Consider the following 104,339-nt stretch of genomic DNA (forward strand, 5'->3'; position numbering starts at 1 on the left):
TTTGCTTCCTTTATTCCCCTTTATTTCCCCTGGGCTGTCACTCCTCCAACGCTCCTCCTGTTCTATACCATCTACTATTTCCTGTCTTCTAACCCTCCCTCAGTTCCCTCTTCATCCCCAGCACCCCCTCTGTCTACATCTCCCAGTCTTTCTGGCCTCTCTGTCTCCCTCTCCCTCTCAGTTGGACTCATGTGGGACTGATTGAGCTTGAGGATCCAACCCTCATCAAAGGCCGAATGTGGTTGAATGCGAGCAAGCCACTGAGGCTCCAATCTCGCACTGGTTAATGAGCCCCCTCTCCCCTTCCACCTCCTCCTTCTCTTCTTCCTCACCCCTTCAACCCCCCACCCACCTCCCTGCAGCAGTAAGCTCATCAGCTCTTCCTTCTCTTTTTCCTTTTTCTCCTCTTTCCTTCCTCCTTCCCCCAGCTTCTCCACACTCCACAGTATTCTCGTGTAGCTCATCTGTTTTGCTGCTGCCTCTTACCCTCTTTCAGCTCATTCATTGCTAACACAGCTTCTTCCTCTCATCCATCATTCATCTATATTTCAGCATTTCAATCCCCAAAATCTCTCCCCATCCTCTTCTCCCTCGTTTCCCTCTCTCCCTCGTTCCCCAGTCCCTGCACTTTCCGTCAGCCACCGTCTCTCCTCAGGCTCAGTTCCAAACCAAGGCTGGCGTCTGTGTCTCTGTGTCCGACCCCCTCCTCCTCATCATCTAACCACCACCACCATCACCACACAGATGATACATACACCCTCTCACTGTGGACCCGGACTTTAATCACTGCATGCACTCAGGCACACTTCGGCCACACTTTTGCAAGTGCACAAACTGTGCGCACACATAAACAAAAAATGTACACAGCTGGGCAGCTTGCAAGCTGCTAAATTTATGCACATGTGCTTGTAAACACACACACGCACACACACACAGGCAACATTTTGCTTAAGCATACATGAATAATTTATCATTTCCGCCTTTGGTTCTGAATAAGTGTTGTGAAGCAAGAAAAATGCCACAATAATTTACATGAATGTACTAAGACACCCATAGAAAGGAGCCCCTTTTGATTCTATTCCAGATGGTAACCGGGTTTTTGGTCATTAAAATTCAACAATTGCGTCTAAACTTTATGAGAAACCAGTGACATGATGGTACAAACAGTCTCATTAAATATCACTGAAATTCCAGCTGTTGGAGAAATGACATAAATCAGATACATAATAAAACAGCACTTTAAAGACTTTTTCATAGAAAATAGTTTTTAGATATAAGTGACAACTGGTTGTGATTTTCAATTGTTATTACTTTTTTATTTAATGATTTTACATATGTTCATGCACGCCTGGCCATCAGCTGGCCTGACCTAACACGGGCAAGGTTTTTCAGTATGTTGCCCAAAGACACTTTGACACATGACACAAGGAGTGTCAAGGAATCAGACTACACACCTCACGATGAGTGGGCGACACTTTTACCTCCTGATCCACCGCTGCCCTTATACAGGATTTTAATAAGCACATCAGATATACATTGCTTTCACAGCATCACTGATGGATGACCTATGATTGCCATTTGCTAGATTTAAACAGACTCAAACACAGTTGATTCGTTAAATACAAAATCAGCATAAGAGTGGCATTTTTGTTGCCTTGTGACTGTTTAATTATAAATTTCTATTTCTATAATTTTCAATTATACTTATTATTATTATTATAATATTGTGTAATATATATATTGACAGTTTGATAATTTCTTTAAAAGTACTTTGAACTACTTTTTCTAAATAGATTTAGTTAACCAGACTAGATTTCTAGTTTGGTAGCTCCCCCAACACTGGAATTAACTGATTGTCAGACATAAAGTGGTTAAAATCAGCTCTGCCTCTACCAGCTACACTGTTTTTCTTCCACACTAAGTCTCTATATTAAAACAGATCTTTGGTCATTATTTGTTATTATTACTGGAAAATGTTCTTTGCCATATTTTTACCTTTAACTGTTTTTTTGCAGTTTGCAGCACAAATGTAAAATAAGCTCACAGTAAGTTTTTATTTTGCTTTTAAAAAGTTTAGCTTCACTGAAGTGAAGCCACCAGTAATAGTTTTTACCGCTAACTAAGGGGCAGAATTTCTAAAAGCATTTTTACTTAGTACCTTAACATGAATTAACACATTGAAGTACTTTTAGTTGTAGTAAGATATTTATTTCACTGGTGATAAAAGTTCATTAGTGGATTCTGCCATTTCTGCACACAAATAAAGAACCATTCAAATAACTTACACAAATAACTACATAATAACTTATTATTATTAACAGTTATAACATCACCTGAATTACACATAGCTACTATATTCTCAACTTAAATGCAATTAAGTGTATTTACAAATGAAATGACCAAGTAAGTGCTGGTATTTGACAGTGTTTCATTTTAAACTGCCATTATAAGTCTGAAAACCACAAACTTAATTTGCTGATAAGATAAAATATTAATATTACAACACTAAAAGTTTAACTTGAAGTTTCCAGTTACTGTTCATTGTCATCTACTAGCATCTTGTAACATTTGACAGTTGCCAATTCTGTCCAAGGCATATTTACCATAGCTATGCCGGGAATGTTAATCTGACTAAATCAAAATGTGATGTGTCACTTTAAAGCGTAACTGTGGTTAGACTGTTGTTGTAGAGAAAGACTTTTGACTCACCATTCCACGAACTGGTTTTGAGCAACAAAGACACAAAGTCCACTCTGAAGTGTCTTTCTTGAGGGAAACATGTTTGGCAGAGCACACAGACCAGTACCGATGTCAGCATGCAGAGCACATTTAACAAACAAAAGCCGAGATTTGGGAAGAACAAGTTAATTAGCTACAATTGCATTTGTTGCCATATCTGCCAGCTAAAAAAGAGATGCTAATCCGTGCATGTGTTGAATAACACCTTGCATATGAAATGGCCATTATGTAGGTATACTTGCATTAACTATTATATTACCTACTGGTTTTGTTTGTGTTCATTCTCATATTAAACTCTATACACGCAGTCATTTTTCCTTTTGCATTTGTCTTAATGTGCGTTGTGTCATCTGCATTTGTTTAGCGTTTGCCAGTCATTGCCCATGTATCATCACCTTCGCACTCAGCCTCAGCCTCCTTTCTGGCCCATCTCCCGTCTTTGTTGTGTGTGGTTGTCTGGATGAGGCAGAGGGGGAAAGACCAGCAGTCAGACCGCGGCATATGTTTTCAATACCCCCTTGTAGACCCTCCCTGTCCTCTCTTGGCCTTCCACTGCCCTTTCTCTTCTCTTCTCTTCTCTTCTCTTCTCTTCTCTTCTCTTCTCTTCTCTTCTCTTCTCTTCTCTTCTCTTCTCTTCTCTTCTCTTCTCTTCTCTTCTCTTCTCTTCCTTCTGTGTCCACCAAATGGCCCATTAGACTTTCTATTTGTCTATCTGTCAGCTTGCCTGTCTGTGGAGTGGCAGCCAGCTAAAACTATTCTTCAGAACGTGCCAATTACACCATAGGGGACCACTTCTAACATTTTATATTCCATGTCTGCCAGAAGGCAGCTAGGTCATCTTCATACATATACAGAGGAACTTAGAAAGCAACAATCAGTTGGAATAATGCAAGATGCACATGCATGTGGTTAATTGCATTTTTGTAGCATTCAACAAACTCACTTCACAGTCATTGAAAACACTGGTAAAAACTGTAGAAGCTACTTTTTGTGTTATATTTGACGTATAAACATAAATGGCTTTGGCAGATTTGTTCAAACAAATTTGTGGACAATAAAGCTCCTCCTCTGGCCTTTATTTGGTTTCTATTCATCATTTAGTGGAACATAAAACTATAAAAACATAGTTCATCAGGGTATGACATGACATCTGGTTTTACCCTCACTGACTCTCACCTATACAGTGTGTCATATATATGTTCTTAATGTTTTTTTTTTAAAACTGCCCTTTTAAGAGTCATTTGAAAAACTAAAAAGTCCTCTGTTCCAAGAATAATTGACTGATCAACCTTGCACATTTCCAGTCCAAGACAGTGACCAAAAGAAGTCAAACGATGTGGTCAAATGCTTAGCTAAACATTGTTGTTACATTCTGTAATAAAGAAAGGAAACCTACAAAACCAAGGGCCCTCTGAGAGAAAGTTATTAATATCCTGTCAGCAGTAAATTAGCTGTACGCGTACATGTCCCTTTTCCCTCTCTTTGTTTTGTCTAGCAGTGGTCCTTCCACCCCCACTGCTGGATGAGTGCGTGTCCCCTGTAGTGGTGAGGCCGAGACAGCATGGTGATAAAACTGCTGACAGAACTGGAGAACAAATTGAGCCCATACACAGTACATGTGTACATGTGCCTGACTTATGCAAGGATGATATACAGTCAGTAGGGTGTGTAGTTTATGTATGTGCTGTTTCTAAATGTGAAAGCAATAAACCAAGGAAGCATTAGAGCAAACGATGCTCAAAAACCATGGTTGGCGTGAGCATGATGGAGAAAGAAACAAACACCAAGAGACAGAAACTTTGTCTGTCTGTTCCAACGAAAATGTCAGCTGAAAGATGAAAAAATGAACGCACTAGAGGTGCCAATCAAAACAGTATATACCTACGAACAGATGCCACACACAGTCTAAGGATCCTCTTGACAATCCTGGTGAGGTCTCTCCGATGACAGGGGTGTTTGCCTTGACTGTAGTGACTGTAGTACAAAGTAATTAGAGACAGTCTCCAGTAGGTCACAGTTTAGTCTATAGTGGCCTTAAAAGAGACAGAGTGGGAGTGAGTGCACAAAGCAGAAGAAGGTGAGAAGGAAACTGGAAGGAAAATGTAGTATTTCAGTATGTTCTGTGGTGGAGGAAGTATCCAGATACTTTATGAAAGCTGCACTTATCTATATAGATTAACGATGGATCATACTAATGTGTATGAATGTTATCACTCAGGGTGATAACTTTCATACACATTAGCCCACGAAGCCCACGGAGATTCTTCCGTCAGCTCTACTGTTCCACTAAAAACCCTGTCTCCTGAAAATTATGTAAGAGCTTTTATCCTCTTTTAGTTAATTGGTTTGCTTCCAGGAGCAACAGGCATCTTATGTAAAACAAAGCACATAACTAACAAACAGTCAAAAAAACAGAAAAAAACTATTCTCTGAAATCGCCCGTAAATGTGGATTAAGTGACGTCGTTTAATAGCTACTCCAGTGTTGCTTTAGGAGTTTTGAAAAACAAAAACCTGTGTAAAAATCCTGTAACCCAGTTAACTGAACTTCAGGAAACAAGCTCACTTATTTGACTTTATTCACTTCTGAGTCTGGAGGTCGGTGCTCAATTCAACCATAGCCTTTATTTTTGTTATTCTGAAAAAATAGTATGTATAAACACAACGTTTCCACCATTAATGTCTTCAAACTATTAAAAATAAAGACGCTCTGGAGAAGTTTTAAACAACACATCCTGGGAGGTCTGCTGGTTTTGTTTGCTTAACCTAATTTAATGAGTTGAGTGAACCATCAGCAGCTCATTCATTCAACATGTCATTTCAAGTTAAAAGACTTTTAGAATTACTCATGTTTATAAAGTGGTTCATAAAATTAAAACTAGACATTCTTAGGTCAATTAACCAAATGTAAATTGATGAGAAAAGTTTAATTGAGTCCTGTATGATAATTAACAGTGTGACTAAAGGTTAGCTGATGAGGAAAATGAAACTACTCCACTAGCAAGCTAGAGACACATTTTTTCCACCAGGAAATCTAAATTAAACTCAGGAAAAACAATTGTATAATATATAAGGCATATTTTATTTTGAGTTGATCTCGCTGCCCCCAGGTGGTCAAAAATCAAGTCTGCAGCTTTAAGTAAAACTAGAAATGCCAACGTGCTTAATAGAATTATGGATAATAGATTAAATTACTGTAGATGTGAAAGATTTTATATTTTATAATTCTTACTAATGCGTTAATAGGTAGGCTGCATTTTAATGTTGTAGCTGGTTGAGGTGGAGCTGACTTAAAGCTATAGTGTGTTTTTATTTTTATGTTTTTTTAAATATATACATCTTTAGTAGAAATATATGTTTCAAAAAACTGCAGCAGTGGAGACATATTTCCTTCTAAATGTTTTTGAGTGAGGCTCATCCCTCTACATCCCTATGTTGAGCCTCATGCTGGCACTTACATAGCACATTATAGCTCCTTATGCTAATGAGTAGTAGCCTATAATACAGCATGTATTCATCATTATATGTGTACAGGTTATTCTGTGCTTAAGCACAGTACTTGAGTCAAATCAGTTTTATAGCAGTTTGCAAACACAGTAGCAACTTAAATTAATTCACACTCACATAAAAACAGTTCACTTCACAAAATGCCAAATGTGAACGTTGTCTTTGTGGGATTTACAAACTGCCCCACAACAACACCCCCAGTCTTTATACCCTCAAACTGGTTAAAGGAAAAACTCAAAAAAAGAAATTGTGGTCACTTTCCGTGACTGTCTGTCACCACAATACTGATACTTGACATCTAATAAGCCCCAGAAGTTGTTAAAACTCAATATAAACAAGCAGAGAAACTGTAATAGCAAAGAGTTTCAGATTTTAGGGCTGACTGTCACAAGTAATACACAGACATATGCATGACAAGCCGTGTGGCAGATCAATACAGCTTTTAGAGAGTTATTTCACTGGAAGTGGACCAGACTACATCATGCATTCACTGTCCAACTCGGTTAGAAACTGTGATGCATTGGAAGCCATAAGACCGAGGAAGTTTACTCTGCGTGAGTGCCATGCCTCAGTGCTGGTGTAGGCCCCTGCTGAAGTCTGCATATCCTGCTCGCCGCCTTGTTAACCCAGAATACCCTAATGACTTCCCCTTTTGCTGCAGAGCCACACTGTGAAGTCATCCATGTTTCCATGTAGCCTAAAGTAAGAAAGGGAAAAGAAAAGTAAAGAAAATAGACAGGACAACCAGTACCACTAATGAGGTGGACGTTAATGCCATAAATTCTCCTTAAAAAGGGAAGTATCCCAGTCCACTAATGAGTATCCCACATACATTAGACTCATAACCACATATAGGATCATATCTTGGTCCACTAAGCTGTAATTCTTTTTTTTACTCTAGGCTTCAATATTTCTATTTTCAATTTAATTGAATCAATGGTTAAATAACTGATTCGACTCACTTATTGCTCTTCCTTTGAAGGAAATACAAAACCGAGGCAGAGGAGGTGGGAATCTAGCGGCAACGCCGGCCACAGCAGTGTTTGCTGAGTTTTATCACTGTTTTACATCGCTGTCAGCTTGTGAATTTGTTGTTGCACAAACCTCACACATGGTATGAATGATTCCGTTTTAAGAAAGTTAGAACCTGTTGCTGGTAAATACAGTAGGATATGTGTTTAAAGAGTTGTTGTTAATACGTGTCAGTATTTTCTGCAGTCAGTCAATAACACAACAAGTCTGTTAATCTGATACTATATATTTATTAATTATTTTAAAGTGTAATGTGTGGTACACCTCTAGTCAAAGGACATGATGCTGGAAGACAAGTGAATGTCGCCATCTTGTGGTCGCTAAAACTGTCCCCAAATCAGACTTCAAAAACAATCAAGGTGGTAAGCATGAAAAGGTATGAGCTATGTGCAGGAAAACACACAAATAAAATAAAAATACACACACACACACACACACAACCTCACAAACACTAAAGGCATACAAATTCAAAAGTAATACGGTCATGTTTAAAAAAATATGAGCAGCAAACTTTTACATTTATATGGTAAATGGAAAAATCAGGTGTAATAGGATTAAGAGTAGCTTTTTTCTAAGTGAGTCCCAATGGTGGTAAGCCAGTAGGACCCTGAAATTGAAGCAGCGATATTCATTATTGCTTACGCCTGAAGACAATTATTAAAGCATAAATATATATATATATATATATATATATATATATATATATATATATATATATATATATGCATATATGCACAGCCACAGAAAAAAGGCTACAGTAGGTTAAAAGCACTGGAAACGTATTTCCCAAGGGCATAGAAATATACTCTTGTCACACCGATGCATCCCACGTCAGATTGGTTATAATTAGCAGAAGTATGGCCTAGAGGATAATTTATATTATAGTGAATTGTAGCCTATAGCTGTAAATCAGGTTCTGAGTATATAAGAATGATATTCTCCAAACCTGTTATTGATTTCAGTGAAAAGTCTTATTAGACAACTGCTGACACCTGGACCTGACAGCTCAGGACAGAAACAGAAATGTAACTTTACCAGAAGCTCGTGAAGAGGCATGACAGACAGCCAGAAACAAAAAAGGCTACTGAGGCATGAACAGATAAACAAATACTTCTGTACTATTATTCTCAGGATGAGGCGTCTCACTACAGAGACATAGCAACCTTAACTGTAAATCTGAAATGTACAATACTGCAGTGTCTCCTGACACATGTTTGCTGCAGTCAGGTGAATCTTATCCTGCCTGCAGGCGGCATTTTTTGAGGCTTGGGTGAACACGACCATGTGTCATATGAAAGGCTGAGAAACATGAACTGAACTGATGAACTGAAGATAAACTAGATCAAGCTCACGTTCAACAAGATCAACAGTTGTTCATTTATGTATTAGTATAAACAATCCTATCATGCAATACTACTACTAAAAATAAACAAACAAATAAATAAAAGATAATAATATTGATAATGGTGATGATTATAAATGATGAAAGAGTTCTGTTCTGTAGGAAAAAGCAGATTACTTTTACCTTTGAATACTATTAAATGCAGGAAAGTATATTGATACTTTTACTTGAGTAAATGGGTATGTCATACACCAAGTGGTGGAATTTAACTATGTGCATTTACTCCAGTATGATATCTCATTACAAACTGAATAGTAAATTGAATAGTATTTCCTAAATCTATTTGCTATATTTTATATCTAAACTTTTTACTCCACTACATTTCTAACAGCTTTACTTTAGTAAAGAAAGTTTTTTTTTAAATAAAACATTATTAAATTGTTGCTCCCACCCCAATAAGGATATTTTATGGAATCAGCTTCTTGGGTATATGAATGTTTTTTTTTTCTTATAATTATTATTTTAATCATTTCAACTACAAAACTATTGGTTGGGAAGAAAACAACATTGTGAATGTGTACTTGTACTGAGTGCTAGTTTTCCCGTTGCCACCAAATAAGCACATTTGAATTTGACTTTTAATAGTTTTATTAACATGTTCAGTGCAAGATTTTGTACTTTATTCCTTAAAATAATCTAAATGCATTTCCACCTCTACCAGCTGCAACAAGTTTCTACACTAACACAGACCTTTGTTCTCATTTTTTATTAATTCTCATCAATTGGTCTTTGCCAACTTTGTGACAGCATCACATTCAGCAGCCTACTGTAAACATTAGGCTATATTCTTTTCTTAGATTAGTACCTTTCAGTACTTTTACTTGAGTAGTATCTGCACTTTGACTGAATCATGTGCTGTACTCTAGCGCCCTCTTGCGGTTGGACTCGCTTCATCACTCTCTATTACCATTGGTTCAACATGTCATCGTCGTTTTCTTGACCAATGGCTCCAGTTTAACACTCTTTTCCCTGAGGCTTTTTTTTTTCATGCATGACCCCCCCCCTCTATTGTTGCCGACCCCTCCTCCTCTCCTCTCCAGCCCTAAACCCCCAGTGACGCCAGCAGCTCCTCGGTTGGTCCGGACCGCGTCTCTGTCGAGGCGGTACAATGTAAAACCAAACCGGGAGATACTGAGGAGCGGTGGTGCACGAAAAGAGGCCGATTACATTTCCAGGTTTGCATCTTTGTCTTTGTTGCGACTTCATCCATTCGCCGTGCGTTTGGCTGATGTCGCTGTTCTCCTCTCTGTGCTGCATTTTTACACATCATCATTTGTTTTCTCCTCATGCATAATCCGACCGCGTCTGTCGCCTCCTTTGAAGACAGTCGGTCTGTGTCGGGATGAACTATGATCGTCGGTAAACGACACAAGGAACACGGAGACAGAGATCTGAAATCAGAAATCAGAAACGCGCTCCATCTGGAAATCTGGGGAGGAGATGAGGACCATGATGGCTTCGATGAAAACGGCTTTATTCGTATTTCTACACTGGGGTGAGTGCAGCCGCATCTGTCCTGTCCTGTCCTGTTTGCTTTCTACACAATGACTATAACCGCCATCTGTCACATGGAGACGCATTTGCGTGACATACCTGCCTGTCAGATGATTCATTTTCATATCATTTGCAGCTTGAAGGCCTTTATTGCTCAGGATCTATCTTTTGCCCAGAACGCTTTGTAAACACAAGGAGCTATAATCAACATTTCCCACGTTCCTGTGGTTTGCAATTTATTTTATTACCAAAAATCTGAATGCAGAAGCTGAACAGTCCACTGTCAAAACACTAAATGATGTTTGCTGATCCAGCTGTGCCTGAGAAACAGGTGTTTGTGACATCCAGGAAGTCCCACTTCTGCAGGACACTTATAGTATTTACATAAATCTATAGTAGGTATATCCATCCATAACCTAAGCAAACAATCTTTATGTTTTTACAACTTCATGTTGTGTCCCAGAAGTTTCCTATTTCACTGTGTGTGAGCTCACCAGCCCTCGTTAAAACAACAATACAGTATAATAACCATTAGAAATAAAACCAACAACAACAAACATCAAAAAACAAAGTAGTGGCTGAAAAGCTCACAGCCCAGTTATGGAGATGAAGACAATGAAGGCTGATATTTTACAGGCACTGACTTGTGCTGTTTTTAACTTTTAACCTTCTGTCTTATAACTTATAATTCACTGATCCAGCTCCTCCTCACAGTTCAAATAGACACGTTTTACTCTTCTTATTTACAGTATAATCATAAGTATATGAATCATATCTAACAACCTAACAACCACGGATACTTGGGATATTTTATGGTGGTCCAACATGCATCTCTTTCGGGGTTTTCCTCACCACCCCACCCCTTTGTTGCATAGTATCTAATCCAGACAGTATTGAGCATTGTGACAAGCTGTGGTGTCCCCCAGTCCTATCAGTCCAAGCCCAATGTTAATTAGGACTTGATCCGCTTAAGCCTCCCACTAGTCTCCCATGTCATTATCCATGGGCGTGTTATTATTGGGCCATGGCTCAGCCTGCGAGAAGGCTCCTGTTGTGTTTAAGTCTGACACACACATACGGGCAGGGAGTGCCAAAACACACCTGTCTAGTATTTCTTGTTGGTCAGGTAGTTAACAGTTTTGGGTAAAGGTCTTTAGGTGGGACCGGTTTTTATCACATCTCATTTGCAGTTGAAACTGATGAGTAGTTTCCTCATTGGTCGAAACCAAATGTAAATGAACTTTATTTTACAGTTTTTTAGTGGTTAACTTATGTTTGTGAACACTAACTACTTTTCTTTGAACTTATTTAATTTATTTAAAACATTGTTATGTTTAACTTAACAATGTTTAACTTAAATGATTTTATTTAGCAATTGTTAAACATTGCTAAATAACCTTGATCTCCCTTGTTGAAATAAATAGACATTAAACTACTGGAGTTACAAAAGGATGATATCTCCTTTGACCCTATGTAGTTTCTGTAAATGGAATCTCAAATCAGACTTCCTTTTTATTAAATTGGAAATTATCTACTTCACAATTTGTATGCACACCTGGGGATGCAGAACTAATTCTGATAAAGGAAAGGGTCAGTATGTCCTGTAATGTTATCCGATCCATTATCTTTGACTGACTCAGTATCAGCATGTAAATAGTTTGGGAAAGTTCCCGTCTCATGACAAACAGCAGAATAGAGTAAAGAGAAGAGTAACGGAATAGGAAGTTACAGTGTCTGTGGTTGAAAGAGGGATCCAGTGTTTAAACACTGTAGTCTAGGTTGGTCTGAGGCTGTAACTATTTCAGACAGCGTCTTGGGGAAGTGGGGTTTGCAACGAGACAATGAGACTCTGTGAAATAACGCATGAAGCTGGATGCTCTGAGCCCCAAGGCACTTAACGCTGAATATCTTTTCTTATAACCACAACACTGAAAATCTGCCACGTTTCCAGACTTCCAATAAACGGTAAAGTGATCAGGCAACATTACTCACAGCACTCACTTACAATGTGCTTTGCAGTTTGAATACGACAAGTTATCTCATACCAATACTATGCACTCGTTTTTTTCCTGCTGCACAAATGTTGATTGTATAACTTGGCTGCTCTTTTTTGTCTTGAACATTGTAAAATATCACTTTAGGCTTTAAGGAACCGGTATTTTTTACCTGTTTATTGATATTTCCTAGACCAAACAGTTAATTAAAAAACTAATAAGCTGATTAATTAATTATTTAAATAAATCTTTAGTTGCAGCAGTGACATATGGTCAGTATCAATAAATACTACAATACACTATACTTTATTAAATATCGTCCAACTGTAGCACTCAGATTAGTGAACTGTTCCTTTAAATCCTAGACCTAATGTATTTAATTTAAGAATGAGGCAGGAAGCCCATTGAGATGATGGTATTTCATTCATTAAACATGTCATAGTGTTCATACAGTAGCTTACCCGGCCCTAGTGCTCTGTTTTTATCCACAGCTGTATAATGTATTGATTCTGTGTCACCCCAGGACATTGATCAGTGAGTCGGTGCAACAAACAAGCTGCGGGGCAGGACTGGACCCACAGAAATGGAAATTATTGCTGTTTTCAGTCTTTCCTTCCCACTCGGCATCATCTTTCATGCTCTCGCTGTCTCTCTATATTTTTCTTTCACAGTGCTCCAGTGTGCTGTTTGTCGTGATGTAACTCTTCCTGTTGGACCCCTCCACCGTGTGGCTGGGTTCTCCCTCTCCCTGCCCTGTGCTGTATCGGGATATGAAGGCCCGCGTACGCAGGACTTTGAGTGGTTTCTGTATAGAGAAGATGGTGGGGGCAGGCAGATGGGAGTGGTGTCCACCAGAGACAAGGGATTCCCCTACTTTCCTTTCCAATCCCGGGTGCAGAACGGAGAGGTGAGAGTAGAGAGGGACTCTGGGGACAAGGTCCGCCTGGTGATCCAGAGGCTCCGGCCTGAAGACCAAGGCAAATTTGAGTGCTACACACCGAGCACAGATAGCACCTACCAGGGGAACTACAGTGCAACAGTAATTGTCAAAGGTAAAAAATGAAGAGGTCATTCAAAGTCTACTTGTATATATTATGTCCTGTATTTGCTGGAGCTGTTTCCAGCTGTGGATTTGTTCCAGTAAGAAGAATTTATTGCAGCAAGAAGATGTTTGTTGGATGAACTAAAGTGCACATGATTTTAATGAAGGACAGTCTCATGCAGTGCAGGCTGGCTCATGGATTTTAACAGTTTAGAGGGACGTATGTAGGTCCATGGCACAGAGGAATACGTTACATAATCAGTGTCAGTAAGATAAGTTTACTGTTGGTTTTGTTTTTTTTATGGGATTTGGTTACAATAACAGAGCATTTCACCAGACTTGTCTGTAGACCAGACCTCAAAAGGGGAAAAATCTCTTCCTACAGCAGAGCAAAAGATAGCAGCAGCACATAGAGCACAGAGGACTAAACCCCAAAGCCACTTTACAGTGTTGAAGGTTTAAGACCTTACAAAGCATACCAGTATACAGAATTATATAGAAATCAAAACAACAACAACCCCAATAGAAACATTCACACGATATCCACCCCATAATGCAGTTGGTTGACAATCATACTTTAGTTGTGACATATTCAGCTGTCACTGGGGTTACTGTATGAGGGTTTTATCAGCACCTCTGCACTACATCAACCAGATGAACGTTTCCAGTGATTTATTACATGCTGTGTTAAACAATGTGCATAATAACGTCACTCAATCTAAGCTGTTATTTACACATTTTACTTTTTTGCTTTTTGCTTTTGTGATTTCTATTTCTTTCTATAAACTGTGGAACAAGTTTATAGTACTAAAACCGTCCATTCATATGTTTACCAATTGTGTTTTTCATTAGCTTCTTCTTTGTAGTGTGCTATGAAATTTATGTTTGCCGGGTTATGACTAAGACTGTGCTGTAAAAGCTTACAGTCATTCCCAACGACCCTGTTTCATGAGTTGCTTTAGTGTTCTAAGCATAGAAATGTATTAACAGCAAACAGACAATAGAAATTAAATTTGGCATATTTTGTCCTCCCATCTGGCGCCTGCAGCGGCTTGTTGTAATGTAATTGTCTGTCTCTTTGTACACACAGTGATCCCTGACACACTCCAGATCAGCTATACTCGCTCACTCACGAGCCAGCCCGTTCCAGAGGGGGCTGAAATAGCGCTGACGTGCTCAGCCAGCATCCGGTCGGAGCAGCTCACCCATCTGTCCATCATGTTTGGGAAGCGTGGTGGCGTGGAGGGTTCACGGAGCGGAGCGGGAGGGGAGGTCAGCACAGTTAGAGAGATTATCTCCATCGACAATATGCTGGGGGTGGTCCCCGGACGTACATACAAGACACGCTACGATAATGGAGATGTCACGCTGGAGAAGAGAAATGGCGAAGCTGGGCAGGGCGTGTATGTGATGAAGATAAGAGCAGTGCAGCCAGATGACACTGGCTCATATTTCTGTGAGGCCTCGCAATGGATTCTGGATCCTGATCGATCATGGCAGAAGATTGCACAGAGGACGCTGGATATCGGCAACTTGACTGTTCAACAACTAGGTTAGTGTGACTTATAAAACACTTGACGCCTCCTCCACTCCCTTGTAGTTCACCTCTCATTGCAGATCTGGTTAGGACAGGAGTTACCCATCTCAAATGTTCCATGTGCAACCTCGACCCCACCCCCGCTGTCCTCTATATAACAGTGTTTAATTGTCTTCAGGAATCAGCCAAGTGGTACTAACCCACACACACACACATGATCATTGCTCACACTACATACATATGTTAGTAATAGCATCCAATTTGGGCAATGTGTGACAGCTGCAGTGAGAAAAAGGATATCCTGCTGTAAAAATGTTTGCTCTAGTTATGGGTTAAAGCTGAGACCAATAAAAAAAGTTTCTGCACTGTTTGTCAGTTCAAGGATCCTGATTCTTTCTCTGTTGATGCTAAGGGAGTGGCATCAGTGAGTTTAGCCTTGTTTTTCACTGTTGAGTGTTTTGGATTGGACTGTTTCCAGATTTTTGACTCAAGCCATGGGTGTTTGTGTTACTTAGAGCTTAATGCAACGTCTAGTTTGCTTGCTGCCTGACGGAGAAGTTTACTGCCTGGAGAGATAGGCAGCTGATTAAATGACTGAATACACACTGTAGTCAACTTGTTGCTGTATTGTTCGGCAGCTTTGATACACTAAATGTTTCCGATTAGCCTGGATGAATAGAAATCTTCCTATTTAGGCTGCAACTAAACTTTTTTCTCATTATTGATTAATCTGCATATTATTTTCTCAATAAATTAATATTCCCTGTGTGAAACTCTACAAAATAAATGTATCAAATGTCTTGTTCTGTCTGAACAACATTCCACACCTAAAACATTCATTACTATAATGTACTGCAGAACCAAGACAAGCAGCAAATGCTCACATAAGGGAAACTGGAGCTATCAAAGTTTGTGCATTTTCGCTTGAAAAATGAGTGTAGGGACAGAATTAGTTACCGTCTAATGTCTGTCTGCTTCCCAGCCTCATGATTGACAAGCTAAATACGCAGCTCTCTTGTTGATTATTCTGCTGGATTTGATTCGATTGCAGGCTGGCAAGCTGAATAACTGCCCTGCTGCTCGGCTCCATTTAAATTCTAAGTGCTTGTGCAGATCTAATGGATTAAGTAATCTTTTCTTCCACCTTGGCCTCTAGTGGTCAGCAAACATGGTGGCTACACTTCTGTCAGACTGAGGCATCCAGCAGCTCTCCCTGATGTGTCTGCTCGTCCTTCCTCCTAACTCATAGACTCATTTGACTGTTTTGCCACCTTCCTACATTCAACCTTGTAAAAATATATATATTTGCTTAGTATTCATTAATACGTCTTAGCACAAGCTTCAGTTATGTTGTATTAACCACACTGACTTATTATATCTACATCTTTTTTCCTTTGTAATTCCCTTATGTTACTGTACAACATTGGTACAGCGTATTATTTTATAGACGTACATTAGTACATTGATAGTTAAACTAGTTAAAGTTATTTAGGTCACACTTGTAGTAAAATGCATGCTGAACTTGAGGCATTATTGCACATCAATGCATGCATTGTTTTACAGACACTCACTGACGAGCACAGTTCAGTATTTTCTGTTGGATGACTAATACAATGGTCTGACATGTCTCCCTTTGTTTACATACATAATGTGTTTGTTACTGAGGAGAGTAAGCTGGTTAAATTGTTTTTATATTTGTGAAATTAATAAAAACTTGCACTCACTTATTTGTTATTTTACTGTTTCATTGTATTTTGCATGGTTTATTTTTGCTTTCTGGTACAGGTGATAGTAATTCATTTTATTCTGGCTATTAAATACGTGATATACTAGAAGAACCACCTCATGTTTCCCTGAGGTGCTCACAATATATCACTTCTATGAACATTTTTACTTCCACAGTCTGCTTGTTTGAGGCTTTCCACCAAGGAGGATCTCTGATACTTAAACTTTTATTAAGCCCTCATCTTCTGTCTCTTTCCCTCGCCAGCCGAGTCCCTGAGTGTAGCATCATCACCTAAAGGAGAGGTGACCCCGCAGATTGGTTCCCCTGTCATCCTGACCTGTGAAGTGATGGGGCTGCCGTCTGAAGTAAAATCAGGCCTGTTGGTTCAGTGGATGAAGAGGGGATCTGTAAGCAGCAATGTCGGGCCTGGGGGAGTTGAGGTACTGTCATGTCCATTCTCTGACTTATTTAAACTACTACTAAACTTGTGTCTGCAAGCTGTGTTTTTTATGATAGTTAAGACATTGTTGTATTGTTTTTCAGCTAAAATGATGGATTAATCTGAAATACACTGCCTGTTCAAAAAAAAAAAAAGAAAAGTCACACACTCTAATATTGATGCATGACAATAATTTGACCCTTCGGAAACAGATTAACATCTTTTCCATGACCACAGGATGTGTCTTCTAATCGGTTAATTAAGAAACAAGAAGCTACATACTGCATCAGTTAGGGTTAAATAACTTGTAACCAGCTGACAAAGAATAATTTATGCAGTAATTATCTAATGGGAGGCTCTTACCTATTTGCTTAAATAAAGGTGGTGACTGTTTTTGGATGGGCAGAGTATATTTAAATACCAGTCCATGGGATGTCGGCATTGACTGATGACATAACAGGCAACATACACATGCACAAAGAGACAAAATTCCAATCTGAACATTGTTAGAGATCAGATATGGATCTAGAACCATACATACAAGTGGCCCAGATCTGATTGGAGACTAAATGTATTTGAATTGAACCTATACTTGCATGCAAAAAACAAAAAAACAAAGCAACAACTAACAAGAAAAGAATAGGAAACATCCGATCTGAGTTACTTGAGGGCAAAAGGATCAGATTTGGGCCACTTCCACAACATGTACAGTGATGTAAACTTTCTTATAGCCAAATAATTAGAAATGACATTCAAGAGCCTTTTTCACAGTCAGAATTGTTATTACATGAGAAAACATTTGTTATTTAATTTGTTATTATGGTACACCGTCTTCAGTCTATACTTATACTGTATTTCATCTTAAGGTGGAGGTGGCTCGGATGAGCCCAGACGGTGTTGTGAGCTGGGGGGACGACCTCAGCAGATCTAGTGGCGGCTCTATGGAGAAAGTGGCAGAGGGGAGGTACTCTCTGAAGCTGTTCTCTGCCCGGCCCTCTGACTCAGGGGTGTATCGATGTGTGGTCAGTGTGTTCGCTGGAAGAAGCAACCCTGGCCGATCTACTCCTGCCACACTCACCCAGACGTCCGAGGGGGTCGGCCTCAACATGAAGACTGAAAGTGAGCTACTGAAGATGACACTCATGTCAACTCAATCAGAGTTTTGCATTAGAAAAATTATGGAAAAAATGGAGAGAAACTCAACTAAATTGAACAGTTTGTCACAAAACAGTGCATGAAGACTAGTTAGCAAGCAGTTAGCTGAAAGTGAGAACGTGTGAACAGTTATATTCTTACATTATCACATGCATGTTTATTTGATCTTGTCTAAACTGCTCTGTGAATGTTGCATTTCCACAGATGTGCTGATTTCAGCCGTGGCTCAGCTCCCTCGCGGCCCCCTGTTAAAAAGAGGCAGCACCATCACCCTCATCTGCAACGTCACCGTGACAACCACAAGTCCCGCCCAGGCTCAGGTGAAATGGCTTCGGTGGCCGATTCCTGAACCAGTTCTCAAGATGGAACGGAGCCCAGTGTCTGATGCCCCTGTCGTAGAAAAACCCACACTGATAGCGACGCTCATGTACGATGGCGTTGCAAAAATCTTTGCCAACGGTAGCGAGGTTAGCATCGACCGCCTGTCAGCTGTCAGCTACAGACTGAGAGTCCACATGGCAACGATGGATGATCAGGGCTTGTATGCATGTCAAGTTGAGGCATGGAAACAGGACCCACATGGAAGCTGGTACGACACACAGGCCAAAGCAGAGTCAAATAGAGTGACTGTTTACCTGTACGCCAGAGGTAAGTGTCTTCACATGGGTTTGCTTTGTTGTAATAGTTATAACCATTGTGGATAAATAGAGTAATTTATTAAAGGATTTATCAGGGGTAGTTTTGCTGAGAGCGATGCTTCTCACCTTTAGTTCCAAACCACTCACATCTGGAAACCTGCCCAGTCCACTAAATCAATTGAGGGTTATGAGGTGTAGCTCTCTCACCTTCCCCTTTAAGATTTATTCTGATTGTTTGTAGATTTAACTGGTGGGTTCAACAGGGGGTCAAACTGGCAACCTTTGGTTCCACCCTGGAGGATAGCTAGTGCAAATGTCACATGTAAATTTGATTTTATTCTTGACCTTGACTACAGTCTACACATTTTAAGTACATTAATTCTAGCTAGAAACCACGGTGCTCCTGTATTCATATTTTACACACCTAGTATCTCTTGTTTTTTCATATTTAACAAAACTTATTTCTGTATTCTTCTATATCTTGACAGCAGCTTTATAATTTATCTAATTGAATCTTTAATCTAAGCCAACAAAATTGCCAGAGCAATCTGTGGTTTTAGTTTTAAAAGGTTTTTGACATTCACTAATCTTCCTTATAATGAAGCAGTTACCAGTGGTTCTCTAGTGTTCTTGAACCAGATTGTAACACTGCTTCTTCTCCCCTTATTTTCCCAGCTGCTGACCTCCTGCTCATCCCTTTGGTTGTTGGAGTCTCCTCCGCTTTGTTTGTGGGTATTGTCATCATTGCAGCTGTAACCTGCTGCTTTATGAAGCGCCTGGCGAGGCAGCGAGCCCGGAAATAAGTGACCGCTTTCTCCGGCTGCCAGAAACCTGCTTGTTTATGAAGAGGCCTAAAGAGGTGACTCTCTGAATATAATGGGCGAAATGGGCAAGAAGTAACTGTGTGTTTAACAATCAATGCCGCAAGATTACGTTTTATATTCTCTTTCACTTCTCTATTTTTGTATCCAAATCTGAACATATCTTAGTGATTGCTGCATCACACACCATTTGTGACAAGTTCAATAGTAATGAAGACACTGCAGGTTTGAGTCTCAGATACTGTAAGTCTAAAAGACATTGTGTCTCTAACTGCCCCATCATTTTACAACATGTTGTTACTAAATGCTACTCACCCTGTGAGATAGTTTCACACATTCTGTTCACAAAAATGTTGTGTCGCTGTTTCGCTTGTTCTTTCCTCAAACCTTGTGTTTTTTCTTTTCTGATACAAAAACCAACAATGTCAAAAACGTGTGCATGGTGAAACCTGTAAGCACTGCCACTGCCACTGTCACATGAATGCTGATGAGAGCAGTTCAGCCTCCAGAAACTTAAAGTGAGCGGGGATCTTCCACTGCCTGCAGCCCAGCGCCACTCTGCATGTAAACTAAGCCACTGTTTGTTACTTAATAAGGAAGGAACTGGCTGAGGACTTTCTGACGCCAAGACCAATACCATTTTGATTTCAAACACAAGCGTTCCTCAGCTGTAGCGGCTTTTCTGTACGAACTCGTATAGACTTCACGAGGAGAAATGGATGAGATATCCATTATGCACTGAGCTGACAAATGTAAATACTCTATGGAGTTAAGCTGTTTTATTTTCTTAATGTAAGTAAGACTGTGCTGTAGCACCACGTTCGTCTTTGGCAAAGCACCTGTGTTTAACATTCTGCAGCAGTCTTTTTTGCTCCTTTAAAGCACTTGGACAAAAATGGGACTGGGACCAAAGTCCCTTGATATTCTTCTTTTACTTGGTTTTCATCCAGCTGAAAAGTCTTTTCAGTACTTGAGCGAGTACTGAGTTGTTTTTTTTTACTTTCTTTTTGTGCGATTAATGGTTCCCTTGGTCTTGTTAAGTGACTGAGATAGAAAAAAGCTGTGAAAAAGAATTCCCTGTTTGTTACACTGAGCAACAGGAAAAACTGATGTGTTGTTCACACTGTTTAGGACAGATGTCCCCAGGGTGAGATGTCCCTGGGGGACATGTATCCAAGAGCAGTCATATTAATAGATAGTTCAGTTCAGTCTCACTATAGACGTCATCATAGTTATCATGCGGTTCAGGCCACACATTTCTGCTGCCAAGACCTATTATGACTGTAACCTCCACTGCTAGCCCGCAGAAATCTGTTGGGCAGATTTACTGTGTCTGCACAATTAAAATGAGTGAAATCTATCCTCCTCTTCCTATTGGAAGTAACACTTAAGAAAAGTTTTGGTCATGCAGATGAACCCACAGCGTGATCATTTAAGGTTAGATACATCTTCATAGAAATGAGGAGGAAAGTTAGATTTGTTATTATCCAGCTTGCGGCTGTCCTATTGAATTTATTTCAGGTCCTGTTTCTTGCTTTTTTAAGTGTGTTTGCGCTGAACTACACTTAATTGTCTCAGTGTCTCATCACTGTCTGTCTCCTGTTTGGTTTTTTAAAAGTGAGAGTCCCTCTAAATCTGCCCTGTCCTCCCTAACCTGTGCTCCCTAAACCCTGATTATAAATGTTGCTCACGAACATTATGAAATAAAATCACAGCTCAACTTGCTTCCTGAGCCACTTTGTTCCAGATCAACCACTCAAAGCTGATTTGTCCCCCATCCCACCCCACCCCACAAACTCACCCACGACATGATTACACACTTTCACACATATACACACACAGATGCACGTGCACGCGGCAGCAGGACAGTGCAGAGTGGCATTTCGGATGGAAGGGAGTATGTGCGTGTTCATCTCTAATCCCTGTTTATGGCTCTAGTGTGTCCCGGTGCCCTTCCCCCTTTCTCAGTGTGTTACAGAGTCACTGTGGCTCACATTCAATTCATTTCAATTTCTTTTTCCCTGCAATACAGCCAGCTGTAAAAAGTGTATCACATAGCGTGGAACGTATAAAAGCTGCTGTCTAAGTTGTGCTTCTGTTTTAAGGTAAATTAAACCCTTTCATGAAGGTGTTATGTTTTGTTTGCATTGCTTACTCATGCTTTAATACATCTCTTCCTGAATGCATATTGTTTCTACTGAAATATTTAAAGTTGTTATTGCTCAGTTTGTTTCTTATGGTGCTTTGGCAAACCTGCCAGTTGAATAAACCACTCTGGATTTCTAATGTCTAGTGTTTCTTATTCCTCTGTTTTCCACCGCTTTGATTCACGTCTGTTTACAGCACACAGCCTGAATATTTTCATATCCACTGGAGACATGAGGTATTGCAGGACATTCTGCCGGGAGCAAAATAATCCCGTCTGTCTGAAAAAGTGTCAGTGTTCTAGTTGAACATATTTTCCATCTTCTTAGGATGGAAAAACAAAACAGAACATTTCTTGTGGTTGCTGCAGTTTCTGAGTTAGGACCAGCCAGGAAGGGGTTTGTATTTCAACCCAGTCTGAGACATTTAACAACATTAAATTATGTGGTTAGAATTTGCTTGACAGTCATTTTTTGTGGCTCATGTCTTAATGCATTTTACTCTATATGGTTGATCTTTGGTGACATATATCACACATACACAAATTCCCCCTGTTCTCCAAAGCATCTTAGCATCTTTCCTGTAATATTTGGAACATAGTACTGTTGGATGTAAATGAAAATATCTTCTGCTGTAATTTATATATGGTAAAACCAAAAGCCACAAATGCCCTTAAATAACAACTAGAATGTGCACATATGCCATGTTTTGTTCTATTGCAAATCCCAAATTTCAGAATAAAGAGGCAAATAGATAAATCATGGATTCTTTGTGAAAGGCACTGTACACATTTTCCTTCAGTACTTCATATCCATTCAGCAAAGAATGCTCTGCAATGAAGGCTCTGAGCTCTTAGTATTATGGTATATCAGTTTACAGAGAATTACATCACTAATGCAAACAGTGTACCAATGTTAATCCTCTTCTTCCTGTATGACTTCAGAGGGACATGGCAGGCAGACAGAGGCTTTGTGGAACACTGATAAGTCGCTCCACGATGGTTGGTTGGTTTGTGTACCTGTTCTCCCAACCAATCCCTGCCACCTGAACATCAGCCAAGGCAGGATTACACATGAAATACACACTGTAGGCCGGGTGCTGTACCAAAACCTGTTGTAAGTTGTCATTAATTTCACCTGTTTTGAGTAAAAGATTTTTTTTTATAAAAGGTAAAGTCAAAGACACGAGGCTGCTGCAGAATAGAAACTGTCTTTTTTCATGTTTTCTAATCATATATAGACTTAATATAAATACAGAAAAGATCATTGTAATTACACATTTAAGTCTGGAATCAATTCATTTTCTGTGTTGTTACACACATATATATGTATATTGAGCATGTTTAAGAAGAATAGTCTTGGAAGTAATGAGATTAGGTTATAATATAACTTCAAAAAAATATATACAGTACATATTACATATTAATCCTGTACATCACTGCATATAAAAACCACATTAAATATGGAGATTGAGCTGGGAGCCAATTAGATTAGCTTATGAAAGAGACCAAACCCCGGCCCGTGCCCAGTCTGGCTCTACCTGAGGGTCCATTTAGCAGCACTCACATATTAACATGTTGTGTCTTGTTGTGTCAGTGCGCACACACACTCACTAACTCACTAACAACACTTAACAACATATTCTAAGAAAAACCTTGCACTTGAGATAACATCACTCCTGAATAACATAAAAGTGACAGTTACATCTTTACATGCTAAAGCCAGAAAGCTTTATATATTCACGTTTTTCCTCTTGTCCTTCCTCATTTTTCTGTTAATTCCATGATGATTTTCAGAGCTCTACTCTTTCAACATTTTATCCCTCTAGCCCTGGAGAGAGCGACTTCATCTCTGGTAGTTGCACGTCCAGGATCGAGGTGTCACCAGCTCCCAGAAACTATTCTGTTGGGTAAAGAGTAGAAGAATTGCTCTTATTTTTATCGTCCTTCCCGTCCTTCTAGTAACATGATTTCACACCAATTTATTATCATGTAATAATCTCATTTTACAGAATTAATATTTTTAGACAGCAGTTATCTGTCTTAAGCCATTGTGTACGTGTGGATGACACCACTGGCTTTGAGGGAAGCTTTTGGTGGAGACACACAGAGGTTCAGTGGTAAGTATGTTAAGTACATCTGTGCCCATCTGTCATGCAAATCCTTCACATCTGTAGCTTCAAACACTTGGGGTTAGAAGGGGGGAGGTTAAAGCGTTAAATACATGTCAGGGCTTTAGAGATGTCAGTTATTCAACACGTTCGCTGCCTGACAAGGTCATATGTGTGTAACACTGTTGCTGCCTCTTTATGAACAAAGGTTTGCACTTTGTATCTGTGTCTACACGTCCGTATGAAGCCTGTGTAGTGACAGATACTACAGATAAGATACTACAGATAGGAACAGACAACAAAGCCAGTATGATGAAACAGTGAAAGAGGTTACTCGGATTCATCTCCTTACAGGCATCTGTGTGACATTCAACACCTAATTCTAATTTAACCTAACTACTCAAATAATCTCAGTGTAAACAATATGTTTAGTCCAGTCTTACTGTTGCAAGGTCATTACCTTGCTGGCCTATTTTCCATTTAAGAAGCTGGGGTCAAAGTACTGGGTAATATTTTGGTAATGACGTCATTGTAGTGCTTCACAAATAGCTTTATGCCTCTGTTCACCTTGTCAGGTTGTTCGTTTCAAACGCTCTCTGAATCTGACAGTATAGTCGCACACGGCTTCATGTGTTCGGCTGAAAAATGGTCACAAATCTCTCTCTCAGTCAGGTTTTATTGGCTTTAATTCAGACATATCCCTGTTCTGTTGCAGTTGGAGCCAAGAGAACTAAACCCTAATAAAACCTGACAGAAAGCTATAAAAGATGGTGGGTATCAGAGTCTGATTGATTGCCCCGCTGGACATGTTTAAACCATGTTTAAAGGAGCTGCAGAAGAATTGAATTTTTTTTTTTTCACCAGGTTGTGCTCTGCATAAAATTACAGAAAACAACCCTTCCTTGAATCAGCGTCATGCCGAAACAAACAAGACTATGTCTAATCATGACGTTGCTCCTTCTGGCCTTTCCAGTACTAGCAGCAGACACATAGTCGTAGTAGTACAGTAGTAGTCGTAGTGCTACATACCTCTGTACGTGGGCAGTGTATCTGGGCGTACCACTCCTGGCAGTACAGACACACCTGGACGCCCTGACCGAGGAAGAGGCAAGCCCACATGATGACGTTGAACACGGGGCTCTGGCGCTTGTCATTCATGGTGAAATTGAACACCACTAAGAGAGAACGACATAAGGGACTGTTGTTGGCGAATGTTGTTGCTTTATCAGGAGTTAAACATTAGTAACTGTGTGCTGGTGTGAGATGTGACAGGGTCAGTTAGACAGCAGGGGCACACAGCGAAGGCATGAAACATAAAATAAACAAAACATTGTTGTCACTGACTAACTACTGAGTTCCAAAGGACAAGGACAAAATGCACTAGTGGACTTTTTATTTAAAATATAGAGTCATACTCTGACAACAACTACTGTCTACTTCACCTTTGAAGGCAGTTCTGAATGTACAATGGGCCATTTACATATTTTTAACAAGGACATTCAACTCATGGAAAGTGTTTTAACTTTAGCCTCGCAAGTAATGGAAACATGAGATACTGTTCTGTTTTGCTCCTCTCTCTTTTTTTGAAAGGTATTTATGGTATTATATGCTTTTTATCTGCCAAAGTTACAGAGCACCAGAAAGCAATATTTCTGTTTATGTCACAGAGCAAATGATTCACTGGATATAATGAGCTCGTCCCTTACCTCCAAAAACTGCAAAGAGGAAAAACATAACAGGATAGAAGAAGCCAAAGCCCATGGCCAAGGCGTACTCATGGACGACAGCGGAGACTATGAAGACGGAGAGCATGGCAGCTGCTCGGAATTTCCTTTTCGACAGCTGTGGGAATTAAAGACAGAAGAGAGAGGTTTTGGCTCAAATGTCAGGGATCAGTGTGGAGCATGTGTCTCTAAAATTACAGTTTTTAACTAACACAGATAACATTACATTAGTTTTATTTATTACCATCTATTTGTTACCAGTGTTTCACTCACCCAGAGAAAGTCTCTGTAGCCGTAATAGTACAGCCAGTCGTGAACCACTACATTCCAGGTACGATAATAGTTGGCAAAGGATGTCGAATTCCACCAGTCCTGCAAAAAAAACATCACACAGTGGATCAAAAATAAAAACTGAAGGTGTCACATTGTTGAATAAGGGGTCTGGAAACTATATTAGACAGTTGTAGTCAGATCATTTATACCAGCTCCACTTGTGAAAGACGCACATTAAATGTTTGTCCAAAATCAATAATTCTTAGACTTAGAGAAGTTAGTCTTAGAGCTGCTGGCGTGCAGCGCTTCCAATTACTGTTGAAGTAAACAATTTGGACTTGAGGTTAGAAGTACTCTGAAAATGTTTTTGCTTGCAATGCAGAAGTATAACAAGAACAAACAGTTCAGCTGGAGGCTTCCTCTGTGTTAGGGCTCAGTGATTGTCACGGTTCGACCTCTTCTCAGCACAGAATTATTGTCAGTTACACACAAAAAGATAAAAACAGCACAATGCTATAATGTAATTTTGTATTTTTTGATGAACAATTGTTTTTTGGTAGCACTTTGCATCATAGCTCAGTAAAAACAGGGTAATAAAGGGGTAATATTCAGGGAGATGTTTCTGTCATTTAGTTTACTCCTATTAATGAAAATTTAGTTACCACAGAGAGTGGAAGTTACATTGTTCCTTTTTATTACCACCATCATCATCATTATTATTTGTCATTGTGCATATTTATCAGGAACCATGTACTATACAGAAGAAACATGCATGCAATGAGAAGAAATTTGATGAGCCATGTTCCTCTGCAGTCCCTGGACAGGTACAATAGACACAATGAGATGTTTAGCCTCCACGCAGATTGTTTTTAAATTACAACCACTTACAAGCTCAAAACTCACTGTTTTTATGCCCAAATCAATCTGGCAATTGCAATTTATTCACACCTTCAGACTTGCAGGGACATTTCAGCCATAGCAGAAAGAACCCCAGGAGAACTGAGCAGCAAACGAGGCAAGCAGGCAATTCCAGAAACTGCCTATGTCAGAATTTAATCAGCTAAATATATAATGACAGAACCACCCTGCTGCAATCTGACCTGTTCCTATTATCTGGGAGAAGTGTTTTTGAAAATAATTTGTTCACAGGAGAAGTGATGCCTCAGAAAATCGAGCACACACCTTGTAGAACATTCTGTCAGCAAAACGCAGCAGCTCCCCGAAGAGGTTGAGCCAGCAGTGCAGGAAGGCGAAGAAGCACAACAGAAGGAACATTATACCTGAAACACAGACAGATGGCATTATGAGAAACAGTTTTATTCTGTGCATGTCTCCCAGCTTTCTAATAAGAATTGTAACTTGACACTGACGCTCTTAGATCAGCGCTCAGTCAAAAATCAATTCACTCAAAGACTCGTTGATTACCTGTATCTGATGGCTCAATAGCATATTGTATTGTATCACTAACATTAAAAGCACTAGAGACTCATTTCCTCCATTTACATTGTAAGCAATAGATTAACCAGTGGTGACTCAAATAGGTCAAAGATAAGAGAGGTTGCAAAGGTAATTGGTGTTACAGATGAAGTCATGGATGACCTTTAATTTATGTTTGTTCTGCACCTGACTTCCTCTAATAATGCCTGGAAATTCTTGCAGTGTGTTGTCTAAAAACAAGCTTATTATAGGTATATGTGTGTGTGTGTACTATTAATGTTTTTGGCCTGATAGAAAATACCTGGTAATATTGAATGAAACACAGCCAGAACCATTGTCCGCTTGCTGAAAGGCTGATTGGTCTCAGGTCTGAAGACAGGCACACAAAGGCGCACCAGGATGAAGTAGCCGTAAAACAGGCAGCCCAAAATCTGTAAATAGACAATCAGAGGTTACATTTCTATCTAGGGTAGTGAAACATAAACTAGAGCACAATGTAGAAATACAAAATTAAAGATTACAAATACTAATCATATGGAAAACCTGTTATAATTGCATCAATTTATGGCACTATAGGTGTTATGAGTAACTTCAGAGTTGTGTCTTACCATGCCAAGAGTAACACCAACGTAATTCCATCTTATGTGGGTATTTCTGTGAAGCAAATGCGGGATGTTACCACATCTAACTACATGAGCATCAGGTCCCTTTGGGCACAAATTTGAGATTAGAAATTGTCTTTAATTACATCTTCTGTCAGAGCTTCGGCACGCTTCAGCCCATTTCTGCTTTGAAATATTCTATACTAAATTAATAAATAGTTTCCGATGCTGGAGTACAGTAGCTTCTAGAGACTGAACAAGAATTTCTGACCACTAATTAACTGGAAATTCAAAAGAATTTTTGAGTTTCTGCTAACATCTACTTTCATTTGCCTTCATTAAATATAACAACAAAAAGAAATGCAAATGGGATCTGAAGCAACGCTACAAATCTTACCGAGGATATGATTCCCTGTAGATGAGAGTTGGACAGAAGAGGAAATACAGATAGCTGGACAATGTTGGGAATCTGGGACTTTCACCTGACAAGCAAGGAAAAATACAGTAAGTGAGACATTTAAACTTCTAAAATCTCCCACAGGCTGCTTTGAATGTGATTTTTAAAGGCAGGTATGAAACTCATTTAGCTCATTTTAGGTCTGTGGTTCAGATATAAGCTTCTCATTTCTTTTTCATTGTGTGGTATAATACCAACCATTAACATTTCCATTTGTGAATTCTAAACCTTGCTTTATTATAGGAACCTGCTAACTAATGTCTGTCTTTAAAATTAAATGACAGTGGGTCTAACGGAAGATCATTAAGCCATTAAGCGAAATTGTCTGCATTAAAGACAATTAAAAGCTGCTGGATAGTGTAGCGGTAAGATCACTGCCCTACATGCGGGAGACCAGGATTGAAATTCAGACTGTGGCCTATCTCCAGTAGGGGTCCTTAGGCAAGAGCCCCTTATGGTTACCCTGCCTTTTACTTGTACTTCACTTTGTAATGTAAATGTAAATGTTAAAGCCTGTAATGTATTTTCCTGGACTACATGATCATCATCATTACAGATTTTTACTCATTTAAAACTAAATAGTGCAGGAAGAAAAAACTGTTCAGCTGGAGACCTTTCACTGCAATGAGTAAGTATTCACATTTATTTATTAGTTTTATGACCACACATGATGGGAAACTTCCATGTATGTTAACTTTATTTCCCACTAACAAACTTACATGAGGCTGCAGTAGTTCTCGTGTGTGGAAGTACTCATTGTTAGTTTTAACTTCAACATAAATCACTTGGTGGTAACCTGCTGAGCTGTGTTTTAGTCATTTGTCTCTGGTGTCTGGTAGCTTCATTGTGAGTAACGACATACAATACAGTACCTTCCTTTGGGGTATTCTTGATAATAAGAGGAACTGTTTCTCTTATGAACGAGTAGCTCTTCATCAGGAATCGAATCTGAGGAAAATTGGTGCAGGTATTAAATGAAGTGTCAGCTTCTGCACTGTCAGTGTTTATTGCAAATTGACAGCGTCTGTAAAATCAACAGCTTATAGCTCATGGCCTTTCTTTGTGCTCATACACATTAAGCAAATGACATGATTTATTTAAATGCTAGTGGCTGTAATTAATCAGGATGAAATTCAACAAAAAGGGAACTGCTTAGCATGACAGAGAGGAGAGAAGCACAGTTGTTATAAATAAAAAAAACTGCAGATCAGGCCTGATTTGTAATTGATGTGCATACAGCAGGGAGCTCGTTTATGGCACTTTAGTGAATTAAAAATGCTCATTTATGCTCCAGAATGGACATCCTTAGAATAACAGGTTGAAATCTTGAATCTTAATTGGACTAAAGTCCGATGAGGATGTGTTGGGAAGTTTCCCAAAAGCATCTAAGCAGTAGGATTATCTCACTCCATTGAATGGAGCTAAAATTATCTCAGTACTAAGATGGTTTTGGGATACCGTGGCTGGTGTAATAAAGAGGATGAGGAGGTATTAAAGTGTAGCTCTTTGATGTTCAAACATTGGCTACGCTGAGATCTGCTGTCTCTTTTGGTGGCTTTCCAGTTGGAAGGATCTCTTCTCTGGCCAGCAGGCTTTTCTTATCACTGTGTTCCCACTGATGTCGATAAAGGGCTGAATTTATAATTTGGATTACCAAATATAATGCTATCTGCAGTACAGGGTGTTACTAGCACAGGTCATTCCTAATAAGCATTTATATCCATGGGTTTATGGGATTTTCATGCTCAGCAGCAGTTCAAATTTCAATAAAAGCATTTTAATCATACAACGGAACTCATTAAAGTGAATTTTATGAACTCTAAACAAACTTTAAACCTTCAAACAACCTGACACCCTCAGTTATCTAATCTACAGCTACTGGAACTGCAAAAAGTTTGTTTAATCCTCTACTTGGGTGAAATCTAAAAGAGATTTGACTGATGTACAATAAAGAGTATCCATTAGGTGAACTGTTATTAGCATTGGATCACATATGAAGCTTTGTGTCCGAGTCATTGACATTTAGCTGACTCATCAAATCTCATGCTCTATTTACAATTAGAGAAGTTGTCTTCATGAAACATGCCCATTTACTGACCTGCTCCAGTATCACAATGAACCGTGAGGCTGGTGGCAGCTGGTTTTCTATCACTACGTAGATTGGGAAAAGCCCCAGAACATACGTCTGTATGGCAGACAAAATCAGCCCTGTGCCCAGAGACAGACCCAACTTGTAGGGGAAGCTGTGGTACAAAGAACCCCAAAACACCAGAGCGCAGTAGGGAACAAGCAGGGTATAGACAAACATCACAATCCAGGCCCAGGTGACTGTCCCCAGCTTCCCGAAGGCATAGAAAAGCAGGTCAAACTCCAAGACTAGCCTGAGATATAAGAGAAAAATGAGAGTGATGAGTTGGTGAAAATCCATGTATCACATGTAATCACTATGTAAAATCAAGCAACTATTTGTAGTATATTTTGTGCCTAAAGAGGATACATGACATCAACATAGAGGAAAATAACTATCAAATGTATGATTTAACTTCAGCTATCTACTTGCATATTGCAGCATGTGGACGGATTTCTATAAATTTCAACATGAACTTGTGAGTGCAATATTATTATTAGTTTTTGTTATCAATTTACCCCTATTAAAATCAAACTGAAACTGAAACTGAATCAAATCAAATCAACCTGAAGGCAGATGCACTGAAAACTTTTCTAGTTACAGTGAGAAACTGGGGAATTAAACTCACAACCGTGTCTGCAAACAGCAAACCAAATCATTACTGTGCTGCCCAGAGCAGCAGCAGCAGCAACACTCTGAGGGATTGATTGTTCTACATTCTGCCACAGAGGCAGGAAGAGAAGTAGAGAGGGATACAACAACATAGAGACAAATAAATTAAGAAGGGAGTTGTTAAAATGTAGTTCATATGAGTATTTGAAATAAACACAACTCCACACACACAAACACTGAGACGTGCATTTGACACACACCTGCCCTGGTCGATGAAGTCGACAGCTAGCGTGCTCAGACAGAAGATGAGGAGAACGGCTATGAACATATGGTAGATGGTCCTGATGTGGCTGATCTCAAACAGTTCACTAGTAAAGAGAAACACACTTAGAAACAATTGTAATTAAATATAATTTAATTAAAAACTGTTTCATGTAGTGTTTAGGTGATTATATGTTATGTTGTGCTGTATTCATTCTGGAGGGTTATCAAGCTAAAACATACAACCACACATACTGTGCTGCAATGCCTGTGGGATTAATTGAATGAACTCAATATCAAGTTCACACTGAACATTATGTTGCACTATGTTCAAATCCAAATATAATGAGTTCTTCATACTTACTCCAGCAGTGAGGCCCTCGCCATGAACACTTTGCCATCATCCATTTTCTGAGATCTAAAACAAAACAAGAAAGAAAACAGGCGTGAATATTTTACAGTAAATAAAATGGTAAACATTGATGCAAGAAATCACGTTTGCCACGGCTGGTTGCCTCGTGTTCTTCTCACCTGGATGGCTTTGTCGCCATCTTCCCGTTAACTGTCGGGTGGATGCCAGTGAAAGGTTGGACAGATTCAGTCAGAGCCTTGTCTAGAATATCATTGAGCTGATCCTGGACCTGCTCCAGGACTTTCAACTTCACCTTCTACAGCAGGACACACAAGATGTTTGTTTATTTCCTTTGGCCAACATGGGAAGCAGTTTATGTAGCATCCCATATTTTATAAACTTTTTCAAATGTGTAATACACAGACAGGATCGCTGACGGACAGTTAGTCACGTCAAGGTGCTGGCAAGAACATTTCAGGATACCTGTGCATGTTTGTGCCACTGTTGCAGATATTCCTCCTGCACATCATCATGGCTCCCAACTGCAGAGAGAAGAACATAAGATGTTGAACATAAAAATGCACCAGAATGAATGAAAATCCATTCCCAATCAGATTATATTCATGTGCAGACAACACGCGTCTGTTTCAACTGCAATTAAGCAAACAGGGAATTTAGTTTATGTGAATAGATTTGATTAACACAAGGAATTTTCTTCAAAACATAGTAAAAATATACAACCGTCAGCCATAACCTGAACACCACAAAGAACATGCGAACACCACACAGGAAAGCCTTATGTGAAACAATAGAACAACACAATAATAGCTAGTAGACAAAAGAAAATGTGTAGCTGCATGTAGATTTCCTATTGCCTATACTGTACCATGGTGGGAGAGTTCATCTGACTTATGGGCCTTGACGTTTCGGTGCAAAAGTCCTTTAGGTGGATCTGCAGTCGTCATGGTTTCCAAAGGACTGGGACTCAGTAGGACAATCCTGTGCATGTCAAAGTTGCAGGTTAGTCTCACACACATTACTGCTTCTCTGAGGGTAAATGAAACACTAAGTTCCTGTTTCTCATGTCAACTGAAGCCTGTCGATACTTTCTGATTCTCATTTGCTCCATTTGCTTGTTGTTTGTTCGTCCAGCGAGGATGGGAAGGCATAAAAGCCTTGGGTGAAATATTTGACATTACAAACATCAATTTGGATTTTGGCTTCAGTTACTAGTTATGATCTGAGGTAAATCCATACTACATCACTTTGAACAGAGATCCTCTGGTATACTGTGCTCTATGGATTCAAACTGATGTCAGATATGTTGTTTTCCCTTCTCAAAGACCTGTGACATGACTGGAGAAAACATAAAAGCTTGTATGTTTAAGCCATCAGCGGGCAGTGCAACAGTTTCCCTCTGGTAAGTATTTCACTGTGGAGCCAATGAACTATAAATTGAGAGATTAAATCAGGTCACAGGTCCATTGCTGGCGCATTGCCTCATGCTAACAAGAATTAATATTCCTGGTGAGCCTCTGTACAGAGGAGCTGAACTTCCTCGTGTGAACTCCAAAACTGCACAAACTTCTGGTTTTGAACGATTGTTACCTCCAGTAGTTTTCCAAAATAAGAGCGTTACTGTAGCTCAAGTTTAACAGTGTAAACAGATGATAAAGCCGGTCTACCTGTGCCCAGTGGGGGACACTGTAGATAAGGTACAGGTTGCAGTAGCTGTGTTAACCAGGCATGCAGTGACGGGTAAAACACACAATGACCTGCTTTTCTAATCAGTGCTGTTTGGATCACTCATTAAGAGAAACGTCAACATAATAGATATGCAGACAGACGGAATATGCATAATGTAGCTGAGGCTGATGTGATGGGAAAAAAGATGGAGAAACCCATCTTCGGTTAAGGCTCATGCTTGGACCTCAAACATTCCCACCCTTTACCCTTCACTCATGAATTTAATTGATTTGTTTTTACAGCAGCTGCTCACTTTTCCATCCCAAGGCCTTGTCAACTTTACTGTGGCATTTAAAGTCCTCCAGCATCATTGAATAATTATTGGAAAACACTGCTCACAGAATCACAGATACATTCTAGCTCACTGTCATGTTTGGAAGTTAAGAAGAGTCTGAACACCCAAATCTGGAGGCTAAAAAAAAGTGGAGGCTAAATTAATGAATATGATAGCTTGAGGTACCTCCACATTTTACCTCGGTGGGTGTGATTTGGTTTTTACTGACCTTGGCAGACACTTGGCAGTCAGTAACTCCACCTCATTCAATTTATGGTCTACTCTCAGTTTTTGGGGACAGGCTGCTGTATGCTGATTTATGCCTCTGCCATATTCCTGCATTTCTTAATCATGACTTTAACTGTATTGCAAGTGACATTCAATGACATTATGATCTCATATTGTAGCTTTTCAGCTACATTTCACAGAGTTGCTCGAAGTACTCTTTTGCCAAAATGGTGCAGGTTTCGGCTTCTGTATTTATGATATGATTCTTACATCTTAGATGTTCTAGGAACATTGAGATATTGTGCATTAGAGGCTTAGTCTGCTAGTATACTTTTAAAAAGTTCCCTCTGAGTTGGATGAGAAACATGACAAGCTGTACTATTTCAGAAAACTACGTGATCTCAGTTACATCATTGAATCCTAGTCTCACAGGTTTACTGCAGCTTTTACTGACTTATCACCATAATCTGTTGATGAGCATCATCAGTCATCTTGAGTTAGCCTGATGATTGACTGATAACAATCTTCAAGGTTTGTTTTACGAGGAAGTAAAGCAAATGTTTGAGATCACCTTTAAAAAAGAAAAGCCTCTAAACGTCTCACAACTATTTTTAGTTGAGTGGTTTATCATCTATCAAACAAACAAAATCTTAATTGTGTTAACATGCTGATTATTTCTGACAAACAGCTGTTGATTAAATCACACACATACTGTACTTTACTATACTATCACTACTGAGTTCATTAATAAAAAAAAAACTAGTCATGAGCTAGCATGAGTTTTCAATTTCTATTTTATTGCTTTCTGTTTGCATTTTATGAACTGACATTTACAGAACAAACTGACACATCAGAATTTCTATCATTCACATCGCTCACACTATCCTGTATTGTCAGACTACAACTTGTCTAAAGTTGATGACAGCAGAACCCACATAAATTATAAAATTGTAAAATGAAAGATGTGACCTGTGCCAGACGTGAAGTTGACAATAAACATTTGTTATTGTGTCACATTTGTACTCACACAGTCTTCCAGCTCTGTGCTCAGTCAGTGGTCCACAGGGTGGGAGACACAGTCTATCTGATGAGTCCTGCTGAGATGGTTGCCCGTATGTGTTTAAGTAAGTCTGTGTCACAGTTCATGTGATCGCCGTCCTCTCCTTTTCTCAGCTGCTATTTTACACTTTGCCCTTTTGGCTCTGGGCCCTGAGCAGGCTAACTCCTCTGCAGTCCAACCCCACATCACCTCCTCTGGCAGATGCATGAGGTCATACAGCAGAAGAGTGGACTTTGTACTGAAGTCTAATTTATTCAAGGAGACAGACTCTAATTACAAATATAGTCATGTTTTTATTATAGATGTTACATACCTTCTACTTATAGAATAGCTGAAATGTTATGTATGCATGGGTTTGTCATCTAAGTAAAAGGTTTTATTCAAGTGCTGAGTAAAAGCCAATGATGACGTATTGGAAGAGTGTTGAACACATTTTGATAAACTGTGTTTTTAATGAAACCATGCCAAGGGATTTTGTAAATCAAAAATGTGTTTGTTTTGAGCAATACGCCCCAAACAAATTGATTGCTTTATGTAATCAGTTTCTTTTCTGTCCTAGTTTTCAAAGGGGTCTGCATGGGGGGTAATGTGAACAAATCAAGTTCATTTTAAGCAAATCTATTTTTAAAAAATTAAGCCCTTTAGAGTAAATTTAGTTTGCAATTGAAGCAAATTTCAGTGTGAGATTTAAAATAAAACAACAACATGTCCTCCCTATATGAACACAATGGAACACAGTTTACTCAAACTGAAAATACATAGTCATGTTACAAAACTGTATAAAGTTATACATTGATTCACAGTCAAAAAATTTTTTTTTTTTTTTTTTTTTTTGGTAGTTTATATCAGAGGCCTGAGAGCACCAACCACTCCAAGTGTTTGGATATTCTACTTATTGATTTGTTTTGGTTGAATTTCACTGCCTCGCTGTTAAACTCAGTAAAATTAACATCACCATCGAGCATGTATCTGAGAAGCCACAGCAGAAATGTCTAGCTTTTTTCTGATATTATCCTCATTTCATGTAAAACTAGAGTTCATATATTTAGAACATTGTTTCTAAAATCATTGTGAAATTCAGTATTTTGAATCTGATTTGTTTTGTTGACATACAGTTACAGATGTTATTACAGCTGCATGGTTCTCTATTAGGCAGCCGGTGGATCTATTATCATACACCTACTGCACCATGTGTTTGCTAAAAATATTAAAAATAATGACATTTAAATGTAAAACCATTTAAAGTCAAGACAATGTGCAGTACTAATGTACATAGGTGGATCTTTATTGAAAGGAATCCTTATGAGAAAACAGTACCATTTCTCAGCTGCTACAGAACAGAGTACTGCATGCACTAAACCACGAACTATAAACACAGCAACTAACACACAATTGTACAAACAAACAGACATTTTGCCTCTGCCTTTTTTTTTTAAACAACTTAGCCATAGTTCAGTTTCTGCATATTTTGGCTACAGTTTCACATGTTATTGACCTTACAGGAGTGTTTTCAGTTACAATCAGTGAGACAAACAGAGCAAAACAGACATAGAAAATAAATTCTATGCTCAGTCATTCTCATGTTTACAGGATACAACCACAGTGCATGTCAGAAGAATATCTATTTTCATTGATTGATTGACAAAGTAGGTCATTCACATTCAACTCATGGTTTCCATAGGTTATCTAAACACACAACTTCAATGATAACTTGAGGTCTTTTAAGTTCAAAAACCTTTTTTTTTTAATTTTTTTTGTAGAATTTCGAGACAGTCAAACCGAACAGCTACTGTATCAGATACTTGACGGGTTTTGAAGAGGAATAGTAAGAAAAGGTCTAAAAAGATTATATGATAAAGTGCTCCTTTAATTTATATTAAGTCTACCTTTAATGAAAAGACAGAAGTCAATAACACTTTGGATTCCACTGCACATGTTACAGCATGTTCGTTTTGTACATACAGGGTTTAGTTTGAATTACTGTGTGGAAAAACTTGTTGTTTAAGGAGGGAAAGTAAGTACTGGTATTTTACAATTTCAATTTGTATTTACTAATGACTATAAGGGTTAATTAATATTATTACTAACAATAACTAATAAGTGCAGAAAAATCAAATCATGCCTAGTGTGTACCCAGTAACTATTGGTACCCCATATGTATAAAATACATAATATACATATATACACACTGTAATGTGCAGGCGGTAATCTAAAGCATCTAAACTAGTCTGTTTCATTAAATGCTAAGACTGCTCCTAGGGGACGGTTCTTCTCCAAAGTGTACATACTATATACACTAATGCACAAACTTACCGGTCTGTGGTCCCTCCACTGTCACTCTCTTTCATCCTGACTGGTTGATCAGGGAGTCAACAGAGAGCGGCGGCGTGGAGCGACATCAGCGTCCTCACAGACATTCTCACAAACACATTATCTGCTTAGATAATTCAGATTGCAACAAAGTAATCTATCTGTAGTTTGGGGTCAAAGGGCGTAAACCTTGTTGGCTGATGATCTATGTTAAGACAGAGCTGTATCAGTTCTTGATAACCTACAGTAAACTTTGGTTCATGTCTCCAACACAGCTTATATAGGCTACTATAGGGCAAGATCCTCTTTGAATGACTCTTTATGATCAGAGCTTTGGTTTCAGTCTGGAGGTGGTTCATAAATATTAGTCATCTCTTCGAAAAGTCAAAGGGCAGCTGCACACATGCACCCATATTCATTCACTGACAAAACACTGGAAACCATTAGCATTTAGCACAATAGCTAATACGTGTCAACATTTAACCATGAAAACAAATGCTTCACACACAGCAACTGCTCTACAGTAAACAAAGAATACATAGCAAATAAATAATATTTAAAATAGAGCAAAAGATAAATAATATATATTTATTCTGAACTAGAACTTGCAGTATAAAAATAGTTGCTACACAATTCGTATTTTTACTTTTGCCATGCTCTTGGATGACAAAATGACTGAATATCTCACACACGATCTTTGACAGGCGCTTGTTTACAGCTTACAAGTCTCTTTACTACCACACAGTCAATCTTTCAAAAACAATCAAAATTCACGTGTTTGTCTTTTAGTTTTGTGTAGAAGACATTGCTTTTGTAGCTAAAGCAAGTCATGCATCTCAAACGTCAGAAATGTGGTGCTGACTGAAGTTAACCACTGGATGTTTTATGTTAAACTATGGTCTAACCAACTAACTCATTTAGTATGATGAGCTTATATGTGCTTATTGAGCTAGTGCCAGCATCAAAACATGCAGAAGCTTTGAGAAACTAAAAGGGGTTATTTCATTTACTATTAACATACCCTAATTAAAAAAGTGAAAACACTGTGATATGGAATTTAGGTTTTCAAAACAAATCCTGCAAAGGTACCAAAATAGAGTCTTGCAGAGCTACACACTGTAGCTGTGTGTGTGTGTGTTTTATTCTGATTTATGTTTTTCGTGTGTTACCTGTGTCTACATGGCGACAGTGACCTACATGTAAGTAGACATTAACCATACTGTTACTATGACTACTGACACTGTTTCTAAAAATGCATACTGCGATTAGATGCAGAAAGAGGAACTGGTAATCCTTTTACAGTTCCCTAATTACTAGGCATTTACCTAGACATTTCACAACTAGATTTAAAGAAAAAGTCTGATGATATTCTATGTGTTTCATGTTTTCAACAAATACAGTGACAAGACCAAAACCATCAGTTAATTCATTCTACTAGAGTATGTGAATTTTTTCTATTTCTGGTCTGTTTGCATCAAGGTTCGCATCCTCAGATTTGCATTTCAGCTCAGGGCTGAAAACCACAGACAGACAGGGGAAGTCAAAGAATAGTGAGGGACAGAATGATGCATGATGAGATTTGCTAACAACAACTGAAACATACTGAATATTGCAGGTCTTATTCTTGAAACACTAATTTTAAAGGATTTATTTTCAATTTTACACACTCTGTCCTGTACCAGAAATATGATGTCACATGCAAAATGAAGAAGGAAGCAGAAAAAAACAGGAGAAAACTTAAACAACCTGGTTTTGTGTCACTGTGTTTTCACAGTGATTCTCTGAATGAGTCAAACAGCACACACTAGTGGTTACCTACAGTACTGCACCTTTTCTTCCCACACCTTTCTATTCGTGGCCCCTTATTATTATTCAGAGTCATGGGGAAGTGCGTGCAGCAACAATATGGAGGTAAGCTGCCAGATCAGACATTTGAGATACAGTGCTTGTCAAACTGATACCTACATACACCCCACACATCATAGTACAAGAGGGACTAAAAAGGAGCAAGCAGAGGGGAAGAGCAGGGACATGAGAGGTCTGTTTTCAGCAGGTTGGGGCTGGGGAGGAAGGAAAGTTTGAGAGGACGGTGATCGGCTGCATGCAGATTTACAGAGTAAGCCTCACGTCCGCCTGGAGAGAGAGAAAGAACACACAGGGACAGAAAAAGAAAACGCAAGAGTCAGATACATTTGAGAGACACTGGCAGAGCAAAAGATGAGACAGCAGCCAGTGAGTCACGCTAACATCGCCAGAAGGAACATGTCTGGATTCATTTTATTTCTGGTGTCTTCACCGACAGTTATGTTTGGGAACTGCATGAAGCACTCCAGAGCCAAATTTAGACTCCAAGAGAAGAGATGTAAAATTCCCAACTCTGTGTAAAACTTATATTTACGCTGTAGAAAGTTATGTACAATTTATAGCACTTGAATGAAAAGTAAAAGGTTTGCATCTCAGTATTGTGTCAGGATAATGCATATGCAGGGGCAAGAAAAAGTATGTGAACCTTTTGAAATTTCATCATAGTTTTCTGCACTAATTTGTCATAAAATGTGATTTATAATAACACAAAACAAAATCTGATGTCTCAACCATAAAAAACTCATAAAAAGTGCTAGTGGAAAATGTATGTGAACCCTTGAAATAATAACCTCAAAAAAGTTAAATGGAGTCAGGTGTTAGCATAACTGGAGTCTAATAGGAAAATTAGTTTGAATGTGTGGACTAGAGCATCTTTGACTGACAAAAACCACTCAAGCTTTCTGAGTTTGCTCCACACAAGAACGATATGCTTATGTGAGCCATGCCTCGCCAAAAGGAGCTTTCAGAGGATCTACGATCAAGAATTGATGATTTACATAAAGCTTGAAGGGGTTACAAAGCGATGTGAAAGACTTTAGAAACTCACCAGTCTACAGTTAGACAAACAATCTACAAATGGGGACACTTTGGGACTGAGGCTACTCTACCAAGAAGTGGGCAGCCAGTCAAAATTACCCCAAGAGCACAACAAACACTCATTAATAAGGCAAAGAAACAACCCTGAGAGACAGGCAAAGATTGGAAGGCATGACAGGAAGCTGCTGCTTAATATAAAGACAGAGCTAAAGCAGTTCTGCCTGGAACAATGGACTGAAATTCCTCCTGACCGATGTTCAGGTCTGATCCACAGCTACAGGAAGTGGCTGGTTAAGGTTATTACTGAAAAGGGGGCAGTAATTACAAGGGTTCACATAATTTTTTGACTAGCACTATGAGGTTTTATGGTTGTTCTCAAAAAAACAAAAAAACAAACAAAAAAAAAACATAAAAGATCTGAATGTCTTTTGTTTTATTTTAGGCACATTATATATGATAATACTCTTGACTTAGATGAAGATCTTGCCACTGTAAATATGTAAAGTCAACCAAATAAAACTCGACAAAGGGGGATGAGGTGAAATCCAAAAGAGAAAATTGAATTTCCTTTTTGTCCTGTTACTTTTTCCCAGAGCAATATTCTTTATATAAAATTGTATAATTTTCATATGTATCATTTCATTTATATAAAATGAGTTAATTTAAGAAAAAAAGGAAAAAGCACAGCTCCAGGACAGATACTGTTTGTTGGGTGTTTCTGTGAAAAGTATTTCACAGTACACTACAGCAGTGTCCAATAGTCTCTGAAGTCAAAGTGATGTCTAGATATACATCAGACATTACAGTGCATTATGACTGATCATTATTGTGTAACTGTATCTGATGTAATTTCAGAATTACTGCTGTACGATGTTAATGCAGCTCTTCAGATGATAAATACTGTAGAATGATAAATACAAATTGAGAAAAAGAAGCTACTATTATATATTCACATATTTTTTCCACTACATGTCAAAGATTTACTCTGTTTATTTGTTTGCCTATGGTAGAATACTTATAAAACTCATTTTCCAGGTTGGTTTGTCAGATGCTACTAGAGAACTATTGCAGACTGAGTGCAGACTGAGGATCCATGACTTATGCAGCTGTGTTCTGCAACAAATTAATCAGATGCTCATTAAAGAGTACCTTTGTTTTTTATCTTCTTACCTTGTCAGGTCTATTAGCTGGCTGAAGATTCTGGTTGCAGGCAGTGGAGACTGGCAGCAGCCTGATTGTCACAGACATCAATTCTGGACACAGAATTCACATTGAGACACATGCTACCCAACACACCAGACACCAGGCGGATGCAGCACCATTACCAGAAACATCAGCAGCAGGAGCAGCAGTAGCAGTGACAGCGACAAGGGGGCAGCGATGGAGCAGAAAGAGACAGCAGTGAGGGAAATAAATCAGTGGTGTTATAGTAATTGGCCTTAAAGCACAAGAAGGATCGCTGCATGCATGGTGAATGTAGCAGTGCCATATTTTAACATATTCTTTATAACTGACTATTATGAAACATACACGAGCTGTTAAGTGAATGCCTTCTAGCTTTGAGAGTAATTTACAGCTAATCATCTGTTACAGGATCTTTAGTTGAAGCATGACAGAAGCCCCAAAATAAACTCTAAAACGATTCTACAACCTGCAATAAGACAAAAAAAAAAAAAAAAAATAGCAGGATGTGTTCAGCAAAAATTCAATATGGTATACCAGTCTTACCTGTTGTCATTGATATCTGTGGTGTTACCTGTGGGCAGAAAGAGCTGCATGAGGAGGCAGACAGGTACACAGTGAGAGAGGTTGGTGGTGTGTAAATTAAGGAAGGAGTGGATTTGTCACCTGGGCACCTGGGTTTAACTGAAACAGCCTAAAGCCAGTGAAAATAGATGACTTTGAACAAGCACCTTCCTCAAATCCCCATAGACAAAAAGACAAGACAGATTGTCTGAGCATTTTTCTGATTTGGTGACTCCGTCAGTAAAGCAAGGATGCATGTTCAGATGACTATACTTGTAATATTGTGGATTATAGCCATCAAATTCTAGTAATGATACGGGAAGGTCTGTGCAAAGTACAGCTAATTCACTAGAGTCAGTGCAAAATAGCAGTCTCTGAAAAAAGAAACCAATACTTCTGTTAGTATTACAATGGTATTAGAAGATTTGTTTATGAACATAAACATAAGTAATTTCATGCTGGATGAACAAATGACCAGTGGTGCTGTTAAGCTACAGGGGATGTTGTGTGCAACTGCCAGAGGTCGTTTGCCAAGATGATGTAGACATGGGTCATTTTACACAATTTGAAAGATGACAAATGCTGCCCTTTGTCTGATGATTTTATTCTAATAACGTAATAATAATAACAAAGTGCCACAAAGCTCCCATCTAGAGAGCTTCCATGCAAAAACCACTAGACTACTAGTGCAGCATAACAGCACTCATATATAAAAGGCTTTATTTGCAGGTCAAGGATCATAGTTACATCCAGTGGAGTACAATAACAACTCCATGTACTTATAGTACTAGACCTGTATTAACACAATACACTCTCTAACCTGACAGGGGTTGATTTAAAAAAAGAGAAGAAATCAGCTTTTTTGTGACACAGCATATTGACATCCAGCCATATCAGGAGGTTTCAGCTGTTGCTCAACGTGCAGCAAATGAAGTCTGTCTGAATTTACTCATTGTTATTCATAGAAGTAAGTTTAGTTAATTTGTGTGCAGTTTGATGAGTTGGCTACTATCAAGGGACTTCACGCTTGACTGGATTAGAAGGCTGCTGAGTTTAATCTCTTACATAGAAAAAAATATTTTGATACTTAATAAAAATGTATCCTCATAAATACTGTAAAGGGCAAAGGGGACCTCAATGGACAGACACCTTAACGACTCTAAAAAGTAAATATATGATGCTGGAAAGGGTTGGAATGTAGAATAGCCTCAAGCACTAAATCAAATATGCAAAACAAAATTAACACAATTAAAAAAAATAATCTAACAGTGTGGTTGGTCTTAACACTGCAAATATTTACATAGAATGACTCATAGCATCTGAACAGCTGCCAGTATTAACTGTGAGTGTTTATATTCCAAAAATAAGAGACAAATATCAGTAATTTCAAGAGAATGCTCTAGTTAGCAACGCTGAAAACAAACTAAAAACGGCATCACATGAAGTCCCAGCAGATTAATATATTGGCTGTAACACTGTTTCTCAATTTTATTGATACTTCTGGAGAATTGACGAGTCGTGGTTTTGTCATACAACTCTACAACTGTCATCAGTGGGTCAGAGGCTGAGGTGGGCCCTCAGCCTGTCTGGTCTGCTATTTGTCTGGCTGAGTAATGACACTGCAAGCCTAATCTATCTCCTCCAGAGTCTGCTGCTGATAGGCACAGAGAAACACACACGCACGCGTCGGCACACACACACATCCACGCAAAAGCCTCGAGCAGTGGCAGTATCTCATAACTGACCTGAATTTTTTTCTTGGTGAATTTTAAAACATGATGATCTGTATTCCAATAATATTTGGAGACTTTATTCTAAGACTGTTGACTTATGCTGGAACCTCTTTACCGCACTCACCAATGGCTCAGAATCACACTTAAGACCACTGACTACCCTCCCATCACATAAAAACGACAGCAAGAAGAAAGCAGTGGGAGGAACTGTTATCATAGCAGCAGTGCAATCACCAAACTGGTTTAACAGCGAGCACTCTGTAAGAGTATATAAAACAACAGTGAAACATAATGGATGGTACCGCTGCATAATGGCAATCCCTAAAAAAGTAATAAAATTAAACGACTTTATTCCTGCTGATCACCATTGTAATTTTTCTCATTATTTTAACGAGCTTTATCCAAATGTGGCTCACCGTTTTCTGAATCGAGCATTTCGGCAGTGCTGTCTGCTTGGCTTGCTGGTTCAGCTGGAAGCCTGCAAAGAGCAGAAACGGATGCACATGTCAATATAACTGTAGGGGTTGTTTATTTCAGTATTTAAAATACAATTATAATAAAGCTGAGAGGAGGTTTCACTTGGACAGAACAATAATAAACCAATGTCAGAACTGACTGTGGCAAAATACTCAAAAAGCTGGTAAGTGAGCTGTGAGTTATCGTGAGTTTAGTACAAGAGTATGTTTTAATCACACATAGTGTATTAATCTGTTATGCTGCAACACACATTCTTCCACATGTGACTCTGTTTACTCACATGTTGTTCTGAACATCGTTGTCGTGTGCGTCGCTTTTTTGGGAGTGGAGCTGTTTGGAGGGGCTGTTCTGGTTGGAGTTGGCCTCAGGGAGCTGGTGCTTCGTCTCTGACGCTGCAGGAATGGCTGCTTGTTGGTTGTTGCTGTTGTGGAAACCGGCACTGGAGAAGGCAGTCGGGTGATCGCTGCAGTCACGGATGAAGAACGGGTTGTTTGGAGAACAAGCTGGGTAGTGGCCAGGACGCACAGGCTTAGCTGTAAGCAATAACAAAGGATTGATCTATTGATGTAGCCATTCATCAAAAAAAGACAAAATCTATTTGTTTAGCCCTGAAGTGGTAGTTGTTCACAGTCTCATGTGGCATATTACAACACATTTAATTTGACTCAAATATAAAAATAAATTAACAGCATAATTTCACAATCATTCTCAATTGATTCGGTATAATCCTTGCATGAAGATCATTATTCTCTCAAATCAATCGCTCATTTTCACACACAGAATTAGAATTTAACCAGCGATGAAGGGAGTTAGTGATCAGAATGGATTCTACTGCTCGTCCATGTATAATGTTAAAGCCAGCTGTCATATGCTTTGAAGCTAAAATATTCCATAAAGCACGATGGCATGATCAGAAATATTCTCTCGTTTTAGCTGACACATGATGTGTTAGGTAGATATGTTACTGAATTTACTTTCTGCCAGTTCTCAAAGCTGTTTATATGTTCCACTGTGGTGAATCTGAGTCTCCTGTAGTTTCAGTTCCTGAACTTAGAACAAGATTGCCACTGAAATTTTGAAACTTGAGTGACAGCAGCTCACTCATGCAGGAATAGAAAAATATGGCAATCTGGTAAGGGGATGGGAGGAAAATCACATACAGCAGAGCAGTGAGGGAAGAGGAACCCAGAAATGGATGTTACCTGTGAGGAATCACAACTGAGATATGAAAAGAGATGCTTGCTTAACTCCCAGAAGATTTTTTCACAGTTCATTGAAAGTGGAAAAAAAAAATCTAATATGAGGTAGATGAAATGTTACAGTCAGATAAATGTTGAAATATAACGTATGTGGAAGTGGTGGAGGTGACCTGGACCTGTCTGCGGTGTTCTGACACCTGTCAATCATGGCCTTGGTTAAATTTTACGTGCTGACTCCTGTAGACCACAACATTGAAACCACCAGAAGGATTTACTGTTGGGGCTGCTTGGTGTATTCTTCTGTTTCATTTCACTTAAAATAATCCTTATAATACTTTCCACTGTATTTATTTGATTTATATTACTGTAACTACACTTACTACAAGAGTCCTACTTGTGATAGAAATAAGAGTTTGCATAACATGTATTTTAATGGATATTATTCAGATGACTGCAGGGAAAATTAGACTATTACTGGCTAATTTAGAGTCAAATTTGCATAAAATAAAGTAAAAGAATTTCCAGTTGACACAATTATAAGCATAATTGCTTGGTTCATATTGCACTGGTTGATAAATTTTATACATGGGTGTTTTGTGAGTGTCGCTTACTATAAATTTATAAATTATAAATTAGCAGGACGATAATACGTATTGTTTAAGCGAATGTACTTAAGCAAATGAGAGAAACTGTTGTCTGTGTCTACATTAAATTAAATGGAAGGAACACGAAAGAAGTTGTGCATAGAATTAAAGTACTAACACTGGCGCGTGCTAATATCCACAGATTGGATTTTAATGGATGGATGTATTGGATCATTTCCTTCCTTCAGATTAGAAGACACTGCTTTATCATTTCATCTGATTACATAGATGTGCAATGTAGTGCTTGGATCAATGGCTGTTCAATTATACTGAAATGGTTAAATCTGTGAGCGAGTGAGTGAGTGACTGTGGGTTACCTATCTGTGCAGCATGGGGCCGGCGGAAGATATTGCGGGCCCTCATTACATCTTTAATTCGTTCCACTTCCTGCTGGTAGCGGTGTCGGTCCTTCATGGCTCCTTCCTTTGCCTCCTTGAGTGCACCCTCCAGGGCCTTAACTCGCTCAGCTGTAGACCGAAGACGTTTCTCCAGTTTTGGAAGTTCACAGCGAAGATCTGCATTGTCACGTACCAGCTGTTGTACACAAATAAGAAATGAGGTATATTAGGAAAGTATACAGCATTTACATATTTCCAAACGCAGCCTCACCTGCTCAAATCAGCTTACCAGTTAGCTATGTGATATATACACTTAGAATAAATAAATAATTAAAAACAACAAAATGAAGAGAGAAATGTAAAAAAAATAAAATAGTCAGCAAGGCCATCAAGAAAAGATGGCTTTGAGACGAGATTTAAAAACAGGAAATGAAGAGGCCTGTCTAATGTGCAGAGGTAGGTCATTCCATAGTTTTTACTACACTGTTTGATATTAAAACATTTGATTATAGCTAATTGATGAATTAGCTATTTTTGAACTGCAGCGCACAGCATGTTACCGATAAGAAGGAAAGGTAAACATGAAAAATCCAATGACACAGACTCTGCTACGTGATCATGCAAACTAATCTATAGCCTGCAGAGGTACTGAGTACAGGAGCCATGGATTTAGCCGGCAAAGTTACTATATCCAACAAGCAAAGGATTCAGGAATTCAATAGATCCACATGAGGCTTGGTGGTACTAGGTTATTGTTTGGAGGCGAGTCATTTTAAAAAGATAAAATAAAATGCATTCCCACAGGAGGTAAGTGATGTTATAAGAAAAATCAATGACAGTTGTGTGTGTGCAGATAGATGGATGGACAGACAGACATTATTATATCTTTGCAGAGAAATGCATGGTCCTGATACGCTGTCCACTGCCTGTCTTTGGGAGCCTTATCACTTTCCACTGGGAGTTTTCTGATTTATGACCATGACTTTCTTCTTTCAATCCAGTATCTGCAGGTGGTGGATGGGAAGGAGTATCCCAGCAGCCACTTAAGGATTGGTTTTCTGCCTGACAAACTGCTGCAGTGCAGCTCTCACCAGTCTGCCAGCGTGAGTACATGTGCCAGTCTGCAGAACATTTAGCACACCCTCCGCTGTGCATTTAGAAATATTACAGAGAAATATGATGTGTGTCTTTTTTGCACTTTTAGACTTTGTGTGTGTCAGTCAACGACAAGGTTTGTTTGTCTGCACCTGCTTGATGATGAATTCATTTGTGTTTATCAAATCTGAGTGACTGTTTTATGCTGTGTGCCACTCTTTCCCTGAAGGTAGCATGGTTTAACAGCTCCTGCTGTTGTGTTTTCAAGGAGACTTTCATGTGAAGTTGCTATAGTGAGATGATTGATGATGCTAGCGTAACTTTTGCCCATAGGAGAGCAATGACAAACAGTGCACACTGCTCTGTATTTTAATTTGGCTCACTCTGTTTTCTCTCCTCTCACATTTTATCTGGCTAAGACATTTCTGCCTTACCGCTGCGCCACTGCGCAGTGCATATCCAAATTCCAGGCCAAGGAACATGCATTATTTGTCCTAATTTTAAAGGAGTGGTGGACAGGTAAAATATTATATGTCTCTTTATGGTTTTATATCTCCTGGCTGTTACCTGTTTGTGAACTTTTGTAAGCTGGTCCAGGTTGTTTTCAAGAAAGGAAATCTTCTGTTTCTGGGTGATATATCCTCCAGTATCATCAGGCTCCATCTCGGCACTCTGCCAACAGAAACAGCAGAGATCTCTTAGTATTATAGAAAAAAAGGGGAAAAATGCAATTACAAGTGATATTGTTTCAAAACAGCCAGTTGCACAGTTATAGTCTAATTTCCTCCTGCTTACTTTTCTAACTCGAGTCGTGAGGTCTTGAACAAAAAGCTTGCGGAGGTTGTGCAGGGTGTGGAGCTCACGAGCCTACACCACAAGGAGTAACAGAAAGAGGGAACACAGTGTTTAGTGTGTAAATGGCCTATAAGAGAAACAAGTGCTAGGGACAGCAAATAATGACTTACAACAGTCTCTTCCAGCCCTTTGAGGTCCTGCTTTGACTGCTCGTGTCGCTCATGGAGAAATCTACAGCCAGTAGAAAGACAAACAAATGGAAAACTGAAAGTTGCTTTCTCTTTAACCAAATAATTACCATATTCTTGCCAGAATAATTCATGAATAAAGAACAAATGCAGCATGAACTGGCTGCCCCACTCATGGGCTGTTACCCATCTGCCATCTGATGCAATATGCTGCAAAGGTCAGCACAGAAAGAAGCCTATTAGCAGCCAGCTGCTGCCTTATTCCAACACCCCATAATGGAGATGCAAAGAATACAGAGAAAGACAAAGAGGAAGAGGCAAAGAGTGAGCTGAAATTGTTAGCCTCCAGCTAATTTAAGTATGAATCTGTATGATTTTTTTTACATAGAATGACGAGAGAGTGAGAGCTTCAGAGCAAAAGGCAAAGAAATAAACAAAAGCAAAACAAACGACAGAGAGGAAAGGATGATGTGAATCAAAAGAGGCAGCGTGCTCTGGGAGTCCATATGGGGAAGTGTTTGAAAGGTAGCCAGGACAGTAAAGCAGAGACTCACGTCAGTTCCTCCAGCTGTCGGCTCTTGTGATGCTCTTGGCTCCTGAGACGTTCGTAGTCATCGTGCAGTTGCTCCAACTCCAGCTGCTGCTTCTGGTTACAGCTGAAAAAGTGAAAACGTACACACTGTGGGGTTCACTGGATGAGTGATTGTTTATATATATATATATATATATATATATATATATATATATATATATATATATATATATATATATATATATATATATACACCCATTTCTCAACAAATGGCTAAATATGAATAGGAAATACAATACGTCAAATAAGTCAAATCTTGCTTCCTGTTACTGTAAATTCATATTGATGTTAGAATTTGAGCACCATATATTTTGCCTGAGAACCATCTCATTGTGATGTAAAAAAAGACACTATTTCTACATGCAAAATCAAGTTCATGTTTGTCCACATGTTAAAGAGCTGCACAAGCTGTTATTTTGGCAGACAATAAATATTACTGAGTACCAAAGCATCTCATTTGAGAAAGCATCAAAGCTTCATCAGAACATACTAATAGTCAAAAAGGTTCATACCTACAGAACCCACATAGGGTCATTATGATTTTCTTTCTGAGCTACTGTATATTTGCATTACCTTGCAAAACTTTTGCATTCCCTCTGATCCAGAATAGAAGCCTGACATCTGTCATAACATGCGATATCATGCAGTGGACCACCACTGGCTATGGCCACACAGCAAATTGGTTCCCATAATAAATCCATTGGTTCATCCTCAGCTGTGTCTGCTCAGCAGCAAGTAGCAATTGCAGCTAATTAGATACAGTTACTGTAGTTAAGAACTAGCCAGTTCGCCCCACTGTGTTATTAGACTATAACAGGCTACTGCTGACACTGATTGAGACAGGCTGTAGCTGTGATTGGACTGTTGATTGTGTCTGTTGTTATGATTTTAATTGAGCGCATTAGAGCCTAATAGTCAAACACTAAATAAATCAGTGAACAGAGTTACAGCGACAGAGCATCTTCAGTATTTAATGTATACTGTTGGTTGTGGCGGTGCTGTTGGACTGGATTTCAACTGTGTCTTTGAACCAATCAAATGAATCAAATTCTGTCATCCCATCTAATCCAAAGCGGTATGTCCAATCACGTTAAGTACAACCATGGATGTATTAGAGAGAGAGGATGAGAACACAGAGATGATGACACATTTAAAAAGGCAGAGCTCCAACAGTGTACAGTACATACACTGTAGCTGTAGGTGCTCTTCTGCACTGCACAGCTCTGCTGGGTGAAGCTGTGGTTGTGGATATGGTATTCATGCTATTTTAAACATCATGAATAACTGCATACAATCAGAATAATAAAAACTGAAGCGCGGGCATGGCTATAGTCCCAATCGACAGCACCATCCCAGTTCTAATCCCTGCTATAGCCTGTCTCAATCATCCTCAGCAGTGCCAGTGTTAGTGTAATAACAGTGTCGAGCCCATCTCTGTTAACTAACTGTATTCATCCAGCTGCTGTGAGCTATGCTGTGACCACAGCCAGTCAACTGCATGACACAGGCTAATCTCAGAGAAGTCGTCAGCCTTCCATCATGGCTGAAAGGTAATGTAAAATCATTGTGAAGTAACTCAAAGGCAGCTTGAAAAAAGGAACAACTCACCACCATGACCCAGCCTTAAGAACCTTAAGAGGTGCTGTACATACCTCTACATGTAGCTGTGTGTATCTTAAATGTAATTTAATTTTTGCCCTCCTTTTCTGATTTTTTCTTTGAAGCAAATTGTACACATGCTTTTCTTATTCTGTTAAAAGGATCTGAAAGGCCACTCTCCCCCTTATTTCAGATGCTTTCTACCTCGCTGACACCCATCCATCCAGTCATCCATTTGCAAGCCGCTTATCCAAATCAGGCTGTGCCAGGACAAGCAAAGCAGCTCCAAATGTCTTTTCATTCAGAAATTCTCTACAGCTGCTCCTTGAGTGTTACCAAACCTTTCCAGGTCAGTTGGGAAATGTAGTTTAGCACCTCAAGGGTTTTTGCCTTTCAGTCTCCTCCCAGACGGTTATGTCTTGTACTGTACATCTTCAAACGAGGCACCCGAAAGGGTCTCTTTTTAAATAGCTCAAGCCTGCCTCACAGTGAGGTTCAGCAGCAGCTCAACTCTTAAGTCCTCCCACACTGCAGTTTCCTCACCCAACCACAGATATTGATTTCAGGCAGCCCTTCTTGCAGCTAAATCAGGGATTATATTTTTCTGACAGCTCAAATAGTGACACCATGTATCCCCAATTTTAGCATTTTCACACTGCTCATGAGTGTGGAATTGAATTTCTGATTTTAGCCTATAGACAGCCGACAGAGTGGGTAACATGTGTCTCTGTAAACATGCACAACCAGCAGTGGACAGTGCCTTTTCCATCACTTCTATACTTTGGGCGTTAATATCTTTTTTTAAATATAATAATTTATATTTAAATTTCTCTCATGTGTTTCTTTTAACACTCTGTGCATGTTGAGAACTTCTCACTTTTTGGACAGTATGTATATCAGATAAGGTGAAGTATTACAACAAGGCACATACTCAGTTAAGTCGTCGATGATCCTCTGCTTCTCGTTGATCTCGTCTCTTAGGCGGCCAAGCTGTTTGCAGTGCGCCTCACGGTGCAACTCCATCTGCTGTTCCAGAGCCGTCTGAGGTATCAGCCAAAAAAAGAGGGGAAGACACATGAATGGGGGGGAGGGGGGAGAAAAACAAAACGACTGAATTACGAGCGGAAAAAATTACACACACCAGTGAACATGTGGACATGCAAGGCCACATGGCATCAAGCACACACAAACACAGACTCAGCAGACTGTGTCATACACTGCAACTGAGAATGAAGTAAACTAATGAGCCAGTGACACTGAACCATGTCACACACACACAAATACGCATGCTGTGTATTTGCAAAGACAAATGCACATAGTGAAAAACACACTCATGAACACGTGCACAAACACAAGCAGATAATAATGAATAACAACAAATATTGCCAGCTGTACGGGTGAAGACAGAGCGTGCTGCGTGTTTATTTTAAGGATGCATTACTGGGTGGGCAGCAGCTGTGGACTCACACACTCTTGGTTCACTATGTATTATTTGCTTCGGGATAACATAATATGGACTTAAAGTTCCTTTGTGTCTGTGTTCTGTCTTTATTCAGCATTTTACAACCACCACTTTCTCAGTGGCCAAAACCAACCTCATGTTTCCTTTGAACAGAGTCCAGCTTGCTGTTGTTAGTCTTTATACTAAGCTAAACTAATTGTCTGGTGGCTCCAGCACGAGAGTGGCATGGTTCCTCTCATTTTACAATCGGCGTAGGGGCAAATAATTATATGTCAGTCCCTTATACTGATTGTCTGTTAGTTGTAGTGCTATAGAATTTAAAATATAGCAACATTTGCCGTCATGAGACCATATACCAGCCCAAACACAGCATACCGAAACGTGAATGCACACTCATGGATGCGATTGCAACGCACGCGCATCAGATCTACACATGCACGCCTGCAGTTAGCTGAGTGCTAAGGCGGTGTGATAAAAGGTCATTATACTAATCTGCTCTCGCTGTAGTCATGGTTACCTTTGTATCACAGGAATCCAGGATAGATGTGTGAATCCCCCCCCTGGTCACCTGTGACATGTTCTCTGAAACACACGCATTTGGAAGAAGAGAGAAAAAGCCAGAGAGTAAAATGCTTATGGATATGAAAGAGGTGAATGTGACCTGGCTTTGACAGCGCAACAGTGCTGACGCTTGATGATGACACCGAGGTCAGTGTGATCCAAGCCATGCCTCAGGTGTAATAATATCTATTATTCCTAATGACTTCTATTGTGTCACACTGATCTGGTTTTGACTCACTGCTGTTTCTATTGTCTGATCATGAAATTACCCAGCTCTTCCTTGCACCAGGCTGTATCGTCAACATGACCTGCAGCTCTTGCATTTATCTACTTCTGTAATGACGGGCTTGAGCGTGGCGTAAGGCCAAAATTGATTCACCTGCCCTTACCTTCACACATTTTTAATACAGTTCTGTGGGGACTCCCCGAGAAGAATGACTTACATTGCCTTTGGCCTGATTTGTGAGTTGGGTCAGTGTCCCGGGAGTTAGCCGGACAAATTTAAAACGTACTATTAATCTGCTTGTGCTGGTGAAATGTGTGGGAGCCTGCTCAGCGTGTTCGTCAGCATTTACCTTTGTTTTTATTTTTCTTGACAAAAAGGCTTCTGGCACAGGTTAAAACTCTGCATCAAAACTAATAAAAGTGTTGTAACTAAAGCTTCCTCCTAGTCCCAGCATTTATGGAGCTAAAATACACAGAGAGATTTGTTGTCTTTTTACATTTTACATTATCCAGGCATATTTTTCTCCAACTGCATCTGAATGTGAACCCTACATTAGACATTTCTAATGCAATTGCTGCAATTGCATCGCAATGCAATACAGTTGGTGCAATTGAAAGAAGGAAAAGAATGTCTTTATTTGACTTTACATTGGGTAAAGATTGTAAAAAACAGTTTGACCCCGTCGATTAGATTTGCTCCTGGGGCTTTGTATTTTGCCTGATTTATCAACCATGAATCTGTTGTTTTGCTTGTCTGACCATATTGATATGCTCCTCCTTCACCTTCGACTGTGACTAAAATATAAACTCTTGCTTCCCTTTTTGGTATTCCAGTCAGCTAGATAAAATACCTCGACCTCAGCCTGAGGCAAAGACACTTTTATTACAAATACAGTTCTTGTATATTTTATATGTACTGTACTGCACAGACTGACTGCCTGGTTATGTGTCCTATAGAGTTTTGTGATCTATGAACTCTTGGGTGATCCCCAAGGTCCTCTCCAGTGGCAACTAAGCTTGCTTTAAGTTCTGGAAGACTTTCCACCTCTCATATAAAAGGCTTTATCAGGTCTGACTGACTGATTTCAAGAAAATATTCATTACTGAAATGTACACCATGATCACCTCATAGAATCACAGAATGTAAACCACACAGTCCTTTAAGAATCAGGACAGCTTGCACACTAAACTAATGGGGGGCTCTGTGGAGTCGTTAAAGCTACTTCAGTTGTCACCGAACAGCGCTTTTGGGATAACTGTGACCTGGGTGACTGACAATCTTCACAGACAGCTTTGGTGATCCATGCATGCTGACATTTAGTTCAGTTCCGTTTTAGTGTGATCGGGTGAAGCCTGACAGAGCTGCTAGAGTGGCTTTATACCTTTTTATTGAAGAGGTTAATGTTGTATTTGCTTTTTTACAGTAAGAATATACTGTACTCTACCTTGAGCTTGGAGTTTGGCCAGCTCCTCGCTGAGAGAGTCGTGGCTATCCTCCAGCTGCCTCTTCTTCAGCTCCACATTCTGCATGTACTCTGTTAGCGACCGGATCTTTGCCTGATGCTGAAAGTCAGAAAACAGCATCTCCTCATACTGATGAGCAAAACCCAAGAGATGATTGTACATGACTGCTCAATGAATATAGTTTAAATTGAATATTCATGATCTTTACTCATTAGGGAATTTCATTTAAATACCAGGGATAGTAAAATGAAGTCACCATAATGACTTCAGGCATTCACATTTGCACACACAATATAAAGCACACAGTCCCTTAAGAGTCAGGACAGTGTGCACACTGAAAGCTTCTGATGCAAAAGATCTGTGACGTCTTGAGCACACGCTTCATGAGAGTAATTAACATCACACAAAGGCATACGTAGCAGCATGTGACATTAATTAGACTGATGAAGGAGTGCGCTAGAAACGTCACTTTGTTATATGTGTTGATAGTTATAATTTTGCTCTGGGTGGTTTCGGTGCTTACTGTCCTGATTTTTCTGCATCAAACAATAAATTCCCTCAGGAGTAAGAGGCATAACATTTTGTCTTGCGCGTACAACAGATGTGTGCAGACGTTACCAGTCCTTATTTCCATCAGCCCTTCACCTGTAAAATGAGGAGCTGACATGAAGACAGCTCTCTTCCTGTCTCTTCCATCTTGCGGTGACACTCCATCTGAAGGTTCTCCAGGTGGCGGCAGCGCTTCACCATGGACTTCACTTCCGACTTGATCTTACTGATGTAGAGGCGAGCCACTGTGAACTCCTCCTCAATTGCACCAGTGATCTCCATTGGCTAGAGACGGATGAGATAGAGAGGAGGAGAGACAGGGTAGTGGAGATGTTTGGTAAGGACTGACTGTGGATAATATATAGACAGCTGGGAAGTTTAAGAGGGAGGGATCTTTGAAACACATTTCTGGCATTTTGTACGCACATCCATTAGGTTAACAGCATCATTTACTAGATGCTGTGATTCAGACGCTCTGAAATGGTCTGTGGAGGATGGATAAATGCATCGAAACCAGACTAAATATTACAGATGACAGTGGGTATGCCTATAATGTATCCTCAGGTGTGACTAGGCCAATACATACTGCATATACAGACTATATTGTATAATTTATAGTCCTACGGATGAGTCAATACTGAAAGTACAAAAACACTGAAATAGGAGTATGTGATGTCTGTGTTTACTGCTTTGACTGTGACTTTGACAAAATCACAAAGTTTTAAGTTTTGTTTCACATTTGTCAACTAAGCCCAACATTTATTCTTGCTTTAATATTAGAGAAAGATCTTCTCTCACAGGACATCAAATGTTTTACAGAACATCAGCATCTGATTTGATCACATACAGTATCTGGTTCTTTGTTAACATCACAGGCAGGTACATACAAAGTCTCCAAACTTGCAGCAGCTTCTGATCCACTCACCAGCTTGATGTCCTTGTTTCCTACGATGGTGCTAAACTCACTCAGGTCCCTCATGAGCCCATTGAGTATCTCAGCAATGCGTTTCCTCTGGTGGCTGCTCACTTCCTGGATACGGGACAGCTCTGCCTCTAAAGCCAAGAGGTGAGCCTGTGGAAGGGGAGAGCAGTGAGATGAGGGAGTGGAGACAGTAGAAAACAAGACAGGAGACGAGCTGCGGAGATTGGTTGAATGAGAGCAGAAAAATAAACAAGGTAGCAAGACAACCCCAGAGGAGATTGGCCAAAACAAGAGAACAATGAAAGGAGAGCTGAGAGAACTGAGGTGTGGGGGTGTTGTCGAACCTTTAAGCTGAATAAACACACAATTTTAACCCCTGACCTCTTTCTTATCCATGAAATGCAAGTAGCAAAATATAATGACTGTTAAATTAGAAACCAGCATTGGATAAGAGGATCTGCCAGAGTGAATGATAGAGCTTTTTTTGTGCAACAAGGGATTGAATGGTTTTGTGTAAGTGTTTTTATTTATTTTTACATTATTCATATTCATAGTTTTGTTTTTTACTTTGAAGTTTTATAAAACCGAGTGAATGATGCATTGACCGAATGGCTAGAAATTGGCTTTTATACTGTAAATTCTGAGGAAGCCAATAAGAAGAAAGGGGCGGTCGTGATGAATCAGGTGAGTTGAGGGTGGTGTAGTTTCATTTCATGAAATTTTTAGGTATACCATCAGCCTTAAACTTACGTTTCTTTCTGCTTGTTCACATTGAAGGTATGTTTTATTTTACACTAAGTGGATCATCTATTATCACAGATGAAATGTACTTGAGCACTCATTTTAATGACACATTTTAGATTATTGCCCCCATGGATCATCAGTCAGACAGCACCATTAACTACCTTTTTAAGTACAGTAACAGCCACTGCTTTTGTCAACCTCTCCATCTTCCTCCCCTTCATTAACTTCGAGACCTGTGATCATTTTTCAGGTCACCTTCCATGTCAAAACATTAACTTAGCATTAATACCAGTAAATAATTAATTGATATGGACTTGTTTTTGAATAATTAAAAGAACAGCAGAGGAAAAGGTTAATGAAAAATATTCAGTTTAGTTGAAGAAAGATTTATGAAGAGGAATTGCAGTAAAGATGTGGTTGATTGAATAATGAATTAATGTAATCACGATGATTGAAGGAGGCTTAAGTGGACAGATGGATGAAAGAAGGTGCTTAAGGGAGCAGATGAATGGCAGTGACAGTGAGCAATGTCATGGACTCCTGCAGAAGAAGAGAGGGGTTTCCACTGCAAGCAGAGATGAACACAGTGAGGTGAAGACAGTGATGAATGTACTCCTTTGCACTATTTTTCTAGGTCAATGCTGCCCCATTTCTACAGCAGATATGGAAAAAATTTTAAAATCTGCAACACCGCATGTTAGCATTACAGCTGGCATTTAGAAAGTGGAGAATGAGTCTTAATGAGTCAAGGGAGGATGAAAGTGGGAAAACGCCCTGAGAGGCTGGGACTCTTCTGGATCTCTACATGGTTTCTTGTATTCTGTTAAACGTCCTGTCAACCTGCCAGGTGCCATCTGTAAGAAGGAGCTGAGTCAGGTGAGAGGTCAGGTGAGAACAGACTGCAAAAATGCTAGAGCGGGGACGTGTTAGGATGGCTGAGGAGAAAATCTGGTTTCAGCTGTGTTTAGCCAACTAAATTGTGGACTGAGTAGTTACATTGTCAGCTCCTTTCATCAATTTCTGAACCAGTTTCTGAGAAAGACAGAGAGGCAGGGGAGGACACCCTGGCACATTGTAAAACGGTGCATGAAATATTGAAGAGGTTTAAGTAGGTGAATAATGGTCCTCTCGGTCCACTGAGCCAGACACAATAACTTTATAAAAGACTGACCAGCCTTGCCAATGGTTTGCATTTTCTTTTTCAAAAGCATTTCCCCATTAATTAAAATGCTATTTTCAAAACTTTACCTCACTGATGAATTCATTCCTCATCTTTTGCTCCTTGAAAATCCTAAAATCTTGATTATTAACAGCAACTATGACGAATCAGTATGATATGAATCCCCTCATAGAAATGGCACATAAACAAAAAGTAGTAACCAAAAGAATAACTTACTCACTCCATACCATACAAGTCTCAGCCTCAATATGTGCTGTATATACCAACCACTTTGCCTCAGCCACTTCTCAGTCTCATTGTCTACTATACTTCCTGGCCATAATGTTCCAGCTAATTCCTAGTCCTATATGTTGCTTTGTCTGCCCCTGTCCAGACCATCACTAATTGAAAATGGCTTCAAACTATTTAAAGAACAGACAAATGTATTTGACTTTAAACAAGGCTGTAAACAGCTGAAAGGCTTTTCTTCATAAAACCTGAATAACTTTACAGCCCATTTCCCAGGCTTTGTAGTTAACCTGTGCCAAATCTCATTTAGTGCGGTTTAATCTTTGTCAGAACCGACTGCTTCTCTCAAGCTAAAAAGTAAAGTCACAGCGTGAAATAGTCAGTTTACTTTGAATTTTGACCCTAATCAAGACAAGTTTGATGTGTGTCCTCTGTGGCTAATTCTGCAGTATCTGCTAAAAATGAGCTTGCAGTCATAGTGAAAAACAGCCAGTAACAGATCAGCTGAATCAGATAATTAGTTAGCTTGCCTTTGGTGCCACTGATATTTAATTCTCACTCAAGTAAAATAAACATTAGGGACGGCTGTATAATAAATAACTTATGACTTCATGACAAGTTGCTCATTACTCTATAGTCCTTTCTCATTTGTCCCACCCAATTCTGACTTTTTACTAATATTTTTTACAGCACTATGTACTAGAAAATTCTCTTATCTGTCCATCCATGCAGCTGTCTATTTTTACTCATTATCTCTCCAAGTGCATTTTGAACCAAACGTTCAACATATTCTTGAAAGACAGGAGCTTAATGTTCTTTTTCTCCCTTTTCATTTCAGAGTGTGCTTTCACACAACACATTTATAGCCTAGAACAGTCACTGCTTGTCTTCTTTTTCCTCCATTTTAGCCCTAATATATATTCACACATCAAATGTTTACAACAAGCCTCCTGAAACACTGACCCACCATTTTCTTTGAAAGCTCTTCAGCCAGGAGCTTGTTCTGCATGCTCTTCTCCTCAACCTCCAGGCTCTTTTGGTCATAGTTGATTGCCAGCTCCTCCAGGGCCTGAAGGACTTCCTTCACCTCCGCCTTAGCAGATTCATTCTCTGTCTGCAGCCTGCCAAGCTCTGACTGCACCTTCTCACTGTCACCTCTTGATGATGCTAAAAGCTGGGGGAGCACAGGAAATTCAACAGCTAAATATAAACTATAAATAAAGAAAGATCTGGTTAAAAATGCAGAAAGAAAGTCAAATTTGTAGGATTGCTGTGTACAAAAGCAGCTGCTTCATTATTCACAATACAGAGCTTCTGAGTTTTAATAAAACATAATGGCGAGGCGTGTGTTGTTCTCTTGGCAGTAAGAGATAAGCATGTTTACAAGTCATGTTACAATAAAGGTGTCATTTAACAGGAGACATTTTAAATATTCATCTTAACATACCATTTACACTAATAGCTGGCATTATTTAGACGCGGTATTTGCTTGCATCTGCACTGCTGCAGCCCAATGTGGGTCATTCCACTAAATGCGTGTCATTAAATGTAGATGTTGCTCTAGCCGGGGTGCCAGCATGTTCGCCCTGTAGCATTCCGCTTCTGTTTGGCCAAATGGATGCAAATTCATGTTACTGCACACAAACCGAGGTCGGGTAGTTACCATCATGTCAGTTCAACCCGCAGCAGGACCATTTTGTGATATGAATGAACAGATTTTGCAAATGTGGAGTCTTGTACTTGGCCGTGTGCTGCACACTGAAGCCTGTTTCAGGTAGTTTGGCCGTCTGCTACGAATACATTCTGTAAATGCGGGACTTAATTACTTATTTTTTAAACAAGTCTTTTAATTGCTGCTCTTTCAAAAGGAAGGAATAAATGGAAAGAAATGGTAGAAGTATTATATGTGAGATCATTAGAGATACTATACTGTATGCTTGTTTAGCTTTTAGTCCAAGCCATGCCAACTAAAGCAACATGGGCCTATCTCTTCTCATACATGAAGACAAAATGTGTCAGAATGAACAGCAATTGCACATCACACCTACATATATCAATATTAAAACTAATAAAATGACACTCTATGCTCTCTGAGTGCCTTCTGATACCTAAAAAGAGTTTTTTTTTTCCTCTTATTCATCTCAAGGGCAGGATAACAAAAATCTCATAGGGCTGACTTCTATTCAGACTCTGATTGGCACATGTGCACACTGCAGCTCACTGTGGGCCATTTAACCAAATTCATGAAAGGATGTGAAACTAAAAGTCTTTTACCTCCTCCTGGTCGAGCATCTGCTCCTTCAGCTTCTCCACCATCTGGCTCTGGTGGTTGATCTCGTCATCCTTTAAAGACACACATGGAATATATACCAGTATTACAGTACAGTGTTTGCCCATGATCAGCTTTTTGTATTCATGTATAAACACTCCCATCACTGTGTGTAATCTGTCCTGAATTCATACGTGTACCGTAAACGGCCTTCTTGCAGCATCTTAACGTCACCTTATCATCCAGTTGTTTGTAAAGTTTGCGAATCTCCTCCTCGTACTTCTGCCGCTCCTCCTCTGAGATGTGAACCACGATAGAGGAGAAGGTAGAGCAGGGGCTGCAGGGGCTACAGGGGCTACAGATGTCAAGAACTGCCTCCTCAGATTCTGGAGGCACCAGGGGGGCATCTTCTGATTCTTGACTCTTGAGCTTCTCCAGCACAACAACATTCTCACCTAATGATGTGAAGCAAAATGTTTGATTTTGAGATAAGAGCATATGTGTTGCTTTTATCTTTGGCAAATCGTCCCCTACGGATTATCTTATGAAACAGGATTAGTGGGTCAATCTTCAGCATATGTCCATTTGTTATTCCAAAATGCATTTAAATATCACGTTTGAGAAGTTTCAGTGCCTTTAATGAGAACTGCTTTCTATGTAGTCAGAACTAAAAACTCTGCAAATTACACCTGTTCATCAATGACAGTTGTGTTGTTTCTGGCTTTGGCTAAAGCACCAGTATTTCAGAGAGAGGAAAAGAAGGCAAGCTTTTGAATGCAGTTGGACTGTTAGTCAATATGCTAATTGGGCAGCAGAGCAGCATTAATGGCATAAAAAAAGTACAGAAAAGAAAAAGCTTGGAAAGACAACTTGAGTTGGATGCTTTTACCCAGGCAGCATTAAAAGGCTTAAGCTGACCTGTATCTAGAAACAGGGAATGGCAGGAAGTGATTTGGAAAAAAATGTCATAGGAGAAAAAAAACATGTAAATACAACCTAAGAGCGGGAGTTTTGCATCACATAACTTACAGTGGCAAGAAACAAATATAATGTGCCTAAATTCACATACCTTTTCCACTGCCACTATAAGGTTTTTATGGTTGTTCTCAAAAAAGACATGAAAGATCAGAATTAGTTTTTTGGTGTTATTATTTTAGGCACCTTATATTTGTTAATACTCTCGACTTAGATGAAGATTAGATCACATTTTATGAAAAATTCATGCAGAAAACCACAAAATGATCATGACCTTTCCTTTTTTCTTTGTGAATTATATTGGGAGATTATATATTTTGTTGTGCAAAGTGGTGCATTTAAAGTGTTATACAAACAAGTTTCAACTTCATTAATTGCCTATATATTTTTTCCATATTAAAATTTGATCACATTTCTGCATCTGATTTTCTGCTATGTGATTACACATAGACATTTTGAAAGCGTCTGCTTCACTATATGTGTGCCTCCAGAGTTTAACTGCACTGATTTGACTGATATAATGTACTGTAGATGGAAAGAAGATCAATTTGGTAACTGAGTGCTTTGCCCCTGTCAGACAAGGTCAAAGTAATCTATACTTAAAACATTACACCTAGCTCATGACTTTCACAGATTAGGTCCTTCCGTCTAGTTGAACATGTGCTAATCAATAAAAGCAGATGCACATCTCTGAGTTATGAGACATATTTTGTCTAGACACATGAGGAAGGATTTGACATAATTTACTGTAAGAGAAAGATTATAGGAGATTGTCCTGTCTTTGCACCATCCTCAAATAAAGACCTGACTAATTTGGCACAAAATGGAGGTCAACAGCATCCGTCTCAGAGAGTGCCTGGCCTAAGGTGAGCAACAAAATAACGGAACAGTGAGAGGCAAAAGGGGGCAACAGTGTTGTCAAAATGATCCATTAGGAAATTAAAAGTAGTAAATTGTGTGTGAGAGAGAGACAGAGAGACAGAGAGACAGAGAGACAGAGGGAGGAGGGAGAGATCGTGAGTATGTGTGTGTGAAGGAGAATGAGAATGGTAACTGAGAGGGATGAAGCAATAAAAGGAATAATTTCAGTGATGGGTGTTCAATGAAGATGTGTTACAGCATTTTTAAAATTCAGGTTAAGCACTGAGAGAATGCTCTTCAAGAAAAACAAAGCATTGAATTTATTACATGACTTCAATGTCAACCAATCACTTCTACTGAAAGCGCTGACATTTAAATTGACCTGAAGTCCAACAGAAAAGGACAGAGGTGTGTACTTGTATGTGTGTACAATTTCTGTGTGCTTGTGTTTTTGATGACATGAGGGAGGACCAGTATAAGTTATGACTTTTGTGTAAATGTGATTAACCCTTGTCACTGCAAGGACTACTAATGTAAAAGGATTCATAAAAAATAAAGCCACAGAATGCTTTCCCTGCAGCATAATGTGAGAGGAATCCAATTATACAAAGTGTAAAAGTCTGAACGACATGAAATAGAAATAGCCAGAAGGGGATTTTTAAGTGCTTTAGGCACAAATCCAGAAAGTCTGTTTGGTGTCTTTCTTCCTACATATCCACTGGCACGTATTCAGATGAAATCAACCAGGGTTAAGTGTGCACTTACCTCCACTGAAAAGTAATGTCTGCAAGTTATCAGGCAAATTTTTCAATCCTGTTATTGAGTTTTCTTCCATGCACAAAAGGACTTGTGCACTAGTGTGTTTTCCTATAGGGGACTGTATTGAAGTGGTGCTTTTAGGAATTGACCATCTGTACTTACAAGTCTATTACTGCAAATATCACACTTTGTTACAGTATAATATAATATGCATCTGATCTTCCCCATCAACTATAAAAAGTAGGGTCAGAAGTTCATTGACAAAAGGTATGGTCAGCATGCTAACAGGCTCCTAAAACAAAAGTACGTGCAAATGTTTTGCAGGTATAATGTGCAAAATGGTGAACATCTAGCATTGCTAAATTATTTTGCTCAGGCTGATTGGAGTGCCCTTTGTTTGGTCCTCATCATGTGGAGAGGTTCTAAACCTCTCCACATGATGAGGTCTGTTTGAGCTTCAAACACTCTTTTCTAATATAATCAAGTAAAATATTTTTAAAGGAAACATTCCACTGTCTTTGAAAAACAGAAATTGTCAAAGTTTCGGACTATGCAAAGTAAGGACGTCATCCAAAACACAAGGATTTATCTACTGGGGTTCATAAATATCTGTTCTAAACCTAAAAGCAATTCATCCACTAGTTATTGAAATAATTTCAGTTATGACAACAAATATAAACTTATTTTTTTGGCATTAAATATAAAAAGTAAAGTCATCTAACATGGGCAACATATTTATTGTAGTGATATAGCTATTCTGTGGTTTTGTGAGCTGCCAGCGTGTTCTCAGTGTGAATATTACCATTCCTCCAGCAGTTGAGCTCAGCTTCGAGCTTCTGAAGCGTCTCCTTCATTGACCTGTTCTTCTCCTTTTCTTTTTCATACTTCTTCTTCCACTGCTCTGCTGTGAGCTCCAAGTTCACCGATACAGTATTTCTAATGGTCTTGGCACTAATTGGAGAGATGCAGTGATAAAGCCAGAGAGAGTAGGAGAGGGACAAGCAAGAAAACAGTGTTAGGGTAGGTGGACGAGAGGAAAAGACAGTATTTGAGAATGGCAGAGAAAAGAGGAACTGTCAAGGGTATTTCAACCCTGGCTGCTCAATAAAAATGGGCTTGCATCTCATTAATTGGTATGCAGATTGGGTTGCTGCCAACTGTGCCTTATGGTGCATGTAGAGAGGTGGAAGCAAACATTCGAAATGTAAAATTGCTTCAGACCTCTTAAAACAAATTCATATCTAAATGCACAGTGATAATCATGCATTTCATAAGAGGTTACAGTATACATGATAAATGATGGCCTAAATATGTGGCATTGCAGAATGAATGAATGAAAACATTCCTGATGCTACAGCTGTCCTACCAGCTCTGGCTGTGAATTTCCCATCGGTGGCTATCACTTAATTTCACACTCCAGTGAGAGAACACTGTTGTCCTTATTTATTCTCTGATATTGAGACAAACAGCTCCATCTAAAGTGGTCTCATCAGATCAGAATTTAGCTAACGCTTTCTTTTGATAGTGAAATAGTGATAAACATTAGGTGACAATAAGCTAATGTCAAACAAAGTGGTAATTGCTTGTTGATGTACTCCATCTATACACTGTGCACATGAATCCTGAGCAAAGATTTGCTTGTCGAACATTAACCAAGACTCATTAACACTGAACTAGCCACTAAATGTTCTGCTTCAAAAACTGTACAAGTGGCAAAAATGTCATCATGTCATAGCATTTGCATGTCATATTTATTTATACAACATATTATTTGTGGTGCTCAACGGCTACTGTAGCTGACAGAGGGAGATAAGAGACCAAATTTTCTGTTCAATAAAATTCAAATATCTGCTGTGGATTCTGTCACCCCCTTTGCTCAGTCATACATTATTTATTTCAACCAACACGCTCATGTCAGTCTCTATTCAAAGAATTCATTGGCAGAGGAAAAGATGCTGTATAAGGACGCCCTTTTCAGCATCCTTCTTTCCATCTGTGAGTTACTTTGAATTGACAGTGAGCAATGGCAGTGGAGAGGTGGCAAGCAAAGCAAATCTCTTAGATATGAAAAGATACTTTTTAAGCAACCCCAGCACAATCAAAAAACTAAATTGCAACACAGGCCCTGCTTTTAAAGGAGTGTGTGGGACCTAAAAAGCAAAGGTGGAGGCAGAAATATGTGAACAACATATCTGAGCTGAACACATTTGGGCAGAAAAACATCCTAACTGCTGCAGCTGGGGAAGAGAGGCGAGTGTGTGTTGTGCCCAACGAGAAGCAGAAAGCAAGGTTACCGTTGGCCAAACATTAAGGTGGATTTGGTCTCTACATCATTGTAGCTAGAGGGGGAGCAACATATGAACATTGTGGTGCGACAGTTCCCGCCAAGCGAGTCTTGTAGTATGCGAGTCATTTTACTGTCACGATATGGCACGTGGGATTTCTGCAAAGAGATAAAAAGGGAAAAGGGAAAAAAGGGAATCAAAAATGGTGAGAATGGCATAAAAAAGACAGAGCAGAGGATTAAAAAGCCTTGGACGACATTCTGAATGCTCCACTATGACATTCCTTTTAAAAACTAGACGTGTTGTGAGCATCGGCAGAGAACAAAGAAAGAAGAAGAAGTTTCATTCTGTGTGCTGCATCATTCACAGTATTGCCTTTTAAACCTTTTGGAGCCTACAATAAGACTGCGTCCTTGCTCACTAAATGAAAAAATGAACGGCGGCTGATTTATGAAACGTCCGTGAGCCTTTCCATTAGGTTTATGAGGAGTTCCCTAAGCTTTCATACAGTAGTTATTTAATAAGATGCAGTGATTTTTTTTTAAATTGCGATGACAGGACTTGGAAGGACTGTGGTGTGGGTGGAGTGGTGTGGCTTTGAGTTTGCTGGTTGAATTTGATGAAATAGAAAATAAGGTTACCAGCTGTAACAGCCCAGGGGATTGTGGCAGAGGCGACAGAAAACTGGTTAGAGTGTCACAGCGACATTTGTCCAACTGGATATGGAGTTTGTTACCTAAATCTTAAGAAATCCTAAAAGTGTATTTGTCTAAATGAGCTTCTTCTTCTTTTCTAGTGATTCTGAACTGATTCATTATAATATTAGCTTTAAACTATTTTCTGTGCCATTAGGAAATAAACAAATTCCCTCATTCATTATAATGTCATTGTTTTAGTCAATTCACTAGAGCTTGGATTACATTTTGGAAAATGTTTTACATTGATAACACTACTTTTCACACAAGACACCACTCTTCAGCACGCCGAGTTCTCACAGAAAACAAAGATTACAGTGATTTCTCCACTGTACCGTTCCCTCAGCCAGTGCTGAGATGACGTTCCCCAGGGCCGACAGAGACTTGTTGATGTTCTTGGCCTCATCCAGCACCGCTCCCTCTGCACCCGTCTTACTGACCTGACACAGATACACACACACACACACACATATAATGAATTAGTACATTTTCAGCATGAAAAGACTGAGAAAGTCGGCTTTGTTTTACAGCTCCTGTCATTTCTGATAATTACCTAGAAATTAACTACTTGTAATAGCAACTTTAAAACGAATGAGAATTTACTTTTGCAGTAATTTTAGGGACAAAGCAATATTCAGTTGGTACACATCCAGTTTATCAAACAGAACTAATTGCTAAAGAAGAGTGTCTTTTAATCAGTGTACACCAGGCCAGCTGAAAAGAAACTGATACAAAAATGTTAATGGACAATAAAGTTTATTTATTTTCCCAGTAAAAAGTCAAAAGTCATTTTAACATGTTAAAAAAACGTATAGAAAAAGTGAGTCAACCAGCTTTTAAAGTTTTTCCAAGACATTTAACTAATTGGAAAGACACACCAAATCATCATGGGATACAATTAGCAATCTTTCAAAGCTTCTCAAAGACTTGTGGATCATGCACCAGTTTCCTGTTCAACTAATAATATTTAGTATCAAGAGGTGGTGGGAGCAGAATAATTTCTTCCTTTGTCCCTCAGGGATCACCCAGACAGCCTAGAGGTGCAACATCAGCACTTATTAACTACAAACTGTGACCATCAGCATTTCTTATATACTACATGGCACCTACTATTTTAGCTCACACTATTCTATAGCATTTGCATCAATAATGTCGACACTGGAAGCCAAAGGCCACATTCATTTGTGGCTCTAATGTATTTTCTGTCTGCTTTCTATAGTATGAGCTATGTTCTAAATATATTTGTTTTATAAATAGTGTGATGAAGCTCACTCACTCAAATTTCTCCAAAAAGGCCTTGAAAAAGAGAAACTAATTGTTTGTGGCTCTCTTCAATGTGACCCTTGTCTTCGCTGAGATGCTTTTTAGAGCTTATCTGAATCAAGTAAAATAATTTCTCTCTTTATTATTTCTCTGAAAATGACTTTTTGTCTCTATCAGTGGAACCAATTGGATTCCTCAAAATGAGCAAACGTTAACTGTGATATTGCATCAGCAGCAGACTGAGCAAAGACAAACCCCTCAAAGTAAGACCCGCTTCCTAGTCTCTTGGACAAATCCTTTATAATGTAGAATTTGATAAAAGATTCTGTGCAGTGCCTTAAAGTGAGTGCATTAAAATGCTTTGAGGGTGAAGTTCAGAGCTTTTTATTTATCAGCATTTTTGGTGTTTGAAAAGACCCTTTCTGAGAAAGAAAACCCGTCTGGCCTGAGGGTTATAAAAACTCGCTGACAAAGAATGTTATGAGTTAATATCATGGCGAAGCCCTCGTTTTTAAGCGTTTAGACTAAAACTTTGTCGTACCTTCTCGCTACCAGCTAGGTCAACCAGGTATAGCTTCCCACTCAGCATCTGCTCGGTCTCCACATTTTCCTGTTTGATGTTTATCGAGAAGATGCTGTGACTGCGGGAACTGTGCTCGTTCATGTCTGAAGAAGAAAGTGATGAAATGATGCAAAGAGGACAGGAGTAGACAGGAGAGGAGGGTGTAATTCAGGCTGCTTATTTCAAATGTCATTCAATTCATTATTTTCCATGGACAGAGTAATGAGCAAGATCTTCACTTTACATCATCGTGCATTTCTCATCTGTGTTCCTTCTTTTTTTTTTTTTACTCTAAAAAGAATCTGACATGAAATGTTTGACAGCGAGTGTCAGCACATCAGGAAGATCAACAGTGTGACTCACTGGTGACAGCAACGTGACGATTGGCCTTCCCTTCATCTATCACATCCATCACTTCATCAGGACTTGTGACAAAGCGCTCAGTGCAGCCCTTAGTAAAGAAAAACACATGCACACATTCATTTGTGCACTGAAAATACCCAACGATCTATAAATGCATGCACAAGGACACATTTTATCTGAAAATTACTGCTCTGATGCGTACACATTTTTAATTTGCACACATAAAAGCATGCAATCTGCACAAATACAGAGAGAAAAATATGCACATGTAAGAAAAGATTGCTTTACTTCAGTACCTTGTTGTAGCTACCTCATAACTCAATTATATTGTGAGGATGTTATATTATAAGGCTTAACATGAAGTAGGGGAGAATAGCTACCCTGGCTCTGTCAAAAGGTAATAAAATTGGTCTGCCAGCACAGACTGTTTAAACAATAACAATATAATGTGTTAATATAATGTAGTTTTTATACTGTATACTGTTTTGTACTGTAAGTGCAGGTGCGTGCAAGGTTACCTTTTGACTAGCTGTCAGCTGTAACTTCACATTTACTGTTCAGTCATGAGTGTTATTTCAATCTTCCCTCACTTGCCACCATTAAAAAAATAAGTGTATTTCCCCAGATGTTAAACTATTCTTTCAATGTGCAAGAACAAGAACACCTTGCAACACAAAGGAGAGAAATTAGCTTTTTTATGCCAAGTTGAATCACATCAAACAGGTAGATGACTCACCTTCACATAAGGAACTCTGTTTTTATCTTCATGCACCGACAGGTTGGTTTTTGTCACTGGGGTGTGGGGAGATATAAAGAGAGAGGTCATTGTTTTACCCAAAGCATTATTGTGTATGTGTGTATGTACGTGTGTGTGTGTGTGTGTGTGTGTGTGTGTGTGTGTGTGTGTGTAAGTGAGCATCTGCATGTGAAAGTGTGTTTTTACTCTACTCCTCTAATCAGACCTGACTATGTTCCCGTCACAGTTGTGTGTCATATTGTGCTAATGCCTTGTGAAGAGGCTCCCGCTCTGAATGTTTTTAATGGTACGAGGGAACTATTTTTTCCAAAGTCACAAAGAGGTTAGGCATGTGCCTTCGCTAATGTCAGTGAACAAAATAGTAAATTTTGCCTAAGCCACTTACTGGCCCAAATTCTAGCATTACTCATTTCACATTTGGAAGTCCTATCTTGTCGATTATAATTAAATTTCAAAGGATTGTGATGCTGTGTTTTCTTGGCGGCTGCCTGTGTGCGTGTATGTGTGTGTTTGCATGTCTTCATCACCCTGCAGTCACTTTTCTCTTTGCAAATACCTCCATGGGGTGTTGTTCTCTGTGCTGCCTCAATTCATCTCGCTTGTTGTTGATTCTTTTTTGTTCATAGCTTAAATGTTCTTCAGCCGCTGAGGACTCTCCCGCATACAGATGGGAGCTTTCACCAGTGTCTCGGGCTCCATTAAAGATGTAATCACAGGGATGCTGTGATGCTCTCTGTCTATGCCTCTCCATCATTTTACACTGGTTGTATATCTTAGTGATAGGACTATAAGCTGTAGTGTTGTAGTGCTTCTTTGTGTATAATGCTATGGTATTAGGTATACAGGAAAGCATCTTGGCTGTTCAGTTTTTCTAGTTTTTTTTGTGTGTGTGTGAGGGGGGGGGTGGTATGTTTGTTTTTGATATTAGAACTGAGACACTAATAACTAATTATTAGTAATTAGTTTCATAGCAAAACATTTAAATTTTATGTAAACCTTCTGTGATCCTAATTAACTAACCCTACTTAAAATGAGACCTGATATTTTTTTGTTTCCTACAAAGAGCTCTGAGTTTGACTATTTGACTAATTATTGCTTATTTTTGCATGTAAATAAAAATATAGATGAATATATAGAAATATAGGTTGTTAGCCCTCATATCTGCAGTCTTCTTCTCAGCCTACAGCCCAAACATCCTCCATCCATAAAGCAGGTTAGACAGTATGTAGCTTCAGAGGCGAAACACAGGGCACAAACAACTTACTGTTGCACATTAAGCCCACTGCAGTGAGTGCAAGTTAATAACTGAAAGTATCTCAGATGATTATGTTTATATTTTATCTTAGCTGCTCTAATCTCTTGTTGGGATTTTAATATTAAGATGGTCAGAGGACAATGCTCACTAAGAACTTCATCGTTAAACTATAAACTTTAGGGGAAACAAAATCTGTATTATTATTATTATTATTTAAAAAGTGGAAATTGTGCTGTAAATAACTACACTACAGTTTATGCACCTGTAGGTGTAGCTATAGGGGCTGCATTGCCAACTCTGTACTGCAGCAAAGAAAACCGCATAACAATTCAGAAATGCGAGTTGTGTTTTCACATTTTCACTGCATAAACACACCATCCAGCAGGTCCCGGATTTTATCCATGTAGATCTCAAAGTAGGATACCTGCAGCAAAACAAAAAAACATAGACCAGCTGATCCTTCCAATAAAAGGGATGCACAGAAGGAGAAATTGATAGCCTGCGGATAAATGAAGGGAATGTGATGAATGCTGTACAAATCTGCCAAATGATGTTGCAGTAATCTGTTCCTATGGGCCTGGCGAGGAGTTATGCTCTATTATAAGACTGTGGTGTAAAAGGGAAAAAGCACAACAAATATTGTAGGATTATCATGGTTTATACATCATGATTTATTGATGCTCATCTGATTCCACTCAGCTCATCCATGTGAGGATTACACCACAGGCTCAAGCTGAATTTCTATATCATAGTGTCAAATTAAGCCTGTACAACCCTGTCTATGTGACAAATGTACAGTACACACTATGCGTGCATGAAAAGACACAAAATTAAATTCATATGTACCTTTATATGGAATTCTAGGTTCTCATCCATGGCAAATATGTGTTCAAAAATGTCCTCAGCTATCCGTGGTATGATTCCCATTCCCTGTGGATCATGAAGGTTCCCCTAGAACGGATAAAGAGGTGAGTTGAGAATATGTGAGTAAAAGGTAGCATACTGTAAATGCAGAACCTGGGACAAATTAAGTAGAAAGAAAGGTAAAAAAAAAGGAGAGCAAAGGGGCTTTTGACTTAAAAAGGAGCAGTACTGTCTCCCAGAGAGAGTTGTAAAGCAGGTTAGTTCCCACAGAAGCCTGGGAAAGAGAGATAGGAGGTGATGACATTGATAGTGGGAGATGTACTGCCAGGGAGAGGAGGAGAGGAGATACCCTAGAAGAATAAATAAAGAATAAAAATGTGGCTGTATCCATGTGTGTCTGCCACAACTGGAGGTCTATCTTTTAAATTATGCAGCAATACAGTACCTCCATGGTGTGTGTCTTTCCCGAGGAAGTCTGCCCATAGGCAAAGATAGTCCCATTGTATCCACCCAGTACATCTGAAACGAAAGGGAAAAACAAAAACATGTTAAAGTGTGACAAAAGAAAAGCTGACAGAATTACAGATTTCAGCTAGACAGGAGCACTGTTCTTTGCTTGACTTTCTGTCTTTGCTTGACAGAAAGTCAAGCAAAGACAAACATCTTTAACCTCTGCTCCAAAGACAGATCAAACAATGCTTCATAAAGCCTGTGCACACTGAGAAGTACATGGTTTTTAAGCTTGGTTGGTTGCTGAATGGGCTCGGTGGCTGTACACAATAAACAACACAAACCGGCTGTGTTGAACTCACTAGGAGTCAGACCAACTGAGGCGTATTAGTCTGTCCGTTCATCTAGGGGCTGCAGTGAAAACAACACTTCCTCACCAGTAAAGCTTCAATGTCATATTGCTAGCACTGTCTAATAAACCCCTGTGGTAGAAGACAAACACAGATAAGGCTAAACATAAGACCCTGAAAGTCCAGCTGCCACAGGTTAGCTGGCCACAGACTAATCACAAAGGCTCTCAGCTGAAACCATGGAGCACCCTTTCCCCGGCTCCCTTCCCCTCATCTCCTGTGTTACATTTACTCTTGCAGCTCTCAGCTCAGCAACATGTCTTCCTCTGCCTTTGAGCTGGTCGTATGGAGAGCAAAACAGAGCGTGACGCATGAGAGAACAACGAATAAAGACTGTGTCTCTGAAAAGGAATAAAGACAGTGGGAGATGAGATCCTGACACATCAGAGACCACCACAAAGGGAAACACAGAAGACAGAGAATAAATACATCATGCAAGTGCGAAAGATAAACTTAAAAGGGCAAAGAAAGATACAGCAAAAGAGGGAGAGAGAAACAGACAGTCTGATAGACCACATAAGAGAGAAAGGTGTCTCCAGCCCAGCCTTCTCTGGCTCTGCTTGCCCTCTCCATTACCCTGACTCATTTCAAATCCCAGCTCTTGTCTTATTTCTTCATTTTGCTAAAACCCCCATAACCTTGAATTCTTCCAGTGCTGCACCAGAGTCTATGATTCGTCTTGCCTTTTTATTTCTTCTTTCCTCAGCCCTACATGGTAATCTCACACTCTACACACTCAAGTAATCTCCCCCGCCAAATCAATCTCTTTCTCATGATCCACATGCTCTACAGCTAGTCCAATGGGGTTCCACGCTTGCTTTGAATGAGACCCTAACGGAGGAAAATAGGAGGCAGACAGATGAAGTGAGGGGCAGAGAGAGGGAGGAGCAAAGGAAAGAACATTTGACTCTTGAGAATTGGTTTTGTTTGATCTAAGGCTTTTTGGATACACCAGTCCCAAGTGCAACAAGCTGTTAATATGACTCACCTCTGACAATTTGCTTGGCACAGGTGTTGTAGACCTGTTCCTGGGTGGTGTTAGTGGGGAACACCTGGTCAAATACATATGTCTTCCCCTGTGAAGGCCAGCACAAACACAGTCAGCTACACAGCAAAGACAGTTTAAAGAGTCCTTATAGCCAACACCTCATCCTCCCCTCTGACTCGGTGTAAAATCCATCCTGGGAGGTTCGTGAAGCTGAGCACAAGGGTGTGTGGAAATGTGTGAAAGAGAGGGAGATTTCACACATGATGTTTATTATTAAAACATTATGTAAAGCCATTTGCCACCATAGAAAAGTGCTGCATCAATATTTTCTTAACACACAGTGAACATGCTTTATGGGCACTGTATCCATCGACGTCCATCAGGCCTGGATAGCAGTGCATAGAGTACATTAAGAGGGCCGTCTGTCTCCTTTAGTCTGGTACAGTATACATCTTGTGTGTATATGTTATGTGTGTATATTATTAGACGGTGTTTTGAATCAGTGCAGTTCAGCATGAAGCTTTGGGCAAAAGGCTCTGTGACCCCAAGAGAGACAAAGAGGCAGACTGTATCTGAGGCGAAGCCATTACGGGCAGCGTTCAAGGACTTCAAGAGTGAAGTGATGGAGCAGAGAGGAGAATTGGAGTGGAGAAGTAAAGCAGAGTAGTGGAAATGCAGAGACGGTAGGAGAAAGTAGATGACCTTAAACCCATTTCTGAAAGCGAGAAGACAAAAGACACAGAAGAAGAAAACGCCTGTGTACCAGGCCGTCAGCCAGCAATCCAGCCTGTTTGTCAGTGTGGAGCCTAGTCAGCTGGCTGGCACACTTATTATCAGCTATTAAAGAGCCAACCTGAGATGTACTAATTTAACACATTGGCTTTCCAGTCCACCAATGAATTAGTCAGCTAGCATCATTCAGTCGAAAGTTGTTAACCCAGATATTTAATAAACCACTCTGTCAGACACATCTGCTCAGTTTTGGTGAAGATCAGTCTTTTTTCTTTCCTAAAGCAAATCCAATTGCTAATAGGGCTAATTTTATGTACAGTGTGTTTATGTACGTTTGTGCGGATGGATCGTAAGTGTACATACAATTCACAGCAGCAGCTCTTGCAATTGTATAACGCAGCCCGGCTGACTCACAAATGCTGCAGACATCCACAGTGAGAAGCAAAAGAGAGGCTGCTGTATCTAACCTTTACAAATGTTTTACTCAGCTCATTTTGAACAGTAATGGTGATCATTTTGATAGCGCAATTTGATACCATGAGAGTGAAGAGGGACAGAAAAAACATGGTGTGCATTTAAACACAGTTTAAAAGAAAAATTTACTTCACACAAAACATCCATTTTAAATACATCTAGATAGTTTTCTCTAAGCCTGTAACTAAAGTGGTTTTGTTGTTTAAACTCATGCAGGTTTAACACAGGGAGCAGAACTCAAACTAAGGTCTGTGGTTTGTCAGTCCTGCACATTCTGCGTTTTCTACAATAATGTATTCTCATTTGAAGTTTACTTGACATGAACATGATCTTGCAGGGTCGTATAACCATGTCTTCAAGTGGAAACTTCGTTAGTCTTGTTCTATGACGTATTACTGTTATTGATATAAGAAGAAAATTTATTTAGCCCCCAAGAAAAAGAAAAGCCTAAATCAGGAATTACAACTGTTTAGACTCTGGGAAACAGAAAGAAAGTCAAAGTAGTTTTCCATTAGCTGTGCACCATCTTGCATAATTTTTTTTGACTGTTCTTAATACATCTACCAATAAATTGGCATGATTATGCTTTTATTTGTTAGTACATGTATTTCTGTCCTTTACATAAAAAGCCTACAACAGGGAGATTGCACTAAACTGTGATTATGCCTCCATCACCAGTCTTGAATAAAATACACCAGTAATCCCCTGAACCTTCATGTATTACATATGAGCCGGGCGCTTCTCGACCTTTACAATGACACAGTCAACAGCAAGCTAGGCAGACAAATCCCAGTGCACACAAATGTATCAATGGATTTCAATCATCTTTACTCTAGACTTTCGATGAGATATTCTATTTCAGCTCACAAGTGCATTATTGTGTTGGTTTTCAAGTAAATTTTCAGTTTTAATAATTAGCTGTTGTCTGACAATTGCACAGGAACAATAAAGAACTTGCTCTGTTGTAAAGACTACAAGCTGTGCAACAGAAATGCAAGATGTAAATATCTCTCATACACACACACAACCTCAAAAAAGCTGATTTGAGCTGATTTGATTTGAACTATAGCTACTTCGACTCTGACAAAACACACTCTAACTTTTTGAGTTTGCTCCACACAAGAACAATACTCTTATGTGATCCATGCCTCGCCAAAAGGAGCTTTCAGAGGCTCTACGATCAAGAATTGATGATTTACATAAAGCTGGAAAGGATTTACAAAGTGATGTCAAAGACTTAGAAATTCACCAGTCTACAGTTAGGCAAACTATCTACAAATGGAGACACTTTGAGACTTTACCAAGAAGTGGGCGGCCAATCAATATGACCTCAGGAGCATAACGAACACTGAGGCAAAGAAACTACCCCGAGAGACAACCAAAGATTTGAAGGCATGGCAGCAAGCCTCTGCTTAATAAAAATACAGAGCTAAAGCAGTTCTGCCTGGAAGAATGGACTAAAATTCCTCCTGAACAATGTGGAGCTACTGGTTGAGGTGATAGGAAAAGACACGAAAGATCGGCATTAGGCATTATATTACTATAATAATATATTATATTTGGTAATACTCTTAGACTTAGATGAAGATCAGATCAGATTTAATAATAAATGAATGCGGAAAACCATATAGTTCCAAATGTCACACATTTTTTCTTGCCACTGTATATTTGTCTCAGTTCTCTCTGTGTTGCCATGGTTCATCATGCTGCCTATTACCAGGCAGTGAAGTAACATCAAAATCACCTGCATCAAGAACAGAACAGTAAAAAACAGAAAAGTTTATTGACTTTTGAAGTAAATATTTTGAGGCCAATACATTGGGTTCATCTATTGACATTGAGCCTGTTTATTTCAATCTGCCAAGAGAATCAGGGTGTCTTTCTCTTGCCACTCACTGCTTGTGTAATAGCCTATTTTATGAAGAAAATCTGCCACTAAAGTGCAAAAAATGCAATCTGTGCCACTCCCAGGAGCTGTAGCTGAAAATCAACAGCAGCATAAGACACCAAGTGGAAACATTTCCACAAAGAACTGAGCTACAACTGTAGCTTTGCATAAAATAATTGGTTTATGATAGAGGGTGGAGACACTTTGGCATAATCCATATTTCATTTTTGTGTCTTTTCCTTCTAATTCTTAATAAGCTGAACAGTTTAGCTGTTGATTCCATATATCTACAGTCACAGCTGCAGGTAGAAACAAGTTCCCCATCATAAGTGATTTGGGTTGACTCTGCTCCCAGTGAGCTTTTTTGTAATGCCGTACAGTAAACACATGCAAACCACGCTAAATAACAGAGAGAGGGAGGAATCGTGATGTGGTCTTTGTCTGGGTGAATAAAATTAGTATGTTATATAAGCTGGATGAAAAACAGCCCTTTGCCAATCATTAGTTCTGCTGGCTCCACCAAGTACTAATCTGCTCCTATGCTGCATAAATGTGATAACAGCATAAATGTAGTATTCTATAAGCTCCCTATCTACACGCCCATCTCTCAGGCCTGTTGGTGCAGCCAGGTATAGAAACACTTACTCATTTGTCAATTTGTATAATTTAATGGATGCCCTTCAATTATGTGCATGCACTTTAATGCTGCATGCTGAAATCTGTGCGCATATATAAGTGTGTGTAGCTCATGTGTGCAAATGTGTGAGTGTGCAAATAATATATCCAAGTATGTTTGTACATGCAGACATTGTTCATGGCCCTCAGCTTTGTGTGCAGTGTCAAACACCCACATGCCCTGTCCAGCCTGCAATCTGCTGCTGTCTGCTCGGAGACAAAGAGACGGTGGGTTGCAGGCAACAAGAGAGAGAGAGAGAGAGAGAGAAAGAGAAAGAGACCAAGAAACAAACAAAGAGAGAAAGTGAGAGAGAGAGAGAAAATTAAAAACTGCAGTAATCAACAGAAACTTATAAACCACATATTTGGTGGGCAAAGAAAAGCTGAAAAACACGACCAAGCTGAACAAAACCAATAGCAGAGAGAGGGAGAACAGCAGCGAGCAGTAGGGGCGAGAGTAATGACATATAATCAGCACAAACAGCAACAATAAGAGAGACTGAAAGGGTGAAGTACAATCAAGGTGGAAAAATGACAGATGAGAGAGGTGGAGAACATGGAACAAGAGAGACGAGTAGAGGCAAGAAAATCAGTTGACAGAAAACAAAGGAAGAGGAGAGGAAGGCCAGCTGCAGCAGCCGTTGAATTTCGATAGGGGTCTGCTGGTAGACAGGGTTGAAGACCCCGGGGACCACAGAGGCCCATCTGAGGATTTGGCTTGGGTCTCACAGTACAAGCACATGTGATTCTTGTACTTGCATCTTTATGCAAACAATTACTTCCAACATGAAAAACAAGACAGGGTATTTGTCAGTGTTGTCCAAGAGGAGGTGTGGGATACACTATCAGAGCAATATGAACACTTTTACAGCAAACCAACAGCTGTTAAGGCGCTAGAGGAAATGTCAGGGATCACCATAGTCAGTGGGATTCTTTGTTATCTGCCTCCACAGATTTTTATCTTTTGCATGGGGGACACAGTACACATATCTGATGCCACTTTCATGGTATAAACTCAACATTTTTCATACTTTACAGATTCAGTTTGCCTTGTAGCAATTGACAGTTGTGGCAATGTACCAGGAAAACCAGCATAGAGATGCAAAGGAGACTGCTATCTTGCAAATATGGATGTAAATGCAGGGTTAGGGCTAGAATCACATTAGATCATGATGACAAAACAAACACTAACACGTTGGAGAGAGGATGCAAACAGCTGTTTTCTGTGTCAAAGTCTCACACTTCGTTGTGTTATTCACACCATCCACACCAACCTCCTCCCTGAGAGGTTTTGGTGCTCTATAATTATCTCGTGTTACATCCACATCTGCTTCTGACAGACAACAGGAATTATGCACTTGGCCACAAAAGGTCACTTGTCAGAAAATTGCAAACGTAGCTCGGTTTGAATGTAGGAACAAATGACCAATGCCTTCACTTTTCTGGTGAGGACAGTCTAAAATGTGCAGTGACACTCATTGACATAATGCATTACCTACACTAATCATCCCAACAAAAGGTCTAAAGCTAAACGTTATCATAACCCTACCCCTATATAACCCAGTTTTAAACCCCAAAAACGCTCTCTGAACTTCTGGCCTGGCAAAAATGTCCTCACAAGAATAATAACTGAACAAAATTCCCACTCACATTTTATAATTCTTGTCACATCCTTGCTTCAAAGAATTCCTCCTACTAACCACTAACCATATAGCAAAATATTTTAAAGGCAGAGCTGGATGAGATGATAAGAAGATTAAGGCATGTGTTCCTCCACCTCCTACACAATGGTGGGCCGACAGTCAGGCAGCCAGGCGACTGCTCATGTTTTGCTCCATGGCTCGTTTGCAGTGGCTTGGTGTTAGTGTGTAAGCTCAACTAAGAGCAAAGGAGGGAGACGAGGAGGAGGGCACCTAGTTTTTCTTATCAGACTCTCACTGTGTGTCTCTTGCTCTCCGTCAGTCTGTGTCTTACTCTCCCTCACAAACTCATCAGCTTTCTCTTCTACCCTCATAAATGCACGTACGAGCACAGTTAGACTGACAGAAGAGAGGCTGGCAGTGTCTGCGTTATCCGTCAAGCTAATCAGGCTTTCAGCCCCTGATAACAGCATCATTAGAGGTTCTCTAGACAACAGAAAACCACTCACAACTGCAAAAGCGCCAGTCACAGAATATTACCAGAAATTACTGAATGCTCCGCTGACAAGTCTAAGCAGAGTGGACAGGCACAGTGCCTCGAGGGCAATGTGGCTCACTGTGCCTGAGATATACAGTTGTGAAGACAGAATGCCGAGGTCCAATGGCGGTGCTTTATTTTCAAGTTTTCTTACAGCTATTTTGTACTCATTACCGTATTTTTGGTAGCTATTTTACTTAATCACTAGCTTAGGGAACCAACGTTTGCCACCAACGTTACTGTGTTAACACTCATCTAAAAATGTTACTTATTTTCCTTCATCAAGTTGCTTATTGAGGCTCCACACACAGAAGTGGAGCAATTAGTCCCCCATCAAAGTGAAATACTCTGCATAATTTATTAGGATGAGTGGGGGAAACAGGAGACCTGAGGAGTGAAGAACAGAGGGAAGAGACGACTGGCAAGACCGAGCTTTGTTCATTGAGTTTCATTCCAGGAGAAAACACCAACCTCCCTACGGAGAACAAGAGAGTGAGAAAAATAAAGATTTACAGACACATCAATATCAAGTTGAGGACAGTAAAAAGACAGTGAAGGAACGCAAACGCCAACATGTAAACTAAGACAACAGCCAGAAAATTTACACATTTATTTCTCCTCACTGCTTCTAGACCATGACACAACTCAAAAGATACTGCCAAACCTCAACCTCTGTGTCTTGGTTATAAAATCTTAATGCTTCTTCAGACCAGGATTTGTGAGTAACAGAGTATATAAAACTGTGTGTTTGCTTATTTCGGATCAGGAAATTCCTAGTTTAAGTGAAAACTTTTGACGTTTCAAACTAAATTCTTGATTTTTTAAAACAGATGTTTAAAAAAAAGGCTTAGCTCAGATTCAGCTTCAAATTCATTTAATTTCCAGCTTGGAATTAGAAGATTGATAGTACTCTTGTATGCATGATAAATATGCTATGCTGTCTCAATTGAATGAAAAAGAATTAAAGCTCATATATATATGCAGTAGAGGTCCTCCAAAAGCAACGGACACAAAAAAATAGTTCAAATGCAATTCTGACAGTGCAGATACCTGGAGAGAATAAAAGAGTGGCAGGTAGGAGTGAAAGAGCAAAAAGAAAGGAGAACACTTCACACTCAGTGATGATGAAGACACCTCATTATTAAGTGAGAGGTGTGACTGCTCCTGTGCTTTCCTGCATGTCACATTTGTCTGTGCCTAAAACCTTAAGAAGCCTTCCAGTTATTTACGTTGTAGATGTACAGACATCCTACAAAAGATTCTAATTTAACCTTTAGAAAGAAATGATTTGTTTAAAATAAACTGCGATCAGCGACCTCAGCCTGGAGCAAAGACCTTCGATCAGAACTGGAGACAGTCAGAAAGCTCAGCTATTAGACATCCTGCCTCTCACAGGGAATATTCGATGTCAAAGGAAATATCTGAGGTCTTGCAGTCCTTATCTCGATTTCAGTCAACAGCCACGTGCGAAAACCAGTCAAAATTAATTCTCACAGGGACCTCAAGGATTATAACTGACAGTAGCTTTGCCTCTGTTTGCATTGCTCCTGCACAACAGGGAAAAAAGCCAAAACCCATTTAGCATTTAATTCTGTTTTTCAGGGAGCAAGAGTACAATAAAAAACACCCTTCTTGAGTGCTAAAGTAGCTCTGATTGTGTCAAGTAACCCAATCAACACTAACACTTAAGGAATAGCCTGTGCATTCATTTAGCACATGTATAATTTCATCTGAAATTAAATGGGGCTGTACCATTTTTGAGGAGAAGTAACAATATTCTACAAAAACTTGCACCAATGACCCACTCGCTTTGAGAGTGAAGACATGGTAACTGAATCATCAACCAATGTCTACGAGTTGCTAATTCAATAAGTGTATAAACTTAGAGAGATATTAGACGCGTATATGACTTTAAAGAAGAACTAATGCTCCAATTCACAGTTTTCATGTGACTTGTGGGGCAAAAAACACTGGACTCCATAGAACTGCAGCACAGGCCCATTCATTTTCCATTGGCTTCAAGCAATGAATATTTATATCACATATATATGTAGAAGAAAAACAAAGATATGAGAACAAATTGCATATTTTGGGCACGTTCATCATCTGCTGCAGTGTGTCAGTCACTAAAAACAGCAACACCCCTGCCAGGGGTCCACTTAGGTAATGTCTGTATTCAAATAAATCCCTTCCCTTACGCTGCCACTCGAATAAAAGCTGAATGCTGCTGTTTGGGAGGTCAAGGAGCACATCGTTAGTTAGCTACTTTGGTGCATGGATTGTTAATTTTAGGGTCATTGCCCTCAGCACCTGTGTAGTACTTTCTTGGTAAAGGTTAACACAACACCTATCACTATTTTTTACCCATGTTAGGTTAATCATTTTTACAGCTTTAATAACCTATGGTTGACAGCCTGGGTCACTGTGGAGCAGAGGGACCGGGATTTAGTGCACTTGTATGTCGGGGTTAGAAGTGTGTTCATGTAGGGTCCATACATACAATTTCCTAGCAGCTGTAGGCTATCATGCAGTGATGAGACCTGTATCTGAATGAAAATATGTAAGAAAGTAAACGACTGGCAGTGGATACAGACCTTCTTTGGCCTTCTAGGTGGGTGATCTTAGCAGGGTGTGACATCATGTCATAATTATTAACTGAATAATAATGCATGCAATGTCTAATACAACATCCACAGACACATCTACCCCTTTGCTAAATTGAAAAAAAAAAGATTTTTGCATTGTCCAGTTTCACAGTTCCAATTATATCTGAATCCTTCAGACTTGCTGTGAACTGCATGGCACCATTAGCATGAGCCCTAATAATGACGGGCTGAGAACGAATGATACATCAGACCATTAAAGGGCAGCATGAAAGAAGTTGCAGAAATGTAGCAACATGAGCACATATCGACCTGTGTATGCAATTATCAAAGCCAGTGAAGTTAAGGGAATACCTGACTGGATTTAGTAAAGTGTCATTTAAATTTGCAGTAAAATCAACAAGACGTTATTTGGATTCTTTTTGCAATTCAGCAGCAACTAATAACAGAGCTAGTGCAGCGGGATAATTTGGATAATAAAAAGCCTCCAGAAAAAATGAAGAAATGATATAAGGAGCTGCCTAAAATGGAATTAATTAAAAACTCAGGGATATAGAAGAGATGAAGTGAAAGCAGAAAAAAAAACGCGTGTTGTGATTATCAGTGCACCTACTGGGAGCCACAAAGAAACAGCATCCTGCTGTTGTAGCCCGAAGAAATGTTTTTAAAGTCTGGGCTGGGACCAATCCTGGGCCATGAAAAGATTAAAATAAGCTTGAAATTTGTGTTTGCCAAGATTTTCCAAGTCTCTTATGTAATGACGATTTAATAAAATCCTAAAATCAGGGTAGCACAGATTAACCTCAGTCAAAAGAAAAAATCTGTTTGAAACCATCACTCCCTTGAGAAAGGACAAAAGTAGTGACCCATAGTAGATGTCAGTGTTCTCGAGTGTCAGTTCAATAAACTCAACTGTGATTAACTGAAGGGCAGGAATGCTCCCTTCCTCTCTGTGGGATTTCCTTCCTGTGCTATTACAAGGCTAATATGGCACCGATGGCTTGGGGTCTTTGTATGAACTTGCACGTGTGTGAGCATGTGCGGTTGATTATTATGTACTGCCCAACAGACGCTGAGGGCAGACATGGAGACCAGGCATGCAGCATCCTGGGCAGGGCCATGGCTAATGAGGGAGAGGATGCTCTATTAACACTCCCTAGAGCGAAAAGCCTGGTAGTCACAGCGTACTTCTGTCATAAAGGGAGAGAAATGGGAAGGAAAAGCATTGACGAACTGGCACGAGCTTATCTAACCTTGTCACACGTTCACACTGGGTAAAAAATAAAGATGAGCTGAAGGAAACGGCAGCTAATATCCGGTTTAGTGTGGCTGCTGACTAAATTGGTGTCACTATAATGTTAATATTAGGGAAAGGATGAGAGGAAGACCTGGCAGACCTTATTGGTAGTAGACAGATTAGTTCTTCTTGGGCTAAAGGCAGCCAGAAACTCAACTATAAAATAGTGGTGATTAATACATTGATTTCTCTCTTAAAATAAAATAAATCCATCTCAGAGCATGCTTTACTCATTTACTGTAGGTGCCTATAACTGTAGGTTGTTTGGGCTGAAGTAAACTTCACCAAAGTCACTTGATTCTTTAATATTTAAACTGCTGATTGACAGAAGCTTCCCCAACCCCCTTGACGCCATTAAAACTTGCTGGAAGTCTCCACTGAACATAATGAGTTGACAGACGAGACTGAGCTTCTTCTCTCACATCTTCCCAAAACAGCTGCTGAGTCAGGAGGAAATAGGCGGCAGAATCATAAAACCATGAAACACGGCTAGACAGTGAAAACTACAGTGAAGCTTGCATTGAGGAAGAAAGACAGAACGTGAGAGGGAGGGGGGAGAAGATGATGGCTGAAGTGCTAGCTGCTCTCATGCTGATGTCCAACGGGAGAAATGAGTGCGGATCTTGACCCTACACAGCAATCCCATTACACTGCCTAATTGGATAGGGTGTGTGCGCTGCAGTGATAGAATTAGAGCACTAAAGCGTGCACAGGGGCTGAGGAGCAGTGGAGACCTCTGGACCTCCATTTCTGATTCTGTTTGGTTTGTAGACAGTTAAAGCCAAAGCAGAGAAATATTCTTGGGAAAAAAAAACAGCTCCAATGGATCTATAAATAACAAAAGGTGCGAGACAGGTATATGACTTTATGCAGCACCCGGCATGCACTGTCAACAGTTTGTTTCAACAGAAGCTGTTTTCCTCTCCTATTTTCTACTTCGGTGCCTAATCAACAAACAGAAAGAAGAAAAGAGAATGAGCTCTCAGCCATATGACACGAGAAGAGCTGCAGTCCATAACCAGAAAGCCTGCTGATAAATAATTGAATCATTTTTAGCATTTTCTGCTACAGTAGCACACTATATGTTCTCAATTTATTTTGAGAATTCTCAGAAAAAAAAAGCTTTTCAGGAGAAAATGAGTGTCTTAGCCCAAATAATAGTTGAGAGCTTTGGTGCTAAATGCACTCCATCCCTGTGAACCATTCGACAAAGCTATTCTAATCCTCTATTTTTCCCAAATATGTAAGCAAGACATATTTCCAGCTGTGAATACCAACACCCAGGAGCTTCTATAGAAGACTTGTAAACACATGAGGGAACAGCAGCTAGGGAAAGGTAATCCATAGCATTATAAATGGAGTGCAGAAAATAGAGAATCAATAACTCTTTAATGCGCACATTTCATTTGAGTTTACTCATGTGGGTGGAGAGACCCATTTCATCACAAACAAGTTGACCCTCCCCACCCTCTATCATTGTCGACAGAAACAAAAAAATATATACATCAAATTAGTCCCAGTGATGATGATGAGAGGTCAGAAAATAGGTTAGGCATTTCATTCATTTCAACTCATAGCCCGAGGATTAAATCTGACAGGATAATGGCTGACGTAACATGGAAAAGAGACTTTTATTTTTGTTTTTCTATTCTGGTACAAATCAGGGCCATTAAAATGTACCTCAAAACGACCCACAGTTTCAGAGGCAGAATTACCAATAGTTTAAGAGACACCGCAGAGTAAATCCACTGTGGAGATTTTAAGCTTTTATTCTCTCTTAAAATAGTTTTGCTGAGAAACGGAGAGGCATCTAATAATCTGCGATAACAAGTTATGTCATAGTCCCTTACCCCCTTAAGTTAAACTCAGTCCGAGTGTGCAGCTAAAAATAATTGCAACAACACCAACCAAATGAACCATTGTATAATTTCATTTTGGACAAAGAGCACTAGTGAAGCTCTTAAAGCTTTTGCAGCTTCCAAGTTACTTCATACAGACACCTTCCTCTAACTTGTATAGTATCTTGTAATAATACGCTGCCATGGTTATGATATGCACACAATTCCTTTTTAATAACTCTATCCTATCTTGTGCACAGCTCTAGCAGATGATATCTATATGTATATCATCACCTCGAGCAGGAAAGAAGGAATTCCATATTCTTCTGCCTCTGATGGCGACATGATCATGTATTTATTCATGGAACTGAGTCTGAATCGTGATTCATCGTGGCAGTCTCTTTGGCCCGCCAGAAGATTGGAAAGAACAACCTGGCTCCTTTGACGCCGCATTCTTCCAGACAGAGAAATACTAGAGACAGCTGTGTCACTCCACTGTGGAGCAAACACAAAGGCCGAGCCTTGGGGCAGTACAGACTGAGTATGGTTATTACTGTCACACAGAAAGTCACAGAGCCCTGTGAGGCTCCACAGGTGGCAAAGAATGTAAGATGAACGAAGACATGGGAAATTCACTAATAATAAGAAACGCGTTCACGGGTTGTATAGAGAAGAGAATGTTACTCATGGAAAAAATGATGTTTCAATGTGTGAAAGTGCTTCAAGATACTGCCAGATACAGCTTTCAAGAAGAAGGATTTGAACTGTTCTGTGTTTTTATTTCAGCATAAATCATTTTTCTTTTTCATCAAACATTTCAAGGTTGAATAAGGGATTCCACTTAGTATGCTGCCATTTGAGGGGCTGATTTTTGCATGCTTATTGCACCAATGTTTCACTGCTGATCCAGAAATTACACAGATTCCTCACTAGTGGTGTTAAGTGAATGACGCAAAGGAGATCTACTACTTTGGGAGTCAAATATCCAAACTTCAAGCTGATTCTTCCTCAGCTCTTCAGTGATGTGTCCAAGTTCAACTCACTGAGCCATAACTATATGGTTTCTTAGCCTATTCAAGTTTGTGTGTGAGTGACCAATGTTAGTTTAAAGCTGCACTAATTCATGTCTTTATCTTAGCAATTGATCACATTGGAATATAACTATTGCTGATGTTCTTCTCAGCATCATTCGGGTCACTGTTTCGGTTTTATTGGTTGAAATGTGATTCTTTTTATTTAGTCTCAACGCTGTCCTCAGCCTAGTTTCCAGTTGACATCTTTTGGTAAGAAAATGCTCTGACAAAATTTTGTCTGTCTGCCTTTTTGCTACCTTCCCAGCAGCAAAAAGGCAGACAGACAAAATATGCAACTAGCTGGTGAACACAGCGGACGATTTAGTAAGTAAAGATTCAGATATTTCCCTCAGGAGTTTGTGGAGGGCGAAAAATATCAGTAGCCACAAACCCAACTTTCAATAAGTGCAAATGTTGCTCTGTGTCTGCTGCATGTATATTGGAAATTGTTTCTATTCTGACATTATAAAGTGATGATATGTCAATGTTATAAATATAAAATTAATGTTTCTTTTAAATAAACCTATGTAACAATTGGAAGATGAATCAACACAGTACTTCTCCTAATCTTTATGACTGTAATCCACTGGGGCTACTGTTACATTGTGTTCAGCTTGACAGAAATAGACAATTGAATGATGCTTACAAGGATGCACGGCATATAGTAGTTCAAGTGAGTGTGAGTTCAAGTCATCAAAATTCACCTCCAGAATTTTACAGCCGTTGGTACGACTCTAACACTCCAGTTAGGCTCCATCTGAGCACACCAACACACCACAATCTTTAATCTCTCCAGGTCTTCTCCTGCCTGCCACCCAGGTGCAGTCAAACCATCACTCAACAGCTCAAATCATTGCCTCTGTCAGTTAACAAGTTCTGGAAGGAGACTTCCTCCAGCAGACAAATGTGTGGCCATCAGCTCTGCCCCGATGCGAATTGTTTTTATCAACTGGCAGAATGTGAGTGCTTAGTTGTCACTACAGGGTTGCTGCAGCATCCCTACTTGGCTGTCGGCCTGATATTTTAAATCCTGATCCAATCTGACGGCCCCAGCATTTTAAATCACATACATTTTTTAGAAATTCCTTTGAGAGTTTTGCAGAGCCAAGACAGATGGAAAAAACCCGCTCTGAATACATTTGCACACCTAAAACACCATCACTTCCTACAGGCCTTCAAAGTAATTACACTCACAAAGATGAAAACTGCACACATGCTTTTGTGATTACATTCATCTGAAGAGAAGGAAATTGAGGGATGGTTTGGACACGAAATGAGGAGAGAGCTGCATGCTTCAGTTTTAAGATGCAATCAGTTTTGAAGGCGCCTGCTGCCATTCGGAAGTGCTTGTAGAGAATAACAGCAGTATGCTTTCTTTTCATAGTGACAGATTACACTTTCCTTAATTGGGTAATATGATCTTGCATCATTTCTACACACAATGCTTCCAACTGTCATCATGTGTAGGCTAATACAAAGCGTGCATTTCCTCTGTCTGATGCATTATAGGCGGAAAAGAACGGCAGCACTCAAATAAATAATTGAACAAAGGGATTCAAGATATTGTGTAAAATTTTAAACAGCGATACGGGGGCTTAAAATAAACTTCACAATCTACAAGAATGCTCATCTGATCGGAATAAATTCTTCATTTTGTCAAAATACAGCTGCCAAGACGTGAAAAACGAATAACTACCCGCTGATATCTTCAAACAGCATCAAAATATTGTGATAATGACCACTCAGTGTGCTGGTGGGAGACATGCTACAATCAGGATATGCGAGGCAGTCAAACAGGGAAATCTACCTCAACAATGCTGTCTTACGTGGGTCTGCGTGTGTGTAAGTGTGTGTGTGTGTGTATGACACAACAGAATAAGCCAATAGGGATTTTCTGCTGCATTCATCATCACTTGAAGTCAGCCCTCAGGCCAAATGGGTGTGGATTTCTCTTGCTCGTGTGTGTGTACTGAATGTGTATGTGTGCATGTGTGTGTGTGTGTTAGCAGGAGTGTGAAACACGTGCATAAATGCGAATGTTTCAGAATTTCTATATCTATATATATATGTGTGTGTGTATGTGTGTGTGTGCGCTGGCCTTGTTCCAGATGCGTTACATTTAAACAAGGAGAACATTTGCATTTAGAGCACTCCAATCTTGCTCCTGCAGGCCAGTCATTTTGCAAAAATGTCTGAGCAAAAAACAATGACGGGATCAAAATCAGGCTGATAAACTCAGGTTTGTATTCATCAAACTCAAAAAGCTTTTTACTGCTGGTTTCATCTCCATTGCTAATTTAGTTCAGTGACAGTAATCATCAGCTGCTATTCAGTGTGTCTTGAGGCAAAGCCAAAATCCATTTACTGGACAGAAACAACGCACAGAGAATAATTATGACTCTCATTAGATTTACGGCACCTGAAAATTCACAGATACATCAAAGGCAGTCAGTCTTTAATGTATCTGTTACAACATCAGTCCTGCTTATTTTTTGAGACGGGTAACACGTTCAAATCCATCAGATCAATACTACAGAACAAACACAATAGAGATCACAAAGGTGGGGTTCAGATGGATGTTCAGTAAATGATGAGTTTTCTGAAGTTCTTCTTTTGCACAATGCTAGCAAAGCTCAGGCAGGTGGAGTTTATTGATATGGAGTTGAATTTCATAAATAAAGAAATGACATGACATGAGTTTTGATCGTCTTGATCAAACCTTTCTTCCTGCAAGGCTCAGCCTAAATGACAGATTTTAGGAAGCCTTGCAGCCTTTGAATGGCAGCAGCACACACCTGACTGTTGCAGCATGCTGATCAGAATATTGATATTGGCTATAGGTGGCAATATCAAGATACAATCGGAAGCATTACAGCTCCCACATCGCATCTGACCAGTATCTGATGTGTGTGTAACCTGATGGTAAGTGTAACCTCTAGCGTTAGCGGTGTGCGTGGAGCTGTGAAGGAAGGAAAAGGCGAGGGGTCGTCAGAAATAACTTACCCCGAAGATGACTGTGTCTTCTCCTTGAAATATTGGGATAAACTTATCTCCGCGGATAATTTCGGACTGGTTCAGCGGACGAAATCGACACAACACCTTGATATTGCATTCTGCGTTTGCATCATCCATTGTGTGGAGAGAAATTTGGACGAAGACGTGGAAAAAGAAAAAAAAATGATTAAAAAGATTACAAATCAAATATCCCCCTGTGCAACCTTTTTTCCAGTAAAGCACCTGGACGCAGGCTACAGCCACCGGCTACATGCACTGCACTGGCAGGCGATGCATTTACTACGAGTTTTGGGAGCGACTACAGCCACATTCATTAAAGAAATGTGTAAGAAAAGCAAAAAAAAAAAGACCTCCTTTTAGGGTGCTTCGTGTTTAAAATCCCCCCCCACCCCCAAAGCAAACTCAGGTTGCAGTTGAGCGGTGGACAACAAATGGAGAGTTGTAAATGGGGAGGAACGTGTAGTCCACACGGGTCCGGTCGGCGGGGTCTGGATAGGCTGCAGACTGCTCTGAAGCATCACTGTCACCCCCCCTGCTCCCTCACTGGAGGAGGGGCGTGGTGAAGGAGCGACTCAAATCCTCTCTCATCAGCACCGCTGAGCAGAGGGACCGACGAGCAGGGACACGAGCTCCAACTCCGCCTTTTATTGCTGCCACCACTGTGGCACTGGCAAGTTGGGAGATGTTTCGTTTTTAATAAAGTTTCCAACCAACTTGTGCAAAAGGCTGAAAGTGTTGCTGCATAGCGTCTGTTATTTTTTTTTAAATTTGTGGCCAGTGGTTTTTGACAGAGCATCCATTTTTCATGTCTGCACCAGGCTGGTCGCCATGGTAATGCCATTTTGCAAGACTGGATAGTCATGTGGGAACTAAAGGATCCATATTTATTCCACAGATGTAAACTATCTCTCCGGTGATGTAACACACTACACCTCCATAAACGTAGAGAACCTACAAAATAAAATACAGAAATAACAGTAACAGCTACCCAGACTTTTAGTCAAATGGTATGGGCCAATTTGTTGTTGTTGATTTATAAAGATAAACTCATACAAACTAAGCAAAACATCCAAAAATCAGATCAAATAAATAAATAATAATAATATCAGCTTTACAGCAGAATGGATAACCTATGTATTGAACTTTCCATAAAGAAAGTCTTCCATCACTTATCACTTCTCTCAGTCCCAGGCCAGACTGTTCTGACTTTAAAGAGCTCCTCAAGAAAGAAATATAGAAAGAATAAATATGATGAAACTAGGTATGCTTACAATGTCAGTGTTAAAACCTTGTAAACGTAATAACAAATGTGTTTTATGTACAAAAAACATCTGTTTTTTTCTATTTGAATGTAATTTCTGTATATTCTCTAGAATTTGAAATATAATTTGCCCCAGGATGATCCCAACATGCCTATTTTTGTGTAGTGTTAAACAAAAACTGGGAAGAAAAACAAGAAAAACACTGCAGCAGTAAGTGCTTTCGTATTTTACGTTATTCTTATTTACATGCTGACATACTTAACTCCTTTAGGTGTGGGGGATCTTTTTAGGTGTGTTTTTTTTTTCAGCAGAGTGAGTCATCTTCTAAATCGGCCATCTTTGTCCCAGCTATTAAATTGCATTCTCATGTCTTTAGCGCCACCGTGTGGCGACTATGATATTAACTACATACCTTTTTGAAATAAAAATACTAAACACTTTTGTTTTTAAAGCAAATCAGTTTGTAAATACACTATGATATATTATTAATTTATAGAAACATTGAATATAACGATACTAAACAGTGGAACCATGGGGCCGTGGGCCGTTAAATCGTATTGGTCAGACATAGCGCATGCGTAACTTTCTCCGGGATGCTTGTTTTGCTCGCGCTGATATGCCGCAAAAGTCTTTTACATTGATTTAGGGATTACAGCACCGCCCACCCTCCTGCTCTTTCAAGAAATCAAACATACACGCTGTCAAATCAAGCTGGTGACCACATCACTAGCCTGGAAGTCTCCGCCGGCTGAAAGACTGCTGGCTCATCTATCGTTAGCTTTTGTTACAATTTGCCTTGGTTCATCGACAGTTTACACATTTTAAGAACTGTTATAATATTCCTTTGTGATTTGCGGGCCTCGTCTTTGTTTCCGTTGACAATGGCTGATCCCAAATACGCAAACCTGCCAGGAATTGTAAGTGCCTTATGCTAGCAGACAGATTAGCTAGCTAGGGTGCTACTTAGACAGTTAGCTCCAGCTAACGTTAACATAGCTAACATAGCTACAGTTGACATTGTAGTCTTCTATTTGCAATTTGTACACATCTTACAAACCTATATTCTTAGTTGCTAACTTGCAATGTGTAGTATTGTATGGTGTGTTGCAAGCAACCGGAGAACAATTATAAGCAGATACGTGTTACTGGATGGGCCGGGGCGTTGTCCAGGCTAACGACAACAAACAGAATATCTGATCCAAGTATATAATGTTTGCTTGATTGTCCCCGTAGGCCTTTAACGAGCCGGACGTGTACGAGACCGGTGACCTTCCAGAAGATGACCAAGCTCAGTTTGAGTCGGTAAGCAGACGTGGTCAGTTTGCAGACCGTTAGCTAGTTATACTAAACTAACCTAACTGGCTAGCTAACTAACAAGTGTTGGAGCCTCATGCAATGGATAATGTACTAACTTGTTCTTTGAGATTAGTCTGCATTATTCTTTCCACACTTGAATACCTTACAGTACAATCATTTTCTCTTACTACTTATGTTGTAAAGTACTGATCTCATGCCAGCAGTATTAGCTTAGAGTTTATTATTGAGCTATTAATTGTACATGGCATTTAAAATGTCACAATGCATTTGTGCTGCCTTTACTAGCGTTGCAGGACAAATACATTCATTTTTCGATAGTTGTCAAAAGTTGTGAGGACATGTAAAAAACATTTGTCTTTCCAATGCTTGATTATTTTCTTATTTTTATAAAAAAGTCTAGCTGCCTAAAAATTAAGATTATATTTTGTTCATATTTCCTGCAAGCTATCAAGCATGTGCATATTTATATATCTCCTTTTTCCCTAAAGTACCATCCAAACACAATGTATTAAAGAGTGGGGGAGCAAAATCTCAATATGATGGGATTTCTAGAAATGTCAGCCCGAACATCTGCATTAAGCAGTCATCTGGAGTTAGTGTTGGCATTGTGTTCATCCCTAACTGTCAAGCACATACATAGATGTATGTTGGTTATTTGAAAAGTGTCTACCAAATGACTAAATGTAATGTTAATGTAAACTTGTGTGGGATTTGTAATAAGCATCTGAGTGGTCCTAATTGGCATTTCCCTCCATATGTCCACATTTGTTCATCCCATACCCTTCCCCACCCCTCCTGGGACCCTAGTTTGTACAAGTAAGACTGGCTCCATTCTACTCTCAGAGAGCTTAATGCCATGTTTTTTAATGCATGTTTTTCACTCTCTATTCCACTTTTCCTACCTGTACTGATTGGGATGAAATGAGAAATGTATCACTAGAATGACCCTTTAGGTTCTTGTAAATCATTAAATTATGACAGTCTGAAGTTGCAAGGAATCAATTATTTTCCTCCTATTTGTTTTGCTCATCTTTGCATAATGGCATTAATGGATCTTCAGCTGTTCTTAAATCTGCTTCTTCAATGGCTCATGCTTTGACAAAGCAGTGAAGGCTTAAGTGTGTGTTGGTGTGGGAGTGTGATGTACTGACAAGAGGAAAAAAAGTATTTGTGTGTATATTCAGAGATTTCCCTTTTTTTTGTTTGTTTTTTTTACCTGTACACATATTCTAACAATTGCTTCCTTGCTAACTACACTTCTCTCACTAACTGCATATTTTAAATGCCTCTATACTTCCAGGTACATTGCATGTCACATTTTGCAAGATCATACATATATATTTTTGGTCTGTATTGGCTGTTATAAAGTTTGAGACGTGCCATGGCATTCAAAAATACCTTGTGTTTTGTTGTGTTATAAATACTTTAAAAAAGGAAAAACAATGCGAGCAGAAACAAGTATGAAATCAGTATGCTTTGCTCTATTTTTGTAAATGCAGCAACTTATTGATTGATTTGTTAATGCTGGTCATAGCAGCAGTTACACTGACAATTTTATTCTACAATTTGTCGGTGTCAGTTCTCTGATGCAGACTGTTTTTGGTCATTAGAGGTCTAATATCAATTTCGGCAAGAGAATGAATTTTTGAACTTTTCAGGCTTCAAATTTCTTGACTTTTGACTTTTTGTTACCCTTCATTTTTTCTCATAGATTGAGTTTATGTGTTTGTTTTTTGTGTTTTTCAAAACCAATCCCTTCCATTCATAACATAATGTTGTGAGACCCAAAGTGTTCTCCATGAGGAGCATATGGTTGCACTGCATTATACAGGACAGTATAGTATCAGAAGAGAAAGTAACCTTGGACCATCTTACAACCCTCAACTGGGGAAAAGAGAAAGAACTGGAGACTTCATTTGCTGTCTGAACAAAGTGTCTCCAGGGGTTTCAGCTGTGACTCTGAGAACACTGCTTTTCTTTCTTATCTTTCCCCAATCCTGGCCAACTGTTCCTTTTGTGTGCATGGCATGTGATAACCACATTAATATGTGTTGTCTCTCTCTCTCTCTCTCTCCCCCCCTACTTTTGTCTCTCCCTCTGCTCTTCCGTTACTTTCTCTAACTCTCTTTGGAAACCCAAGGAGCTGGTAAGAGCCTGACTAATCTCCTCCTCTTCCTCCATCCTTTCTACATCTGTGTAACTCTTTTTTCCCTGTCTGTGTGTTTTGCTGGTACATCTTTTTATCTAAATCCGTGAACTTCGACTTCTGTCTTGTATTGTTTTGTGTCAGTGGTGTTTTAATCCTACCCATTGCCTCTAGTTCATTGTTGTTGATCACAAGAAAGTGTTGATCAAATGATAGTTTTGTTTACTTCCCAAAATCATTAATTAAAGAATCATTATTTAGAAACATGAATGTAGTGGCTTCAACTTTAGTTTTGCCTTTTTCATTCATGTAACATTTTTTTTACCATAATAGTTGACCTGGACTACATGAAATATATATTTTTATAATAAAAATAAATTGAACCTTTATGCATATTGTTTTTCAGATTAATTAGGTTTTGACATAGCTGCAATATCTAATTTTGCTCATCTGTCTCTTGCCTGCTGGTACTCTAAATTATGTTGAAATCATCTGATTCTCAGATGACAAGAACCCTAAATAGAGCTCTTGCAGATTTTTATGATTCTGGCTACAATAACTTTTATTTTTTAAGGGTATCTGATCTGAGTAAACATTACCTCAAATACATAATTCAGTATCTTTGAAATCACATTTCTGGTGCAGTGATCAAGGGAAAGATTTCCTTTAAGATCTTACGAACTTGTCAACATATTTCAAGTCTACCTTGGGCTTTGAGACTTTCTACTCATTGACTCAGTAAGCCGAGGCTCACTTTTAAGTCTTTGCTACCCTGTACTCTTAAGTCCTTTATGATATTTATGCTGTTCATCTGACTTTATTTTCTGGATTTTTCAACGACAGGAAGAGCTTTGCAGTGACAGCGTGGAGAGGATTGTGGTCAACCCCAATGCAGCCTATGACAAGTTCAAAGACAAACACGTCAGCACCAAGGGACTCGGTCAGTTTGTAGTGCAGAATAGATCACTCTTAACTAGTGTCACTTACCAACTTAAATGTTAAGTCTGGGATTTTTTTTCTCCTTGTCTTGTTGTCAGCAAATCCCATGAAAAGTGATCCTGCTAACAAGGATTATGTATATTTAAGACTTCAGAAATATACAAAACATTACCATAATTTTTTCAGAAGACATAAAGCCACAAGAGAAATATAATGATCTTAAGGACAAAACTTACAACATCACGCACAGTTTGCAAAATAAAAGACTGGAAAACTGGTTAACTGCCACTGTTTCATTTCAAAACATTTCTTCCATTATGGATGTAACAAAACTTTTTTTTTTTTTGATTTTAAAACCCTGCATCATGCTCTATATAAGACTTGGTACTATACAGACGCCAAAGAGCCTTTTTTGTGTCTGTTTCTCAATTTCTTTTACAAGCTCTTTTGTGTCCTTTTCATAGACTTCTCAGACAGAATCAGTAAAAGCAGAAGAGTGGGCTATGAGTCGGGAGAATTTGAAATTGTGAGTACATTCTGTTCAGCAGAAATTCATTGCTTTTTATTCTTTTAGAAGGTGTTCCATTTTCACGATAACACCATTATGATTTCACTCGATATATTATATTTCAATTGTTTTCTGATAAAGTTGACGTGTCTAGGATGGTGGTGGTGTGATCGTTTGCATACGGGAGACAATCTCTGTACTAGACCCACTTTACCATTGTGTGATGCTTGTACTTTTTTTTTCTGCTTTCTTATCTGTGTTTAGCTTGGAGAGGGCTGTGGAGTGAAAGAGACGCCTCAGCAGAAATACCAGCGCCTAGTGAATGAGATCCAGGAACTCACTCAGGAGGTGGACAACATCCAGGTGAAATGAGGGCGAGATACACACATGCACTTAAGCACCTTTCTCCCTTACCCATAAGACCCGGGAATATACATTATGATCATTAAACCTTTTTACTTTCCTTCCTTCTCAAAATTTCAATAGCTTTTTACTGAGGTACTTTTTTCAACTCTGATACTCAAGCATGCCATATTGTAGGTCGGGTAACCTTTTGGTTAGAACAATTCCAGAGGTATAATATTTATGTCCGTGTCGAACTGTTGCACTTGAGACCTTAGATTCTGATCCAGAGTTGTATGGTGTGTGTACCGAAGCCTTAAATTCACTCTGAAAATTAGTTTTAATTAAAATAAAGACCCCCCCTAACCTAGAAGCTAATTAATGCTTGGGTCTAATTAATTTGGATGTACATAGAGTAGGAGCTAGTGCTGTGAGTCCAAGTTGTAATTAAATCTGTGAAATGGCACTTTTAATGACATCTGTTAGTTTTGAGCTGATACAGACTGTAGAGACAGAACATATAGCCTGAGTGAGGCACTCAAACAGAGCATTTCTGCAGTCTCTCTAAATATAAATGACAGTCAAAAGCTGCATGCATGAGTGGGAACATACTGTAATTCACTTAGCTAAGCCATTGGCCAAGTTAACTAAAAAATAATTGCACTGGATTTTGTGTTAACTTGTCATGCGGGGAACGCTTACTACAAAGACCTTGGTGTCCTTTTTTCCCCAGGCTGCTACAAAGGAAAGCAATGCAGAGGAGCGCCTGACTCCAGTGGTACTTGCCCAGCAGGCAGCCCAGCTCAAACAGCAGCTGGTTTCTGCCCATCTTGACTCACTGCTGGGACCACAGGCACACATCAACTTGGCTGATCCAGATGGCGCACTGGCCAGGTGAGCCCAAAGGAAGGTGACAAGCATCTGGAATCTGAAACTTAATGCTACAACCTGTCAGACTCTTGACAGGAGATAAACTGGAAAACTCCATGTTTTCTGAAAGCAACGTGTGATGAGAAGTTGCAGGATACCCAGGGGAACTCTTGAGGCCCACTACAATGTGCAGTAGGCAGAGGCAGCTGTAGGGTTAGAGTAAGATTGGGGTAAGGTTAAGCACCATATCGCATAGACTCACAAAAAAAACATTTTCCACAACTGCCTTCATACAATAGTTTGCATGTCATAGCCCTTTGTGAGTTTTCTAGTTTGTCCTCAAGTGTAGTTTTACGTCTGATTGATAATATACATTGCTCAAACTAAGCTGAATGTAATCATAAACAAGATGTAGACAATACAGACAATACATGACAGATTTGGTTGAAGTATCCCAGGAAAAACAACCAATGTGGTTGGACTCACAATGAAACATAATCAAAACTTCACACCTCTACACCCCAATTTGTGAAGCCAGCTCTCCTGTTTTTTACAGACAATGTAGAGTTGTGCCTTTGTCACTACCTCTCATGGTGGCATAGGAGGGTCAGCAATGGCCTCCCATGTTGCTATAGCACCTTTTTATACAGGATAGTGGGGCAACGAATTGGTGCAGTAATCCTGCCTTGAATGGGCCATGTAGAGAGCACTATAAAGGGGTCCTGAAGAAAGGAAAGAGAAATTGATGGAAACACTTCTATGCTCACATTGACTTTGCAGTTTATAACCTGTGCCTGAAAAGATTGTGAGATAGAGAACAGGCAGTGCACATGGGCCAGAAAATAGTGAAAATATAATCCTTTTGTGGCACTCCTTCCTTCCTTGGTGCAGGCGTCTGCTCACCCAGCTGGAAGCAGCCAAGGGCAGTCGTGGCAGCGCTGCAGGAGACAGTAAGCCGGCGGCATCAGCTAAGGTCCCAGATGGAGTCATACTCTATGAGCTACACAGCAGACCAGAGCAGGAAAAATTCAATGAGTCTGCCAAGGTACAGTGGAAATGGGGGTAGAGGTAACAGTCAGGTGCCTTGTAGGAATGCATTCACAAAGTAAACAAGTGTTTTAACAGTGTGATCTCCTCAACACGTTGTTTTCTTTCTCACAAGAGTAATGTCAGAATATTTGATGCCAATAAACAGGACAAAAGGCAGGAATGTACTATATGTGTGTGAGTCTTTGTGTGTCTCACAGAAGACTATTTTCACTGCCAATCCCATGATGCCTTGTTCTGTCATTTTTAGATGGCTGATTTGGAGAAGCGTTTAGCTGAGCTGGAGATAGCTGTTGGCACAGGATCAGACAAGCAGGTACATACCAACTCAAACACTCTTTCCATAAACACATCTACGCCTAATCTCGTTTTCTTTCACTCTCACACTGTCAGAATTGTCATGCTCGCTGTGTATCGCTGTATAACCAAAAAGTAAATGTTATTTATGTAAATGATGGGAGTGTCGTCAATGTTGCTTCTTAAAATGTATTTTCCTTTCCTTGTGTTTATATTGCAGGGACCTCTGAGTGCTGGTGTACAAGGAGCCAGTTTGATGGTAAGGACTCGACTACTTTCTTTGGAACCCACTGTATGGAGTTTGTGTCTGTATTCATAACTCTTTGTATCTGATGTGCAGCCAGAGAACTGGGTCATACTTCAAAGATGACATCAATTCATCCAAGTTTGTTTATTGCAGCTGTGCCCGTTGTAACAAGAGGAAAACAAAGTGTTGGGCTCAAGTTTGTATATAACTTGTGTATGTGTACTTTTTGTATCAGGACACCATAGAGCTCCTACAGGCGAGGGTCAGTGCGCTGGACTCTGCTACTCTGGATCAAGTGGAAGCAAGACTGCAGGTAACTAACAGCAGTGTACAGTGCAGGGTTGGGGGGGAAAGGGGAGACTCTTAATGTTAACAGACAATGGCACCCATTGCACTCTGTTACATTCTGATCAAGCTTTTTGTTTTGAAGGAATACTGAAAGTACAGTGGCAAGAAAAAACAAATCATGATTTTTCTGCATTAATTTGTCATAAAATGTGATCTGATCTTCATCTAAGTCAACAGTGTTAACAAATACAATATGTCTAAAATAACAAAACAAAAATCATGTCCTTTCATGTCCTTGAGAACAGCTATAAAAATCTCATAGTGGAAAAGGTTTGTGAACCCATGGAATTAATTACAGGCTGACACCACACCCCTTCCTTTGTGGTGTCCTGCTATAGACACCCTGCTTGTTCAATGTTTTACGTACTGCAGATTCATAAACACAGATGTTAACCAGTTCTGATGATATCTTCAAATGTTTGGCTGTCTCTCAGAGTCGTTTCTTTCAACAAAGAAAAACACTTCTTGGTAGAGCAGCCACAGTCCCAAAATGTCTCCATTTGTATGTTGTTTGACTAACTGTAGACTGGTGAATTTCTAAAGTCTTCAAGATCACTTTTTACACATTATTGATAGTGTAGCAGTGCTTATCTTTTTTCCTGTTGTATAGCAGAAGGTATTTAAAATGGTACATCTTACACAATTACCATCATTACTTTCCCCCCTCGCCTTCAGAGCGTCCTTGGAAAGATGAATGAGATTGCCAAACACAAGGCAGCCATTGAGGACGCTGATACACAAAACAAGGTTAGTAATGCACACTTACTCTGTCCGCATTCATTAGTAATAATCCCAGATGCATTCATTCTCTGAAAGTGGAAACTTACAGCTGGTAGGGACATAAAGTTCATTTGTACCTACTCTGTTACAAAATACTGTACTTGCAGGTTTACAGACAGTCGTAAATCCTATCAGTTCAGTTTTAGTGACAGGTATAGGTACAAGATACTTATTTGGAAGATGCGAGTGAGCACGTCTTAATTAATGTAGCTTTTTCCAGGGTAGTGTTCTGTTGTTTCTGTTTTAGGCAATGACTGTTTGTGAAGGGGTATACCCTCAATAGGCCAGTAGAGGGCAGGTTGTTTGAATGTAACATACAAAAACATGCTTTAAATAAATAATGAGACGCCCCCACAATAACTGGGCTCACGGCTTCAGCCACAAAAATGCAACTGCAATTGGCTAACCATTATTTGCAGGCTGTCTGAAGTTACTGTGCAATTGGTATAGAAAATAGTTCTCGTTTCAAGCATCATGAGCAGTATTCTATTATTTGGTACTGAGTTACACAAATTCATTCATCTTAGATTTCTATCATTTACGGAGCAATAATAATTAAACGTTGAACACATTTTTCATGAGTAAAATGAATGAATGACTTTTACCTAGAGGGTCTTTAAGTTAAATATAAATATACCTGTGTCTGTGTGTGTTTACCTGTCAGGTGTCACAACTTTATGATGTGGTGCAGAAGTGGGATGCCATGTCCACTTCTATACCTCAGGTGGTGCAGAGGCTTGTCGCTGTCAAGGAGTTGCATGAGCAAGGTAACACACCAGAACTGAAGCTGGTTTACAGGGTTGCAGCCTCCTCATGCAAAAAGTCTTTCTCCAAGTTGCTGGATAGTGTAGTGATGACATTGCTGCTGACATTGCTGCCCTCCATGTGGGACACCGGGGTTTGAATCCTGGTTGTGGCCTACCTCCAGTAGACTTCCTTAGGCAGGTCGTTGTACCTTGTAAGTCGCTTTGGATAAAAGTGTCTTGAGCTAAATGTAAAATTTAAAAAGTCAGTATCAGATGTTGAGATGTTTGAAAGTGGGGGAGGAAGTTTAATGTCATATCACTTACCCCATAACCTTACATACATGTACTTGCGTTGAGTAATTGGTTCATATTGCAAATAATATAATAATATGGCTCTGGGGCAGATTTCACTTCAGTAATGATAATAACAATGAAAACTTAGATAATTTATGTTCTGTTATTTCATGTGAGGGGCGAAGAACCTTGAAATGACACCCATGAGAGTTCAAGGAGAGGATGTATGTAGGTTAGTGGGGGTGGGGAGTGGCATTAAAGATTCAAAATATGTAGGCTGTAACCATAGAACATAACAAGGCGTGAACCTGGATCATATTTCAGGCACCATCTGTGCTGGGAAGTAATTCTTGGTCTGAAAGATTTGCATCCATATTGGGAATGTCTGTGTGTGTGAGACAAAAGATGAAAACTGAGAGAAAATGAGATTCAGATGGATAATGGAATTAGCCTAAACCATGCTATTGTAATAAAACAAAGGGCAAAAACTCACTGTAAGGGGGACTCAAAATGGTAATAGAATTAGACTAAATCTTGCTGTACTGTTAAACACCCCCTTGGGGAGAATGAGATGCATATTATATATCACATTATCATCTTTTTATTATTTAGCACATGAAAGCAAAATCTAGTCATTAATAGTTTATATTGATAATTCATTTTTGAGAGCTGAAAGAGGTAATTTATCATCCAGGCTCTCTTTGCACCAATCTGTCACAGTCTGCAGCTGAAATGTTCTTCGCTCAATCGGGTTTGGCTGCACGAGTTTCTTTTTTTATTATCCTGTGGCTCCTGAAGTTTCTTTGTAGTGAAGCCAAATTATTTTTTAAGCAGCCATTAATCACTTTCTGGTTAAATTTCCATTGACTTCGATTTGGAGTAAAAAAAACTGTGTTGTGCTGTTTTTTTTTTATCTCAGATCATTGAATTGGAGAATTTAAACTCATTTGAAACTTATTCTTTCACCTTCTCTCTACTCTTGTCTTTTAACTTAATCCAACCCACTGTGTTGTAGCCATGCAGTTTGGTCAGCTGCTTACCCACCTGGACACCACTCAGCAGATGATCAACAACTCTCTGAAGGACAATAACAGCCTCCTAACACAGGTAGGAAGTTCAATTTGGGGCAACATAAATTCTTCTTAACTCCACAAGTGTGGAACTTAATTTTAAGAACTCAAGTGTTGATTTAATGTGTCCTAGAACAACTATAGGACTGTTAGTCTCTGCACCATGATTAAGTCGTTGATAGGACACAAAAAAATAGTTAACAAAAAATTGCTTTGATGTTACAGAAACTAATTCAGGCACTAAACAGAAAGGTAGAAGCCTCACAAACATCTACTTTAGCATATTGTGGTTAGAAATGTCAAATTCCTTCAAAGAAAGTGTAAGCTGTCCTTTAATATACTAGATATACAATATACAAGACAGCTTTTCATAGCCAAAGACAAAACCAGCTGACTGCTGACTGCAGCTACTGCACCTGTTGGGACAAAGACTTTTTAAAGCCTCGTCTGAACTCCGCCTATAAACAACCTGTGCTGCCTGTTTCTGGTTAAAGGGACAAAGCACTGTGTTGTGTACTAAAATATGATCTTTTTTTTAATTTGTTGAAACTTAATATCTTTAAAGTTCTGGTTGTACTTTTCATAGACTTGCATTGTATTAAAGGACAACTTCTAGTTAGGGGAGTACTTGTATTTGAATGGTATTGCATTGTATTATATTATGGTAAACTTACTTTGTGCCTTTCCTATAGTAAAACATTTATTTCTAGCTGAAAAACCCCCTCCACATAACATAACCTGGAGTTTTCAGTCCAGAAGATGTATTCGATTGCTTGTGCTACTACTGTACTACTACAAATTACATCATCTGGACAAAATATCTCCTCCACACGATGTCAGCTAGGAGCTATATTAATACTATACTTTTCATATACACATACTCCCCAAACCAGAACCATAGAAAGCATTTTAAAAACCAGTTAGGTGACATTGAGTCTTAAAGGGTTATTGAATAAGTTGTTGACATTTGTTTTATACATCAAATGTCTTTAGCAACTTTCCAAAATACATGTATCTACTTGCAGTGACTAAAAACAGAAAAGCCATGAATCCACACAATAAAAAGCTACAACCAATTCCTTACTCCCCCCTTCTAACGTTTCCCTCCTCTGTACCTCCCCAGGTCCAGCAAACAATGAAGGAAAACCTTGTTGCTATAGAAGAAAACTTTGCTGCACTAGATCAGAGGATGAAGAAGCTCTCAAAATAAACAGCGGCAGAGTTTGGACCAGTCCACAAGAGTGTAACATGGACAAATAAGAGCTGGTTAGAGAGCACACTGAGGGATTCGGGGTTTCACTCAGTCCTTCTCTTGCTCTCTACTTCCAACTCTGCCTTTCTTCACAAAGTGGAATGTTAGAAAGTTGGAAAAGACGGAATAACTCAGAAAAGGAGACCAAATGTTCTTCTCTGCCCTCCTTTCATCTTTATCTTGCATCAAATTGATATCAACTGAAAACACATTTCAGCACTCTGTATATGCCACTGATTGCGGTCCCCTGTTAAGCTTATTGACTTTTAGACTGGATTGTTTTTATATTAGTATTAAACATAAGAAATTCTTCCATTCCTTTTGGACCTCACACCTAATGGCTTTGTATTGTACTATACTTTGGTCAAATGAAATGGATCACACTAAGGTTGGGTTGATAGATGACACTTCAAAGAGGTTGTCATGTATAAAATAAAAAATCTCTATTGTCGTATAGTGTTGTAGCAAGAGCACACTTGTGTGTGTGTGTCAGGGCCAAGTCACGGAACGAAAGCTTGTAAATATGCCTGTGTACCCTATTGTTTCTTCATGCTCAGTCAGTTGTAACTATGATATTATGACTGAGACCAAACTTCGCAGACAGACTTTTAATCTGCTTTGTCATTGCCTACAAATCAACTGTGCTGTTCATCTGTCGTCATGGAAACTGATCAATAAAACAAAGCGCGATAGGCTCGGCTCTGTTTCAATAATCACTTTTTGTATAGACATAGCTCATTTTTGTATTGGGATGAAGATACACATTTACCTAACCTATGCTGTATTCATTTTAAATAATTTAAGGTCTATTTCTCTGCCCCTTTAAATACCTTGTAGCACCTTGCAGGGCTGATGCAAGGTTACATACTAACTTTACATTATGAAACGCAAGCACACAAACAGGTTCCTAGTCAGGAGTGTTGGCATTGCGAAATATAACTAAGATACTTATCAACTTGTCATATAATTCCCCTATTTATAGGACAAATTAGAAAATCATATTTGTCCTCTTAGTTAAATTCTGTGTGCAGAGATTTTCAAAATCAAAAATAGTTTTTTTTTTTGTTTGTTTTTTTAATTTAAGCAAACGTTATACTCACCTACAAACACTAGGTGGCAGCATAGCACATAATAAAAACAGCTAAACTTTCATTCTACATATTCACATCTCAATCATTTTTATTTTCTGTCAAAATGCCCTGTATACATTTTATTGCACTGCAGTCTAGTTTGTGTTGGTATTCTCTTCAAAATAGTACTAAATATTTTTGACCAGGATTTCAAACTAATTGGAAAACCAAATTTTATTCTAAATTATATCGTCTACAAAGAGGGGGGGGCATTCAATGACATTTTAAAGTTTGAGGTACCAGTCCGCAAATATAAAATCTGTGGTCATGACTAATCTGACACGCGTAAATGAACGCAAGGCACACAGTTAATGGCTCTGTGAGGTCAACGTCAAATCCGTCAGGCATTAGTGGGTTTAAAGCTGGTTCATGTTTATTGTCAGGTGATGTAGCCGTGACAAAGGCCGACAGATAACCTAGAGTAGAGTAAAGATCAGGTACTTCTGATGAGTCATTCACACACATCAATTCCTGTGGGTTAAGTAAGTGCTGCTACAAGTCACCACAAGTGGATTAATAGTTCACTGAGATACAAACAGTTGCCAAAATAAACATACGGTCAGGGGGTTTTTGTAATGATGCTTAAATCTTCCTGGTCTCCCCTTCACTGGGCGTGTCCACCGCTGGATTATTTGGATTTAAATTAAACAAAACATTTGATAAACTGCTGCTATTCATTTGTCCTCTACTTTAGCTGAACATAATAGCTACATGCTGTTGCCTATATCACATTTTCTGTTATTTCAGAGGGGATTAAGGGCAGAGTATGGACCCCAGCTTTTGGTGTATGCCCTACTTGTGGGGGAAGCTGAAGACTGGCCTGCTCGGACAGAACATATCAAGTGTGCCTAGCAGGGAATTAGATCCAAAGCTCCAACTTAGAAGGGAATGCCCCAGATGAGCACAGAGACATACTATGCACTGTATCTCATGTTAGCCTGCATTTGTCCTTCTATTTTGGGTGGACTACATTGGGTTAGTCCAGTCTCATCTGTTAAGGTAAATTTCCCCCTAATTACCAACTGAGGATTTATGAAAGTCCAGCTCAAAATGTTAATAAGGGCATTAAGTATTCAAATTTGTATTTTAGACTCTAGCTCGCCTTGTGGCTCTGAAAATGAACAAGGGCAAAAAGGACAATGAGTGAATAATAAAACAGCAGCTATAGTGAAAATCAGCGATAGTGTAGTAACATAAATGCTCCTTAGTAATTCTTTGACTCTACAGCAGGAATAAAACTACCTATATATGTCAGCACCTCCCACTAACCTTTACTCTAGTGGGCAAAGTAAATATTTAAGTCCTCTGGTAGCACAGAGCAACTAAACAG

At 39.4% G+C, this 104,339-nt stretch overlaps 4 protein-coding genes across 8 annotated transcripts; 2 read left to right on the forward strand and 2 right to left on the reverse strand.

Annotated features, from left to right (window-relative positions):
• Positions 1-9,703: 9,703 nt before the first annotated feature.
• igsf8 (immunoglobulin superfamily, member 8) lies at positions 9,704-21,811 on the forward strand. 2 transcript variants are annotated; one of them, XM_026346683.1, is made up of 8 exons: positions 9,704-9,854; positions 10,003-10,174; positions 12,839-13,219; positions 14,300-14,761; positions 16,737-16,912; positions 17,778-18,030; positions 18,271-18,714; positions 19,380-21,811. In XM_026346683.1, the coding sequence occupies exons 2-8, from the start codon at positions 10,120-10,122 to the stop codon at positions 19,505-19,507; spliced, it is 1,899 nt and encodes a 632-aa protein (XP_026202468.1). In that variant the 5' UTR covers positions 9,704-9,854; positions 10,003-10,119; the 3' UTR covers positions 19,508-21,811. The 2 variants fall into 2 exon arrangements, with proteins under 2 accessions (XP_026202468.1, XP_026202469.1); XM_026346684.1 differs by having other exon boundaries at positions 10,007-10,174.
• A 1,039-nt stretch (positions 21,812-22,850) lies between these two features.
• Positions 22,851-35,083, reverse strand: soat2 (sterol O-acyltransferase 2). Its single transcript, XM_026346686.1, has 16 exons — positions 34,901-35,083; positions 32,512-32,624; positions 32,109-32,167; positions 31,805-31,941; positions 31,638-31,691; positions 31,273-31,380; positions 30,371-30,653; positions 29,145-29,220; positions 28,213-28,297; positions 27,822-27,867; positions 27,515-27,644; positions 26,959-27,056; positions 25,777-25,875; positions 25,486-25,621; positions 24,809-24,954; positions 22,851-23,571 (listed from the first exon to the last, which is right to left on the reverse strand). Exons 2-16 carry the CDS (start codon positions 32,588-32,590, stop codon positions 23,515-23,517), a joined length of 1,593 nt encoding a protein of 530 aa, XP_026202471.1. The 5' UTR covers positions 32,591-32,624; positions 34,901-35,083; the 3' UTR covers positions 22,851-23,514.
• A 3,062-nt stretch (positions 35,084-38,145) lies between these two features.
• On the reverse strand, positions 38,146-88,531 carry kif5ab (kinesin family member 5A, b). Its single transcript, XM_026347093.1, has 29 exons — positions 88,403-88,531; positions 72,642-72,729; positions 71,239-71,312; positions 70,776-70,880; positions 70,305-70,353; positions 68,654-68,709; positions 67,918-68,005; positions 67,534-67,658; positions 66,065-66,169; positions 65,044-65,192; positions 63,552-63,700; positions 60,389-60,609; positions 60,160-60,228; positions 58,853-59,059; positions 55,737-55,883; positions 54,908-55,096; positions 54,244-54,361; positions 52,530-52,594; positions 51,482-51,591; positions 48,914-49,015; positions 48,342-48,402; positions 48,172-48,243; positions 47,944-48,048; positions 46,261-46,477; positions 44,381-44,633; positions 44,040-44,101; positions 41,873-41,900; positions 41,315-41,397; positions 38,146-39,376 (listed from the first exon to the last, which is right to left on the reverse strand). The coding sequence occupies exons 1-28, from the start codon at positions 88,529-88,531 to the stop codon at positions 41,328-41,330; spliced, it is 3,213 nt and encodes a 1,070-aa protein (XP_026202878.1). The 3' UTR covers positions 38,146-39,376; positions 41,315-41,327.
• Positions 88,532-90,390: 1,859 nt separating this feature from the next.
• dctn2 (dynactin 2 (p50)) lies at positions 90,391-102,578 on the forward strand. Of its 4 annotated transcripts, XM_026346689.1 has the most exons (16): positions 90,391-90,593; positions 90,910-90,978; positions 91,801-91,809; positions 93,134-93,139; positions 93,983-94,079; positions 94,543-94,604; positions 94,851-94,949; positions 95,662-95,822; positions 96,690-96,843; positions 97,096-97,161; positions 97,363-97,401; positions 97,625-97,702; positions 98,413-98,484; positions 99,182-99,284; positions 100,573-100,664; positions 101,751-102,578. In XM_026346689.1, exons 1-16 carry the CDS (start codon positions 90,558-90,560, stop codon positions 101,835-101,837), a joined length of 1,230 nt encoding a protein of 409 aa, XP_026202474.1. In that variant the 5' UTR covers positions 90,391-90,557; the 3' UTR covers positions 101,838-102,578. The 4 variants fall into 4 exon arrangements, with proteins under 4 accessions (XP_026202474.1, XP_026202475.1, XP_026202476.1 ...); XM_026346690.1 differs by lacking the exon at positions 93,134-93,139; XM_026346691.1 differs by lacking the exon at positions 91,801-91,809.
• The last annotated feature ends 1,761 nt before the right edge of the window (positions 102,579-104,339 follow it).

Source organism: Anabas testudineus, chromosome 5 (genome assembly GCF_900324465.2).
Source record: "Anabas testudineus chromosome 5, fAnaTes1.2, whole genome shotgun sequence".
Classification (NCBI taxonomy): domain Eukaryota; kingdom Metazoa; phylum Chordata; class Actinopteri; order Anabantiformes; family Anabantidae; genus Anabas; species Anabas testudineus.

Coding starts and splice junctions, on each gene's coding strand:
- igsf8 (XM_026346683.1), top strand. CDS start 10,120: ATGAGGACCATGATGGCTTCGATGAAAACGGCTTTATTCGTATTTCTA. Junction 14,762..16,736: donor CTTGACTGTTCAACAACTAG/GTTAGTGTGACT, acceptor TTCCCTCGCCAG/CCGAGTCCCTGAGTGTAGCA. Junction 16,913..17,777: donor TCGGGCCTGGGGGAGTTGAG/GTACTGTCATGT, acceptor TTTCATCTTAAG/GTGGAGGTGGCTCGGATGAG.
- soat2 (XM_026346686.1), bottom strand. CDS start 32,590: ATGACGACTGCAGATCCACCTAAAGGACTTTTGCACCGAAACGTCAAG. Junction 29,221..30,370: donor TCATTGTGATACTGGAGCAG/GTCAGTAAATGG, acceptor AATTTTCCTCAG/ATTCGATTCCTGATGAAGAG. Junction 27,057..27,514: donor GTTTCATTCAATATTACCAG/GTATTTTCTATC, acceptor TCTGTGTTTCAG/GTATAATGTTCCTTCTGTTG.
- kif5ab (XM_026347093.1), bottom strand. CDS start 88,531: ATGGATGATGCAAACGCAGAATGCAATATCAAGGTGTTGTGTCGATTT. Junction 55,097..55,736: donor GAAACAAGGACATCAAGCTG/GTGAGTGGATCA, acceptor ATCCGTCTCTAG/CCAATGGAGATCACTGGTGC. Junction 44,634..46,260: donor GCCCCATGCTGCACAGATAG/GTAACCCACAGT, acceptor TATTGCTTACAG/CTAAGCCTGTGCGTCCTGGC.
- dctn2 (XM_026346689.1), top strand. CDS start 90,558: ATGGCTGATCCCAAATACGCAAACCTGCCAGGAATT. Junction 94,080..94,542: donor CGTCAGCACCAAGGGACTCG/GTCAGTTTGTAG, acceptor TCCTTTTCATAG/ACTTCTCAGACAGAATCAGT. Junction 97,402..97,624: donor TACAAGGAGCCAGTTTGATG/GTAAGGACTCGA, acceptor TTTTTGTATCAG/GACACCATAGAGCTCCTACA.